Below are 144179 nucleotides of genomic sequence, written 5' to 3'. Positions count from 1 at the left end.
GGCCATCAATACCCTTGTAAGGCTGCCTCGTCACTGTAAATGATGGCGGGAAAGGATCAACATTGGTGGGGTAAAGTTCCCCCCGTGTCGTCCGACACGATGGGCAAGGAGTGTTCCTCACAGTCGTCCGCCCAGTCGCCATGAAATACCATCGGCTGTTGGTGGCTGTTAGTGGCTGCTGCGGCACTCGGCGCTGAATCCATCGGCTCTGCTGGCTGGGAATCGGCAGCGGCTGTCTGCTTGTGATCCTGTTGTTCTGTGGGGTCGGAGGGGCTGGAGCCATCACCACGGCGATCTGTTGAGTTTGATGTTACAGCGGCCTCTGTACCGTCGGTACCGTCGTCGGAATTTCCACAGTCCATGTCAGACGATCGCTGCAAACAATCGTCCGATGGAGCACGCCGCCGTCTCTTGTGTTTTCGCGGGGAACGCTGTTTACGGACGTGTGTTTCAGAATCTGAATGTGGGTGATTTTCTTCAGCTGCTCCGGTGTCTGGAAGAAAAGCCGCTGTCGGCACAACCCGTGGGTCAATGTCCATCCTAGCATCCACGCCTTCTTGCAAGGTCGGTCGATGATTATCTTCAGGTGGGGGCGCCGTTGTAGAGGCCGGATCCTGTACTGCAGAAGCCAACACGGTCTCGCTATCGGGGGCGGCTATCGGACTAACGTGGGCAGCATCAGAAAGGGTTGCTGCCCGTGTAACTTCTGCGTAATTGAGAGGAAGTGTCGTCACCGTAGAAGGAGTCATAGATTCACCTGTCGGGATTTGAGTAAGCCGTCGTCGGAGACAATCCGACCGGACGTGCCCTTCTTGGCCACAACCAGAGCAAGTGCGTGGCTGACCGTCATACATAATGATCGCCCTACATCCGTCGATGACAAGATATGACGGAACATGTTTGGTCAGTTCAATTTTTATCTGTCGCACCCCGTTAAGAACGGGGTACGTTGTAAAGGTGGTCCATTTTTCGGCCATATGGCTGATCACTCTGCCGTAGGGCTGGAAAGCCGCGGTGACTACGTCCGGTGGTACTTCGAAAGGGAGTTCGAAGACGCGTATCGTACGGAGGCCAAGCCCCGCGTGATCGATAGAGACCGCCCCAATATGGCCATCAGAGTGTTTGAATTTAAGATCGTTCGCATGTGCGCGCACGATTCTGTTGCACACCTCGTCACTTACTAGCTTGACGTAGACAACACTGCTCGTGATAGAGAGATGGATACCAATTATGTCTCGCGGTTCAATTTTAACGTCGTCACGTAGAAAACGTTCCACTTCAAAAGCTCGCGGTCGTGCATGATCGGGTTGAAAACTGATCTTGATGGTGGTTTGTCTGTATGAATGTGCCATGTTGCGTCGGTAGTGATGGACTCTAAACTAGCGACAACGCAGTAGTAAACAACGACGGGCACTCGCGACCGCGCGGACGGGACGTAAACAAGACGTCCTCGCCGCAGCGCTGCGGAAAGCAGACTGTCCATCAGAGCTACCCAAGCACGACTCACGCCCCGTCCTCACAGCTTTACTTCTGCCAGTACCTCGTCTCCTACCTTCCAAACTTTACAGAAGCTCTCCTGCGAACCTTGCAGAACTAGCACTCCTGAAAGAAAGGACATTGAGGAGACATGGCTTAGCCACAGCCTGCGGAACGTTTCCAGAATGAGATCTTCACTCTGCAGCGGAATGTGCGCTGATATGAAACTTCCTGGCAGATCCGAGGTCGAGTTCGAGTCTCGATGCGGCACACAGTTTTAATCTACCAGGAACTTTCATGCCTCTTTAATATTCCACGAAGTGGAGAAACAGGGAATAAACTTTAATAGACACTTTGTTACCATCTGTAACATTTTGTTTCTTTGAGGGTTCATTGCAGTGATTCCATGTTTTGTATTTTGAGTGTCGACTAGCGTAACTAAAGTTGTTTAATGCCTTTCGGAAGTACAATATTTGCGTTGGCTGGTGGGTAACTTTGAAAACCATCCTCAAAGTGACCGGCAGAATCGACTTTTATCACCCTAGGACTGAGCTAAGACAGTTCTCGTCTCTTCAGTCTGTCACGTTATTGTGTATTCCGGTCAACAGAATTCGTAGTTCTGTGATTGTAGTTTGAGGAAGTCCGAGTTCCTGCAGAGGATATACCTTCGGTCTTAAAATTTTAGGATACGATTTCCTCTTGCGTTTCAGAAAATAGTAGCTTCTGTGACGCGGCAGTCACTTATCGCTGTGCAATATTAGATTAGTTTTTGCTCATTTCTTGGCTATTTTGAGTGCAGGACATTGCTTTCTAACTCGGGAAGAAGGCGTCACACTTTATTCTTACTAACGAGTGGACCCAGCTGTTCGTCTCACTCTTGACCACAAGAGATCAGTCACATACGCTCTGAGGATAGCGCAGAGGTCCCCAGGGCCGTTTTGGAACTCTCTTACGATAAGAGCCTGTTCCACGTCGAAAAATGAGGTTTCCTACTTTGAAGGCTTTCTGCCGCTACGCCGCTGCATGTTGTGATGCGCGCTATTGCTGCCTAATGGAACTTCCACGGGCGGCGAAAGTGTAATGCCCTTTTTCTATGCCCAGCCAGTCGAGATACGTGAAAGATAGACGGCACAACACTATCTGCCCTCGCAGTAAATATCTGTTGATCAACAAGTTTAAATTCAAATTATTACCATCAGCTAGCTGCATTGTTTAGAGGTTGCCGCCAAAGATGCTCATTACCGATTACTAGGCGACCAATACCTATTTCTAAATGAACTGATATCTTTGATTTTGCGTAGCACGTGTACAACGAAATAATTCCTTCAAAAGTCAAGGGGTGTATTTAACACACCTTATTTGATATGGTTTACTACTATGGCTAGTCATACTTAAATTCGATAATAAATATCCAAACAGAGTTTATAATCGAAAGTTAAGGAAATTCATTTTTAATTAGCCAGGACTGCAATGAGGTTAGCTGTTTCACGCAGTGGCGCATGAACTTACGAATCACGAATTTGAGGACTGCAACTTAAAAGCTCTGACACTAAAACCTTGAACACAAAGATTCTCAGACGCTTAAGGCTCACAGACACTGGAGTCTAACAGATGCGAAAGACGCGTTGGGCATATGTGATCGTTAGGAACAAAAGGGGCGTTCGTTAGAAACTCTTTGAATGAAACCCCTTACTATTTTTCAAATAACACTTAATTCCGTTGGCTATAATTATTTTATTTAATTTTTCTGCTTTAAAACGGGAGTACGTGATTTTTTACGAATTATGGGAATTTTTCATGGCCAGTTCGAATAAATTTTAGTTTCAAAAGGAACTAGATCTGTAACGAGGGATTACAATGTCCCTACTGTATCACTGAGCGTGACGAAATTAGCTCTCTGTACACAGTTCTAAGAATGCGGTGCCGCAGATCTACTTGGCTATCATATGACAATTCGTACACGTACACTCTACGTTTTGTTACCCAATCAAATGCGCTTTATCCTCTACTGTGTCTCGGCACGAAGGGATCGACCAATGACTGCAAAATGGCTAGCAGCCGATACCAACCTCTCCCTTAAGATACATTCTGTAAGTCAAAAATGGGAAATTTGTGCAGATGTATCCTGTATTCATGTAAATAAACCTACGTTTCTTTCGTCATATTCGCAGTAGGACTGAGTTCTCCGTTCCACATGGAGTTTTCTAAAAAGCGGGTAGTTAGTTTTAGAGGAGAATAATTTTGGACACTCGTGGTGCTGCAGTGGAGGAAGAGAACCTCCTGGTCTAGCCACCGAGTGAGGCAAATGCTTGCTGACGCGGACAGGGGAGAGCTTTCATTCAGTTAACGTCTAGATGATGATGTTTGGTTTGTGGGGCGCTCAACTGCGTGGTTATCAGCGCCCGTACAATTTCCTAACCTTTGCTCAGTCCAATTTCGCCACTTTCCTGGATGATGATTAAATGATGAGGACAACACAAACACCCAGTCATCTCGAGGCAGGTGAAAATCCCTGACCCCGCCGGGAATCGAACCCGGGACCCCGTGCTCGGGAAGCGAGAACGCTACCGCGAGACCACGAGCGGCGGACTAGTTAACGTCTAGCGCACGTTTTCTGAGCTTAGAGTAAATGTAGCATTTCACATTAGCTCTGTCCACTTTTTGAGCAGTTCACAATGTGCAGGATTTTCTATACTACTTGTGTTACCTAATATATTGTAACGTTTCTTGTGTCTTGGACTAGTTTACTTTGCATTTACACTGAGGTGACAAAACTTTTGGGATACATCCTAATACCGTGTCGGGCCTCCTTTTGCGCGAATTATGTAATAAAACGTTGGAAGTCCCTTGCAGAAATACTGAGCCATGCTGCCTCTCCAGCCTTCCATGATTGCGAAAGTGTTGGCGGTGAAGAATTTTGTGAACGAACTGACCTCCACATGATGTCCCATAAATGTTCGGTAGGATCCAAGTCGCGTGATCTCGGTGGTCAATCATTCGCTCGAACTGTCCAGAATTTTCTTCAGGTCAATCGCGAACAATTGTCGCCTGGCAAATGGCGCAGTGTCATCCATAAAAATTCCATCGTTGTTTGGGAACATATAGCCCCTGAATGGCTGCAAATAGTCTCCGAGTAGCCGAACTTAATAATTTGCAGTCAAGGGTCGGCTCAGTTGGACCAGAAGAAGAAGTCCATTCCAAGTAAAGACAATCCGCACCATTACGAAGTCACCATAAGCTTACACAGTGCCTCGTTGACGACTTGAGTCCGTGACTTCGCGAGAGCTGCGTCACACTCGCACCCTGCTATCAGCTCTTACCAACTGAAATCTGGGCTCATCTGACCAGGCCACGGTTTTCCTGTCTAGGGTTCAACCGATTTAGTCACGAGACCAGGAGAGGCGCTACAGGCGATGATGTGTTGTTAACAAAGGCACTGCACCAGTCGTCTACTGCCATGGCCCGTCAAGGCCACATTTAGCCGCTCTATTTTAACACGTACGTTTCGTCATACGTTCTGACAGCCAAGAGGTCGGCCAAAGCACGTGGCGAGCAGTTGACGACCCCCCACAGCAGCGCCCCGCTCGCGCCACCACCTCTCTCGGTCACCGCCCAGTACGTACTCCTCGATCGTCACGCGACCGTACAATTGCTCCACCTCCCGCCAGAGGGCAATAGCGATCCAAACAGCTCACCAAACCGAAAGCGCCACCGTAAAAACTAGGTGCGAAGCGAAAGCACTCCGCCTGGCGCGCTTTTCGAAGAAACGGTCACAACTACGGCTCACGTTCCACACTGATTTCATTGCGGTTATATCAGGTAGTTTTGCTTGTCTTCTCTCACTGACAATTCTTCACAAATGTCGCTGCTATCCGACGTAAAGTGAAAGCCGTTGGCGACTGCGTTGTCTGTAGTGAGAGATAATGCCTGATATTTGGTAGTCTCGCCCTTGACACTGTGGAGCTCAGAATATTGAATTCACTAACGATTTCCGAAATGGAATGCCCAATGTGTCTAGGACCAAAAACCATTCCGCGTTCAGAGTCTGTTAATTTTCATCGTTTGCCCATATTCACGTCGGGAACGTTTTCACAAGAATCACGTAAGTTCAAATGACAGCTCCGCATTACCTTGCGTGGGCGACACTACCTCTATCTGTCTATGTGCTTGTCGCTATCCTATGACCTTTGTTACGTCAGTGTACGAGATGCACAGATTAGGTAAGTTTGAGTTTCCCAAGCAGTCGTCCACGTTAATGAGGTACCTCCCCACAATGTCAGCGGGACATTCTTTAGTAAATTGAATTTAGAGAGTACTGTGTTTCGGTACTGTAGGTTACTTTGCGCTCGTTGTGTTAAAATAAATTCTCATCCTCTTTTATGAGACTTTATGACCACTGAGTCTCTGCTCCCCGTCTCCTCCCCTTTTATTAATCTCTCTGCCTGAGCCGCGTTCATTCAGTGCCTGATCTCCATAGTGGAAACATTATCAACAGGAACCAGGCAGTGACCCGAGGACCAAGGCGAATAAGTGTTGGTTTTTGCAGGCCGAAGTGGCCGTGCGGTTAAAGGCGCTGCAGTCTGGAACCGCAAGACCGCTACGGTCGCAGGTTCGAATCCTGCCTCGGGCATGGATGTTTGTGATGTCCTTAGGTTAGTTAGGTTTAACTAGTTCTAAGTTCTAGGGGACTAATGACCTCAGCAGTTGAGTCCCATAGCGCTCAGAACCGTTTGAACCATTTTTGTTGGTTTTGAAGTTAAGAGTCTAATTATACTATACAAATTATTATTAGTATAAAGCACCCCTGTCTTCAGGCTACAAGTGGCCCATCGGGACCATCCGACTGCCGTGTCATCCTGTGTTGAGCATGTGGCTAGGAGGAGGGTGTGGTCAGTACACTGCTCTCCCGGTCGTTATGATGGTTTTCTTTGACCGGAGCCGCTACTATTCGGTCGAGTAGCTCCTCAATTGGCATCACGAGGCTGAGTGCACCCCGAAAAATGGCAACAGCGCATGGCGACTGGATGGTCACCCATCCATGTGCCGGCCACGCCCGACAGCGCTTAATTTCGGTGATCTGACAGGAACCGGTGTATCCACTGCGGCAAGGCCGTTGCCGTTATTAGTATGGTTATTCATAAATATGTTTTCGATTATACATATGGTTTGCAGCAATGCAACGTACCCCTGGTCCTGGGGTAGCACAACTGCTGGAGGAGGACACTCACAGTGCAGTGCCACTACAGTAGAAAAACCAGTCGATAGAAGGTCTTCCTGATTTATCGGACTGGGATTCATTTGATTATACAACTATCACGGCAGCAGCATGCAGGCCTGGACCTAGATAATGACTGAAGTTGAAAAAACTGTCTTTGTTGATTCCAAAATTCAGTATTCATGGCACAAATGGGAATATCTGCGCAGTATAGTGGGTTTTATGAAGAATAAGATGTTGGACTACCATGATCGATACAATACTCGAACAGAAATGTTAGCATGTAATTCCACCATAACTGATTTATATGGGGAGACAATGTTAGAATTAACTTCATAGGGTATGAATACAAACTTAAAACATTGAATAATTGTGTGAACACTCCAGTATCGATCACTACAGAAAGATTGTGTCGCTGTCAGATGTGTGTAATACCGGGGTTATATGAGTTTGTTAACTATATGAGCAAAGATGTTGTTTTAGAACAGAGTATCAATGTTTGTGTTACTTCCTACAACGAAGTGTGTAAGTGCAGAACGTGTCCATAGGCTGAATTCATTGAAGGATTTCCTACATGAATAATACCAACTGCTGACATTTCTTATTTTCAAAATTCTGTGCTGCCACTACACAATGAAACTTGTACACAAAAATAAATAAAGCACATTGTACTTCCTACCAAAAAATTGTTTATTTCACACATACCAACGTCCTGTCCGACTACCTATAAAATATACACTGAAGTGGCAAGTCAAGGGGTGGCGATATACACATATACAGATTGCGGTATTGCGGTATCATAGCGTACACAATGCATAAAATAAAAGGAGAGAGCATTGCCGGAGCTGTCATTTGCACTCAGGTGATATATGTGAAAAGCCTTCTGATGTGATTATGGCCGCACAACGGGAATTAATAGGTCAAACGGATATCAACTGCGTTTTTTTAATAGGAACCCCCATTATTTATTACATATTTGTGTAGTACGTAAAGTAACATGAATGTTTTAATTGGACCACTTTTTTCGCTTTCTGATAGATGGCGCTGTAATAGTCACAAACATATGGCGCACAATTTTAGACGAACAGTTGGTAACAGGTAGGTTTTTTAAATTAAAATACAGAACGTAGGTACGTTTGGACAATTTATTTCGGTTGTTCCAATGCGATACATGTACCTTTGTGAACTTATCATTTCTCAGGACGCTTGCTGTTACAGCTTGATTACCTGTAAATACCACATTAATTCAATAAATGCTCAAAATAATGTCCGTCAACCTCTGTGCATTTGGCAATACGTGTAACGATATTCCTCTCAACAGCGAGTTGTTCGCCTTCCGTAATGTTCGCACATGCATTGACAGTGCGCTGACGCATGTTGTCAGGCGTTGTCGGTGGATCATGATAGCAAACTTTCCCCACGGAAAGAAATCCGGGGGCGTCAGGTCCGGTGAACGTGTGGGCCATGGTATGGTGCTTCGACGACCAATCCACCTGTAATGAAAAATGCAATTTAATACAGCTTAAACCGCACGCGAGCTATGTGCCGGACATCCATCATGTTGGAAGTACATCGCCATTCTGTCATGCAGGGAAACATCTTGTAGTAACATCGGTAGAACATTAAGTAGGAAACCAGCATACATTGCACCATTTAGATTGCCATCGATAAAATGAGGGCCAATTATCCTTCCTCCCATAATGCTGCACCATACATCAACCCGCCAAGGTCGGTGATGTTCCACTTGTCGCAGCCATCGTGGATTTTCCGTTGCCCAAAAGTGCATATTATGCCGGTTTGCGTTACCACTGTTGGTGAATGACACTTCGTCGCTAAATAGAACTCGTGCAAAAAATCTGTCATCGTCCCGTAATTTCTCTTCTGTCCAATGGCAGAACTGTACACGACGTTCAAAGTCGTCGCCATGCTATTCCTGGTGCATAGAAATATGGCACGGGTGCAATCGATGTTGATGTAGCATTCTGAACACCAATGTTTTTGAGATTCTCGCACATATTGTCTGCTACCGATGTTCGGATAACCCGCGACAGCAGCTAAAACACCTACTTGGGCATCATCATTTCTTGCAGGTCGTGATTGACGTTTCACATGTGGCTGAACACTTCCTGTTTCCTTAAATAACGTAACTATCCGGCGAACGGTCCGGACACTTGCATGATGTCGTCCAGCATACCGAGCAGCATACATAGCACACGCCCGTTGGGCATTTTGATGACAATAACCATACATAAACATGATATCGACCTTTTCCTCAACTGGTAAACGGTTCATTTTAACACGGGCAATGTATCACGAAGCAAATACCGTCCGCATTGGCGGAATGTAACGTGATACCAAGTACTTATACGTTTGTGACTATTTCAGCGCTATCTATCACAAAGCGAAAAAAGTGGTCCAACTGAAACATTCATATTTCTTTACGTAGTACACGAATATGTAATAAAAAATAGGGGTACCTATTTAAAAAAACGCAGTTGATATCAGTTTGACTTATGGCAGCGCCATCTAGCGGGCCAACCATAGCGCCATCTGGTTTCCCCCTTCAAGCTAGACAAGTTTCGTTCTTTATAGTTTTTTTTTCATTTGACGCTGTCCGCCCCAGTAGCTGAGTGGTCAGCGTGACGGATTGCCGTCCTCCGGGCCCGGGTTCGATTCCCGGCTGGGTCGGAGATTTTCTCCGCTCAGGGACTGGGTGTTGTGTTGTGTTCATCATCATTTCATCCCCATCCGGCGTGCAGGTCGCCCAATGTGGCGCCGACTGTAATAAGACCTGCGCCAAGGCGGCCGGACCTGCCCCGCGAGGGGCCTCCCGGCCAATGACGCCAAACGCTCATTTCCATTTGACGCTTATTTCGTGAGATATTTGGCCCGGTCACGATCCTTGGGCCACCCTGTGTATAGTACTATAAATACTATGTTTGAGGCACTGGATTAACTGAAGTTCATGTCATGGGAATATCTCACACCCAATGAACTGGTGAGATATCTGGTGACCTTGCTGGCGGGAACAGTGTTATTCTTCACCATTAGGAGCAAGATATATCGTAGCAGCCTCATGTCGGCGTGCGTTGTCCTGCTATAAAGACACACACATTACGTTTCTGTCGAAGAAATGGTGGTAGGATGGGGATAACAAACTCCGCAGTGTAGCAGGCACTGGTTACTTTATTTTGCAGAGACATCAAACATCATCAAGATTCGTATTTGATGTCCTCACCTCCCCCCCCCTCCTCCCTCTTCTCTACTCACGACCATGAACGGCACACTAAGTCAATACCGTACATACATACGTCTGTGACTCGTATACTGAAAGAACCTAGTCTCAACACTGAAGCCAACAGATGTCACTCCACTCTCACAGACAAGAGTCGACTCTCTGACGGCACTTGATTAACCATGCTCAGTGGCGTCTAAGTGTCAGCGTTCGGCTGGCCAGTTTCACATCTGTTCTTCAGATGGCTGGCTTCCAGTGGTCATTGATAACACAGCAGGCGTAACATGTGCCAGGATTTCTTCCATTGGTGTCGTTCGGACGTCCAGAAGATGGTCAACAGCTCTGGGAATATACCACAGACACTGCTGAAAGCAGCGACACACCACCGATACACAGTGCCCTCCATAGGTAAGTCCATCAAATTTTCCGCAGGCCCACAGTGCGACCACAGTCAAACGGCTAATTGTATTCAACACAAGTATATATTCATCGGTGGGGCATTGTACATTAGAATGAATGTTGCATACACTGTTTACCTCTCAACTCATCACAGTTACTGCCTTTATTAACAGTTTATCCCCTAAATAACATTTCAGTCCCTCAGTATGTAGATACTGTATGTTTATGCAACTGAACGCAGTGCTTCAAGGTGTTGCATATTTTCTGGTGTTGTAGATGTCAGTTGTTAGCCATGTCTGACTGCGGGAGTACAGATCGGAAATTGTAATTTGCCTAGCCAAATTATTCTAAAGTCATTGATTCATTTATTTCTATGTATTAATTAATTTATATCAATTAAATCACCGTCTTTTAGATTGTATTTGTTAACTTGCTCACGGTAGTCTGAAGAGCTTTGTAGCTCAGTCAGCTTCAAATGCCGATTCTGTAAATTTTCCCAACAGTGTTCCTCGAAAAGCATGTCGTCTTCCGTCCAGGGATTCCCATTTGAGTTCCCGAAGCATCTCGGTAACACTTTTCTGTTGACCGAGCCTACCTGCAACAAATCTAGCAGCCCGCCTCCGTATTGTTTCGATGTCTTCCTTTAATCCGAGCTGGTACGGATCACAAACACTCGAGCGATACTCAAAAATACATCGCATTAGCGTCCTATATGCGGTCTACTTCACAGGTGGACCACTCTTCCCCAAAATTCTCTCAATAAGCCGAAGACGACCATTCGCCTTTCCTACCACAATACTCCATACGCTCGTTCAGTTTCACATCGCTCTTCAGTGTTACGCCGAGATATTTAAACGACGTGACTGTGTCAAGCAGGACTCTAATAATGTTGGATCCGAACATTAAGGGTTTGTTTTTCCTACGCATCCACACTAACTTTCATTTTCCTACATTTAGAGCTAGCTTCCATTCAGGACACCAACTAGAAATTTTGTCTAGTTCATCTAGTATCCTTCTACATTCACTGTACTTCGACACATTCCCGGACACCACAGCATCACCAGTAAACAACAGCAGAGTGCTGCCTACCCTGTTCGCCATATCAGAAACACTCTTCTAGCACTCTTGACTGATTTATTAACTTCCGTAACCATTTTGGCTCTGTGTGAGTGTGACAGTGAAGTTATCTGGTTTTAGTAGCCACACCATGCGGAACGTGCATAAAAGTACTTCAGATGCACCACTGCTCTTGTCCCAGGTTATGGAGAATCAGTTCAAGGATGCCATCCCTCCCACAAAACCTTTTACACCACGGTAAAAAAGAGTTGATTCAGAGTTTCAGTAAATGGCAGTCGTATTGGATATAATTTCCCACATAAAAAAAGCTCAATTTGCTTCAGATGAAATGACTGGTATGACAAAAACAAACAATTAAATTAGAATGTGATTTACATTACGTTAAAACCATATTTACACATGAATATGTAATATGAATGTAAAACGATTCGTCCTATGTCATTAGAACTAACCTTAAAAATTACGAGTATGCATGGCAATTAGCTACTGAAGACAGGGCATACTGTCTGAATCCGTCGAGTAGATGTAGATCCAGCACTTGCAGTAAGTCTAATTTTTACATCTTAGTTTCTGTTGTTTCATTCACGAATTTTGAAATGTAACGTCCAAGTTTCTCACAACAGGAACGTACATTTCGCGTCTACTCGCTCAAGAACAGACGCAAGTAATTTTTATACGATTTGCGCGTAATAATATGCCCAGAGGTCTGAAAGGCATCTTGCGATTAAATAGAATACGGAAGTATTTGTAACTCAAGACATTATAATTCATACTTCCTACACACTGAATACAGCCCCTCTAACATCTGAAAAATATGGATAAAATTTTGGAAAATGAAGAAAGGTGCAGGACAGTTCCTGAATCCACAATCTTTTTTTGGTACACGACCGGTTTCGGAGGAGTTACAGTTCCATAGTATGCCGTCAAAAATAAAATCACTGAATTATGTGAGGTCTCCTCCAACCAAAAGTTGTCACGGAACCAGATGTTCAAATGTTGAAATGTTTGTGAAATCTTATGAAAGAGAACTACTAAGGTCATCAGTCCCTAAGCTTACTCACTACTTAAGCTAAATTATCTTAAGGACAAACATACACATCCATGCCCGAGGGAGGACTCGAACCTCGGCCGGGACCAGCCGCACAGTCCATGACTGCAGCGCCTTAGACCGAACCAGATGTTCCGTGCCAAAAAAATAAAAGGGACAAACATTCCATAACAGCTGTTACCTCGTGCTGCGCGACCGGTTCTAGAGATGATGGAACTGTAACTGTTCCGAAACTGGTCGTCTACCCAATAAAGATTCTGGATTAAGTAGCTGTCCTGCAGCTTTCTTCATTTTTCAAAAATTGACTTTGTACATCTGCGGCTGCCCCATAAGGAGAACCCTTTATATGGATAAAAGTTGGTGGCAGTTTTTATGTATGGTCTACTTTATTGTAAGACCTTCATGTAATTACAGATATATGAAAATGGTATCTGTTCTTTCGGACATGTCCGAACATGTACACATTTTTTGGAAACTGTCTTGAGGAGCTAGTTCGGAAGCCCACGTGCAATGGAAATTCCTTAGACCTTGTAACTACAAAGAGGCTGGAACTTACGGACATGTGACCACGCAACTCGTTAGAATGAAAGTACAATGAAATGAATACCCTTAGCTGCATACAGGCGTTGATATAAGCGAAGTGGGGCATTTGAAATTGTGCGCCCCGACCGAGACTCGAACCCAGAATCTCGTGCTTACATGGTAGACGCTCTATCCATCTGAGCCACTGAGGACACAGAGGATATTGCGACTGCAGGAACTTACATCTGGCACGTCTCCCGTTAGACCCACGTTCGCAACTTATTGTCCAGCACTATATTCATAGTGCCCCTGCCCATCATACTCATTACTCGCGGCTGTACCGCCGATTCCCGTAAGAGTTCGGGCGCTGTTTGTGCATCCCCACAGAAGAAGATGGTAAAATGGCCAGTGAGCCTTAACTATATATGTATATATATATATGAAGATGGTATCTGTTCTTTCGGACGTGTCCGGAAGAACATGTAAGCAGGAGTTCCCGGGTTCAAGTCCCGACCGGGGCACACATTTTCAACTGTCCCCATTGACTTATGTCAACGCCTGGGAAAACCAAATGTATTCATTTCATTCTAACTTCATGTAATTTCTGTATCGAAAAATATTGAAAAGTGATGTTTGAAGTGGGTATATAAGACAACTAATGCCGCATCTACAGAGGGTTTCTCATAGTACCGCGCGGACATCAGGACAAATTTAGTCCGGTAGGAGGCTTGTGGCAGGGGCAGCTAACCGCGGCGTTGGCTTCTATAAGCACACAATGGGGCCTGTGGCATGCAGCATGCAGCGTGCGGGCGCAGTTCGGTCTGCTGTCCTGTTACTGAAGCGCAGCCGGGGTCAGCCGGGGTCCGGCGTGTCGGCGAGACAACACAGCGCTCGGCACGCGGCGGCTCCCCCTATGTGAGAGAGCGCGGCGCGGCGCTGAAAGGCGGTCTGCTCTGCCAGCCGGCCAGTCACTAACTCGTTCCTGTCCCCCAGTGCCGCCTCCGGACATGTTTCTTGCGGGGACATTAATTTCTGCAACTTAACAATACAGTATGCAATATAGTGAGTACCACGACTACTGAAATTTTTCTCAGTAGAATTTCTGCGAAGAGAGCCAAAAATGATGTTGTCAGGCCACTTCAGGAAAAAGGAGACAAAACGCTAGTACACAGTTACCATAAATTCTCGAGAAGACAGTCTACAACTGACTTTACACACTCTTCGCACAGGAAAACATACTCAGAAGGAGAAAGTTTGGATTTCAATAAGGACTGTCAACTGAAGAAACTATATTTATCTTGACACCTCATATACCACATAGAACAAATTAGAAATTACTTCCACTGGTAATATTTTGTAAAACGACGAAGACTTTCCATTGTGCTAACCATGCTACCCTAATGTAAAAGATGTTACAAACAGTGGGCACTGCGGCTTGAAGGTTTTAGCCTTATTTGAATGACGAAAAACTATGTGTATACATTCCATGTCAATCATATAAGGGTAGGCTCTCTTGAGTTTGAAGCTGTAAGAGTTGGTGTACCACAAGGTTCAATTTTGGGTCCTCTGTTATTTTTGTTATACATACACGATCTTCCAGTTCATGTTTCAGAAGATGCAACATTTTTTTCTTTATTTGCGGATAATACAATGAATAAAAGATAATACCAGTCCCATTACTGATGAGGCAACTAATGTAAACTCTGAAAAAATAAAAGATGGTTCATGGCAAACAGGTTTCACTGATTTTTAACAGGACTTATTACATACAGTACATTACTTCTCACAGAACTCGCAATTCTATACAAATAAGTTTCCCAGACAGTGAAATACGAGGTGTAGAAAGCGTTAGGTTTGGGACTACAGATATATATCGCCTTTAAATGGAAAACCTACTTCCAAGAGTTAGTGAGGCGCCTTGATTCCGCCATGTTCGTGGTACATATGTTTCCTGCTACAGGTGAATAAGCAGTTTCATGATGGAGGACAGATAATTTCTTGATAGTTGTAAGGTTATTAGTAGAGAGGAGGTGGGTCGACAATATCTGCCTAAATATCCCAAGAGACTACAAGCCGAAGCGGCACGTTGCCCCTCCAGCATGCGTAGTCGCAGTGAACTGACACAAAAAATTTCACAGTATTACCTGTATCACGAAAATATGTCACTTTACCTTACCCCGTGCTCGTTGGTAAAAACTTCCGTAGGCACGCTAGTCAATACTTCCGTGATATTCTCGATATCTTGTCTTCTCTTTTGGCATATTCTGATCTGAAAGACAAAACAAACCATTTTAAGGTATGTAATTTCGTGATAAGCTGAAACGAAAAAATATTTACTTGAACGTGAAGCTGATTATACAGCCAATGACTTTTCATTAGTTCACCGGGTTCGTAAGGTACATAGAAACCGAACCATAACCCAGAACAATGGACCACGCAGAAACTTCACCTTTACAAGGGCTAAGAGACTAAGACTTCCCTTCAAAATTTTAAGCTCTAGCTTTGGTTACGTAAATAACAAAAGTAAGTGCGATAGATAAAGAATTTGCAACATTCTTGGCTAAGAAAATGGTTCTAGGTTTTTGTTATAACCTTGACTGGTATCTCAGATTTCCCGAATTAGTGCACACACTGTTGAACCTTACGGTGAACAACGACGAAAGCACTATCTTTTTCCTCTCTCGACTGAGAGTTTGCAGGCAGGTCAACAATATCTTGGTTCGGCTAACAATGATGTTCCAAGGAACATCACTACTACTTCACAATACATATATTCATAAATCTCTCTTTTTATTACCAATATTTCTCTTGTCACAAATATAGTGAAAAGCGTTCATATAACACTTGGACCAAAAGTAACCTCTACGAAGACTTCCAGTACATGAAGGAGGCATATAGTGGTCGCAGATGTATTCAGCAACCTGTGTGAGAGCATTTCATATAGATAATGTATATGAGATTAAGACCGAATTAATGAACTTTTTCTTTGGCAGATCCTTCTGATCCAATGAAATATTCAGAGAAAATATTCAATTAAATGTTTTACGTTGGTATATAATTGCAATCAGCACTGTAATATAGTAATATAATGTGATCTGAGTGCATTGTACACAAATTAAATTAAAGGTACATCTTTGACTTTTTTCCGCATCACTGAGAGCGCTCTCCGTGTGGTCTACTCAACATGGCTAACGTAATGAGGAGCATTTGACAAGGCGGATGATACAAACACTATCGATTTTCGAAGGCAGAGGTTACGAAATTCTGTTATTCCATCAAGCTCACGTGACCAATTGGTGAATTTAGTCACAGACCTTTTTATAGCCATCTGTACAGGCTACACATCACCGGAACCATACGAGGTGGAAGAAAGACTAGCGTTTCGTCTAGTACAATATTCCAAGCTATTGCGCCTCTGCCGAATAAATTTCGTAGAGAGACCAACGTTTGTCGCCATCTAAGAAGGACTTCCTATGTTGGTGTTGTAGGCTCTCTGATGGTATTATTCACACCCTGTCTCGCTAGAGACTGAAGTAAAAGTTTTGTACAGCAAACACTCGCGCAGGAACTCGACGTCACATGGTGCCAAATTCGAGTGCAGTTGGCCACTGTGGTTGCGTCCTGTTCTCCTCCTCTTCGCTAGCGCAGTTGTTCCCACGCAACCACACTGATCTCTCAGCGCTTAAAATGTTGATTTACAAAGCAGAGATGACCTTCCTGAGGGCAATAGGGGACTAGGGTCATTTGCAAACGAAGACCATGTAATATTCTTGGTAAAATATCTAGTTGTTTTGTCGTATCATTCCTCTTCATATTCCTTCAATACTCGATGTTCCTGTCCCTCTGATTTGAACTCCTACAGGATACCAGTCATCACTGGATGGCTGAATGTTCAGCAGATTCGGGTTGATCCCAAAAGAGGGATCGAAACATTAAGTTATGAAGAGTCTGACATGCAATAACGACCACTGACGAAGGCTAAGAAAGCCTCGAAACTTAGATTAGATGTAACACAATTAGGTGTTTCGGCTAATATACTGAAGAATGTTGACACGCTGGTTATCGCGTAATTCACAACAATGTGCCGATGTTCTGACGACGTGTACGAGAGGTATGCAGTAGTGGATTGTAACTTACATACACGAACCGCGCCCGCCTCCGTATTTCAACTATGGTTTAAGGAAAGTTACTTATCCTGATCACAAATTTGAACAGTCACTTCTTTTTGGCCGGCCGTGGTGGCCGAGCGGTTCTAGGCGCTACAGTCTGGAGCCACGCGACCGCTGCGGTCACAGGTTCGAATCCTGCCTCGGGCATGGATGTGTGTGATGCCCTTAGGTTAGTTAGGTTTAAGTAGTTCTAAGTTCTAGGGGACTGATGACCTTAGAAGTTAAGTCCCATAGTGCTTAGAGCCATCTGAGCCATTTGAACTTCTTTTTGTAAATGAAATAACGTCCTGTAAATAAATTACACTGAGAAATCTTACTCTTCTTGTTATTTGCCAGTAAGTAGTAATGGACCCCTTTGTTTCAGTTATTTACGAGTAATTACAACTTTTGCAGTTATCATACTTAAATTCAGAGGTGAAAAGCACGATAATTAATATTGTACTGAGTCATTCTTTTGAACTCATTCCCTTCTTTTGACGTCGACATTGTCAGGCGGATAGCAGTGGAAGTAATTTCTTAGAGAGTGCTCAGTGTGAATTGTTCCGAGGTGGAACACTTTGTAAAAATTCTGGTGCAGACCCGTGAAGAAATGGTAGTAAAAATAATTTTAAGTGAAATGTTGGGATTCTTCATATATACTAGTAGGATGTTGCAATGAAGTCCGAGTAAACGATGTCCCAGAGATATTAAATGGGTGATACACAGTTGAAATTTAATGGATGTGAACTACTACAGGGCAGTAAAATCAGGTAAGTACACAGTATTTCAACAGTTGTGCTTTCCGGATATTTATTTTATTTTAAATAGTTTGTCTACAAACTTGTGTTCCACAGATACGCGATTTTAGATGGGAAGTAGTGGTAAATTACAACATCTGTCTAGCCAAACATAAAATATTGAACAAACCTAATTTGTTTCCTTCAAGGGAACAATGTCGTAATTAAGAGAGACAACATACCGGTAACTGTGGTATACACTGCGTGACAAGAAAAGTGAAGCACACAGATGAGGTTGTCGGATGTCAACGTAACTTGGCACACGTACACATCATTGGTGGTTGTGTGAATGAATGTAGCTGCAATTCATCGTGACGGGTAGAACGGCTACCTGACTGCATTAGTGTTGTTCATATTCAATGCTGTTACCAATCCCGGTAGCCGCGCGGGATTAGCCGAGTGGTCTAGGGTGCTGCAGTCATGGAGTGTGCGGCTGCTCCCGGCGGAGGTTCGAGTCCTCCCTCGGGCATGGGTGTGTCTGTTTTTCCTTAGGATAATTTAGGTTAAGTAGTGTGTAAGCTTAGGGACTGATGACCTTAGCAGATAAGTCCCAAAAGATTTCACTCACACACCAGTCCCGGTAGGGTGCATAAAGGGCATGGACAGTATTAGATTTTGAATGATATCTGTGAAAGACACGGAGTCACCAGGTATTTTACAACATTTGGCTGGACGGTCGTGTCGAGCTATATACATATTTGTTGGAGTTCGAATGTGAAGATGTCACCATTTTGGACATCATAGGAGCGTGAGGGCAGATACACTCGTCGTCAAGGTAGCAGTCGATCACGTCAGACAACCCCAACGGTGGACCACCCTACTGGGCACCAAGCACATAGCAACCCCTTCACATCAGCACGTCCCACCCGAGAACTAGCAATGGACTCACTGGATCATTCTGTGGCATCTCACCCAATTAGTCGGGAACTAGCAGCAGTCAGACTTGGGAATCAGCGTCCCATGCATAGCCTACCATTAACACTGCATAACAAATGGATGCATTTGGAGTGACGCTGTCAGCGGACTGCTGATGGAAGGTAAGTGTTGATCTAGGAAACTCTGACGGCACTAAGTTGCATCACGAAGATGCGTCCGCATTTATTACCCCATGAGCCACAGAATCGTACTGCCATTCTTCAGCAGGACAATTTTTGTACACGAGTGGCACGTGTCTCTAAGAAATTTCTGCGTGCCGTTTAGGTACTCCCACAGCCAGAAAGGTCCCCATATCTTTTCCCAATACAACACCTCGGACGTCAGATGCGCCCGGTTTTGAGTAGCCAACATACAGAGTTCGACAATATATGGAACGGCACCGTGTGCAGAGCCCTCTATTCGTTGCAGGTGTCAGTCGTTGTCAGGTCAGTGTCCTGTGTAGTTGTGAGAGCATCATGTCGGAGCTAAGTGATTTCGAACGTGGGCAAATTGTTGGTGCTCATATGGCGGCTGCATCTGTAACAAGACAGACGAAGTATGGTAGATAACTTTTCTAAAGGCACCGCATCGAAGATTTACACCGTATACAGGGAAAGCGGATGAACGTCGTCCGCTATGTCACAAAGGGGACGAAAGTGTGTTTTGAGTGATCGTTATACTGAGGACGATTGTGATAAAAAAAAAGAAAAATAAGAGGACGACAGTTGTAGAAGTCACTGCAGAACTCAACGGCAGATTCGCGGAATCTGTCATCACCAAAACAACACGAAGCCAGCTCCCGAAGCAGGGTATTCCAGGATGGGGTGGAATTCCAAACCCACTTATCAGTAGAATTCCAAAATCATGCAAAACCCCGTAAGAAGAAAATGTGGTGCTGAAGTCATAAAATACGGACTACGGAGCAGCGGAGGAAAATAATTTGGTGGGATGATTGTTGCTTCATACCGTTTCCAACTTCTGGCCGGATTTATGTTCCTAGAATGAAACATAGCAGGGTTCCACAAAACTCTGGGCAGCCATATCCAGGCACTCCATCGACCCCTTAGTTACTGTGCAATGCCGCGTTACTGTCAAGGATTAAGTGACCGTTTTGGCTGATAAAGGCTATACCACGCTATAATGTTTGTTCCCGAACCTACTGTGTTCCAAGAAAGCAGGGCCCCTGATCACAAACTTTGCTTTGTGAGCACTATGATGAGTTAGCGCATCTCCTCTGGCCACCAGTCACTGTTGTTGTTGTTGTGGTCTTCAGTCCTGAGACTGGTTTGATGCAGCTCTCCACGCTACTCTATCCTGTGCTAGCTTCTTCATCTCCCAGTACCTACTGCAGCCTACGTCCTTCTGAATCTGCTTAGTGTATTCATCTCTTGGTCTCCCTCTACGCTGCCCTCCAATACTAAATTGGTGATCCCTCGGTGTCTCAGAACATGTCCTACCAACCAATCCCTTCTTCTAGTCAAGTTGTGCCACAAGCTCCTCTTCTCCCCAATTCTATTCAATACCTCCTCATTAGTTATGTGATCTATCCATCTAATCTTCAGCATTCTTCTGTAGCACCACATTTCGAAAGCTTCTATTCTTTTCTTATCTAAACTATTTATCGTCCACGTTTCACTTCCATACATGGCTACACTCCATACAAATACTTTCAGAAACGACTTCCTGACACTTAAATCTACACCCGATGTTAACAAATTTCTCTTCTTCAGAAACGCTTTCCTTGCCATTGCCAGTATATCCTCTTACTTCGACCATCATCAGTTATTTTGCTCCCCAAATACCAAAACTCCTTTACTACTTTAAGTCTCTCATTTCCTAATCTAATTCCCTCAGCATCACCCGACTTAATTCTACTACATTCCATTATCCTCTTTTTGCTTTCGTTGATATTCATCTTATATCCTCCTTTCAAGACACTGTCCATTCCATTCAACTGCTCTTCCAAGTCCTTTGCTGTCTCTGACAGAATTACAATGTCATCGGCGAACCTCAAAGTTTTTATTTCTTCTCCATGGATTTCAATACCTACTCCGAATTTTTCTTTTGTTTCCTTTACTGCTTGCTCAATATACAGATTGAATAACATCGGTGAGAGGCTACAACCCTGTCTCACTCCCTTCCCAACCACTGCTTCCCTATCATACCCCTCGACTCTTATAACTGCCATCTCGTTTCTGTACAAATTGTAAATAGCCTTCTGCTCCCTGTATTTTACCCCTGCCACCTTCAGAATTTGAAAGAGAGTATTCCAATCAACATTGTCAAAAGCTTTCTCTAAATCTACAAATTCTAGAAATGTAGGTTTGCCTTTCCTTAATCTTTCTTCTAAGTTAAGTCGTAGGGTCAGTATTGCCTCACGTGTTCCAACATTTCTATGGAATCCAAACTGATCTTCCCTGAGGTCCGCTTCTATCAGTTTTTCCATTCGTCTGTAAAGAATTAGCGTTAGTATTTTGCAGCTGTGACATATGTAACTGATAGTTCGGTAAATTTCACATCTGTGAACACCTGCTTTCTTTGAGATTGGAATATTTATATTCTTATTGAAGTCGGAGGGTATTTCGCCTGTCCCATACATCTTGCTCACCAGATTGTAGAGTTTTGTCAGGACTGGCTCTCCCAAGACTGTCAGTTGTTGTAATGGAATGCATTCTCTTTTACTTCTTCTCTGAGGCACTCCACTTTGTCTTACCGCCCAATCTTAAGTTGTGTGATGTCAGATTCATCTTCCCCTCCATCGCCCACCCCTCTTTTTGCTCCCATTGCTGCTAGCACACATCATTAAAAATCTTCCTTGTGATCTCTAATTATTGTTCCATTTTCCATCAACAAATATAACTCTCTGAATGTCTTTCTTACCTGTGTTATTGTCAGTGTTCAGATGGTTCAAATGGCTCCGAGCACTACGGGACTTAACATATGAGGTCATCAGTCCCCTATAACTTAGAACTACTTAAACCTAAGGACATAACACACATCCATGCCCGGGGCAGGATTTGAACCTGCGACCGTAGCGGTAGAACCTCTCAGCCACAACCGCCGGCATTGTTTCTCTAAATTTAGTATAACTTGCTTCCTGTAATATGTGCTGTTGAATATACGTAGCCCGCTTATTTATATGTAAAGGAGGGCCTGATGACCCTAATCCTGCCAGGTTAGATAAATAAGGCTATATGGGATGTCGATCAAGTTGATCGAACAAGGGTTTTATAAACGACCTCTTTAGTGTGTGTTTTCACTTTCCCAGAATCCTTAAATTGTGATCTGCCTTCCCAGCGGCTGGTTTGAGTGGTCGAACCATCTTAAATACCTCCAGACAGAAATGGTTGGTCACTTCCGTCTTGTGAGTCATTCCTCTGACCGCTCGCATTGTCAAAGCATGTCGGAACGTTTCGCCTATTTACGGACATCGTATTACATTTAGAGACGCTCTTGTCTAAACAACAAGCCAAAAACAACCGGTCTCAACAGAGCACAACCCTTTCTGTTACATTCCAACGTTCGTGTCACTTTACCGAAGACCTCAGTAGCAGGAACCTGACTCTAGAACAACCTCCCGCATTATATTAGAAAACTAAATAACATCTCCAACTTGAGAATACAGGTAATTAAAACCAACAATAAGGTCTACTGTTGTCGCTGCACGCATTCCTTACCCTTGCACATCCGTGTTTCCAACCTGATCTTTATTTACCTATATTCTTAGCCGAAGCAGTCTCCTTAAACTTCATTTTCCCAGAACTACTATGTTAGCAAACATCTACTTTGTACACTTATAAATTCTTGTTATATCTGCCATTATCATTATTGTTATTAATGTAAATAAATTATACACAACTGCAACCAGTCACTTTTTCAATAATAATGCTTTATTACATTAACCGGTTTTCGAACCCTTTTAGGTTCATCTTCAGATGATTTCGGCAGAATCCGGGAAGTTACATCATTACTGGTAGTAGCATAATGCTGGGTGCTGGTTCTATGGCAGAAAGATGGGTCACACTTCAATGTATCGCCATGACTATACCTTATCTTTCGATATCGATGTAAATTTAGTTTTTACTTACTGCGACAGTATAGGCGGCTTTTTTCGTATATGTCTGCCTCCATTTTGATGTCCAGAACACTTTCACACGAACTATACTAGTTCACACTTTAACAGTGACACTTTACCAGCATCCAGCATGCGCTTTACAACTGTTGCTTATAACAAAGATCTTGACAGAGAGATATGGCATAAGCCTACTTTGTACAGAGATGTAATTTGTTGTTCTTTACATGTGTTAAATTCGATATAAGGGCAAGTTTTTTCATTAGAATGTTGAGCACTAGAGAAAATAATAATAATAAACTACTACAAGAATAAATTTCAGGTGATCTGTTATGTTATTTCTATTTGTATGTTACAGGCAGTTTTTTTTTTACATGAATCCCTAGGAAACAATAATACAGAGTTATTGGTTCTGCAGTGAGGTGCAGTTGTCTGTATGACTAGGACCTGTATCTTTAAATTAATAACAAATCTTCAGATGAAATGTTGGCTTATTTCTGTTGTTACGTTAACGTGATCTGGAGTATTATCAAGAGCAGATTTTGTTTATTTTAGCTAAAGGTATATGTATAAGAGTTAAAGTGTTTGTAATGGATTAAAGCTGTTTGAATGGCTGCACATTTAATATTTTAAAAATCATGAACAAAAGATTCTTTAACTGTTTATTCTAACATTAGAGTGATCTGGGATATTGGTAAAGGCAGCTTATGTTTGTTCCAGCTAGAATTAATATGTATAAAGTACTGATTTATGTTAGCAATGGAGGGCTTTAACATTTAGAGATATGGTACATGTCTTATTCTGTGGTAGTATATTATATTGACACCATTGTGGTTAGGATGTAAGGAGAGGGGGTGAGTCATTGGGAGGGGGGGTTTGGGGAGCCGGTGTAGGGTTTATTGGGTGGTTACTTGTTTTAAACTAGTAGATCTTCAAAGTTCTGAAGGAATAATTTGTTTCTCAGTTCAGTTTGATCATTGAGTAGGTTGTCAGGTGCTGTATTTGTGTAGACAAATATTTCAATTTCTTCAAGAAGGTCAAGTATTGTGCCTTTGTTGGCAAAGTGTAGTATTTGGAGATTGTTTGCAGAATGATTGTGTTGGGCAAGATGTGAGGCAAAGCTGGACTTGTTCAGGTTGTTAAGACGGAGTGCATCCATGTGTTCTTTAAATCTTGTTGTGAAGCTTCTACCAGTTTGTCCAATGTAGAAGCTTGGACATGAGTTGCAAGTGAGCTTGTACACACCTGACTTTTGATATTTTTGTATAGTGGTTTTGGTGCTGTGTACGATTTTATTTTGTACTTTGTTGTTGGTGAAGAAACTTATTTTTATGTTGTATGTCTTGAAGAGCTTGCCAATTTGGTGAGAAATCTTCCCTAGGAAAGGCAGGCTAACAAATGTGGTTTTCTTGTCTGTAGGTTGTTCAGCAGTTGGTTGATTTAGTTTTGCTGTATGAATTAGTTTATCTATTATTGCAGGGTTGTACCCATTGGTGGAGGCAATTGATTTAATAATTTCTGTTTCTTTTTGTCTTTCATTTGTGTCCATTGGGATTTTCAGCATGCGATTAACCATTGTTCTGAAGAATGTTTTTTTATGTTGGTCTGGATGGCAAGAGGATTTGTGTATGGTAAGATTGGTGGTTGTTGGCTTTCTGAAAATTTGAAATTTATGCTTCTGATTTTTATTTGAGATTGTTAGATCAAGATAGTTAATGCCTTCTGGTGTTTCACGTTCTACTGTGAATTGGATTTTATTGTGTATTTTATTAAGTTCTTTGGCTAGATTATCTATTTCTTCTGTTGCTCCATTGAACAGAATGAGCGTGTCATCAACATAGTGTTTGTAATAAAACAGCTTATCTTTTAGTTGTGTTTGGGACCTGAAAAAGTTATTTTCAAGGTTATTGATATATATGTCTGCTAGCAGGCCTGCAAGACTACTACCCATTGCCAGTCCATCTTCCTGAATGTAAAACTTGTTGTTGAACAGGAAGTAGTTGTGTGACAATATGAGTTCTAGGATCTCTATGAGTTCATAGATTTCAGCTCTCCCCATTGTCCCATGTTTCCGTAAGTTATTTCTTATTAAACTAATTGTTTCCTTGACGGGTATGTTTGTATATAGGTTTACTATGTCAAGAGATGCAAATTTAGCTGTGACTGGGATGGGGATATCTTTTATACTATTGATGAGCTCATAACTGTGTTTAATGGAGTAGTTATTTTCAAATACATATGCCTTGCGGATAATATCATTAAGTTTTTTGGTGATTTTATAGCTTGGGCTATTGATAGAGTTCACAATGGGACGTATCGGACATTCTGGTTTGTGGATCTTAGGCTGTGATCTCAGTTTTGGTGCTGAAGGGTTCATCACTATACAGTGCTTTGCTTCTAATGGTTTCAACAAGAATTTGCAGTTTTTAAGTAACTTTTTAATTTTATCATGGAATTTGGGAGTAGGGTCATATGCTATTTCCTTTATATTATTCTTTCTGAAGAATTCACAAGTTTTGTTAATATAGTCTGATTCATACATGACAACAGCTGTGTTACCTTTGTCTGCTCTGACAATGAGGGCATTTTCAACTGAAAGTTTCTTATTTATGTCACATAATATCTTATGTTCAGTATTCATCTTATTGTACATTTTGTTCTGGTGAATGTTTCTCATAATGATGTTGTTTGCCTTATGAGCTACAGCATTTTGTTCATTGTGTTTTAGTTTAGCTGCTGTACATGCAATTTTTGTGTTAACTATGAGGTCTTTAATGTTGCTTTTATTTAGTGAGGGGGCAATGTTGTGCTTAAGGCCTTTGTTTAACAGCTTTAATTCATTACTACTGAAGCATATTTCTGTAGTATTTATCACTTTATCAAAAAACTTATGTTCCGTTTCAGAAGAGATACTGTCGCAACTATTGTCACTATTATTATTGATTTGTTAACAGAATCTTCCATCTGTTCTTGGTAGAACAACATTGTAATAAATGAAAAGCAAACTGGTGCTTTTCATTTTTATTATTATTATTATTATTATTATTATTATTATTATTACCATCATCACTGTTAGAGGCAACAGCTACAATAGTACAGGTAACGCCAGTATTAACTTTGTTACTTCATAGTACTATAATTTACTCACACTGCCACGTCAGACACTGAAATCATTTTAAAATTAGTTATCGTCTGAAAATCGTTATTTCTTAGCTATTAAGATGTAATAGATACTACGTGTGTGAAATTCCCGTCCGATGTAAGACAGGTCAAGATGGCCCTTATCAGATCGTGTTACACAAAAAATAAATATGTTTTGGGACACTTACAGCTGCCTCTGATACCCTACAAGTCTCTCTTCATTTTGTAACTGGTTTCTAAAGCTTTCATATCTCTGTAAACATTTCGTCTGCGAACTGCCTCATAAGGGTACAGATTTTATCTGGTATGTTAGTTGTGAACAATGGGTTTCAAAAGTATTCAAGTGACTCCAGGGGGCTATATGCTCTTCACGTAATTTTCGTCAAGAGTATCACAATGCAAGAATTTTGGTTGTAGTCCACCTAAGTGTACTTGCCGTGCTAGCCGAGAACGATTCAACCGTCATATGTGTAACTGGTATTTTTTCGCCGCGACGGTTGTGTTAAATCCGCGCGGGATTCATCGCTCTTTATGTTGCTGATAAAAAACAACTTATACAATGCTGTGAATCTATTCTGGCCGTGTGGATGGAAGATAACAATTTAGTACTAATATTTTATTTAGTGTCCAGTTGTAAGATTACTTTTCAGAACTATCACAATGTAATGATGTACGGAACACATCAGCCACATGCCATATTCAAGCACAAAAGACAACTTCCAGACCTTCATGTATTTTTCAGCGCTTACAGGAAGAAGAAGAAGATTTGCTCATTTCTCTGTTTAATTTTTTATTTTTTTTTTCGGAGAAGACCGTTACAGGTATCATGAATATGCTGGAGTACCGGCATCTTAAAAAAGTTTGAGAACACATCGACAATCTAATTTTTCAGCAGGGCAGAGCTCCATCGCCCTGGATATGGATGTGAGAGCATTTCTGAAATATGAGATGCTCCACCTGTGGACAGCATGTGGTTTTTTTTTTTAATGCGTAGTTGTTAAAAACATGGCGTTAGTGCCTCCTCTTCCAAAGATTTTTGGTCAACTGCAACACAGCATAGCAACAACAGGGGTCTAATTTGACTAACGTCTAAATGTTTTCCGGTGACGAGTAAACTGAATATCTGTGACAAGTAAACGACATCTTTGATCCTAAAAGTAACTGAAAAAATTAGCCCGAGGTACGTACTTGTATATAAATTAGATGGTTTTTTCGAAAAAATAAGAAAAAACTTATACTTCTATTTTTACTTTAAAATGCCCCCAAAGTTTCCGTCATCAGTCATTTAGAAGATACATCCTTATTAATCGGCTACATTTTGTGAACAACAAGGCGTTGTGACACTACCATGAGGTGCGTGAAATGCTACCTATGCTTTTTACCATACCTCCCCATTAGGAACGACACACTTAGTCGCATTCGCTATAAACTGCGATTACTGACCACAAAGTCAATTTGGCGAGACTAAATACCGTAATATCTAAATCCACCAAAAATAAACGCAAAATACAACTATTTAAGAAAGCAGGTCAAAATTTGTTTGATGCCGTTCTAAGAGACTGTCCTCACTCATACAACTGTAGATGAAATGTGGCTAAAAATCAGAAATATTGTATCGACGGTAGTTAAGAATCTCATACCAATTAAATTAATAGGAGACTTAACAGATCCCCTGCAGTAGACATAACATGTCTGGAACTGTTGCATAACCAACGAAAAAAGAACTCCACATTTAAAACGAAGAAATGCACTCCAGAGAAAGCAAAATGTCCATTTTTCAGATGTTTTACGGGAGAGGACCTCACTGGGATATGTTTTTTATACTCACAATAATGGTTCTCTGTTTCTAAACCTTTTGGATATAGTACTTTCACTACACTGTAACAACGTTAATGATACCGACGATAATGCCGGCAAACTGAAGTTACTAAACACGTTTTTTCGAAATGTCTTCAGCAAAGAAGATGCAGTAAGTTTTTCAGGATTCGAACCAAGAACTGCTGGGAACACGTGCAATGTACGAGCGCATGCTGAGCAGCAACGCCTCCGGATTTTGTATGTGAAAATCCTCAACCATATTAATCATAGCAATACCAACGTATTTCCGTAATGCATACTGGCAAGGGCGGGGCGGAGGGAGGAGGCCTTTATGCATACTGCAAAAAATTCGTTAGTTGTTGTTAGTTTTTACCAACAGAATTCTTTTTAAATAGGAGCTGATGCTTACGAATGGTCCAGGGAATGAAGATATTTTTTAGTACAATCTTAGCAACACCAGAGTCTTTTCCGTTATGCGTACTTAGAGAGGAGCTGTGATATATGACCTCTACAAAAAAATTAAAAATACAAATTTCTTTAGCTATTGTTAACTTTTAGTCACAACATACTTTTTAAAGGCATACTAGTGTAGATGTGTAAGAAGGGTCCTCAGCTTGAAAATATGAATATGACATTTATTACGAAACGTCACATTTACTATCACGATGTAAATTTTTGGCCTTTATTTAATTGAAAAATTCAAAACAATTACAGATTCCGGTATGATACATAATTAAAAATAATGTTTTTTTCAAAATTTTAAAATATAAAGTAGATTACGATATTTTCGAAATTTGGGCATAAAGTGCAACCTCTACTCCCCCCCCCCCCCCCCCCCCCCGCGTCCCCATGGGTTTGAGAGGGTGAAAGATATAAAATAAAACAAATGCTGATAACCTGTACATCTTTTTCTCTTCGTGTCCACGTTTGCAGACTTTGCCACTAGAGGTCTCCAAATTGCAACGTGTGAAATGGGGGTGTGTAAATGTAACTATGTTGGTTTGTGCTGTAATCGGAGTTTCGAATTCGAAGATTTTGTACACACTTATAGCACTCTCTCCTTCAGCATGACAACGCCAGACCACACATGAGCACGACATCTGCAACAATTCGACGTTTTGGGTTCACTGTCACGTATCATCCGCCACACAATGCCAGCTTGACCCCATAGGATTTTCATCTGTTTCCCAAATCTTCGAGGACATCAATGTCGTAGTGTTGAAGCGGTGCAAGCAGAGGTGAGGTTATGGCTCCGTCAAGGAAGTCAAACGTTATACAGTGACGGCTATCAGCAATCTGGTCTGTGTTTGAGAGAAATGCGCTCGTCGCCAGGATGACTATGTTGAGAAAGAATAAGGATGTAAAATGTTACTAACGTCTGTATTAATGAAAAATCTTTATCAAGTTTCGCATAAAAAATACGAAGGCACTACTTTCCATCACGCCCTCATAGATGTCCCGAAAGAACGTCAGTCACTTAATAAGGGAAGTCTCATGGGCCATACTGCAAACCCATCTCGGAACAAGCTGTTGAAAAATGTATTTTTAGCAATTGTATACAACCGAGCCGTGCACGGCTCGTGTTCATGCAATTTATTGTTTGTCAGTTTCTGTTACGGTACTGCCGCCTCGTTTTCTTATTCCATTTACTGGCGTCACTAACTTCCTGCCTTACTTGCCCGTGAGCGGCAGCAGCAGCGCGTATTGATAAGTGCACTGTCGTACCATCTCTGGAGTGACTGATAGTATTTCCGCGTCGTCGTGTGTCTGGCAGTCAGTTGGAGACGGACCAGCAGTGCAGTTGGGGCGCAGCAGCAGTGAAGTCGGGGACGGAGCGCCGACGAGGCACGGACAGACAGTGCTCACCGACCGCTGGCGACACCACATATGAAGTGTCCGACAGAGGGAGATTGGAGTGGGACGACCGTTCACTGGTCGTTTTGTTGGTCGTCTCGTTGGGCGACATATACACTCCTGGAAATGGAAAAAAGAACACATTGACACCGGTGTGTCAGACCCACCATACTTGCTCCGGACACTGCGAAAGGGCTGTACAAGCAATGATCACACGCACGGCACAGCGGACACACCAGGAACCGCGGTGTTGGCCGTCGAATGGCGCTAGCTGCGCAGCATTTGTGCACCGCCGCCGTCAGTGTCAGCCAGTTTGCCGTGGCATACGGAGCTCCATCGCAGTCTTTAACACTGGTAGCATGCCGCGACAGCGTGGACGTGAACCGTATGTGCAGTTGACGGACTTTGAGCGAGGGCGTATAGTGGGCATGCGGGAGGCCGGGTGGACGTACCGCCGAATTGCTCAACACGTGGGGCGTGAGGTCTCCACAGTACATCGATGTTGTCGCCAGTGGTCGGCGGAAGGTGCACGTGCCCGTCGACCTGGGACCGGACCGCAGCGACGCACGGATGCACGCCAAGACCGTAGGATCCTACGCAGTGCCGTAGGGGACCGCACCGCCACTTCCCAGCAAATTAGGGACACTGTTGCTCCTGGGGTATCGGCGAGGACCATTCGCAACCGTCTCCATGAAGCTGGGCTACGGTCCCGCACACCGCTAGGCCGTCTTCCGCTCACGCCCCAACATCGTGCAGCCCGCCTCCAGTGGTGTCGCGACAGGCGTGAATGGAGGGACGAATGGAGACGTGTCGTCTTCAGCGATGAGAGTCGCTTCTGCCTTGGTGCCAATGATGGTCGTATGCGTGTTTGGCGCCGTGCAGGTGAGCGCCACAATCAGGACTGCATACGACCGAGGCACACAGGGCCAACACCCGGCATCATGGTGTGGGGAGCGATCTCCTACACTGGTGATCGTCGAGGGGACACTGAATAGTGCACGGTACATCCAAACCGTCATCGAACCCATCGTTCTACCATTCCTAGACCGGCAAGGGAACTTGCTGTTCCAACAGGACAATGCAAGTCCGCATGTATCCCGTGCCACCCAACGTGCTCTAGAAGGTGTAAGTCAGCTACCCTGGCCAGCAAGATCTCCGGATCTGTCCCCCATTGAGCATGTTTGGGACTGGATGAAGCGTCGTCTCACGTGGTCTGCACGTCCAGCACGAACGCTGGTCCAACTGAGGCGCCAGGTGGAAATGGCATGGCAAGCCGTTCCACAGGACTACATCCAGCATCTCTACGATCGTCTCCATGGGAGAATAGCAGCCTGCATTGCTGCGAAAGGTGGATATACACTGTACTAGTGCCGACATTGTGCATGCTCTGTTGCCTGTGTCTATGTGCCTGTGGTTCTGTCAGTGTGATCATGTGATGTATCTGACCCCAGGAATGTGTCAATAAAGTTTCCCCTTCCTGGGACAATGAATTCACGGTGTTCTTATTTCCAGGAGTGTATTTGGTCCTTTCACCGTTTCCGGGCGTGAGTGGGTTGGTTGGCGTGGAGCAGCGACTCTGGCTGGGCCTGCTGGTGGCGTCCACGAGTGTCAGGGGCTGTTCCCATTGCTACGAGGTCCGCGGCTGGACACGAAAGTTGAGTCTCTACTTAATCTACCAGCGACCTCTGACTGTTCCCATTGTGTCGTTTGAATTTCGTTGTGGACGGTTGGGACATTCCCGCGAGCAACAACATGGCTTTCAAGTTGGCGAAATTCTAGCCGCCCTCCTGTGGAGTTTAACTTGATTATTTTGGAATTGAAATGCACCAGCAGAACCTTCTGCCCTGTTGCCGGTAACGTTCCGGTTACCTGCCCTTGCTGTTGACGTAAATTCAGGCAGCAAATTTCCCTCGGCGTGTTGTGCCTGTCCAGCATGGCATGTAGTTTGATAGCCGAATGCGTAGTTCGTTGTGGGCTCCGATACCTTCTCCATTGTTCCATTGAACGCCCTGTTGTGCGCTGATCAGGTGGAGCGGAAGTTACTCTGTCGCTTGGTCCGTTGACTGCCTGTCAGTTGGGTTGCCATCGGATTGAGAATTTTTGGGCCGACTGCCTATCTCACCTAAGCGAGCGTTAGTATTTGAATTCCAGGCCGACCCTTGGAAACTTCTGACCGCCGTTTAATGTGCTGCCTTTTCTTATTTGTCCTTGTTCTTTGTTTATGTATGGCTTCTAGCCGATTTTAAATTACATTTGTTTGCCCTTAAGGCGTGAGACTGTTTGGGCCTTCAGCCTGCTTTAAAGAAATTTTAGAATAAGGCCTTCTGCCTTTTAAAATTCAAATTCATGTTTTGAGTCTTAAGTTACTGGCCTTCAGGCGATTTTAAATTAAAGCTGTTTTGCCCTTGAGGCGTCAGATTGAATGGAGCATTTAGCCGGGAATTAAGTTCTAAAATTAATGTTTGGCTTTCTGTGTTTTTAATGTTTTCTTTAGTCTTGTAATGTTTGTCAAATGAATAAAATAATATGTTCGAGTACAACTGACAGCCTCTCATTTTGGCCCCTTTCCACACATTAAACTATCTGTCCTGTCCTGCGGGAATAGCAGGGGATCTCTACAATCTCTCGCTCAACATTCGATCCGTGTCCAAAAAATCGAAAGCTGAACAGATCATACAAGTTCACAAATAGGAAGTACTCTGACGTAAAAAATCGCAGTACCAAAAAGTGATTGATATGGAGTAATGAAATTTCGAGAATACGTTTGTCTACGTAACATATTTGATTAACATTGGAAGATCACAGGATAGTAAGTGCAAAGTAAGCCACTGTAAAAGTGAAATGCTGGTACATTAAGAACTGGTGTAATCACTGGAATGTTGAGTGCAAGCAAGCAGAAGTGCATGCATTGTGTTGCATAGGTGACGGACGGTCAGTTTGTGGGACGGAGTCCCATGCCTGTTGCATTTGGTTGAGCATTATAGGGACGGTTGTTGCTTATTGTGAATGACACGAGAGCCGTCGTCCGATAGTGTCCCACATGAGCTCGATTGGAGACAGAACTTGTGATTAAACAGACCAAGGTAACATGTTGCCACTCTATGGAGCATGTTGGGTTACAAAAGCGGTAAGCGAATGAGCGTTATCCTGTTGGAATATACCACCTCAAATGCTGTTCACGAATGGCAGCACAACAGGTTGAATCACCAGATTGACGTACAAATTTATAGTCAGTGTGCGTGCTATAACAACAAGATTGCTCCTGCTTCCATACGAAATCACACCCCAGACCATAACAACATGTATAGGTCAAGTGTGTGTAGCATGCAAACAGGTTGGTTGCCCCTCAACTGGTCTTCTAACCAACACACGGCCATCAATGGTATTGAGGCAGAACCACCGTCCATCAGAAAACACAGTAGAACTTCACCGTGTGCTCTAAAGAGCTCTCGCTTGACACCACTGAAGTGGAAGATGATGTTGGTTTGGGCTCAGTGGAACGCACGCTACAGGGCGCCTTGGTCGGATCTGTCATTCAAGTAACCGATTTGTAACAGTTCGTTATGTCACTGTGGTGCCATCTGCTGCTCAAATTGCTGCTGCAGATGAAGTACGATGCGCGAGAGCAGCGCGCCGAAGACGATGGCCTCCCCTCTTGGTAGTGCCAGGTCGCTGTCGTTATTCGGAGCGTGGTCTTCTTGTGACCATACATTCTCGTGAACTTCGCTACCAGCAGTGATATACAGTGGTTACATTCCTGCCAAATCTTTCAGCAACACCGCAGAAGGAACGTCTAGCTTCTCGTAGACCTATCACACGACCTCGCTCAAACTTGGTGAGATGCTGCTAATGGCGTCTTTGTCTCCTTAAAAGCATTCTTGACTAACATCAACTCACAATGTCCAACCTCTACGGTAACAAATTACAGCCTGTATTTGAATGCAAAACTATTTTATTGACTCCCACCTATAAAGAGAGGACAGAGAATCGTGAATAAGAGAAATCAGAGCTCGCACAGAAAGATATAGTTGTTCATTTTTACCAATTGCTGTTCGAAAGAGTAACGGTCGATAAATAGTCTGAAAGCGGTCCTGCAAACCCTGGGTGACGCACTTGGATGTGAATTGCAATTTAAATGAACGCAGTCCTGTATCAATTCGGACATTCCTCGTGGACTTACTTTGTCCATTGGTGTTGGCCATGACGAGATAGGCCCCCGCCACGGGCACAGGCACAGACGGGGAAAGAACAAAGAAAATATTTGAGGATTAATCGAGAGGCACACATGAGTTCTTCTAACTCTCGTGTTGCTATGTTCCGCATGCGAGATGACGCCTTTCGCTCTGTCAGAGGCTATAAACGCACGCTGTTGCCTCAGTTTCATTCGTCCAAATAGTATAATAAAGAATGTCTGCTACCGATGAGGCATCACATGGGTCGTGTTTCAATAGTGCGCTCGGTTCTTTCACTTGCCGCCATTACAGTTATTTCATGTATAATGACGTTTTGTTCCAACATACTGATGGAGGACAGAACGAGCAACTTGGGTATTCATTTTTTTCATGCAATAATTTTTTTTTAGTTCGCCTTTGTTTCGATGCCAATAATGGTATCTTCTTCAGAAAAAAAACTGGCATCGAAACCTAGGTAAACTAAAAAAATAAAAAACCTTGAAACTGGAGGCTGAATTTCTTATTGTCTGAACAATTCACGGTTGCTGAAGCGCTGCATTATGTTAAAGATTTTGTTTTTCTTCCAGGATCCGTCACAGTTGCGATGATAAGTCATTTCTTTGTGGTGACTAGTTTTGGATCATCAGGTCCATTCCCAAAGCATGGGCTACAAAAGAATTTGTGGTGTTAAAGGTAAAAATTATAATGTACTTCCATAACTTTACGTATAAGTTACCAAAATTTTCAGTGTGTGTAATACATGGTTTTGCATATCTTACAAGTAAGAGTACTCATACAGGCCCACCAGTGTACATGTAACCAAATATTCGTTATCCCTCACTAGCAACCATTACATAAATACAAAATGACAAACTTGCCATGGGTATACAAAGCTGCTTCTTTCCAATACAAAGCGGCGAACTGAAACGCTGAGCTACCCAGTCGGACCGAGTGGTTGGCACACTGGACTCGCATTCGGGAGGACGACGGTTCAATCCCGCGTCCGGCCATCCTGATTTAGGTTTTCCCTGATTTCCCTAAATCGCTCCAGGCAAATGCCGGGATGGTTCCTTTGAAAGGGCACGGCCGACTTCCTTCCCCGTCCTTCCCTAATCAGATGAGACCGATGACCTCGCTGTCTGGTCTCTTTCCCCAAACAACCAAACCCCTACCCAGTCGCCTCGTAATCTGGGCAGAGATCGCTAGCTGTAGTGTGCGACAGCCTCATACGTAACTGAAACGTTACTTGCACTTGTAGTAAATGGTAACAGATCGCTCTTATCAACAAAAATCCTCTTGGCAATTGTTAAATTAATTACAATCGTTTATATTTCTTTTACATACACATTTATGATGCATAACGCACAACCGAAGCAAAACAGCGCCTAACGACATCGTGCCCAGAACTAACGTCTGTCAGTGAGAATCGACATAACTAGTTGCAATTGTATTTATTTACTTTTTACTTTCATCGCTTTTGTACATTCTATCACCTCAATTTTTTCCTTCGTGATCCATATCGTGTGCTATGGTCAGCTCACAATCGAGTTTTTTCTGCTACTTAGCTGTGGTAAGGTCTCAAAGGTTGGTGATCGGCTGCTGAAGGAAATGTGCTGTTTGACCGATGGCTTCCGATTTCCCTCGATTTCTGCCAACTGAGAATGGGAGTGAAACCGCTCATAGTATTTTATGCAATAGCAGGTCTACTGGGGCACAGATCTCACATATAATAAACTGTCTGATCTCATTTTAATTTAGTGTTCCGAGCACCATAAATGAGAGTTCTGTATCTTATTTTGAAAAATATGAAGCAGAGATTTTTGGTGCCAAATATAGCAGAAATTTCCACACGGCTGAGCTAGTTAATAACAGAGAGGCTTTAAAATTCCGGTAGGAAGAAGTAACTTGATTTTTTTAGTGACTGCTTACGAGATCGCTATCGAAGTTGAGAAATAGCCCTGACCATGTTTATGACAATCTCAGTGACTGCAACATCTTGTTGGCGCAAATTCAGTGAATTAAAAATGATAAAAAGATACTTAAGGTCGAGGACAAGAGAATCAACTGTCAGAATGTCAACAAAGTACAACACAGCCGCTAATTTTGACTTTAACGACACAATGAATTAATTTATTTGGTTATTTGGTTATTAACAGTGAAAAACAAAGTTATACTAAAATTCAGGAATGTGTACTAAACACTTAATTACCACCATTTTAATTTTATTTTGGATTACTGTTACTAATGTATGCACATTAATAATTTATGAGGAGGAAATGGAAACTGTTATTAACTGTATACCGTACTAAAATACTATAACTGCCACATACAATAAGACATAGATTTGTTTATACGATTTCTAATTTACTTTTACTCCCGAGACTACGGTCAATATAATTATTTTACAACTGTGGCAGATTTGCTTACCATGAACATTTGACAGAACTTGCCAATGGCGCAGGATCACCTCGGTCGGATCCGGTTAGCTGCGACATTGATTTGCGCCAACAGATACGCACGCTTGCCGAATCGACACTCAGTTCATTCAGTCGACGTCTTTCGCTGTATCTTTAGTTATAGGTCATACTAATGCACCTCAAGCGTAGTGTAACTATGTACATTGAGCGTGGTTTCTTTCTTTTTTTTTTGTTTTGACTGAGGGGGTATGTTAGCCACTTTTTTCCTTTGTACCATTTTTTTCCTTTTTTTGATTTGGTGTTTGTTACTTTTTTGTCTTTTTGTTACCTCAAAATTCTATGGCTTTACTCTTTTGTTAAAGATTTTTACCTTCTTTTCATGAAAAAATATAGACTGAAAAAAGTATTATCGGGATCCGAACAGTCGCCTCAGCCACGAACATTTAGAAAACCACGGACGCCTCTTTTTTTGTTTTTGAGTACGGAAGCAAGAAACAACGCAAAGAAACACTCCCGTAAGCACTAGCCCAATCGGACACAGCGTTTTTCGTAATAGCACGGAGTATCTCGGCAAACCTGCCTGCCGCCCCGCATTCTTATCTAGCACCACCTATCCGCAGTCCGCGTCCATATCCTCCATGCTCTCTGCTTTGGGATTCCCGTAGGCTGCCGATCGTACTTGTGCATCCACACTGAAGGTGGTGGATTCACGGTCGATCGAGGCGAACCAGTTATATGAATGCATAGTTCTGTTCTTTCGGACATGTCCTAGAGAACATACCCCATGCATCCACACACTGGAGACCCAAAGAAAATAGTACACCTACCTAATTTCGTGTAGGGCCCCCGTGAATACGCAGATACGCCGCAACACGACGTGGCGTGGACTCGACTAATGCCTGAAGTAGTGCTGGAGGGACCTGACACCATGAATGCTGCAGGCTGTCCATAAATCCGTAAGAGCAAGAAGGGGTGGAGATCGCTTCAGAACAGCACGTTGCAAGGCATTCCTGATATGCCAATAATGTTTATGTCTGGGGAGTTTGGTGGGCAGCGGAAGTGTTTAAACTCAGCAGAGTGTTCCTGGAGCCACTCTGTAGCGATTCTGAACGTGGAGATATCCCGTTGTCCTGCTGGGATTGCCCAAGTCCTTCGGAAAGCCCAATGGACATGAATGGAAGCAGGTGATCAGACAGGATGCTTACGAACGTGTCACCTGTCAGAATAGTATATAGCCGTCTCACGGGTCCCATTTCATTGTAACTGCCGTTCGCTGTGGCCGAGCGGTTCTAGGGGCTTCAGTCTGGAACCGCGCGACCGCTACGGTCGCAGGCTCGTATCATGCCTCGGGCATGGATGTGTGTTTTGTCCTTATGTTAGTTAGGATTAAGTAGTTCTATGTTCTAGGGGACTGATAGTGCTCAGAGGCATTTGAACCATCACTCTAACTGCACACGCCCCATACCATTAGAGACCTTCCACAAGCTTCAACCGTCCCCTGCTGGCATGCGAGATCCATGGATCCATGAGATTGTCTCCATCCACTCGATACAATTTGAGACGAGACTCGTCCGACCAGGGAACATGTTTCCAGTCATCAACAGTCCAATGTCGGTGTTGACAGGCCTATGCGAGGCGTAAAGCTTTGTATCGTGCAGTCATCAAGGGTGCACGCTTGAACCTTCGGCTCCGAAAGCCCATATCGATGATGTTTCGTTGAACGGTTCGCACACTGACACCTACTGATAGCCCAGCACTGAAATCGGCAGCAGTTTGCGGAAGAGTTGCACTTCTGTCACGTTGAACGATTCTGTTTAGTCGTCGTTCGTCCCGTTCTTGCAGGATCTTTTTCCTGGCGCGGCGATGTCAAAGATTTGATGTTTTACCAGATTCCTTATATTCACGGTACGCTCGTGAAATGGCCGTACGGGGAAATCCGAATTTCATCGCTGCCTCGGAGATACTGTGACCCACCGCTCGTGCTCCGACTACATCAAACTCGTTTAAATCTTGATAACGTGCCATTGTAGCAGTAGTACGCCAGACTGTTTTTATCTTATACTAGGTGGTCCATCTGATATTTCAGATGACATTATCTCGAAAACTATACATCGGGTAAAAATAGTGGGTAAGACAAGTTCGTAAGCTTAAAGGGGGACATAAAATGATACTACATGTGACCTCCAGCCCCCACCCCCCATGGGTGGGACGGGGGACAATTTTTAAATCTTAAATGAAAACACCCATTTTTGTTGCATATTCGGATTCTCTATAAATTAATCAAGTTTTGTCTGAAACATTTTTTTAACCATTGACAATTGGCGCTGAAATCGAGAAAAAAGTAAAATGGGGAAGAGCTCTGATTTATGTAGAATTATCGGAGGACGCATCAAATCGATGAAAAATGTGCATCAATTCTTTCGTTATGCCAAATTAAGCTTTTTTTTGTTTTACAAAATGTATCCTACCCACCACACTTTTTGACGGAGGGAGGCGGAATTGTATTAAAATCTCGTTAGGGAACTCTTCACAATTGCATTACTCATCCGACTGTGGCGCTAGCGTGGCCAAACTGCGAACTATGGCTCAGTGTGAAGGTCAGTGCAATGCGACCAGACGTCACTTCAGGGCGATGTACGCAGACGACACCGCACCCGTCACTCACAGCAGATGGCCGCACATCGTACATCGGCGCCTACAGGATGCCTGCAATGACCTACAAGAATGGGCAGCAAAATGGAAAATCGGATTCAATGCCACGAAGAGCCGGGCACTACTGCTCACCAAGCGATGAAGGCCAGCGTTACCCCAACTGCAGCTCCTGGGGGGAGTTCATCCGCTGGACGGACGAGGCCAAGAACCTGGGAGTAATCCTAGACCCAAAGCTTACATGGGGCAAGCACATTGCTGAAGTACGAAAGAAGGCACAGGCCCGTCTTGGTGCTCTGTACCCTCTTCTCAACGAGAACTCCTCTCTCCAGATGGACTCAGGACTCACCTTATACAAGTCCTGCGTGAGGCCGATCATGGAATATGCCTGCGAAGTCTGGGGCAATGCAGCCGACTGCCACATCGAAAAGTTGCAGCGACTGCAGAACATCGCCCTACGAAGGATATTCCGTGTCCCGAGATCCTACCCTGCGCAGCACCTCCATGACGCAGCCCAGGTGCCGGCAATGATGCAGCTCATCAAGCAGCGAGCCACGAGAACATACGGGAACCTCAGTGAAGCACCCTCACCACTCGTTCGCCGGCTCGGACGACGAAATGAAGAGACAGACCGCTATAAGTGGCCCGTGGCCCTACTGCACAGACAGCAGATCCACCTGCAAGATAACCAGCACATTCCTACGCACCCAGACGGCACACTACAATGAGACGGCTAACCCTCCGACAAGAAGTCAACAAGAAGCAGTCAACGCCCACAAGGTAAAAGCTGCATTACCCCCATCGCCGGATACTGAAGATGCGAGCGCGCAGACGTCACTTCCCTTTCAGATTGTGAACCGTAAACATCAACTGACGAAAGTAAATTACTCTTTAGCGAAACATGGTTCACTATACTCGCACAGACTGACCACCCTGTATAGGCGTTGCCGACCGCAGCGTCGTATTCTGCCTTCTTACAGGGTGTTTCAAAAGTGACCGGTATATTTGAAACGGCAATAAAAACTAAACGAGCAGCGATAGAAAAACACCGTTTGTTGCAATATGCTTGGGACAACAGTACATTTTCAGGCAGACAAACTTTCGAAATTACAGTAGTTACAATTTTCAACAACAGATGGCGCTGCGGTCTGGGAAACTCTATAGCACGATATTTTCCACGTATCCACCATGCGTAGCAATAATATGGCGTAGTCTCTGAATGAAATTACCCGAAACCTTTGACAACGTGTCTGGCGGAATGGCTTCACGTGCAGATGAGATGTACTGCTTCAGCTGTTCAATTGTTTCTGGATTCTGGCGGTACACCTGGTCTTTCAAGTGTCCCCACAGAAAGAAGTCACAGGGGTTCATGTCTGGCGAATAGGGAGGCCAATCCACGCCGCCTCCTGTATGTTTCGGATAGCCCAAAGCAATCACACGATCATCGAAATATTCATTCAGGAAATTAAAGACGTCGGCCGTGCGATGTGGCCGGGCACCATCTTGCATAAACCACGAGGTGTTCGCAGTGTCGTCTAAGACAGTTTGTACTGCCACAAATTCACGAAGAATGTCCAGATAGCGTGATGCAGTAATCGTTTCGGATCTGAAAAATGGGCCAATGATTCCTTTGGAAGAAATGGCGGCCCAGACCAGTACTTTTTGAGGATGCAGGGACGATGGGACTGCAACATGGAGCTTTTCGGTTCCCCATATGCGCCAGTTCTGTTTATTGACGAAGCCGCCCAGGTAAAAATAAGCTTCGTCAGTAAACCAAATGCTGCCCACATGCATATCGCCGTCATCAATCCTGTGCACTATATCGTTAGCGAATGTCTCTCGTGCAGCAATGGTAGCGGCGCTGAGGGGTTGCCGCGTTTGAATTTTGTATGGATAGAGGTGTAAACTCTGGCGCATGAGACGATACGTGGACGTTGGCGTCATTTGGACTGCAGCTGCAACACGGCGAACGGAAACCCGAGGCCGCTGTTGGATCACCTGCTGCACTAGCTGCGCGTTGCCCTCTGTGGTTGCCGTACGCGGTCGCCCTAACTTTCCAGCACGTTCATCCGTCACGTTCCCAGCCCGTTGGAATTTTTCAAACAGAGCCTTGATTGTATCGCTTTTCGGTCCTTTGGTTACATTAAACCTCCGTTGAAAACTTCGTCTTGTTGCAACAACACTGTGTTCTAGGCGGTGGAATTCCAACACCAGAAAAATCCTCTGTTCTAAGGAATAAACCATGTTGTCTACAGCACACTTGCACGTTGTGAACAGCACACGCTTACAGCAGAAAGACGACGTACAGAATGGCGCACCCACAGACTGCGTTGTCTTCTATATCTTTCACATCACTTGCAGCGCCATCTGTTGTTGAAAATTGTAACTACTGTAATTTAGAAAGTTTGTCCGCCTGAAAATGTACTGTTGTCCCAAGCATATTGCAACAAACGGTGTATTTCTATCGCTGTTCGTTTAGTTTTTATTGCCGTTTCAAATATACCGGTCATTTTTGAAACACCCTGTATTTATCTCTGTAGTTGAATACGAATGCCTACACCAGTTTCTTCGGCGCTTCAGTGTATAATAGAGCAAGTCGCCGGCAGCGACGAGTGCCTGTGGAGAGGCTAGGCTAGCGCCGGCCCGCAGTAGGCGACGGTCGCACGGCGGCGGCGGCGGCGGCGGCGGTGATGCGCTTGACCCCGGCGACACGGCCGACCCCAGCGGGGGGCAAGCCCTTACGGGACTGGACAACGGGACCGGCCGGCTGCTGGCTGGACGCGGCTAATTTCTGGTGGGACCTGCTCCCGACAGGTTCTAGCCGCACTACACGGCACGGCACCACGCCACGCGGCCCAGCGTGCAGCCCAACAAATTACTGCACTCTCCAACAACAGAGCTGCGCCGACCTTGCCGGGCCGACAGACAGTTGTATGAAACCCCGCGCCTGTCAGGTCGTAGATATCATACACGCAGCGAGTAGGAAAGTGCACACAACATGCACTTAAACCACTCAGAAAGTAGTTTTTCCTTCCTTAAGGGTCCTGCACACCGTAATTGGACTTCCAGCGTGTTATGTTCCTTTTCTTCTTCTGAGGCGACGTCGGAAATAAATCTACGCTCCGTCTGCGCACTTGCTCTACGTGAGGTACGTGGAATGCAGACTCACTACGCAACACCATCGCGCTGCAGGTAGCAACCAAATTACAGCAACACGCAAGTCCACACAAAGAATACAGATAAAAAACACAAACATACTAATGTAGCAGTAGTAGGATGTCATGTCCATGCTCAAACACCTGATAGGCAAACATCTAAATTGTTGCTGAGCTTATCGTCATAATTTCTCAGAAGGAAATTAAAATAATTTTGTGAGATCACCGGCGGTTTTCATAAGTTGCCATCAGTGTGTACTATGCACGAATTTATTTGTTGACATGAGATGGTTGTAACAAGAGGGTTCGGTCGCGGACCGCCACTTTAAAAGCCATAAATACTGGGTGATCAAAAAGTCAGTATAAATTTGAAAACTTAATAAACCACGGATTAATGTAGATAGAGAGGTAAAAATTGACACACAAGCTTGGAGTGACATGGGGTTTTATTAGAACCAGACGCGAAAAAGATCTCTTGCGCGCTTCGTTTGGTGATGATCGTGTGCTCAGCCGCCACTTTCCTCATGCTTGGCCTCCCAGGTCCCCAGACCTCAGTCCGTGAGATTTTTGGCTTTGGGGTTACCTATAGTCGCAAGTGTATCGTGATCGACCGACATTTCTAGGGATGCTGAAAGACAACATCCGACGCCAATGCCTCACCATAACCACTGACATGCTTTACAGTCCTATTCACAATATTATTCCTCGACTACAGCTATTGTTGAAGAATGGTGGTGGTCATATTGAGCATTTCCTGCAAAGATCATCATCTTTGCTTTGTCTTGCTTTGTTATGCTAATTATTGCTATTCTGATCAGATTAAGCGCCTTCTGTCGGACTTTTTTTGAACGTTTGTATGTTTTTGGTTAGAATAAAGCCCCTAGTCACTCCAAGCATGTGTGTCAATTTGTACCTCTCTATCTACATTATTCCGTGATTTATTCAGTTTTCAAATTTATACTGACTTTTTGATCACCCGGTATAATAAGGAGTTAATCTTCAAACCATTTTACTAAGTAGACTAGTTAGTGAACAATATAAAAATAAGTGAAGTCATTGGCTGAAACTCATAGGATAAATGACGATGACGAAATCAGACTGTGATAATTTAATCCAAAAAATGAATATTGGATGATGTTCACAAATATGTGAAGAGCACTGTCACATGTCTGCGTATTCAAATCATATTAAGAAAACAGTTAAACAGTAATTTAAAGAAAATGGTTCAAATGGCTCTGAGCTCTATGGGACTTAACTTCTGAGGTCATCAGTCCCCTAGAACTTAGAACTACTTAAACCTAACTAATCTAAGGACATCACACACATCCATGCCCGAGGCAGGATTCGAACCTGCGACCGTAGCGGTCGCGCGCTTCCAGACTGTAGCGCCTAGAACCGCTCATCCACACTGGCTGGCTTACAGTAATTAAATTATGATGTGTGGGCAGACCACTGTAAGCAGAAATATGTATGAGCAACATTACTGTTGAAACTTCCTGGCAGATTAAAGCTGTGTGCCCGACCGAGACTCGAACTCGGGCGCACCGAGTTCGAGTCTCGGTCGGGCACACAGTTTTTATCTGCCAGGAAGTTTCATATCAGCGCACACTCCGCTGCAGAGTCAAAATCTCATTCTGGGAACATTACTGTTGTTACTGTTATTATTACTGAGAGAGGACAAGTTATTCTCTCACCTTGTTTTTGCACATGGCAAATTATTAAAGATTTCATTACAATCTGACGCACCTTGAAGATTTCATTACAACCTGACGCTCCTTGAGCGAGACTCTATAAAGTTAACGGCCTCTGCAGATTTTGATGGAGCCTGGTAGCGCGCTAAAAGCATAAGGTATTTTTATGTTTCTTAGCTCGTAGAAACGGCATGTGGGGAGTTGAAAGCAATTGTCGGCGAGCTCATCACTCAGTAAATCTTGCCAGACAGGCCCACAGCTGAGGGCAGCCCCTCGTTGAGGCAGGCCTCTGGCACAATAATGCCGCGATATCCGCCGTGGCGCCAGCCGAAGCAGGACTGGGCGCGACGGTCTGAAGGAACGCGTCTACACACTGGAGTCATAAACCGGACATTGCGTGCAGCGCCACGTGTAATATAAATTCAGAAATTGTTGTGTTCAGCACATTGCAAATAGACCTGTGAACAACTTCTATCGGCAGCCTCGGTTATATAAGGAACTCCGGCGTCTGAGAAACTTTATTACATCTCATAGCTAGGACTAACAAGCTCTGAGACACAGGCGATTTAGATAAAGATCTTTAAGATTGAATCTGCTCGCTTGTTACCGGCCTGGGTAGCCGAGCGGTTCTAGGCGCTACACTCCGGAACCGCACTACCGCTACGGTCGCAGGCTCGACTCCTGCCTCGGGCATGGATGTGTGCGATGCCCTTAGGTTAGTTAGGTTTAAGTAGTTCTAAGTTCTAGGGAACTGATGACCTCAGAAGTTAAATCCCATAGTACTCAGAGCCATTTGAACCATTTTTGTTCGCTTGTTGTCTTGGGAGGCGACATGACTTCAGATAAAATCAGCTTACCCCTCTGCGAAAACTTGTAATTGGCGGTTTCTTTTGTTTCGAGAGACGTAGGTTTCTTAATTCTTGCTCTGGTTTGACATGACTTTGTGCTGTCACGTGGGAGGGGAGCCCTGTGATTGGCTCAAGACGGGGTGAAGGCAGTGTCGTTTGCGCACCTTGAGGGAAAACGGAATATATTTTTCTGGAGAGGTGCGAAGCACTCGAGTCCAGGACTTTGGTCTGAAAGGACTTCTGGTCGAAGCTCTGCCGTGAGTGGTTGGTACTTGGAACCTGTCCTAAGACTGACTTCACTTGCAAGTAGTTTAGACTGGGGAGCCTGTGGCAAAGTTCTTACTGTACCATCAGTGTGACTTCAAACGTCTCGGACTACTCGTTTGCAGAGGGCACACTTATTCATTTCTGGTTTACCAGTAATGACGTTTGGTATCCTCGTGTGTTCTGTCGTATAAATGAGCCAAATTGATCCTTGGTACGACCAGCGAACGGGTATGTCACACACTGAAATCCACCATGATTTCAGGGCTCTGGTAGAGAATAAATTGCGATCCGTCTACCTGATCGCTAAACTGTGAGATTTTTGCATTCCTTTCGCGGCCGCGATCGATTCACAGGAGCCGTCTCCAAGTCTCATCTCCGCCACACACACCTCGCCAGCTGCAAGCACGAAGCAAAACGGGAATCGTGCTGCCGCTCCGGCATTGTCAGGGCGTACAGATCTCAATCGCCACTCTTCTCCTCAGCTGCACCTATGAAGAGAAACCACAGTAGATTTGATCAGTCGAAGTCTGCTCAGTGTCAGACCAATTCAGACTGCATCATCCACACTTTTAGGGCCAGAGTCATTGACTCACTTCTGCTGCCCAGGATCCTTTTCTAGTGTAGTCTTAAACCACCTGTGAGTTGAAACTTCCTGGCAGATTAAAACTGTGTGCCCGACCGAGACTCGAACTCGGGACCTTTGCATTTCGCGGGCAAGCGCTCTACCATCTGAGCTACCGAAGCACGACTCACGACCGGTACTCACAGCTTTACTTCTGCCAGTACCTCGTCTCCTACCTTCCTCCTACCTACTAAGTTTGGAAGGTAGGAGACGAGATACTGGCAGAAGTAAAGCTGTGAGTACCGGTCGTGAGTCGTGCTTCGGTAGCTCAGATGGTAGAGCGCTTGCCCGCGAAAGGCAAAGGTCCCGAGTTCGAGTCTCGGTCGGGCACACAGTTTTAATCTGCCAGGAAGTTTCATATCAGCGCACACTCCGCTGCAGAGTGAAAATCTCATTCTGGAAACATCCCCCAGGCTGTGGCTAAGCCATGTCTCCGCAATATCCTTTCTTTCAGGAGTGCTAGTTCTGCAAGTTTCGCAGGAGAGCTTCTGTAAAGTTTGGAAGGTAGGAGACGAGATACTGGCAGAAGTAAAGCTGTGAGTACCGGACGTGAGTCGTGCTTCGGTAGCTCAGATGGTAGAGCGCTTGCCCGCGAAAGGCAAAGGTCCCGAGTTCGAGTCTCGGTCGGGCACACAGTTTTAATCTGCCAGGAAGTTTCATATCAGCGCACACTCCGCTGCAGAGTGAAAATCTCATTCTGGAAACATCCCCCAGGCTGTGGCTAAGCCATGTCTCCGCAATATCCTTTCTTTCAGGAGTGCTAGTTCTGCAAGTTTCGCAGGAGAGCTTCTGTAAAGTTTGGAAGGTAGGAGACGAGATACTGGCAGAAGTAAAGCTGTGAGTACCGGTCGTAAGTCGTGCTTCGGTAGCTCAGATGGTAGAGCGCTTGCCCGCGAAAGGCAAAGGTCCCGAGTTCGAGTCTCGGTCGGGCACACAGTTTTAATCTGCCAGGAAGTTTCATATCAGCGCACACTCCGCTGCAGAGTGAAAATCTCATTCTGGCACCTGTGAGTTGTTTACAGTATTCATTCAATAACTTGCTTAGCATAATTAATGTCTGTTTTCTCTTTTAATAATAAATGTTGTTAGAAAACTAAAATTATCCCATCATTTTCAATCATTTGAACAATCACCACCAGCATTAAGTTTCACTATTATTATTATTATTATTATTATTATAAATCATTAGTTCTCTGGTTCGTTTGATGTAGCCCGCCACGAATTCCTCTCCTGTGCTAAATTTTTCATCTCGGAGTAGCATTTGCACTCTGTGCCCTCAATTATTTGCTGGATACATTCCAGTCGCTGTCTTCCTCTACAGTTTTGGCCCCAACAGCTCCCTCTAGTACCATGGCATTCCCTGATGCTTAAAAATATGCCCTACCATCCTGTCCCTTCTCCTTGTCAGGGTTTTCCCAATATTACTTTCCTCTGCAGAACCTCTTCATTTCTTACGTTATCAGTCCATTTAATTTTCAACATTTGTCTTTAGCACCGCGTTTCAAATGCTTCGATTCTCTTCTGTTCCAGTTTTTCCACAGTCCATGTTTCACTGCCATACAATGTTGTACTCCAAATGTACACTCTCAGAAATTTCCCCCTCAAATTAACTCTTACATTTCATGATAAAGACTTCTGTTAACCGAATGCCCCTTTCATCAGTGCGAGTGTGCTTTTGATGTCCTCCTTGCTGCCTAGGTACCAGAATTCCTTAACTTCATCCACTTTGTAATCACCAATCCTGATGTTTTCCCGCTCTTCTCATTTCTGCTACATCTCATTACTTTTGTCTTTCTTCAATTTACTTTAGCCCCATATTCTATAGTCATTAGACTGTTCATTCCATTCAGCTGATCATGGAATTCTTCTTCGCTTTCACTAAGGATGTTAATGTCATCAGCCAATCTTATCATTGGTATCCTTTCATTTTGGATTTTAATTCCACTCTTGAACTTTTCATTTTACTTCCATCATCGCTTATTCGATGTACAGATTGAACAGTAGGAGGAGCAGACTAAGCCCCCCCCCCCCTTGTCTTACACCCTTTTTAATTCGTGCACTTCATTCTTGGTCTTCCACTCTTATTATTCCCTCTCGGCTCACGTACATGTTGTACACTACCCGTCTCTCACTAAAGCTTACCCCTATTTTCCTCATAATTTCGAACATTTTGCACCATTTTACATTATCGAACGCTTCTTCCAGGTCGACAAATTCTATGAAAGGGTCTTTATTTTTCTTCAGTCCTGCTTCCGTTAACTGCAGCTTCAGTACTGCCTCTTTGACGCCTTTACCTTCCCCAAAGCCAAACTGATCGTCATACACTCCTGGAAATGGAAAAAAGAACACATTGACACCGGTGTGTCAGACCCACCATACTTGCTCCGGACACTGCGAGAGGGCTGTACAAGCAATGATCACACGCACGGCACAGCGGACACATCAGGAACCGCGGTGTTGGCCGTCGAATGGCGCTAGCTGCGCAGCATTTGTGCACCGCCGCCGTCAGTGTCAGCCAGTTTGCCGTGGCATACGGAGCTCCATCGCAGTCTTTAACACTGATAGCATGCCGCGACAGCGTGGACGTGAACCGTATGTGCAGTTGACGGACTTTGAGCGAGGGCGTATAGTGGGCATGCGGGAGGCCGGGTGGACGTACCGCCGAATTGCTCAACACGTGGGGCGTGAGGTCTCCACAGTACATCGATGTTGTCGCCAGTGGTCGGCGGAAGGTGCACGTGCCCGTCGACCTGGGACCGGACCGCAGCGACGCACGGATGCTCGCCAAGACCGTAGGATCCTACGCAGTGCCGTAGGGGACCGCACCGCCACTTCCCAGCAAATTAGGGACACTGTTGCTCCTGGGGTATCGGCGAGGACCATTCGCAACCGTCTCCATGAAGCTGGGCTACGGTCCCGCACACCGTTAGGCCGTCTTCCGCTCACGCCCCAACATCGTGCAGCCCGCCTCCAGTGGTGTCGCGACAGGCGTGAATGGAGGGACGAATGGAGACGTATCGTCTTCAGCGATGAGAGTCGCTTCTGCCTCGGTGCCAATGATGGTCGTATGCGTGTTTGGCGCCGTGCAGGTGAGCGCCACAATCAGGACTGCATACGACCGAGGCACACAGGGCCAACACCCGGCATCATGGTGTGGGGAGCGATCTCCTACACTGGCCGTACACCACTGGTGATCGTCGAGGGGACACTGAATAGTGCACGGTACATCCAAACCGTCATCGAACCCATCGTTCTACCATTCCTAGACCGGCAAGGGAACTTGTTGTTCCAACAGGACAATGCACGTCCGCATGTATCCCGTGCCACCCAACGTGCTCTAGAAGGTGTAACTCAACTACCCTGGCCAGCAATATCTCCGGATCTGTCCCCCATTGAGCATGTTTGAGACTGAATGAAGCGTCGTCTCACGCGGTCTGCACGTCCAGCACGAACGCTGGTCCAACTGAGGCGCCAGGTGGAAATGGCATGGCAAGCCGTTCCACAGGACTACATCCAGCATCTCTACGATCGTCTCCATGGGAGAATAGCAGCCTGCATTGCTGCGAAAGGTGGATATACACTGTACTAGTGCCGACATTGTGTATGATCTGTTGCCTGTGTCTATGTGCCTGTGGTTCTGTCAGTGTGATCATGTGATGTATCTGACCCCAGGAATGTGTCAATAAAGTTTCCCCTTCCTGGGACAATGAATTCACGGTGTTCTTATTTCAATTTCCAGGAGTGTATATCACATCCTCAATTTTCTTTTCCAGTCTTCTGTATATTATTCTTGTCAGCATATTGGATGTATGACCTGTTAAGTTGATTATGCGATAATTCTCGCACTTATCAGCTCTTGCAGTCTTCGGAATTATGTTGATGTAGTTTTTCCGAAAATCGCCAGAGTCATACATTCTACACACCAAAGTGAATAGTCGTTTGTAGCCACTTCGCCCAATGATTTTAGAAATTCTGATGCAATATTCTCTACCCCTCTCTTTCCTTATTTGATCTTAAGTTCTCCGAAGCTCTTTTAAATTCTGATTCTAATTCTGAATCCTCTATCTCTTCCCTATCGACTGCTGTTTCTTCTTCAATAACATCAGACATGTCTTTCCCCGCACAAGGCATTCAGTCTATTCTTTCCACCTATCCGTTCTTTCCTTTGCATTTAACATGGAAATTTCTATTGCACTCTTAGTGTTACCACCCTTGTTTTTAGTTTCGTGGAAGGTTATTTAGACTTTTGTATACACTGAGTCAGTCTTTACGACAGTCATTTATTTTTTCGATTTTTTGCACATTTTCCATGTAGTCATTTCGCCTTAACTTCCCTGCACTTCCTATTTCTTTCATTACTACGTGACTTGTATTTATGTATTCCTGAATTTGCATGAACATTTTCTTATTTAATTCTTTTAATTGATGTATTTCCTCAATTACCCATGGTTTCTTGGCGGTTACCTTCTTTGTACCTATGTTTTCCTTTCCAAATGCTTTGATTGTGTTTTTTAGAGATGTAATTCCTCTTCAACTGAATTGGCTACTGACCTATTCCTTATTGGTGTATTTACGGCCTTAGCGAACTTCAAGCGTACTTCTTCATTCCTTAGTACTTCCGTATCACACTTCTTTGCGTATTGATTATTTCTGGCTAATCTATTAAACTTCAGTCTACGCTTCATCACTACTATATTGTGATCTAACCCTACATCTGCTCCCGGGTACGCCTTACAATCTAGTATCTGATTCCGGAATTTCTGCATGACCATGATGTAATCTAATTGAAATCGTCCGTATCTCCCGGGCTTTTCCAAGTATACCTCCTCCTCTTGCGATTCTTGAACAGAGAGTTAGCTATTTCTAGCTTGAATCTATTGAATAACGCATTTAGTCTTTCTCGTCTCTTATTCCTAATACAAGGCCCATATTCTCCTGTACCCCTTCTTCTGTTCGTTCCCCTACAACTGCATTCAATTCCCCCAATGATTATTAGATTTTCACCTCCCTTTGCGTACTGAATTACCCGATCAATACCCTCATGTAGTAGAGCGCTAATGACCATAGAAGTTTTGCGCCCTAAAACCACAAACCCTCATGTAGTTTCTCTGTCTCTTCATACCGTCTCTAATGACCCCGTTGTCGGCGGGACGTTGAGCAGTAATCATATCCTCCTGTATCTTCATCTTCAGCTGGCCCGCATCTCGTGGTCGTGCGGTAGCGTTCTCTCTTCCCACGCCCGGGTTCCCGGGTTCGATTACCGGCGGGGTCGGGGATTTTCTCTGCCTCGTGATGGCTGGGTGTTGTGTGCTGTCCTTAGGTTAGTTAGGTTTAAGTAGTTCTAAGTTCTAGGGGACTGATGACCATAGATGTTAAGTCCCATAGTGCTCAGAGCCATTTCACATTCAGCCTGCGACGTCAGCATGTATATCAGAACTATCGTTGTTGAGTTGCGTGTTGTCGATTCTGATGAGAACAACCTTATCACTGAACAGTTCACAGTAACACACTCTCTGCCCTACCTTCCTACTCACAACGAATCTAAATCTCGTAATACCATTTTCTGCTGCTGTGTATATAACTCTATACTCATCTGACCAGAAATCATTGTTATCTTACCATTTCACTTCACTCACCCCCTACATCTTGTTTGAACCTTTGAATTTCCTTTTTCACGTTATATAGCTTCCCTATAATGTTCAAAATTCTAACATTCCACGCATCGATTCATAGAACATTATCCTTTAATTGGTTATTGAATCTTTTTCTCATGATCACCTTCCCCTTTTCACTACCCTCCCGGAGATCCGAACCGGGTACTATCCCTGAATCTTTTGCCACTGGAGAGACCATCATGACACTTTCTCCGATTACAGGCCACATATCCTGCGGATACACATTATGTGTCTTCAGTGCAGTGGTTTCCATTCCCTTCTGTATACTCACGCCGTTGATCATTGCTGATTCTTCCGTCTTTTGGTCCTGTTTTGCCCCCAAGGAAAGAAAGTGACCTGGACTTCTGCCTGTCCCTCCGCCCTTTTCGACGAGACCCTTTGGCAGAATGAGATTGACTTCTTATGCCCGAAGTCTTCGGTTCTCGATGCTGATGAATTTTAAACAAAATTTGAGGGATGGTGGCGTTCGAACCCGAGACCGAGGACTACTAATTAAAGGCATTTTTCCTAGACCACGGGTGCAAAGTTTTCAAATGGAAAATTAATTCACGAAAGGCAACAGCAAATATTCAAAGTCCTAAATAGTAGTTCCCCATATCAATAATGGGAATATCGAAATAAAGTTTGCTACATCAGTTTGTCATATGACTTCTCTGTCTACTTTACTTAAGCAGACATTTGTATAACCATGTTCTTTGATGTAACTTCTATGTACATGTTTTTCAATTGTTTATTACCTTTTAAGCAATTGTAATTAATCTATAGACGTAATTTCAAAAGTACTGGTCTGTAAAATAATGGAAATGTTAAAACTTTGCTTGTAATACTGGTTCACGTACACGCTGCAAGATTTCTCTGTAGAAAGGGTTAGTCGTTGGCAGACAGTGAAAGTCGGTGTCTAGCAGGCAAAGTGTTAACATCTTGTAAACTGAATGAAGCAAGAAGAACAGCAAAATTATATAACATAGCCTCGGATGTCGAGATAATTTTGGTTATTACTCGTGTCATACGTTTGTTATCTCTGAACTACGAAAATCCGACGCTAAGTAGGTAATTTTCAGAGCTTATTACACAGAAATATGCATGGGTACTTTTGCTGCCTTTTTTTCTTAACATCTACAGGAGATCGACTCTGTCAGCATCTTCATCTCAAAGAATCAGTTGTGCACTGTGTAACTGCATGGGTCAGTTTCTTGTTGCATTAACCAATAATAAGTCTGAATTCTGCAAAATTTGGGTTGAGCGACTACAGATTTCTCCTTAAATATTTACCTACACAAGGTCCTATAACAAGTGCTACGAATTTTAAGAAATTTCCTATTTTATTGTACTGAAAAGTAATTGCCTTCTACACCACAGTTACAAACTTCGTAGAGTTGAAAATATAATAATCATTCAGTCTCCTGGGCTGAAGGCCCAAATCCACACCAAAAACAAGAACGGCTGAAGACCTGAACACAAGTTATAAAAATTGCTTTAAAGAATACACGCAGCCTAAGGCCTTATTTAAAAAAAAATATTTCACGTGAATACTCGGCTGAAGGCCACACACAAGGCATTAAACAACTCGCCGGCCGGGGTGGCCAAGCGGTTAAAGGCGCTACAGTCTGGAACCGCGTGACCGCTACGGTCGCAGGTTTGAATCCTGCCTAGGGCATGGATGTGTGTGATGTCCTTAGGTTAGTTAGGTTTAAGTAGTTCTAAGTTCTAGGGGACTGATGACCTTAGAAGTTAAGTCCTATAGTGCTCAGAGCCATTTGAACCATTAAACAACTCAGGGCTTAGGGCCTGGATAACAAGAATTTCAGATAGAGAAAATTTTAAACAAATTATTTTTCAAAATTTTAATTTAAGATGGCTGGAGGTCTTATCTTAAAAACACTTCACATAAAAGTCCGGTGAAGGCCACACATTGGACACTGAACAACTCAGGACTTAGGGCCTGGATAACAAGAATTTCAGGTAGAAAAAACTTTCAAAATTTAGTTTTTAAACAAATCAATCTTCAAATTTCAATTTAAGTGGGCTGAAGGCCTTATTTTATAATTAAAACAAACTAAATTAATAGACAGCTAAGGGCCTCGTACAGTACATCAGACTAAAATGAAAATCACAATCTAAAACCAACAGAACAGTGATGCTCAGAAGTGTTACAAGGGTCGGCCTGAGGAGGTAGCTCTAACGGAAGGTGAGGCGAGACAGGCAGCCAAGAGTAAGGTTAAATAATCGGATGGCAACCCGACCCAGGGAGGGTTGAAGGACTGACCAACAACCTAATCAATTCCCTTCTGTCCGACCAACTGTACGACAACGGAAAATATCAGGCGAGAAAGGAAGATACTCGCAGCACTACGTCTTCAAAATTGGCATGTAAAAACAGTTAAGGCACAATAACCACTCTTAAGGAAAAAATAAAAACAAACAACTAAAAGGCTGTCGAACCACACACTGTGATGGACAGCATCAACACTGCGAGGAAAAACACACTGCCAGAAAACTATGCTAACGACCAGGGCAGGTAACTGGGGCGTTAACGGCCACAAGGCAGAAAATACCACTGGGGCACTTCACTGATAAGTAACAACCAATTTAATAGTTAAAGACCATACAGGTAGACCACTGCAAAATTTCGCCAACTCCAATGCACCATACGTTGCTGCTAGCCGGAATGGCCCAGGAAGCAACAACTGGCAGTGAACGAAGAGATGTCTCAGCAGTTGAGGTTTCATAACACGTTAACTGATCACTCAACTTCAGTGTCCAGGTTCAGTGGGCAACAAACTTTGTAACTCTTACAGCCAGCGCCTCACAATCTGATCGCATGTGCACGCCGCCAGCGGTCCCGGCCTGACTTCGGGCCGCGGAGACTTCCTCGCCGCTCTCTCAACCAACCGACTGCCACACACGCCCACACGGAAATATAGTGGTCACACCAAAGATGGTACAGTAGTACTAGTATCGATAAGTGCTGCTGCTGCCACTGACTGAGGCAAGTCAGCAACTCGTTATGGTAGTAACTGAGGGAGGAATAAGACACCACTTGATTGCGACAAAATGCCAAAGAACGAATGGCGTCAACACAAGCTGGCCACAGCTCAATGGCACTCCAGGCACTGATTCGCTGGGCAGACCTCTCACACCCTCCTCCGCACTCCGTTACCACTCCCCAACTCACCATGCCACAACACGCCCCGTTCCCCTCAACAACCTTGTCCAAAGATCTTAGTGGCCTCAAACCAGAGGGAAAATCACACGACAGATCGAACTAGTGGTGCGAGGAATTCGAAGGGCGACGCCAGCACCCCCGCCACCACTCAATCGTACTCTGAATAATTCATGTAGTAACCATAAAATTCCGATGGAAACGTGAAATGCACTTCTTGCAAGATTCCAGTTTACACGTCTGCTGCCTTTAACGCGTCCTTCAGAATTTGAGTCTTAACCGATGTCCGAATACCATTTATACTGATCGTCCCAATATGTTATATCTGTTGTAGGTCCATCAGTAGGTGTAGGACGCCATTACAGGGCGGTGTTGGTTAGGAACCGCACGTCATTCCCTTGCCATTTCCCAAGGTGACCCGCTTCACACGCAAGTATCTCATAGCTCACCAATCCGCTCCGGCTTGTCACTTGGAATGACTGTGGACGCCTCTTACGGAACTTCATCGCACTGCTGTCGTTCCATTTCCTTTGCCCAATCCCCCAGCCTACTTTTAACCCATGCCTGGAGGGGAGGATATTAGTGTTTAACGTCCCGTCGACAACGAGGTCATTAGAGACGGAGCGCAAGCTCGGGTGAGGGAAGGATGGGGAAGGAAATCGGCCGTGCCCTTTCAAGGGAACCATCCCGGCATTTGCCTGAAGCGGTTTAGGGAAATCACGGAAAACCTAAATCAGGATGGCCGGAGACGGGATTGAACCGTCGTCCTCCCGAATGCGAGTCCAGTGTGCTAACCACTGCGCCACCTCGCTCGGTGTCCCATGCCTGGAGACGATGGTTCGCGACTGTTGTGTGGGGTGTCTCTCATCTTCATATTCGCACTCCGGCCGCTAGATTGGACCTCAGATCGTCGTCTGTCTTCAGCTCGTGCGTCGTTGACTCTTTATCCATAGTGTCACCCGAATGTCCATTGTGCTCATTGTTGTCTTCCGTCGTCTCCTCATCTTCATCAGCAGAAAGTAATACCCGCTTCTTACCCTTCCTTGGTGCATGTTGCTTCCTTTGTCTCGTTTCCACATACGGAGGTTGGTCGGCGCTTCCACCGCTTATTGCAAGAGCTGCTGCATCCACATAGGCGCCAGCCATTGTGGTCAAGCGGTTCTAGGAGCTTCAGTCTGGAACCACGCGATCGCTATGGTCGCAGGTTCGAATCCTGCCTCGGGCATGGATGTGTGTGATGTCCTTAGGTTAGTTATGTTTAAGTAGTTCTAAGTTCTTGGGGACTGATGACCTCAGATGTTAAATCCCATAGTGCTCAGAGCCATTTGAACCATTTGAACCACATAGGCGCGTCAGCTGTCAACGCCGACTGTTCGGGGACGATCTGCGGCCGTAGCTCGCAATGTCGGTCCAGTGGCTGCTGTTGATGAGCCGAGTGGCGGAGGTCCGCCCCATTGGTGTTGGTGGTCTCCATTGATCTTTGCTGCCGTTCCCCACCTGCAATTTCCTCCACATCGTTGCGCAGCGCGTCCACCAAAGTCGCTAGTAGCTCTGGGATATGTTGCGTCGGGAGAGAGTCATCCCGTGGCAGTTATACCAATCATCGCAGGACGCAGGCGTAGCGTAGGTGCCCGTCTTGCCCGCAACCAGAACACGTGCGTTGTTGTAACTTCACAGGTTACGATAGCTAGGCATCCTCCTATTGACAGTTATAGATGGAACGTGCTTCCTGAGTTCAAGCTGCAGTTGCCTCACCGTATTAAGAACGAGTACCTAACAAAGATCGCCCAGTCTTCAGCTACATGTGCCAGCACTGTCCCATAAGGGTGAAGGACATCTATCCTAGTTCCTCCTGGAGATCAAACGGATGTTCGAAAGTGCGTATGGCACGCATTCCCATTCCCACATGGTCGACTGTGACTGTGTCATCATGGAAAAATCGATAACCGTCCTTTGATCGTTGTGGAAGTCGTTCGCAAACCGGTTCGTGTACACGCTTCGAGTACACAACGCTAGAGTCAATGGATATAGGTAACTCCACTATTTCTCTCGGAACTATTTTCACATCATCGCTTAGGAATTATTCTATCGTGCGAGCCATCGGTCCTGAATAATTGTTATTAAAACTAAGCTTTGACGTCGACGTTCTATATGAATGTGACATCACTTCTGTTATTCACAACACTCAAACACACGTCGCTACATGGGTGTAAACAACTGAGGCGTCATCACCGGTGATCGGCCGATGATTTCACGTTCTGCGCCGTGTCACTGCCGAAGGCTGATGGACTTAGGATACGGAGGCCGGTACATACATTTATAAAATACTACAAAACGGGGAAAAGTATTTTAGTAAATTAGCGACCTTTTATAAAAATAACAACACAGTATTAAACAAGTTCCTAACAAAGTTCACACAGCGTGCCTATATCTGATTTGCAATGTGATAAACGTTGCACAAACTTATAACCATAGTAACCATTCACTATGAAGATAAGAACAGGATTTGAGAATCTCATTTTGCTGTACTATGTGTAATTGTGAAAGATTTGTAGTACTGGCACATCTGCAAACTTCCCGGTCGAGGACTTTGCTGTAACGTATATGCAACGTAGCGTGACAGCGACGCGGATATGTAAGCACCGACATGTAAGCAAGGGATTAATGTAGCATTCGTATCTTTTCGACATGCTTGTGGCAAATGCGAAAACGTGAACTATGACGACATTATTACCAAATGTGGAAACGTGAACTATGAGTGTGTGTGAATTCCTAAGAGCCTAAACTGCTGAGGTCATCGGTCCATAGACTTACGCACTACTTAAAATAACTTAAACTAACTTACGGTAAGAACAATATACACACCCATGCCCGAGGAAGAACCGGAATCTCCGGCGGGATGGGCCGCGCAATCCCTGACATGGCGTCTCGAACGCGCGGCCAGAACGCGCGGTCGTGAACTATGACGACATTATTATCAAATGCTTCCAAACAAGACGATCTTGATACTATTCTTCTCTTGGCTGCCGAGGGCAGACACGAATAGGCATCAATCGGAGAATGAAGAATCGTTATGTGGTATCACATCTGTCGAAAACGTCCATCGGCGACAAGGGGTGCTGCTGCTTCATGTTTACGCACATTCCCATAACGCAAATGCCATATTATAAAAGTTACTCCTACTCATGTGGGAGACAATCAGGCACCTTCCCTGCAGTTCCGATGTCTTCCCATACGATTATGATTCCGATCGAGTTGGCACAGTGGTTAGAGACTCGCATTCGGGAGGACGACGGTTCAATCCCGCGTCCGGCCATCCTGATTTAGGTTTTCCGTGATTTCCCTAAATCGCTCCAGGAAAATGCCGGGATGGTTCATTTGAAATGGCACGGCCGACTTCCTTCCCCATCCTTCCCTATTCCGATAAGACCGATGACCTCGCTGTCTGGTCTCCTTCCCCAAACAACCCCAACCCCATACGATAGTGACGCCTACGGTCGCTTAAAAACTTGACGGGTCGAGGACTTCTGTCGGACGAGTATGTGCAGCAGGCAGTTACGGACTTCTTTAAGCAGCAGGACACGGTGTCATACCAAAAGAGTATCTTGATCCTGGTGCCTCTTTGGGATGATTGCCTCGATGCTCACAGCGATTTTCCTTGATTGACATAACGGTTATGAACTGTACGGCCTTACAGCGGAACTTTTTTGATCGCTCCTTATAAACTCGTACGTAATTCTTAGTGTACATGCATAATTCGGAAAGCCGGTCGGTGCGGCCCAGCGATTCTAGGCGCTTTAGTCCGAAATCACGCGACTGCTACGGTCGCAGGTTCGAATCCTGCCACGGACATGGGTGTGTGTGATGTCCTTAGGTTAGTTAGGTTTAAGTAGTTCTAAGATGTAGGGGACTGATGACGACAGATGTTAAGTCCCATAGTTCAAAAATGGTTCAAATGGGTCTGAGCACTATGGGACTCAACTGCCGAGGTCAGAAGTCCCCTAGAACTTTGAACTACTTAAACCTAAGTAACCTAAGGACAACACACACATCCATGCCCGAGGCAGGATTCGAACCTGCGACCGTAGCGGTCGCGCGGGTCTAGATTGTAGCGCCAGAACCGCTCGCCCACCAGCGGCCGGCAGTCCCATAGTGCTCAGAGCCATTTGAACCATGTGAACCATAATTCCAAAAGTAGCTTGTTGTGATTTTAATTGACATCTTCAGTTTCCATTTCACAGTTCATACTGTCATATTGCTCCAGTGGTCTGTTGTTATTAATTTTATGATGTTTCATAACTAGAACAGAAGTATTGTACTGTATTGAACTGGGGGCCTAGAAACGACGGAGAGGCTTTGTCCCCGCCGTAGCCATCAATGCTTCACAACCACACAACAGGCTACAAAAGTCCACTCACCCCAACGCCGCCCCACACCGAACCCCATGGTTATCGTCGTGTGGTTCAGTCACCAGTGTACATCCCCTCCCCCTCCCCCCTCCCCCCCCCCCCCCGGGGTAACGTCTCACACCAGACGATTGTAACCCCAATTTTTGAGTGGTAGAATAATTAAGAATAATTATGGTGTACGTGTACGTGGGGCAAGTATTTCCGCAGCAATCGCCGACATAGTGTAATTGAGGCAGAATAAGGGGAAGCTGACCGCATTCGCCGAGGCAAATGGATAAAAGCCTTAAAAACCTTAAAGACTGGCCGGCACACTGGACCGGAGCGCCTCCCCTCCCGGGAAGCAGTGCGTTAGACCGCACGGCTAGCCAGCGGGCAGAACTAACTATGATAATACACTCCTGGAAATTGAAATAAGAACACCGTGAATTCATTGTCCCAGGAAGGGGAAACTTTATTGACACATTCCTGGGGTCAGATACATCACATGATCACACTGACAGAACCACAGGCACATAGACACAGGCAACAGAGCATGCACAATGTCGGCACTAGTACAGTGTATATCCACCTTTCGCAGCAATGCAGGCTGTTATTCTCCCATGGAGACGATCGTAGGGATGCTGGATGTAGTCCTGTGGAACGGCTTGCCATGCCATTTCCACCTGGCGCCTCAGTTGGACCAGCGTTCGTGCTGGACGTGCAGACAGCGTGAGACGACGCTTCATCCAGTCCCAAACATGCTCAATGGGGGACAGATCCGGAGATCTTGCTGGCCAGGGTAGTTGACTTACACCTTCTAGAGCACGTTGGGTGGCACGGGATGCATGTGGACGTGCATTGTCCTGTTGGAACAGCAAGTTCCCTTGCCGGTCTAGGAATGGTAGAACGATGGGTTCGATGACGGTTTGGATGTACTGTGCACTATTCAGTGTCCCCTTGATGATCACCTGTGGTGTACGGCCAGTGTAGGAGATCGCTCCCCACACCATGATGCCGGGTGTTGGCCCTGTGTGCCTCGGTCGTATGCAGTCCTGATTGTGGCGCTCACCTGCACGGCGCCAAACACGCATACGACCATCATTGGCACCAAGGCAGAAGCGACTCTCATCGCTGAAGACGACACGTCTCCATTCGTCCCTCCATTCACGCCTGTCGCGACACCACTGGAGGCGGGCTGCACGATGTTGGGGCGTGAGCGGAAGACGGCCTAACGGTGTGCGGGACCGTAGCCCAGCTTCATGGAGACGGTTGCGAATGGTCCTCGCCGATACCCCAGGAGCAACAGTGTCCCTAATTTGCTGGGAAGTGGCGGTGCGGTCCCCTACGGCACTGCGTAGGATCCTACGGTCTTGGCGTGCATCCGTGCGTCGCTGCGGTCCGGTCCCAGGTCGACGGGCACGTGCACCTTCCGCCGACCACTGGCGACAACATCGATGTACTGTGGAGACCTCACGCCCCACGTGTTGAGCAATTCGGCGGTACGTCCACCCGGCCTCCCGCATGCCCACTATACGCCCTCGCTCAAAGTCCGTCAACTGCACATACGGTTCACGTCCACGCTGTCGCGGCATGCTACCAGTGTTAAAGACTGCGATGGAGCTCCGTGTGCCACGGCAAACTGGCTGACACTGACGGCGGCGGTGCACAAATGCTGCGCAGCTAGCGCCATTCGACGGCCAACACCGCGGTTCCTGGTGTGTCCGCTGTGCCGTGCGTGTGATCATTGCTTGTACAGCCCTCTCGCAGTGTCCGGAGCAAGTATGGTGGGTCTGACACACCGGTGTCAATGTGTTCTTTTCTCCATTTCCAGGAGTGTATTAATCCCAGATTCATCCTTGAAGTTACAGTGCCGTCCTGTCATCGCTGCGATTTCTCTCGTGTATTGGTTTTTCTGTCTGATTAGTATAGGATCTGTGTCGTTGTTTCGTTGAAAATGTACACTGCGCAAGACAATTAATGAATCACTTTCCTGAACCCAGTAATTGTCTCTCATTGCGACGTAGAAGTTTGAAATCTGGCTCAAAGGTGCCTGCAACCTTCCACTTTAATATGTAGAAGCGTGGCGGCCTGCGACGTCACTCTCAGGTTCGTCAACACTTCAAGCAGCAAGGTGTGGACACATACGACAAAAAGACCAGAACTGAGAAGTTCATGTGAGATGTAAGGTGGTTTAATGATCTCATATTGGCACCAAATTTCCCCACAGTTCTGCCCGACGCCACTGTGGTCGTGTCACAGAATAGGGAGGTCGTCCCAGTCGTCTTTTACCCATTTCATCCGTTCCTTTAACGCCGTAGTAAAGGTCAGAACCGTGATGCCCAGCTTTGATATCACGATGTTTTCTTGTAGATGACCGAGGAAAATGTTTCAGTCACACCACCGCTCAGAATCGACAAGAAAAGTCCTCAGGGATTGGCGTATAAGTCGTCAATGAAACCACCCCCTTTCCTTGGTGCGTTGATTTCCAAACACATGCCGCGGTCGCAAATGAATGTTCGCAGTGTGATGAACAACAGGAAGACCTTCTTGACAATCTTAGAAACTTTTGACACCTGGACTGCTGATGGCATTTTGAACTCACGATTCCTTCCGATGATTTAGAGCTATTTTTACAACTAACCTCCTCAACGCTCAACAGTGCCCATCGCTACACGAGGTCTGTCTGGTGTAGGTATAGCTGTGGTTGTTCCTTTGCGTTTCCACTTCATAGTCACTTCGTCAACAGTCGACTAATGAAATTCGCCTCTTGTGACACAAAATTGTGAGTTCTGTCCGGAACTTTCGATAAAATAGTGTATGTTCCGTTGAGCTACGAAAGTTAACTTGCTACTGCGTATTTTATTAACAGGGGTCAGATCCCGTTGTTGTCCACTCATTGGTGAAATTTCATGTATGGTGAGTATTTTGATGGCTTTGATACCAGGAAGAAAACGGCCTCGCCGCAGGGGTAACACCGGTTCCCTGCAGATCACCGAAGTTATCCGCTGTCAGGTTTGGCTAACGGTTGGATGGGTGACCGTCTGGTCTACCAAGCGCTGTTGGCAAGCGGGATGCACTTAGCCCTTGTGAGGTGAATTGAGGAGCTGCTTGATAAGTAGCGACTACGGCCAGGAGAGCGGCCTGCTGACCACATGCCCCTCTACATCCGCCTCCAATGACGCATGTTGGCTGAGGATAACACGACCGTCGAGTGGTACCTATTCGGACGGAGGAGGAGATACCAGGATCATAACTTGCTATTGCATTAATACCAGAATGATAACTTGCTACGTACTTATAGGTATGGCAAATAAGGTAGTTGACAGCTTTTCAGCTACGTAACGCCCGCCACCGGTAGCTGAATGGTCAGCGTGACGGATTGTGAATCCTCTGGGCCCGGGTTCGATTCCCAGCTGGGTCGAGGAATTTTCTCCGCCCAGGGACCGGGTGTTGTGCTGTCCTCATCATCACCCTATCCTCCTCATCGACTTCAGATCGGCCGGCCGGTTTAGCCGAGGGGTTCCTGGCGCTTTAGTCTGAAACCGCGCGACTGCTAGGGTCGCAGGTTCGAATCCTGCCTAGGGCATGGATGTGTGTGATGTCCTTAGGTTAGTTAGGTTTAAGTAGTTCTACGTTCTAGTGCTCAGAGCCATTAGAACCATTTTTGACTGCAGGTCGCCGAAGTGGCGTCAAATTGAAAGACCGGTACACGGCGAACGGTCTGCCGGACAGGGGGCCCTAGCCATACGAATAAATAAATAAAAGCTAAGTAATAGCTTTTCTTTGTTTATTTGAAGGTGCATGTCTGCGGCCTCTGTAGACAGTGAAATCCCAGCGCCATAATACCGTAGCACGCCTCTAGAAGAACCTCAACAAAATGGGTGGACGTATTGAGTACGTCAAGTTCCGTGCGGTAATCCGTTTTCGGCAGCGCTGGAAATGTGCCAGATGCACCAGGCCAATCCACATGATTCCATTAGCCGACTGGACTGGACGGTCATAGCAGTAGTAATTTTGTCGGGTCGCAGACACGTGACTTCGGAGGTATCGAAGTCGGCAAAAATCGTCCTATCCGCGCATTTGAAGGCCCACTCCGTAGGTATTCCTACTCTCTGGAGATGACCGGCGTCAGCGTAACGGAGACGCAGCGCTGCCCTCTCTGAGGGGCCTCCCAGCAGCGGGCAGCAGCGAGTAAGAGTCACCGCGTCCTCCGGTAGCGCGCCGGCTGCAGATAGCATCAGCGGCGGCTGCAACCGGTACAGCAGGCGCTGGTCCACTTCACGTGTGGACGCATCTGGCGGTCCGGCTCCCCAACCAAATGGGCTGCGCGCTCCGCAACGGAACAGCCCGCGCTATTTTCAGCCTGAGCTTTCCCTACACTCACTATCTTGTGTCGTACAGCCGTTTATGATTATGGGCTACCTGCCGGTGCGCCACTCAGAAGAAGCCCACTTCCTTTATACAATGCCGATAAGTGGCGAATCACGACTCTGATTCAGGTCACAGAGCGTTGGCAACAGACAGAAGCTATTTTTAGTTATCTCCACGCCGTAAACTAGACCACTCTTTAGGAAATGCAGTTATTTCTTATGTTGTTGTTGTGGTCTTCAGTCCTGAGACTGGTTTGATGCAGCTCTCCATGCTACTCTATCCTGTGCAAGCTTCTTCATCTCCCAGTATCTACTGCAACCTACATCCTTCTGAATCTGCTTAGTGTATTCATCTCTTGGTCTCCCTCTACGATTTTTACCCTCCACGCTGCCCTCCAGTGCTAAATTTGTGATCCCTTGATGCCTCAGAACATGTCCTACCAACCGGTCCCTTCTTTTTGTCAAGTTGTGCCACAAACTCCTCTTCTCCCCAATCCTATTCAATACCTCCTCATTAGTTACGTGGTCTACCCACCTTATCTTCAGCATTCTTCTGTAGCACCACATTTCAAAAGCTTCTATTCTCTTCTTGTCCAAACTAGTTATCGTCCATGTTTCACTTCCATACATGGCTACACTCCATACAAATACTTTCAGAAACGACTTCCTGACACTTAAATCTATACTCGATGTTAACAAATTCCTCTTCTTGAGAAACGCTTTCCTTGCCATTGCCAGTCTACATTTTATATCCTCTCTACTTCGACCATCATCGGTTATTTTACTCCCTAAATAGCAAAACTCCTTTACTACTTTAAGTGTCTCATTTCCTAATCTAATTCCCTCAGCATCACCCGACTTAATTTGACTACATTCCATTATTTTCGTTTTGCTTTTGTTGATGTTCATCTTATACCCTCCTTTCAAGACACTGTCCATTCCGTTCAACTGCTCTTGCAAGTCCTTTGCTGTCTCTGACAGAATTACAATGTCATCGGCGAACCTCAAAGTTTTTACTTCTTCTCCATGAATTTTAATACCTACTCCGAATTTTTCTTTTGTTTCCTTTACTGCTTGCTCAATATACAGATTGAATAACATCGGGGAGAGGCTACAACCCTGTCTTACTCCTTTCCCAACCACTGCTTCCCTTTCATGCCCCTCGACTCTTATAACTGCCATCTGGTTTCTGTACAAACTGTAAATAGCCTTTCGCTCCCTGTATTTTACCCCTGCCACCTTCAGAATTTGAAAGAGAGTATTCCAGTTAACATTGTCAAAAGCTTTCTCTAAGTCTACAAATGCTAGAAATGTAGGTTTGCCTTTTCTTAATCTTTCTTCTAAGATAAGTCGTAAGGTCAGTATTGCCTCACATTTCTACGGAATCCAAACTGATCTTCCCCGAGGTCGGCTTCTACCGGTTTTTCCATTCGTCTGTAAAGAATTCGCGTTAGTAATTTGCAGCTGTGACTTATTAAACTGATAGTTCGGTAATGTTCACATCTGTCAACACCTGCTTTCTTTGGGATTGGAATTATTATATTCTTCTTGAAGTCTGAGGGTATTTCGCCTGTCTCATACATCGTACTCACCAGATGGTAGAGTTTTTTCATGACTGGCTCTCCTGAGGCCATCAGTAGTTCAAATGGAATGTTGTCTACTCCCGGGGCCTTGTTTCGACTCAGGTCTTTCAGTGCTCTGTCAAACTCTTCATGCAGTATCTTATCTCCCATTTCGTCTTCATCTACATCCTCTTCCATTTCCATAATATTGTCCTCAAGTACATCGCCCTTGTATAAACCCTCTATATACTCCTTCCACCTTTCTGCCTTCCCTTCTTTGCTTAGAACTGGGTTGCCATCTGAGCTCTTGATATTCATACAAGTGGTTCTCTTCTCTCCAAAGGTCTCTTTAATTTTCCTGTAGGCAGTATCTATCTTAACCCTAGTGAGACAAGCCTCTACATCCTTACATTTGTCCTCTAGCCATCCCTGCTTAGCCATTTTGCACTTCCTGTCGATATCATTTTTGAGACGTTTGTATTCCTTTTTGCCTGCTTCATTTACTGCATTTTTATATATTCTCCTTTCATCAATGAAATTCAATATTTCTTCTGTTACCCAAGGATTTCTATTAGCCCTCATCTTTTTACCTACTTGATCCTCTGCTGCCTTCACTACTTCATCCCTCAGAGCTACCCATTCTTCGTCTACTGTATTTCTTTCCTCCATTCCTGTCAATTGTTCCCTTATGCTCTCCCTGAAACTCTGTACAACCTCTGGTTCTTTCAGTTTATCCAGGTCCCATCTCCTTAAATTCCCACCTTTTTGCAGTTTCTTCAGTTTCAATCTGCAGTTCATAGCCAATAGATTGTGGTCAGAATCCACATCTGCCCCAGGAAATGTCTTACAATTTAAAACCTGGTTCCTAAATCTCTGTCGTACCATTATGTAATCTATCTGATACCTTTTGGTATCTCCAGGATTCTTCCAGGTATACAACCTTCTTTTATGATTCTTGAACCAAGTGTTGGCTATGATTAAGTTATGCTCTGTGCAAAATTCTACAAGGCGGCTTCCTCTTTCATTCCTTCCCCCCAATCCATATTCACCTACTATGTTTCCTTCTCTCCCTTTTCCTACTGACGAATTCCAGTCACCCATGACTATTAAATTTTCGTCTCCCTTCACTACCTGAATAATTTCTTTTATCTCGTCATACATTGCATCTATTTCTTCATCATCTGCAGAGGTAGTTGGCATATAAACTTGTACTACTGTAGTAGGCATGTGCTTTGTGTCTATCTTGGCCACAATAATGCGTTCACTATGCTGTTTGTAGTAGCTAACCCGCACTCCTATTTTATTATTCATTATTAAACCTACTCCTGCATTACCCCTATTTGATTTTGTATTTATAACCCTGTAATCACCTGACCAAAAGTCTTGTTTCTCCTGCCACCGAACTTCACTAATTCCCACTATATCTAACTTTAACCTATCCATTTCCCTTTTTAAATTTTCTAACCTACATGCCCGATTAAGGGATCTGACATTCCACGCTCCGATCCGTAGAACGCCAGTTTTCTTTCTCCTGATAACGACGTCCTCCTGAGTAGTCCCCGCCCGGAGTTCCGAATGGGGGACTATTTTACCTCCGGAATATTTTACCCAAGAGGACGCCATCATCATTTAATCATACAGTAGAGCTGCATGTCCTCGGGAAAAATTACGGCCGTAGTTTCCCCTTGCTTTCAGCCGTTCGCAGTACCAGCACAGCAAGGCCGTTTTGGTTAATGTTACAAGGCCAGATCAGTCAATCATCAAGACTGTTGCCCCTGCAACTACTGAAAAGGCTGCTGCCCCTCTTCAGGAACCACATGTTTGTCTGGCCTCTCAACAGATACCCCTCCGTTGTGGTTGCACCTACGGTACGGCCATCTGTATCGCTGAGGCACGCAAGCCTCCCCACCAGCGGCAAGGTCCATGGTTCATGGGGGGTTATTTCTTATATGGTGTATCAAACCAAGCACGTTAAAGGCGAACTTTATCTCGGGATAAAACAACAAGGCCTAAGTTCGTGAAGGCTAAAAGAAAAAAGTCACGGGATACCTTCTGAGACTGTGTCGGAGACTCCTTCTGCCCGGCTAAGTGCAGCAACTCGATGTGATATGGACTCGGAAAGTTGTTAGAAGTCCCCTGCAGAAATAGTAAGCCTTGGGGCCCGTATAGCCGTCCGTAATTGCGAAAGCCTTGCGGCAGCAGAATTTTGTACACGAACTGACCTCTCGATTATATCCCATAAATATTCGGTGGGATTCATGTCGGGCGATCTGCATTGTCAAATCTTTCGCTCCAGTTGTCCGGAATGTTCTTCAAAGCAGTCATGAACAGTTGTGGCCAGGTGACATGGTGCATAGTCATCCATAAAACAGAAATCCATTGATGGTTGCAAATGGTCTCCAAGTAGCCGAAGATAACCATTTACACTCAATTATCGGTTCAGTTGGACCATAGGACCCAGTCATTTCCGTGTAAACACAGTCCACACCATTACAGAGGCATCACCAGCTCGCATAGTGTCTTGTTCACAACTTGGCTCCATGGTTGGTGAGGTCTGCACGACACTCGAACCCTACCATCAACTCTTACGAACTACAGTCCTGATACGTCTGACCAGACCACGATTTTCCCGTCGTCTAATGACCAGCCCATGAGGTGACACGTCATTTGTCAGCGCATTTTATCGCTGTGGCATGCCGATTGGGCTACACTTACGGACAACAAGCTTCGGGCCTTGAAGCCTCTTCCCACGGCTTGGACGACCTCTTCACGCCCTTCTCGGCGGGAGGAGGTCGTTTTGGCCCGGTTACGAATTTGACACTGGCTGTTCAACCATCGCCATCTGCTGACGGCTGCGCCGGCGCCGTTCTGCCCATGTGGGCAATTGTTGACGGTACGCCACATTTTAACGTCCTGTCCGAATTTTAATACACTGCGCGTTGCTCTTGGCCTGCCATGTACCTTGGATGCCATTTTAGCGGATGACCCAGGAGCAGCTGCTCGCGTTCTTCGTTTTATCTACACTCCTGGAAATGGAAAAAAGAACACATTGACACCGGTGTGTCAGACCCACCATACTTGCTCCGGACACTGCGAGAGGGCTGTACAAGCAATGATCACACGCACGGCACAGCGGACACACCAGGAACCGCGGTGTTGGCCGTCGAATGGCGCTAGCTGCGCAGCATTTGTGCACCGCCGCCGTCAGTGTCAGCCAGTTTGCCGTGGCATACGGAGCTCCATCGCAGTCTTTAACACTGGTAGCATGCCGCGACAGCGTGGACGTGAACCGTATGTGCAGTTGACGGACTTTGAGCGAGGGCGTATAGTGGGCATGCGGGAGGCCGGGTGGACGTACCGCCGAATTGCTCAACACGTGGGGTGTGAGATCTCCACAGTACATCGATGTTGTCGCCAGTGGTCGGCGGAAGGTGCACGTGCCCGTCGACCTGGGACCGGACCGCAGCGACGCACGGATGCACGCCAAGACCGTAGGATCCTACGCAGGGCCGTAGGGGACCGCACCGCCACTTCCCAGCAAATTAGGGACACTGTTGCTCCTGGGGTATCGGCGAGGACCATTCGCAACCGTCTCCATGAAGCTGGGCTACGGTCCCGCACACCGTTAGGCCGTCTTCCGCTCACGCCCCAACATCGTGCAGCCCGCCTCCAGTGGTGTCGCGACAGGCGTGAATGGAGGGACGAATGGAGACGTGTCGTCTTCAGCGATGAGAGTCGCTTCTGCCTTGGTGCCAATGATGGTCGTATGCGTGTTTGGCGCCGTGCAGGTGAGCGCCACAATCAGGACTGCATACGACCGAGGCACACAGGGCCAACACCCGGCATCATGGTGTGGGGAGCGATCTCCTACACTGGCCGTACACCACTGGTGATCGTCGAGGGGACACTGAATAGTGCACGGTACATCCAAACCGTCATCGAACCCATCGTTCTACCATTCCTAGACCGACAAGGGAACTTGCTGTTCCAACAGGACAATGCACGTCCGCATGTATCTCGTGCCACCCAACGTGCTCTAGAAGGTGTAAGTCAACTACCCTGGCCAGCAAGATCTCCGGATCTGTCCCCCATTGAACATGTTTGGGACTGGATGAAGCGTCGCCTCACGCGGTCTGCACGTCCAGCACGAACGCTGGTCCAACTGAGGCGCCAGGTGGAAATGGCATGGCAAGCCGTTCCACAGGACTACATCCAGCATCTCTACGATCGTCTCCATGGGAGAATAGCAGCCTGCATTGCTGCGAAAGGTGGATATACACTGTACTAGTGCCGACATTGTACATACTCTGTTGCCTGTGTCTATGTGCCTGTGGTTCTGTCAGTGTGATCATGTGATGTATCTGACCTCAGGAATGTGTCAATAAAGTTTCCCCTTCCTGGGACAATGAATTCACGGTGTTCTTATTTCAATTTCCAGGAGTGTAATTGACAAACCTGTCTACGGACATTTGATTATGCTGTTTTCTTTTAATCCCTTGCCTGTGAATATGTCTTTTATAGTGTTGTCCCTTTTAGTTGCTGTTTTAACTTTGTGCCTCGCAGTGCATTCCTAACTTAGTCTGGGCGCTAATGACCATTGTAGTTGTGCGCCCTAAAACCACAAAAAAAAAACGGCGTGGAACGTGAACACATCGGCCGATCACCGGCATACCACATACTATTTGCCTTCCTAATAACATTTTTAAGCACTTTACAATGCTGTTTGTAATAGGTTATTGCAGATTGATTGTGACTACGTCTAACATTGTGATATAATTCACACTTTGGTCTACATGATATCCTTAACCCAGTAATCAGTCTTTTACTGCTAGTACCCCACTTAGAACGTTCTGATGGAAAGCAACTCTCAAAGAGCGTGACAAATGTGTTAAGGAAAACATTAAATTTGTCAGTTATGTTATAGGCACAATAAACATCCTGCCGCTCTTGTTCCTTGACCAGGTTTACAAAAACTCACTATTGCTGTGGGTTTAACTTTACTAAATAGTTTGTAATTATATGTGACTTTTGTTGGTTTACAAAAGCGTTTTAGTGTTAAAATTTGTGCATCATGGTCTGAAAGTCCATTCACCTTTTAGCTAACAGAATGCGCGTCTGGTAATAAAGAATGAATAAAAATATTATTTGTGGCTATGCTACTGTTTCCCTGCACCCTGCAGGAAGCCATCAGATCATGCGAATTTAGGATATCTAACAACATTCTTTTTCTTGCACCATTATATACAAAATTTATATTGAAGTAACCACATATAACTTATTTCTGGTACTTCCTACAAAGTGAGTCAATAACCCTCTCTAGCTTGAGAAGAAATGCTCTGAAGTCAGAGTTAGGGGACCTATAAACAACAACAATTACAAGTTTAGTTTCACTAAATTCAACTGCCCCTGCAAAACATTCAGATACCTGTTTAGTGCAGTGCCGTGATAAGTCTCTGGACTCAAATGGAACACTGCTTTTTACGTACATGGCCACTGTCCCACAACGCAAGGAACTCCTTGAAAAACAGTCAGCTAATCTATATCCTGGTAAAAGAACTGTGAAATTATTTGTGCTCCGATATACCAGTAACTTCAGTCAACATCTATAAGCAGTTCCCTAACTTTATCTCTAATTTATATTTTGATGAAATATGCTAATTCTTTCTCTACATGTAAGTTTGAGGTCTACATCTACATCTACATCCATACTCCGCAAGCCACCTGACGGTGTGTGGCGGAGGGTACCTTGAGTACCTCTATCCTTCTATTCCAGTCTCGTATTGTTCGTGGAAAGAAGGATTGTCGGTATGCCTCTGTGTGGGCTCTAATCTCTCTGATTTTATCCTCATGGTCTCTTCGCGAGATATACGTAGGAGGGAGCAATATACTGCTTGACTCTTCGGTGAAGGTATGTTCTCGAAACTTTGACAAAAGCCCGTACCGAGCTACTGAGCGTCTCTCCTGCAGAGTCTTCCTCTGGAGTTTATCTATCATCTCCATAACGCTTTCGCGATTACTAAATGATCCTATAACGAAGCGCGCTGCTCTCCGTTGGATCTTCTCTATATCTTCTATCAACCCTATCTGGTACGGATCCCACACTGCTAAGCAGTATTCAAGCACTGGGCGAACAAGCGTACTGTAACCTACTTCCTTTGTTTTCGGATTGCATTTCCTTAGGATTCTTCAAATGAACCTCAGTCTGGCATCTGCTTTACCGACGATCAACATTATATGATCATTCCATTTTAAATCACTCCTAATGCGTACTCCCAGATAATTTATGGTATTAACTGCTTCCAGTTGCTGACCTATTTTGTAGCTAAATGATAAAGGATCTATCTCTCTCAGCACATGACACTTGTCTACATTAAGATTCAATTGCCATTCCCTGCACCATGCGTCAATTCGCTGCAGATCCTCCTGCATTTCAGTACAATTTTCCATTGTTACAACCTCTCGATACACCATAGCATCATCTGCAAAAAGCCTCAGTGAACTTCCGATGTCATCCACCAGGTCATTTACGTATATTGTGAATAGCAACGGTCCTATGACACTCCCCTGCGGCACACCTGAAATCATTCTTACTTCGGAGGACTTCTCTCCATTGAGAATGACATGCTGCGTCCTGTTATCTAGGAACTCCTCAATCCAATCACACAATTGGTCTGATAGTCCATATGCTCTTACTTTGTTCATTGAACGACTGTGGGGAACTGTATCGAACGCCTTGCGGAAGTCAAGAAACACGGCATCTACCTGTGAACCTGTGTCTATGGCCCTCTGAGTCTCGTGGACGAATTGCGCGAGCTGGGTTTCACATGGCCGTATTTTTCGAAACCCATGCTGATTCCTACAGAGTAGGTCCTCTAGAGGTGAGCTCTTAGTTAGAGGGACTTCCTTTAAACAGGTATACCTGTTAACTGTCTTCAATCCAAAACAGGTACAGCTCAAACACTAACTATCACATGAATTTTTCCATGAGTGATCCCACCACCACCCACTACACTGTCACCTATAAGCTTTGCCAGCCTCCCCTTCTCACACCTATCGAGGTGCAGGCCATGCTTAGTGAATCCCAATCCACTGATAGACTCAAATGGCACCTAGAACCGATCGTGGTCCTCTGGTTTGGAGCCGAGTGGAAGGCTTAAACCAGAGGCTCAGACGATTCTGCGAAGATCTAGGGTGCAAATTTCTCGACCTCCGCTATCGGGTGGAGAAATGTAGGGTCTCCATGAATAGGTCAGGCGTGCACTACACACAGGAAGCGGCTACAAGTGTAGAGGAGTACGTGTGGAGTGCACATGTGTGTGTTTTAGGTTTGAGAATTCCCTCCCTACGCCCGACAAGACGCCTCCTGAGACGCGACAAGGCAGTAGTAGGCAAAACGCAACAGGTAATAACAATATTAATGTGGTAATAGTAAACTGCAGGAGCGTCTATAGAAAGGTCCCAGAACTGCTCTCATTAATAAACGGTCACAATTCCCACGTAATACTAGGGACAGAAAGTTGGCTGAAACTAGATGTAAACAGTAATGAAATTCTAAACTGAGACTGGAATGTATACCCCAGAGACAGGCTGGATAGTGAAGGGGGAGGCGTGGTTATAGCCATAAAAAGTGCAATAGTATCAAAGGAAATTGACGGAGATCCGAAATGTGAAATAATTTGGGTGAAGGTCACGGTTAAAGCAGGCTCAAACATGGTAATTGGATGTCTCTATAGGCCCTCTGGCTCAGCAGCTGTTGTGCCAGAGCACCTGAAGGAAAATTTGGAAAATATTTCGAATAGATTTCCCGACCATGTTATAGTTGTGGGTGGAGATTTAATTTGTCAGATATACAGAGTGTTACAAAAAGGTACGGTCAAACTTTCAGGAGACATTTCTCACACACAAAGAAAGAAAATATGTTATGTGGACATGTGTCCGGAAACGCTTACTTTCCATGTTAGAGCTCATTTTATTACTTCTCTTCAAATCACATTAATCATGAATGGAAATACACAGCAACAGAACGTAACAGAGTGACTTCAAACACTTTGTTACAGGAAATGTTCAAAATGTCCTCCGTTAGCGCGGATACATGCATCCACCCTCCGTCGCATGGAATCCCTGATGCGCTGATGCAGCCCTAAGGAATGGCGTATTGTATCACAGCCGTCCACAATACGAGCACGAAGAGTCTCTACATTTGGTATCGGGGTTGCGTAGAAAAGAGATTTCAAATGCCCCCATAAATGAAAGTCAAGAGGGTTGAGGTCAGGAGAGCGTGGAGGCCATGGAATTGGTCCACCTCTACCAATCCATCGGTCACCGAATCTGTTGTTGAGAAGCGTAGGAATACTTCGACTGAAATGTGCAGGAGCTCCATTGTGCATGAACCACATGTTGTATCGTACTTGTAAAGGCACATGTTTTAGCAGCACAGGTAGATTATCCCGTATGAAATCATGATAAAGTGCTACATTGAGCGTCGGTGGAAGAACATGGGGCCCAATCAAGACATCACCAACAAGCCTGCCCAAACGTTCACAGAAAATCTGTGTTGATGACGTGATTGCACAATTGAGTGCGGATTCTCGTCAGCCCACACATGTTGATTGTGAAAATTTACAATTTGATCATCAGTATCGAGGAAGTACAGTACATACTAAAGAAACTGAAATGAGCTCTAACATGGAAATGAAGCGTTTCCGGACACATGTCCACATGACATCTTTTCTTTATTTGTGTGTGAGGAATGTTTCCTGAATGTTTGGCCGTACCTTTTTGTAACACCGTGTAGACTGGGAGACTCAAACGCTTATAACGGGTGGCAGGGACAAATAATCCAGTGAAATTTTTTTAACTGCAATATCTGAAAACTACCTTGAGCAGTTAAACAGAGAACCGACTAGTGGCGATAACGTATTAGACCTTCTGGTCACAAACAGACCCGAACTATTTGAAAAAGTTAACGCAGAACAGGGAATCAGCGATAATAAAGCGGTTGCTGCATCGATGATTTCAGCAGTAAATAGAAATATTAAAAAAGGTAGGAAGATTTTTCTGTTTAGCAAAAGTGACAACAAGCAGATTTCAGAGTACTTGACGGCTCAACACAAAAGTTTTGTCTCACGTACAGATAGTGTTGAGGATCAGTGGACCAATTCAAAACCATCGTACGATATGCATTAGATGAGTATATGCCAAGCAAGATCGTAAGATATGGAAAAGAGTCACCGTGGTACAACAACCAAGTTATAAAACATCTACGGAAGCAAAGGGAATTTCACAAAAAGCATGAACATAGCCAAAGCCTTACAGACAAACAAAAATTGTGTGAAGCGAAATGTAGTGTGAGGAGGGCTATGCGAGAGGCGTTCAATGAATTCGAAAGTAAAGTTCTATGTACTGAATTGTCAGAAAATCCTAAGAAATTTTAGTCTTATGTCAAAGCGTTAGGTGGATTAAAGCAAAATGTACAGACACTTTTTGGGCAAAATGGTACTGAAACAGAGGATGACAGACTAAAGGCCGAAATACTAAATGTCTTTTTCCAAAGCTGTTTCACAGAGGAAGACTGCACTGTAGTTCCTTCTCTATATTGTCGCACAGACGACAAAATGGTAGATATCGAAATAGACGACAGAGAGATAGAAAAACAATAAAAATCGCTAAAAAGAGGAAAGTCCGCTGGACCTGATGGGATACCATTTCGATTTTACACAGAGTACGCGAAGGAACGTGCCCCCCCCCCCCCCCCCCCCCCTTCTGGCAGCGGTGTACCGTAGGTCTGTAGAAAAGCGTAGCGTTCCAAAGGATTGGAAAAGGGCACAGGTCATCCCCGTTTTCAAGAAGGGATGTGGGACAGACGTGCAGAAATGTAGACCTATATCTCCAACGTCGAACAGTTGTAGAATTTTGGAACACGTATTATGTTCGAGTATAATGACTTTTCTGGAGACTACAAATTATTTAGTTGGAATCAACATGGGTTTCGAAAAAGACGATCGTGTGAAACCCAGCTCGCGCTATTCGTCCACGAGACTCAGAGGGCCATAGACACGGGTTCCCAGGTAGATGCCGTGTTTCTTGACTTCCGCAAGGCATTCGATACAGTTCCCCACAATCGTTTAATGAAGAAAGTAAGAGCATATGAACTATCAGACCAATTGTGTGATTGGATTGAAGAGTTCCTAGATAACGGAACGCAACATGTCATTCTCAATGGAGAGAAGTCTTCCGAAATAAGAGTGATTTCAGATGTGCCGCTGGGGAGTGTCGTAGGACCGTTGCTTATCCACAATATACATAAATGACCTTGTGGATAACATCGGAAGTTCACTGAGGCTTTTTGCAGACGATGCTGTGGTATATCGAGAGGTTATGACAACGGAAAATTGTGCTGAAATGCAGTAGGATCTGCAACGAACTGACGCATGATGCTGGGAATGGCAATTGAATCTTAATGTAGACAAGTGTAATGTGCTGCGAATACATAGAAAGAAAGATCCTTTATCATTTAGCTACAATATAGCAGGTCAGCAACTGGAAGCAGTTAATTCCATAAATTATCTGGGAGTAGGCATAGGAGTGATTTAAAATGGAATGATCCTATAAAGTTGATCGTCGGTAAAGCAGATGCCAGACTGAGATTCATTTGAAGAATCCTAAGGAAATGCAATCCGAAAACATGGAAGTAGGTTACAGTACATTTGTTCGCGCACTGCTTGGATATTACTCACCAGTGTGGGTCTCCGTACCAGATAGGGTTGACAGAAGAGATAGAGAAGATCCAACGGAGAGCAGCGCGCTTCGTGACAGGATCATTTAGTAATCGTGAAAGCGTTACGGAGATGATAGATAAAATCCAGTGAAAGCCTCTGCAGGAGAGACGCTCAGTAGCTCGGTACGGGCTTTTGTTGAAGTTTCGAGAACATACCTTCACCGAGGAGTCAAGCAATATATTGCTCACTCCTACGTATATCTCGCGAAGAGACCATGAGGATAAAATCAGAGAGATTAGAGCCCACACATAGGCATACCGGCGATCATTCTTTCCACGAACAATACGAGACTGGAATAGAAGGGAGAACCGATAGAGGTACTCAAAGTACCCTACGCCACACACCGGATGTAAATGTAGAAACGTGAGCCATGGTCTCTGCCATCAGTGCCTTCTCCAGCCCCATGCTGACGCGCCTAACAGCTGCTATAAGATGATGCCGATCATGACGCTGAAATAGTTGCATGAAATGCACATTAGTGCCATCACTTTGAGCAGCTATCTTAACCAAGCCACCACCTACATCATATTCCTCGTCCCTATCAAGAATGTTCCCTGCTCCACCCACTATCACTACCTGATCCTCCTTCGTAAAATTTCTACGTAACTCCCCTATGCTGTCAGTCACCTGTGTCAACCCTGCACTATATGAAGATGGTATCTGTTCTTTCGGACATGTCCGAAAGAACAGATACCATCTTCATATAGTTAAGGCTAACTGGCCATTGATCTTTTTCTGTGCTGGATGCACACAAATTGCCCGAACTCTTACGGGAGTTGGTTAGATTGTCTGCCGCGAGTAATGAGTGTAATGGGCAGGGGCACTACGAATGTAGTGCGTGGACATTAAGTTGGGAGTGTGGGTCTCACGGGGAGCGTGCAAGGGATAAGTCCCTGCAGTAGCACTATCCTCTGTGCCCTCGGTGGCTCGGATGGATAGAGCGTCTTCCATGTAAGCAGGGGATTCCGGCTTCGTGACCCGGTCGGGGCACAAATTTTCAACTGTCCCCGTTGATGTATATCAACGCCTGTCGACAGCTTAGGATCTTGTTATAATTACCATTTTAACCCTGCACTAGGTTTCACAACGCTGGTGACCTGATACTCACTCCCCAACACTTCCTGCAACTGCTGGCCAACTACTCTCCCGTGCGAAATACCTAGCAGCAGAACTTTCTTCTTTCCTGTTAGACTATGCAAGTGACCTAGACCTCCTAACTGCTGAGGAGTGCTGCATATTCCCCACACCTACAGCTTCAAGAGGCTCCTCTCCACTCAACTCTGACAGTTGGTCAAATATATTGCACATACGCAAAGTATAACTGACTGAATACCTCCTCCTCCTAGCTGCCTTCTTTCCAACTACCAGCTCCCATTCCCCAGCACCGTTCACAATCTATCTAGTTACTTCTTTGCGTACCGTAACGGCACCCGAAGGGCACAGATCTTACGCTCTTGCTCCTCTATCAACTTATCTCTATTACGGATTCTGAATTCCCAGGAGAGGATTTCACTAGAATGCCCACTGGCTTCCCCACTGCATCCCCCCAATGAAAATACTTTGAACAAACCCCACACCCTAACCTACTACTCACAAACCTACGACAGAGCCGACACTTCTCACTGATGTAAAATTTTACAGTTACTGAAAAAAACTGTACGTCTACGTTACCTAAGTTCAGTCACATCAGTAGAACTATTCATATAACTAACAATAGTGGTCTCGAAATTCTCTTTCTGCTAAGAAAGCAACTACATATATTGACACTACTAAACCTCAACTAATACCTGTACCAACAGAAGTACTGAAAATTATTAGCTAAAACCAAAAATTCATGTGGTCACTGGAACACTCAACGAATTTAACACACTGAATGAAAATTTTAGTGAAATATTTCACTAGAAAGAATAAGAAACGTCAGATAAAAACTAAAGCAAGAAATTTACTAAACAACTTCAACGCACAGAAAACTCTACAAAAGATACAGTGAACGAACGTTTTCGAAAGTTTATTAAATCGTTATTTCCCCACAAATAGCAAGAAACACCGGCTGAAAACTATTAAATTTAATAATTGTAAAACAATACACAAATATCTTTGTCAGTACATAGTTTTACAACCGCTACAGCTGCAACTACACGCCGCAAAATGTAAACACAATACTGAGCCTTGACGCTTGTAGGATTGACCTAAGCACAATCACGAATAACAGACCACTCGAGTCAATAACACAGGAAAAAAGACCGAGATTAATGAAAATACATAATAATTTAATTTCACAGCAAATATTAACACAAAGAAACTATAAAATAAGTAACTGAAAACTAAAACTTTATAAAATATCGACGAGCAATTTCAACAGCACTCCAGCACACGTGACGTCACACCAAAGTGTTTAAACACTGATTTCTGCTAGTTACTTACACTATTGTTAGCCGCCGTAGGTATGAATTTCAAAGGAGAAAGCCGCTACATGTACAAGCAGCCATGACAGAAAGAGTGTGTAATATTCAGTTATTAGTCGGTGAATATGGAACAGCCAGTTTCACTAATCATTCTCACGTCATTTGAATCAGATCGCTGTATTGATGCCTTCGTATCCCCAGACAATTTTGATTCTGTGCCTCCAACCCGCCCACCCCACCCCTCTCATACACAATCACACAGACTTCCTTCCATTACCAAACTAATCATTCATTGCAACCTGAAGACGTGTTTTTTCTTTTAGTCTAGTTGCATCGTAAAGCTCTTTCAAATGGTTCAAATGGCTCTAAGCTCTATGGGACTTAACATCTGAGGTCATCAGTCCCGTAGGCTTAGAACTACTTAAATCCAACTAACCTAAGGACATCACACACATACATGCCCGACGCAGGATTCGAACTTGCGACCGTAGCAGCAGCGCGGTTCCGGACTGAAGCGCCTAGAACCGCTCGGTCATAGCTGCCGGCAAAACTCTTTCTCCTCAGTTTGATGCAGTACCACTATATTTGTTACTTCATCTACCGTCTAATATTCAATATATTCTATAGCTTCACATATAAAAGGTTTCTAGTCTCTTTCTAGTCTCTTCCTATTTTCATTATTTATTGTCCACGTTTCGCACCCATATAAGGTTAAACTACAAATGTTTTCTGAAAATACTTCCTAACGCTTAACGTTACGTTCAGCGTTACTTTGTTTCATGCTTTCGAGAACGGTTTTGTCACTATTTTCTGTTATTGTTGTTGAGGTTATTAACTCATTTCCGGCCAGCCGGAGTGGCCGAGCGGTTCTAGGCGCTACAGTCTGGAACCGCGCGACTACTACGGTCGCAGGTTCGAATCATGCCTCGGGCATGGATGTGTGTGGTGTCCTTAGGTTAGTTGGGTTTAAGTAAGTAGTTCTAGGTTCTAGGGGAATGATGACCCCAGAAGTTAAGTCCCATAGCGCTCAGAGCCATTTGAACCATTTGAACTCATTTCTCAGTTTAATTCCCTTACTATAATTTGATTTAATTCGACTATATATAGTCTTTTCTGCTTATGATGATGTTCAGCTTCTGCCTTCTTTTTCAAGACGCAGTATTTATCAGTATTTAGTTACGTTTCATATAGTGCTACATTTTAATATTTTCGGTGTGACTGACATTACTCTCGGAACAGTGCTTAAGTCACGAGGGGCGTTCTATTAGTAATTCACCACTTTTTCTCTATCAGTATCGATTTAAAAAATGCGTAATTTTTGTGTGACGTCGTGTAGTATTCCCGCTTCAACCCGTACAGTTTCACGAAGTTCTGCTTTAAGTAGCCTTCGAAATGGCGTCTGTAACGGAGGTGATTTCCAGGCAGAGAGTTTCCATTGAGTTTCTTTCGGCGGTAAACCAGCTCTTCTCAGATATTCATTGGCGCTTGCGAAATGTCTACGGAGACCTGATAGTGAACAAAAGCACGGTGAGTCTCAGGGCGAGGCGTCTGTCATCATCACAAGTAGCGCAAGCCAATCCGACATCGCGCGTACCAGCCGGCCGTACACAAATGTGACTCCTGCAATATGGGAACGTGTGGACACTCTTAGTCAAGGTGACTGACGGATCGAAATTAATCATCTCGCTCACAAAAATCTGCATATCCGAGAGGAGCTCACAAAGCTTCATTGGACTGTTCTTCCCCATCCACGCTGCAGCCCGGATCTCGCACCTTCCGGCTTCTATCTGTTTGACCTAACGAAGAATGCACTCTGTTGGGGGGGGGGGGGGAGGGGGGGGAGCAGTACGTGGATGATGGTGAGGTTATTGATGCAGCAAGATGTTAGGTGCGACGTCGACCATAGAGTAGTACCAAGCGAGCATAAAAGCACTCCAAATAATGTGGCGTAAGGCTGATGGTGTATTGGAATCCCGAATAAAACCAACTCACTTTCAGAATAAAAATGTGTTTCATTACTTACTGAACGCCCCTAAATCGAATTTCTGTCGTCAGCATAATCTTCTAAGGATGAGATATTACTGAGAAATAACCGCCAGGTAGAGAATCCTTCGCTACTTCCACTGACGACGTTGATAAACCTTGGCGAAAAATAAAAATACTTCAGTTGTCAGTTCAGTTACTGGTAGACTGTTATCATGTAGACACTCTGTTTGTGACTATGAATTGAAAAACAAAAATTAAAAAAATTAAGTTACGTGACTTTGTTCCACCCATAACAAAGCAACTGCTTGCTGTACTTAAAAGCTGTGGGAAATTCTCTCACATCACTGCCTTTGAAAATTTTCTTACTTATTCTCCAAATTGTCCGGACTGCAATACGTAAAACCAGCGGTGTAGTGGAGGGAATAGGGACGCAATTTTTATTTTCTGGATTAATTTCAATAAGTAAATTTGCTGCTGTTGAGAAACCACTTTCAGCCTGTTCACCGATCAAGCGCGTGATACTGTTCTCAGCAGGGTTTCTAAGGTGATGATTGTTGATGTATGGATTCCTTGGCAAAGCCTCGGTCACAGTCGTTGGACGCAGGAAAGAACCACGTGGATTCTCGGTCACGGACAGCTGAGGACTGCGGCAGAGACGCTTCGCTCTCTCGGCTGCTACTTGCGATCCGCTTACGCGTCCCTCTTGTGGTCGACCAGTTTCCCTCCAGAACTTTGGCAGTATACGCCCCTCCAGAAGTATGGCGGCTTCCCTACTTCTACCATATGTATCCCTCAAAACGCCAAGGGGCTTTTCCCGTATTAATTTTTGATACATATTTACCTATTCAAGCAGATGTCCTGGATGCCCCCTATCCGCTATCCTTGCACCAAGTTGCACAGCTAGTGTCAACTGCATAACATGGTAGAGCCCCACATAGGCCAAAAAAACTTAATTTTCTCTTATTTAATAGCTGGGTTCCGCAACAAAACGAAGTCGCTGTGTCGATATCTGGGTAACGCTGCTCCTTTATTAACTCTTTGAAACTAGTTTAAAGCTTCTCTTCTCTGCTGCACTGTGCTCCCTTGGCTCGAAGAAAAACTAGGCTTTTTAAAGTTGCATTGGGAGCTTCACGTAAATGGGACCTGTTTATGCTTCTCTATTGAAACTGCAGATATTTTAGTGACAAATTGTTTACATGCGCTGATTTTGAGTCTTGTTCTTCATTACTGCTTCCACTGTCGACATTACGTCAGCTGTTAACGATCCTCACCTCAGCCATTTCCAACAACAATCCTCCGTGTATCTCATTTGCTCCTCTCTTTTATTTATTTATTTATTTTTGCTGTCTCGTTTTAATGTTCGCATTACTTGCAAAGAATTCAGTATCCTTGAGGCATACGGCGTCCTATAGGTTGGTGGAGGATAACAATCAATTCATCTATAGAAGCCAGCAGAATTACCTTTCGCTGGATAGTGGTGTTTGAGGCAGCACATGTGCCAGACTCACTGCCAGCGTTCAGTTGCCTCCTATTTAGAGCGGAAAGGATGACTCATTAACCGAACTTGCACGCAAAAGTTCAGTTTTTGTCGTAGCCGTCTGAAATCTGCACTGCACTTTATTGGAGCATTAAAACAGGGGTCGTGTTACACAAAACATGTCTTCAGACATACCAGACCCACTTTAGAGAACTGAGTATTGTCTCACAAGGTGTACACTGTCGATGAACCAGGATGCCCCACAGTTCATTTAACGGAGACCTCGCCCGATGTACACTTCTGTAGCGGCAAGAGAATCTAATCTGTTCTTGCACGACAGAGCGTATCATGTGCAGGGTGTTACAAAAAGGTACGGCCAAACTTTCAGGAAACATTCCTCACACACAAATAAAGAAAAGATGTTATGTGGACATGTGTCCGGAAACGCTTAATTTCCATGTTAGAGCTCATTTTAGTTTCGTTCTTCCACCTACGCTCAGTGGAGCACGTTATCATGATTTCATACGGGATACTCTACCTGTGCTGCTAGAACATGCACCTTTACAAGTAGTACACATGTGGTTCATGCACGATGGAGCTCCTGCACATTTCAGTCGAAGTGTTCGTACACTTCTCAACAACAGATTCGGTGGCCGATGGATTGGTAGAGGCGGACAAATTCCATGGCTTCCTGACCTCAACCCTCTTGACTTTCATTTATGGGGGCATTTGAAAGCTCTTGTCTACGCAACCCCGGTACCAAATGTGCTCGTATTGTGGACGGCTGTGATACAATACGCCATTCTCCAGGGCTGCATCAGCGCATCAGGGATTCCATGCGACGGAGGGTGGATGCATGTATCCTCGCTAACGGAGGAAATTTGAACATTTCCTGAAACAAAGTGTTTGAAGTCACGCTGGTACATTCTGTTGCTGTGTGTTTCCATTCCATGATTAATGTAATTTGAAGAGAAGTAATAAAATGAGCTCTAACATGGAAAGTAAGCGTTTCCGGACACATGTCCGCATAACATATTTTCTTTCTTTGTGTGTGAGAAATGTTTGCTGAAAGTTTGGCCGTACCTTTTTGTAACACCCTGTATAAAACAACAGTGAACTGTGACAATAGCGGTTTACCAATTCCCAATCGTTTTGTTTATGGCAGGGGCAACATATTACTCGAGTTTTCTGATAGAAAAAATAATCTCATCACTACCTTGAGCACCGTAAAAGTAAAGGAACTACACATCAGTAAGAATCCAGTTCTTGTTAACAACATTTAGATTTCCTTGAAAAGGCCGCTAGTGGAAGTCGGCTAGCAGCTGAAGACGGCTAGCAACTGCTGATTTAAAGACAAGGTCTCTATTCCAGACACCTCCGACTCATTTCCTATTGTATGAATCTTGTACTATTTGATACATTAGATACGTTGTTGTATTTGTGGTTTATGTATGTGTTCCGTATGTTCAGCTACGCTTAGAGACAATATCTATTATTGTTTAAACGCCTGCCCATTTACTTTGACGTTTGCAAGGCGTCGTTTTACGTCGCTTTGTACTGTCTGCCACCTCCGGGTCCTCCACGAGCCATTGTGCTGCTGGACTGCACCGGGCACTATTTCATCAGCTTACATGCGTCCACTTTATTCCAGGGAGCAGTTTCTCAATGAAAAAATCCAGCACTCCTTACTGTTCACAGTCCGTATCCGTATAAACTTCATTTATTACAATAAAGGCGTAAGACAACTCATTTAAAACCCTAGGGGATCAACAGAGCTATTTTCGTGTTTTGTGTTGTTATTACTTAAGAAACTTAAGCAGACAATTATGCATCACATCTAAAACTTCCCAATTTACTATCCCTTGTGTTAGAGTACGCTAACTTTCCTACATTTGCTGAATAATTGTTACACTTAGGGAATCAGGGAGTAGTAGCTACTAGCCCTTCTAGCTGTCAAGTACGCTCAACTGACACAATTTATAGCACTACAGTGACGCTCTGTTGCAGATGTGGACGTTGGTTAGATACGCTGATTAATCATAAGTTTATTCCTGGGTAATTATCAAAACGTATTCGTGCATTGCAAGTACACTCTGTTAAGTAAGATCGTGGTAGGGTTAATCAGTAGAAATATGTATTTGACACCAAACTAAAACACATACATTAAATATGGTTTCGCAGGACAGAGCGGAGCCGGCCGGAGTGGCCGAGCGGTTCTAGGCACTTCTGTCTGGAGCCGCGCGACCGCTACGGTCGCAAGTTTGAATCCTGCCTCGGGCATGGATGTGCGTGATGTCCTTAGGTTAGTTAGGTTTAACTAGTTCTAAGTTCTAGGGGACTGATAACCTCAGATGTTAAGTCCCATAGTGCTCAGAGCCATTTGAACCAAGCCATTTTTGACAGAGCGGATTAGGTTGTGGAAAGGGGCAAAATCAGTTACTGTTAGTTACACAAGAACACACAACTTTATTCCTCGAAAACCAATGTACAGTTTTCTCTTTAACACAACAAGGATAAATTCACGGCTGAGGGCCCAAGTAACTTCTCAGTAATAAAGTTTACATAATTCCTTTTAAAACACAATGATTTAGAGAAACGGCTAAAGGCCGTTTTAGGATTTCAAGATAATTAAAGAGAAACCTTATAGACAGGAATTTACGTATTACGGGCTTAAAGCAACGGATTTAGAACAAATGCGGCTGAAGGCCTAAATAAAGAGCAAACAAGAGTTTAAAAAAAAACACGGCTAAAGGCCTAATCTTAAAATACTTCACATAAGGTTGGGCTGAAGGCTATATACTGAACATAGAACAGACAAAATTAATAGACGACTGAAGGCCTGGCACAGTATTTGCGACAAAAGAAAATCAAAATCACAAGCAGCAGAACAGTGGTGCTCGGAAGTGTTCCAAGGGCCGGCCTGGGGAGGAAACTCTAACAACAGGTTACGTGAGACAGGCCGCCAAGCGTAATACTACATAAAAGGGTGGCAGCACGACCTAGGGGCGGCTGAAGAACCAACCAACAACCTTTTCAATTCCCTTCCAACCAACCAACGGCACGACAACCGAATATATCAGCGAGGACGTCTTCGCTGCTCCGTCGCAACCGACCGACTACTCCTACTGCAGTATGCAAACAGAATTCATCTGCTCAATGAAAATCACAGAAGCTACACACAGTTCCACGTTAACAGTTGCACCGAGAACTCCGACAATCCTAAAACCAATCACCGTGGAACGACAAGCACAAATGACAAGTCACACACACAGAGAGTTTCCATAAGCAGTCGGCGACCAAATACACGTCATCCGATGAGACGACCAACCGAACGAGACGATGAGTCTCGGCTGTGCGGAACTCACTGCAGCTCCAACCCGACTCAACTCGATTTCCGTTCGGAACTCAGAGGCACGGTGACCCGGGCACACTGGCACGAACCCACCCATGCAGAGGTAACGCTTCCCAATCGGCGACGACATCTCTGCACGAGGAAGAAACCGACCCAAGTCTGGCAACATGACCAACTGACGAGTCCCAGGAACGGTCGAAAGACCGAATACACGTCGCCCAACGAGACGACCGACCGACGGTCGTTCCTGCTCCAGCCTCCTTCCGTCGGACAGTCCACGTGTGTGGCCAGCGGTCGGCAAGTACTGGCTGTCAGCGCCTCACTGGCGCTCCGTCCCCGACTGAACTGATGAGTCTTGGCTGTGCGGAACTCACTGCAGCTCCAACCCGACTCAACTCGATTTCCGTTCGGAACTCAGAGGCATGGTGACCCGGGCACACTGGCTCGAACCCACCCATGCAGAGGTAACACTTCCCAATCGGCGACGACATCTCTGCACGAGGAAGAAACCGACCAAAGTCTGGCAAGATGACCAACTGACGAGTCCCAGGAACGGTCGAAAGACCAAATACACGTCGCCCAACGAGACGACCGACCGACGGTCGTTCCTGCTCCAGCCTCCTTCCGTCGGACAGTCCACGTGTGTGGCCAGCGGTCGGCAAGTACTGGCTGTCAGCGTCTCACTGGCGCTCCGTCCCCGACTGAACTGATGAGTCTTGGCTGTGCGGAACTCACTGCAGCTCCAACCCGACTCAACTCGATTTCCGTTCGGAACTCAGAGGCACGGTGACCCGGGCACACTGGCTCGAACCCACCCATGCAGAGGTAACACTTCCCAATCGGCGACGACATCTCTGCACGAGGAAGAAACCGACCCAAGTCTGGCAAGATGACCAACTGACGAGTCCCAGAAACGGTCGAAAGACCAAATACACGTCGCCCAACGAGACGACCGACCGACGGTCGTTCCTGCTCCAGCCTCCTTCCGTCGGACAGTCCACGTGTGTGGCCAGCGGTCGGCAAGTACTGGCTGTCAGCGCCTCACTGGCGCTCCGTCCCCGACTGAACTGATGAGTCTTGGCTGTGCGGAACTCACTGCAGCTCCAACCCGACTCAACTCGATTTCCGTTCGGAACTCAGAGGCACGGTGACCCGGGCACACTGGCTCGAACCCACCCATGCAGAGGTAACACTTCCCAATCGGCGACGACATCTCTGCACGAGGAAGAAACCGACCCAAGTCTGGCAACATGACCAACTGACGAGTCCCAGGAACGGTCGAAAGACCAAATACACGTCGCCCAACGAGACGACCGACCGACGGTCGTTCCTGCTCCAGCCTCCTTCCGTCGGACAGTCCACGTGTGTGGCCAGCGGTCGGCAAGTACTGGCTGTCAGCGCCTCACTGGCGCTCCGTCCCCGACTGAACTCCGACAGAGGACGACCCGGACAAACTAACTGTCGCTCCAGAGATAGTACGACAGTGCACTTATCGATAAACGCTGCTGCTGCCACTCACTGGCAAGCAAACCAGCAACTTAGTGACGCCAGAAAATCGAATAAGAAGGAGGCGACAGTACTGTAAAGACAAGCAATAAACGGCATGAATATGGGCCGCGCACGGCTCTATACATACATCATGTATAAACAAAAGAAAAACGCAATTACAGTTAATGTTACGTGCCGTCACCCGCAGCGTCGATAATTGCTTGGCATCTCCGAGGCATGCTTCAATCCAGGTTTTCCGCATATTCACGTGGAGGAGACCTCCAAATGCTTTTCTCCTTTCAACTTCTCTTTTATGTAAGACCATACATTACCAGTGCAATTAGCGTTAGGCGACTGTGAGGGACAATCCGGGACCTGCACACCTTTCTCCGTTTCCCATTTGCTGTAAAGCCTGCTGCCGTGCTTCTGATCATTGTCCTCTTGCAATATCCAGTCTTCACTTATGTCGTTAAAAGAATGTTTGGCAATCGTCATCAAATACCTTTGACAAATTTATAGCATCTCTTGTGCATTTAAATTGACGCCAAACACGTACAAACTACCGAAATTTTGGGAAACACTCACAGATATATTTTATGGACATTGCATGAAGGATGAAGATTCACTCTATTGGCCTGTGAAAGTACTAAGGCGATAACTTTTAACATCTGTGTGTAATGCCGACCGCGCTCTTACTTAACAGACTGTAAGTTCGCATTGATCGACGGGTGACCACATTTGGTAAAGTCATTTCACGCGTAGGTATAGGATCTGACTAACATGAAGTGTAAACATACTTTCATCTTTACTACCTGTGAACACCTGTGTGTAGCCGGTGCGAAGTAGACAAACCCATGTACAAGGAGCATATTTTTAGAAATCGAATAATGAATATATTTTAATGAAACTTACATGATATTTGGCAAAATAGATTTTATTTCTCATCGTGTAACGTCCGCTCCACTCCTGAAGCCATTTGTCACTGCCGCCATGACCTCCTCATCGTTCGAAAAGCGCTGTCCACCAAAGAAGTCCTTCAGGTTGTCAGGTAAGGAGAACAGAATGGATGAGTCGCAATATTCCATCCAACCGACACGACCAGGCCACGAGTGGGCCTGGCGGTATGTCATGACGTGGTGAGTCAGCAATCCCCTTACTTCTTCTTTCATTTTTTTTTATCAATTTCCGTACGGTCTCACAACTTGCAGCAGCATTGATGGTGTTGCCTTTCGGCATGAAATCGACGAAGAACAGTCCTTGCCTAGCCAAAAAACGTGGGCTCCATGGTTTTCATCTCTGGAGATTGAATGTCGAATTTTTTGGACGATTGAGAATGGGCATGGCGTCAATGCAGAGACTGTCGTTTTTACTCATGAGTATAGCGACACACCCACGTTTCGTCTCCAATTACATCTGAGTCGATAAAGGATTCACCCTTAGTTTGAAAACGTTCAAGAAATTCGCGTGCTGCTGCCAAGCGGTTTTCCGGAGTCAACATTTCTGGCACCCACCGTGTACACAACTTGAAAAACTCCAGTGTGCCAGGTCGTTTATAGTAACAAGGAAATAAACTGAAATTAATCGTCAGATGAATCCAGTTTGTTGCTACATAACAATCGCAAATCGAGTACAGAACGGTATATTGATTTAATGGCCTGACTGATGGTGTGTTGTTGCATTGTGCCCTAACAAAATTCTTCTTAAGTCATGAAAGACCACCCTCATGAATAGTGAACGATTAAACTGCAGAGCACAAGTAATTGATAAATATTAAAATATGATATAGGGATAGTCCGTTAGGACAAGAGTATACGCTTACACCAGTATTAAAATTTGTTCTCAGTTTTATTTAGCAAGAGAAAACAAGTTATACAAAATGGGGACTTTCATAGGCTAGTATTATGCACTGTGAAATATACAGGGTGTTGCAAAAAGGTACGGCCCAACTTTCAGGAAACATTCCTCACACACAAATAAAGAAGAGATGTTATGTAGACATGTGTCCGGAAACGCTTAATTTCCATTTTAGAACTCATTTGCGTTTCGTCAGTATGTACAGTACTTCCTCGATTCACCGCCAGTTGGCCCAATTGAAGGAAGGTAATGTTGACTTCGGCGCTTGTGGTGACATGCAACTCATAGCTCTACAGTGCTAGCATCAAGCCCATCAGTACGTAGCATCAACAGGTTAGTCTTCATCACGAACGTGGTTTTGAAGTCAGTGCAATGTTTACAAATGCGGAGTTGGCAGATGCCCATTTGATGTATGGATTAGCACGGGGCAATAGCTGTGGAGCGGTACGTTTGTATCGAGACAGATTTGCAGAACGAAGGTGTCCCGACAGGAAGACGTTCGAAGCAATTGATCGGCGTCTTAGGGAGCACGGAACATTCCAGTCTATGACTCGCGACTGGGGAAGACCTAGAACGACGAGGACACCTGCAATGGACGAGGCAATTCTTCGTGCAGTTGACGATAACCCTAATGTCAGCGTCAGAGAAGTTGCTGCTGTACAAGATACCGTTGACCACGTCACTGTATGGAGAGTGCTACGGGAGAACCAGTTGTTTCCGTACCATGTACAGCGTGTGCAGGCACTATCAGCAGCTGACTGGCCTCCACGGGTACACTTCTGCGAATGGTTCATGCAACAATGTGTCAATCATCATTTCAGTGCAAATGTTCTCTTTACGGATGAGGCTTCATTCCAACGAGATCAAATTGTAAATTTTCACAATCAACATGTGTGGGCTGACGAGAACCCGCACGCAATTGTGGAATCACGTCATCAACACAGATTTTCTGTGAACGTTTGGGCAGGCATTGTTGGTGATGTCTCGATTGGGCGCCATGTTCTTCCACCTACGCTCAATGGAGCACGTTATGATGATTTCATACGGGATACTGAACCTGTGCTGCTAGAACACGTTCCTTTACAAGTACGGCACAACATGTGGTTCATGCACGATGGAGCTCCTGCACATTTCAGTCGAAGAGCTCGTACGCTTCTCAACAACAGATTCGGTGACCGATGGATTGGTAGAGGCGGACCAATTCCATGGCCTCCACGCTCTTCTGACCTCATCCCTCTTGACTTTCATTTTTGGGGGCATTTGAAAGCTCTTGTCTACGCAACCCCGGTACCAAATGTAAAGACTCTTCGTGCTCGTATTGTGTACGGCTGTGATACAATACGCCATTCTGCATCAGCGCATCAGGGATTCCATGCGACGGAGGGTGGATGCATGTATCCTCGCTAACGGAGGACATTTTGAACATTTCCTGTAACAAAGTGTTTGAAGTCACTCTGTTACGTTCTGTTGCTGTGTTTCCGTTCCATGATTAATGTGATTTGAAGAGAAGTAATAAAATGAGCTCTAACATGGAAAGTAAGCGTTTCCGGACACATGTCCACATAACATATTTTCTTTCTTTGTGTGTGAGGAATGTTTCCTGAAAGTTTGGCCGTACCTTTTTGTAACACCCTGTATGTTTCTCAAATAGCAGTGCTACGGAAGCAAGCAGAAGAAACACAGACAACGAGAGACTTGCGCCAATGCCACCATATTGTTAACCTGGAAAAATTCCGCACACCTAGCAGTTCACTCAAGTGTTCGGTATCAAAAGTGTCTATTAGAACACAACGAGTGCACATTACCAAGTTTGGTAAATGTTGCACTGAAATCAAAACTAACTGATACCACGTCATACTTATAACATGCTGCTGATCGGCTGTGCAACATCGTATCCCTTACCTCACTAAGGACAGCGACCAAAAGGCCCAGAAACATATTCTCCTTGACCCTTCCTCAACCCTGACACGTGACTTACTAGTTTGGTCAATATAGTCTCTGCTTGCCTGACCACCAGTCTCTTATACATACGTTTCTTAAAAATGTTAAGTACTCCAAATATATACGTCACATATCTGAACAGTTGCACATGAATATAATTTTATGGCAAAAAGGGCATTCTTGGCCAAGAGAAGTCTACTATTATATTTACATACAATCAACTTTAAGTTATATTTCGCTCTTTGCATAATAAAAACGGCAGTGCTAATCAAATGTGTTACTTTATTTTCTCTTGCTGGTTTCACACTAGATTGTTCAAATATCTTTCATACATACATTACTTCGCAAATTAATTACAAACAGATAAAAACAACAGTAAAAGCAATTCTTTGCGCTGTGGAGTATTCATTGTTTTGTACTCAGTCATAACAATACGCGGTTTTATTTTGGAATATGCATGTTGTAGTATCATTGTTGTGTGAGCGTGACGTGCTGGGGCTCGGCAGTGGATAGTGATGTCTGCTTGACACACTTACGTACTCAACACACAAAACATACGCAAACTGGTGTAAGCCTTATGTTGCGTTGTCCCAGCAAATTGTTACTCACAATAACTGAAAATCCACTGTAGTTCCAGAACTGTAAAGTGTAAACGAGAGCAATTCAGTTCTCATCAGTTGTTTTATATATATATTAATTAAGTTTCCTACCACACATATATCCTGTTTTGGAGTAACTGCTTCTCAACGAAAAGCTGGATTACACTGGATTACAACTCAGTTATGTAGAATAAATCGGTCATATTTCTTAATCGTGGGTCCACTGACCTGAGATTAGATTAGATTTGATTAATCATTCATTCCATAGACCCATAATAGAGGGACTCCTCCTAGATGTGGAACATGTCAGTTAAACACACAACAAAAATGCAATTAGAAAAACTTGAGTTTCATTAATTTTAATGATCCTCAGTTAATAAACAATAAAATTATGTACATGAAATAAATTTAAACTTCTAATATTTAGAGGTTTAATACTTACATCTGCTTTCATTAAATCCATCAGTCAGACATTTGCTAGTTTCTTGGTTATTACAACCAAGAATTGTCAAAAATTTAAGTAAATTTTTCATTTCAGTGATCTTCAGTTAAGAACAGTCAGTTTATGTACAAGATATAAAATTAAACTTCCGCTATTTACAGACTTAACACTTACATCTGCTTTCCATACATCCATCATTCACACAGTAATGGCTGTTACAAGCAAGTACTGACAAAAATTAAAGTATAATAAATTTTCATAAAAATGGTCTGCTGCACTTGTTGAAAACTCATGGATGGAATAGAAGGTTTTTGGACAACATGGTTGTGGAGCGAAGCAGCTATTAGTATGATTAATCAGTAATTCAAGAACAGTCTTAATCGAATTTATTATTGTTATTATACCGCCAACCGGTTTCAACCCGACGTAGGGGTCATCTTCTGTGCGATTACACCATTTGTCGACTGCTGGTGCTGTCACTCCTGTCTACATAACGGCAGGAAACTATCTATGCCGTTATGTAGACAGGAGTGACACCACCAGCAGTCGACCAATGGTGTAAACGCCCAGAAGATGACCCCTACGTCGGGTTGAAACCGGTTGGCGGTATTATAACAATAATAAATGCGATTAAGACTCTTCTTGAATTATGGAATAGAAGGATTTGGCGACCAAAAATTCTTTTAAATTATGTTTAAATTGTACCTTGTATGAAACTAAACTCTTAATGGTTGCTGGTAACTTACGGAAAATATGCATTGCTGAATACTGGACTCCTTTCTGGGCAAGAGTAAGTGCTTATAAATCCTTATGTATATTGTGCTTATTCCTAGTATTGATACTGTGTACTAAGCAGTTAGTTGGGAAAAGAGATGTGTTATTTACAACAAACTTCATTAGGGAATAAATATACTGAGAAGCTGTGGTTAATATGCCCAATTTTTTGAATAGGTTTCGACATGATGTTCTTGGATTTACATTACTCGTTATTCTTATTATATGCTCACTATACTCAAAAAAATTTCTGTTTGTGGAGTGACCCCAAAATATGATACCATATGACATAATGGAGTGAAAATAAGCAAAATATGCCAGTTTTTTATATTTCTGTCTCCTATTTATGACATCATTCGCATTGTAAACACAGACTTGTTTAGGCGCTTCAGCAGTTCGTTAGAGTGTTGCTCCCAGCTGAATTTATCATCAAGTTGTAATCCCAAGAATTTTACACTGTCAACTTCTCCTATTTCCATGTCATCATATTTTACACCCACACCAGAAGGAAATCTCTTGGAAGTTCTGAAGTGCATATAGTGAGCCTTTTCAAAGTTTAATGACAGTGAATTGGCTATGAACCACTTATTAATGTCAGTAAAAATTTGATTAGCTGCCCTTTCTAAATTTATATTTGATTTAATGTTTATTGCAATGTTTGTATCATCTGCAAATAAGAGAAACTTGGCATCTGGTAATGTAATAGGTGACAGGTTATTAATATACACAAGAAACGGTATTGGACCTAGTATGGAACCTTGGGGAACACCACATGTAATTTCTTCCCAGTCAAATGATGTCTGATTGCCTACTGCTGAATTGTTTTCTATTAGTAAGATATGACTACAACCACTTTTCAGCACTACCAGTGACGCCATAATATTTTAATTTACTTAAACTATTGCTGTGATTCACACAGTCAAACGCCTTTGACATGTCACAGAATATGCCAGTGGCCTCTAATTTGTTGTCCAATGAATTAAGGACATTTTCAGTGTAAGTGTAAATAGCTTTCTCAATATCAGAATCTTTAAGAAACCCAAACTGTGACTGTCAAAGGGTTATTTTCAAGCGTCTACATAATCACCTTAGTGAAAGTGTTATTTTCACTAAGGTGCTTATGTAGACACTTGAAAATAACCTTTTCAAAGATTTTTTAAAAAGCTGGCAAAAGAGAGATCGGTCAGTAATTTGACGGCATTTCTTTGTCCCCTTTCTTGTGGAGAGGTATAACTCCAGCATAATTAAGCCAGTCCAGAAATGTTCGTGTCACAAGTGATTGATTACACAAATAACTTAGGACATGACTAAGCACACATGAACAACTTAGGATATGACTAAGCACACATGAACACTCTTTTATTAACTTTGTTGATAAGTTGTCATAACCACTAGAATGCACTGATATCAAGGACTTTATGATGGATTCTATTTCTTTGGGTGAAGTAAGTGTCAATTCCATTTTACTGAGAATGCTTGTGTGCACTGGTCTCAGATATTCCATTGCATTATTTACTGAACCTGACAACCCTATGCTATCAGTAACAGAGACAAAATTCTTGTTTAAATGGTTTGCAACACAACATGCATTTGTTAGCAGGGTTTCCTTTATTTTTAGAGCTATTTCTTCCTCCTGTCGCTGACTTAACTATATCCCATATTGTTTTTATTTTATTGCTGGGTGTCTTTATCTTCTTCTCATAATGCAGATGTTTAGATTTCTGAATAACTTTCTTCAATATTTTGCAATAATTTTTGTAATGAGCCATAATGCTAGTATTAAAGGTGTCCCTACGTATGAGATAGAGTTTCCTTTTTGTCTCACATGATATCTTTATCCCTTGTGTGATCCATGTTTTCTTATTAGACTTCTGCTTAATTTGAGTTACCTTCAGGGGAAAACAGTTTTCAGATAAGGTGCTAAATTTATTATTGAATGTTTTGTATTTTCCATTTGTGTCTTGGATGCTGTAAAGATCCATCCAATTGATTTCTTAGAGCAATCTCCTACATTTCTCAGTTTTTGACTGTTTTATTGGCCTTCTGTACACAGTTCTGATAGATGTTTTACCCTGATAATTTTCAAACTTTAATAATGTTGCATGTCATGGTCAGGGACCCCATTTACTACTTTTTCTGTGCCATGGATTAGTTGCCTAGAATTGTCTATAAATATATTATCAATGGCAGTCTTAGAACATTTGTATACCCTAGTTGGGAAATTTACAGTAGAAATTAAATTGAATGGCAATGTAAATGAGTACAGTAACTGTTCACTGACAGTGTTTCACAGGACATCTATATTAAAATCACCAGCAATCACTAGTTCTTTGTTTTTTAATTTTAGATGAGATAATAAATCTTCAAGACCGTTTATAAACAGGTTGAAATTTCCTGAAGGTGCGCTGTATATGGCTACTATTATAAAGCACCTATTTTGTCTCTGTTGCACATGCTTCTAAGTGCTACTCTAAACAAAATTTATTAATGTCAGTATTCTTAAATTTAAAACTGTTTTTAACAAATGTGGCACCTCCTCCTTTCTCCATCTTTTGTCTACAGAAGTAGGAGGCTAACTTAAATTCTGTAAGTTTTAACATATCTACGCCAGTGGTCACATGATGTTCAGAGAGGCAGATTACATCAACTGGGTTCGATAACTCTAATTCATCAGTGCACATAAATAGTTCATTAATTTGACTTCTAAGCCCTCGAATATTTTGATGCAATAAAGATAGTTGGCATTTCACATTTCCCGACATGAAATCGGGTGGAAATAAAAATTCTGCTGATTGCTGTAAATGTTTAACCAACAGCTGTGTTCGCTGATCCAATGTGCCAGGATTATGCTGTTTGATTTCTTTATCAAACTGAAGGTTTGTTTCAATCTTTACTTCTCTCAGAACCTGACTTTGTTCTGTCCTACCTATCCAAAAAAAGGTGCTGCTCCATCACCTATGACTACTGGTATATTACCACTCATGGCAGTGTCTTCCCCCTCTCCCCCTTGCATTTCCTGCTATTAGCCCAGCCAGTTTACCATTGCCTTCGCCGTTGGGGTGTAGGCCATGTGTAGTATAGTCCCAACTACTGAGAGAATTGCTGTAGGACCAGAGAAAAGGAGGAACACAAATCAATTCTTTTAATTATTGGATTTATATTCCCTATATCGTGTCACACGAAAAGCGAATACTTTTTTTAAAAAATGAATCTATGAACGGTTTTTTTATTTAATGCTCAAATGAGAGAGAGATTCTTCTAATAATGTTTGGGTCTGCAGACGGATCCCGTCAACATTTTACCACGATATTTCGGCACAGAGACGTCCGGCCATCTTCAGGTGAGTAGACAACCAATGAAGAGCCAAGGTGCATTCACGGCATTTATGCCGAATGTCACGTATGCGAAATGTGCTCGCGTCTTTCGGTGCATGAGTCAGGTGATGACATGTGGGGGAAAGCTGAGTTATGTGCGCTGCCCTCGGTGGTGGAAGTGAGAGATAATCTTATCATTAAGTATCGAATGATCCTGTCGATTTCGCTGTGATTGGATAATTTTAATTAAAGGATCCCAATTTTTACCCAGCTGAAAGCAGTTGTCACGATTTATAAGATTATTGATAAGACGTATTTCCACTGATTATTTGGTTACGATTAATAGTGAATAATGTTGGTACCTCGACCTATTCTAATAGGAAATATCTGGCCTCTATACTCAAGCCGTGTGTGAGTAATCATTGTCATCATATACGTAATTCAGTGGATTTGGTCATCACTTGAAGACAATTAAGCTTAGCAGCTGGGATTTACTATTTAGCTTTGATGTGGTTTCACAAGTGCCTTTAATGGACTCGTTACATCTTATTGGTAATTTGTTCTGTGTTGACCTGACGGCCTTGTTTGAATATACTCTCTCATTAACATACTTCTTCATTAATAAGGTATTGGAGGAGTCGCTGGCACCAGAGATTCTTTTATGTAGTGGGGGCAGTAATCCCTCTCGTTTTGGTATGCGCGTTTTCTCTTTGTTTTTCTGGCCGCTATTTAAGCGCAGCACTTCCAGCTGTGGCTGTCTTGGTTTTCCGCTCCGGGCCCTTAGCGCTCGTGCTTGCCCGCTGCTTGGGCATATGTTGTGTTGACGAGTCTTGTTGTGACCCTTACCGCTGTGTTATGATTTGAGGAGTGTGTCGGCGGCGGGCTGGTGCTGATGGCACCCAATGCACTAGCAAATGTGTGTATTGTACTACTTGATGCTGGATGCCTATGTGTGCTATTTGGATTCTCGCCATTTGCTGCTAATATCGGTGGGCATCTGCTATTTCTTTGTAGTTGTGTTTGTGATCAATCTGATCGTAGTTTGTGTTCACAGCCGGAAACAGTGATTTGTATGTGATTATCCCCGCCGTGGCGGGAATAAGGAATTCTCTCTGGTTCCGGTATATGTTGAGTACTGCTGTTAAGATTGTAAAACATTGCTCAGTGACGGGAGCACTAAGCGTGAGTAGCGTTAAGGCTGCATGAGTCATTCTAGGATGGTGCGTAGGCCGTGTTTAGTACTAAGACAGTGTGCCTGTAATGTCACTTGAGTATCTTACGATTTATTCTGTGGTCGTCGTTTGAAGGGGCTGTCTTGTATTTTGGGTTTTTATGCTCTTGGTTCGGCAGGCCGTTAACGTTTCCATACTTTATGCTTCTTATTGGGGTCTGCTTATAAGAGTAAAGAATAATTTGCCATGGTGTTTGTTTGAGGTCTTTCATGTCTTAAAGGTATTAAATTTAAAGGGGGAACTTAAACAGACTATTAATTGTCTTTTCTGCCCAAAATATTGTTGTTCTACTTGAAAGGAATTTCACGAGTGACTTCAATGGAATTTGTCACTATATAATTGGTGGAATTCAGTTCTTCTATGATCTGTTTATTGGTCTAAGATTCTCGTTGGGGATTTTGCTCTTTTGTTTGAAATTCGTTATTTAATATTCTGTACGGTGCTTGTTTTACCATGGGGACTTAGTCCTAATAAATTACTGTTAAATTGTGTGAAATTATGCTTGTCGTCTATATTTATCTGGGACTATTTGTTATTTGGTTAAAATAAAAACTCTTTACTTCACATGCTTCATTCAATATAATCTTACAAAGACTGTATAAGGTTTTTGATTATATTTGTTATTGGTGGCTATTGGATGGTCGGTTTGTAAAAGATTGTGTACAACTGTTTTTGGGGATGTATGTAATAAAACTATGTGAACTACAAGCCAGTGTTTGCGTTTTCTGGTGACTCACGTCCCAGAATTCTTTGAACAAACACACGGCGTAACCATAGGAAAACCTTTGTGCCCTGTAGCGGCTAAACTACTTATGTAGTACTTCGAAGAAAAAGCACTAGAGTCTGCTGTTTTAAAGCCCACGGTTTTCTTGCGTAATGTACATGATACTTTTGTTGTATGGCCTCATGGTTGACAAGAACGGGAGAAAATCGTTTTTCACTTAAATTCGTTACATGAGAACATCAAGTTTGCAATGGAGATTGAGAAAGATAGGACTTACCCTTTCTAGAGGTGCTAGTACTCCGTAAGAATGATTGATCATTGGGACATTCCGTGTATAGAAAACCTACGCATACAGAGCTACACCTCCAGGCGTCTAGCTGCGATCACTCCGCACAAACCGCCGGTGTTCTTCATACTTTAATACATGGGGCGCACGTAACATCAGACAATGAAAACCTCCACGCAGAATTAAAACACTTGGAGCAGGTTTCTAATGAGAACGGCTGGACTTCACGCCACATAATGAAGGCCATGCACAGCTATAACAACAACAAGCTATGGCCGGCCGTTGTGGGCGAGCGGTTCCAGGCGCTACAGTCAGGACCCGCGTGACCGCTACGGTCGCAGGTTCGAATCCTGCCTCGGGCATGGATGTGTGTCATGTCCTTAGGTTAGTTTAAGTAGTTCTCAGTTCTAGGGAACTGATGACCTCGGATGTTAGGTGCCATAGTGCTTAGAACCATTTCTGAACAAGGAACGGACACTGATGACCACTATAAATCAAATGCATTCCTTCCATATGCTAGGAATGTGTGTTCTAAACAAGCAAACTGCTTAGGAAAAATAAAATCAAGGTTATCTTCCGTTCACTAGCGAAGAGTTTGGCCCTGGTAGGATCCGTTAAAGACGAATTACAACCGAAAAAAGCGGGCGTTTACAAAATTCCCTGTGAGTGTACTGCTGCATATATAGGCGAGACGGCACGAACTGCCCGGGAGCGTTGTACAGAACACGAAAGATAACACCAGTCTTAATCAACAGTGGCAGAACACTGCACTTCTGTGGGACACTCAATAGGATGCAATAGGACAAAAATTTTAGCCCCATATTCCAGTTAATGGGACTTATTAATCAAAGAATCGGTATAAATACATCTTGCCGAGAATCTTATAAATCATGACAACAGCTTTCGGCTGGATAAAAATTGGAATCTTAATTAAAATCATCCAGTCACAGCAGAATCGACGGGACCATTCGATATTCAATTATTACATCATCTCTCATTGGCAGTATCTCCAACGAGGGCAGCACACAGAAATCGGCCATCCCGCGTATGTAATCACCCGACGCATGCGCCTAAAGACGTAAGCACAACTCGCATGCGCGGACGTTACATTCGGTTACATCATCAGCACATACCGCAGGTCATTTCATTCGGGTGATTCGTGCTTCCTGAAGGAAGTTGTTCATCAGGTGGACGGTTTGCCCGTGCGTTAGCGTCTCGGAGGGAGAAACCATGGCAAAATTAGGGACCGCAGAGGTGGAGGAACCCGCTGCAATAATGCATCGCCTACAAACCACACGCCAGGGAAGTGGAATTAAGGCTAGCACCCTTTGTACAGGGGTATCTTCTTTGACTGGAAACCAGCCACTAGTTAAATTTTGAAGAAAAGTCATCAGCAGTGACGATTGAAGATTTCCGGTAAAAAGAGTCACCCTAATTCTGGCAGCTGCCGAGTTAACGATGGCGGAGCAGCGGGCAGAGTTTCAGTGCAACGTCTTGCCCTTGGAGTGGGGAACTACGCCTAAAAGGCGGAAGAATTTGCAATGATACACGGTACGGAGGTGCTGAGGACAACAGAAACCAATGCATTGAATACACACACTGGGAATGTGGCCAAACACTTAAAACGTATCACGGGGATCTGCCCACTGATAGAAGTTTCTTGATTAGTACCCCATTCGGATTCCGGGATGAGACTGCCAAGAGGGAGATGAACATACGGAGAAATCTGAACAACCAAGGAAAGGGTGACAAGGTTGGAGAGAGTGGAATATAACACCACTGCGTGCGGTCGAGAAACTAGAAAATCTGAGAAGTAACCCTACAAAGCCTCAGTCTAGATGTATATTTCAGTACGTAATGGGAGACTGGAACGCTGTAGTATGGGAATATGAGCCTGGTAGCAGAAAGGGGAGCGGAGAGAGGAAAAAAGCCAATCGAGTCCTGCAAAATATACAGCTTGTAATACAGAATACACTATTTGAACACCACCGGACGAGGAGGAATACTAGGAAAAGTCCTGGAGATACGAGGAGTTCCCAGCCGGATTTCTTGTGGTAAAAAAAAAAAAAAAAAAAAAAAAAAAAAAAAAAAAAAAAAAAAAAAAAAAAAAGCTCTGAGCACTGTGGGACTTAACGTCTCAGGTCATCAGTCCCCTAGAACTTAGAACTACTTAAACTTAACCAACCTAAGGACATCACACACATCCATTCCCGAGGCAGGATTCGAACCTGCGATCGCAGCGGTCGCGCGGTTCCAGACTGTAGCGCCTAGAACCGCTCTTTATTGTGGTCAGACACATTCTGTAATCACATAATGGATTGTAAGATGTACCCAGTAAGGAGATATAGACTCCGATCACAATTTAGTAATTATGATGAGTTGACTGAAGCTTAGGAGATACTTCCACAATAATCAGTGTACAAAGAAGAGAAATATTCAACTACTGATAATTGATTAGATGCGTTTGATATTCTCTAAGGCTGTACGTACTGTAATAGCGAGTGTCACAGTAGGCAGTTCGGTTGAACAGGAACGGACATCTCTAGAACGGGCATATACGGAAACATAAAAGACAAACATGGGGGCAAGGAAGTTAACTGCGTAGAAACCTTGGGAAACACAAGAAGTATTACACTTGATACACGGTGGAAAGAAATACAAATATGTTCAGGGAAAGACAGGAATCCAGCAGTATAAGGAACGTAGAAATGAAATGAATAGAAGATGCAATAAAGTCAAGGCCAAATGGCGACACGAAAATCTGAAGAAATCGAAAATAAATGGTCATCAGAAGAACTGATTCAGCAACAGAAAAGTCGAAACAACCTTCGGTGAGATTAAAAGCAAAAGCGTAACCACCAAGTGTGCAATGAAAATGTCACGGTTAAGCGTGTAACATTGTTATTCAGTCAGTCATAAAAAATATAAAAAAAATTTTGACTTTAAAAAGTTGTCATAATGTAACCGTGATACGCAAAGACTATATGGAAAGTGTGATACATGTGATGTTAGAGTGCTTTGATAATGTTTGTAACTCATGCAAAGAAATATGTGAATCATTTGATTTACTAAATAATATTCTATCATTGATTAATGAAATGAAAATGTTCGTGTATGTAATTTTATATATTTGTGCAAGTTTTCATTTGTACAAAGTACTACACGCTTAGGGACAACGTGTAGGATATGTTTTATGTAAAGATAGAGTGCTTTTGTACTGTACGGAAGCTACTGTCGGAAGCGTAAAAGCTGGGTTGGGTTTTTGGCGCTCTACCTGTAGAGCGAATGGGAACGAAAGGACATAAATTCCATTGAAATGAATACCCGTAGCTGCATACAGTCCAACGCCTGTAACTCAACGGATGCAGTTGAAAATGTGTGCCCCAACCAGGATTCGAACCCGGGATATGCTACTTACACGGCAGACGCTCTATCCATCTGTGCCACCGAGGATACAGAGGATAGTGCAACTTCAGGGACTTATCTCTGTCACGCCTCCCCTGAGACCCACATTCGCCACTTATTGTCCTGCACTATATTCATAGTGTCCCTGCCCATCATACTCATTACTCGTGGCTTTACTACCGATTCCCGTAAGATTTCGGGCACTGTTTGTGTATCTACACAGAAGAAGATGGTCAAAGGGCCGGTCAGCCTTAACTATATATTTATGAAGATGGTATCTGACCTTTCGGACATGTCCGAAAGAACGGACACCATTTTCATATATATACGAAAGGACAGAGTCTGTAGGCAGCAGTGCCCGCCGCGGTGGCCGTGCGGTTCTGGCGCTGCAGTCCGGAACCGCGGGACTGCTACGGTCGCAGGTTCGAATCCTGCCTCGGCCGGCCGCGGTGGTCTAGCGGTTCTAGGCGCGCAGTCTGGAACCGCGCGACTGCTACGGTCGCAGGTTCGAACCCTGCCTCGGGCATGGATGTGTGTGATGTCCTTAGGTTAGTTAGGTTTAAGTAGTTCTAAGTTCTAGGGGACTGATGACCACAGATGTTAAGTTCCATAGTGCTCAGAGCCATTTGTATCCTGCCTCGGGCATGGGTGTGTGTGATGTCCTTAGGTTAGTTAGGTTTAAGTAGTTCTAACTTCTAGGGGACTTATGACCTAAGATGTTGAGTCCCATAGTGCTCAGAGCCATTTGAACCATTTTTTTGTAGGCAGCAGTGAAAGAGATAACACTCTGGCGGAGCAGGCGATGCCTTTCCTTTCCTGGAAATTGTTGCCCAAAAGCGTCGGATAACGACTGCTGGATTATTAAGGATTTGGTACAGGTAGTTGTGCTATGTTGTGGACGTTAAAACGACACCAACAAGAATTAATTAGTCCATATTTCAAGGACATTGTACCCCATAGCATGGACGCTACTATACGCCACACCAACGAATGATGACCTCAGATGTTAAGTCCCATAGTGCCCTGAGCCATTTGAGAGCCACACCAGCGAGTACAGCCAACAGGTTACTAATAATATAATTAGATCTGTATAAGCGTGAGGCATTAATTCAAAATTAATCTTTTTTTAATAATTGTAACGTTAAACATAAAATTTTGTTCACCCTGTTATTTTATTCCCAGTCATTCACCTGTAAAGGATCTTCTCCTGGTGTTTGATTACTCTGACTAAACCTATTATAAAAACATTTGAAATGTTTTAGTCAGCATCTACTAGCACCAACTTTCATCATCGAATAAATGTCTGAAAATAATTCTTATGGAATAACTGGTAAATACGGGTAAAAACACTATGATTTACATGCACTACTGGCCATTAAAATTGCTACACCAAGAAGAAATGCAGATGATAATCGGGTATTCATTGGACAAATATTCTAGAACTGACATGTGATTACATTTTCACACAAATTGGGTGCATAGATCATGAGAAATCAGTACCCAGAAAAACCACCTCTGGCCATAATAACGGCCTTGATGCGCATGGGCATTGAGTCAAACAGAGCTTGGAGGTCGTGTACAGGTCAGCTACCCATGCAGCTTCAACACGATACCACAGTTCATCAAGAGCAGTGACTGGAGGGAGTATTGTGACGAGCCAGTTGTTCGCTCACCATTGACCAGACGTTTTCAGTTCGTGAGAGATCTGGAGAATGTGCTGGCCAGGGCAGCATTGAACATTTTCTGTATCCAGAAAGGCCCGTACACGACTGCAACATGCGGTCGTGCATTATCATGCTGAAATGTAGGGTTTCGCAGGGATCGAATGAAGGGTAGAGCCACGGGTCGTAACACATCTGAAATCTAACGTCCACTATTCAGAGTGCCGTCAATGCGAACAAGAGGTGACCGAGACGTGTAACCAATGGCCCCCATACCATCAGTTCGGGTGACACGCCAGTATGGCGATGACGAATACACGCTCCTAATGTGCGTTCACCGCGATGTAGCCAAACACGGATGCGACCATCATGATGCGGTAAACAGAACCTGGATTCATCCGAAAAAGTGACTTTTGCCATTCGTTCACCCAGGTTCATCGTTGAGCATACCATCGCAGGCGCTCCTATCTGTGATGCAGCGTCAAGGGTAACTGCAGCCATGGTCTCCGAGCTGATAGTCATGCTGCTGCAAACGTCGTCGAACTGTTCGTGCAGATGGTTGTTGTCTTGCAAACGTACCCATCTGTTGACTCAGGGATCGAGACGTGGCTGCACGATCCGTTACAGCCATGCGGATAAGGTGCCTGTCATCTCGACTGCTAGTGATACGAGGTCGTTGGGATCCAGCACGACGTTCCGTATTACCCTCCTGAACCCACCGATTCCATATTCTGCTAACAGTCATTGGATCTCGACCAAGGCGAGCAGCAATGTCGCGATACGATAAACCGCAATCACGATAGGCTACAATCCGACCTTCATCAAAGTTGGAAACGTGATGGTATGAATTTCTCCTCCTTACACGAGGCATCACAACAACGTTTCACCAGGCAACGCCGGTCAACTGCTGTTTGTGTATGAGAAATCGTTTGGAAACTTTCCTCATGTCAGCACATTGTAGGTGTCACCACTGGCGTCAACCTTGTGTGAACGCTCCGAAAAGCTAATCATTTGCATATCACGACATCTTCTTCCTGTCGGTTAAATTTAGCGTCTGTAGCACGTCATCTTCGTCGTGTAGCAATTTTAATGGCCAGTAGTGTAGTAGAAGTGCTGAAGCTAAATTTTACTTAAATACTGAAGTAGACGTTTTCAGACAAATTTAACGATTGTAATACTCTTACTCTCTATGTGATAATAAGTAAAGTGCAAGTGAGTAAATAAGTTTTGCTAAAAAGACGAACTTGTCATACATAAATACAGAGGTTCTGCAAGTTTAAGTTTTAAATAAAGTAAAGATAAATTTCTTTCGTTCTAAATGAAATTCTGTAAAGTACAAAGAGGTATGAAAAGAAAATTGCTTATGTGACTCAGTAACACTGAAGTAAGGTTGCATAAAAATACGGAAGGTAGAGTGATCACACACTACCTTTGGCTTATGACAGATCATTTGTTAAGAGATAGATGTAAACAAAGTGTATTAATAAAGTTAAATGTGTGTGTGTTATGCTATTAGAATATTTAAGTATTTAATTAGTCGGTTATACAACATGCGAACGTAAAGGTCCACACTGGCCAAATTTCTTTTTGCACTTAGTGATGATTAAAATTCGTGGCCTTTCTAGATCAAAACTATATATGTATATGGATGTAGCAGCTGAAAGATTCCTGTGTCTTTCTCAGAAACCTAACCTGAAAAGTGATATTCATTTGTGAATTTATGTTAGGGAACAGCAGGAAAGTAGGTCAAATATATTTAATTTACTTTTTTGAAACTTCACCATTTCTTTGCCTAGACAGGTTAGAGACCGTAACTCCATTAGACAAACCATTCAATGAGCTTGGCGCAGGAAGGTCCTATGCTCAGTGGTATCCAATTTTAGCTGCGTTTCTTTCTGACAGCTGGAAAACTCTTAAGAAAAGAACTAAGAGTCTGATTTCCATATCCATTAGTTACACATCACGGCCAAATCTTGTAAAAGGAGCGACATTATACGACTGTTCTGGAAAGCGGGTACGTTTATTACGTGTACACAGCATGCAAAATTCTGCGTACAATAGTGTTATAGGTGGCTTTCCCCTTGAGAGGACTGTTTGTTCTGTTGGAGTATAGTGTTACAAGAGGAGAGAGCGGATAGGTGGTGAGAGTACACCGAAGTCCTCTACAAGGGTCACCACTCGTCTCATGAAGCGATAGAAGATGAAATGGGAGTCAATATGGAGACATACAGAATTGTGGTCAGAGTTAAATAGAGCTTTAGAACACTTGCGATCACGTATGGCAGGAGGGACAAATAATATTCCTTCGGAGTTCTAAAATCACTACAGAAGTGACGATGAAATGACTGATCGTATTCAGAATATATCAGATTGAAGCCACACCATCGGGGCTTTCGGAGAAATATCATCTATGTAGTCCCGCACAGAAGAAGGACCGTTAAGTACGAGAACTATAGCATGTCAGCTTAGTGGCACACGAACGCATGTTTCTGACGAGAGTAATGCACAGAAGAATGGAAAAGATAATTATCTGTGAGATAAGGATCAGTTTGGCTTTCGCAAAAGTGGAGGCACCAGATATACAGATCTGACGTAGCCATTGCTGATGGAAGCAAGAAATAAATAAAATCAATGTCAGTTCATAGGTATTGTTGATCTGGAAAAATCGGTCGACGATGTAAAATGGTGAAGGATATTCGAAATCTATGAAAACTAGGAGTAAGCTGTTGGAAAAGAAGTAAAATAAAAAATATCTACAAAACGATTCTAGAGTAAAATCTTGCGTAAGCGCCTTAGGCACGGAGTCCGGCGGGCGGTTGCTGGGTATACTCGTATATATGAACCTTTGAGTCGGTGGCGGACTTCGAGTGCCGTCTTCGCTCGCAGCCTGGCCAGCCAGTTCTGGGACGTGACATGCCGATGAGAGAGTTGAAGCCAGTTTCGCTGAGCTGGCTTCTGCCCCCCTCCCTATGGAACCAGCAAGCTTCAGCTTCGATGCGTGAACTCCAGTCACGTTTTGACTTTTGAGGTCCTGGCTGTTATTATTGAAGCCTATAATTCAACGCCAATATTTAGTGTCACTAGCGTATGCGACAGTCCTCAAGATTTATGAAGTGATGAATATTTTACCGGAAATGTCTTTTAAGCCTGTATGTTAAAACTGAGAAAAGACTTATTATATTTTGACTTTTTATTATATTATGAAATGTAAAGAATTTCCAACATCAATACGTTTTATTATTTTTGTAACCAGTTTTCTACAAAAAAAAAAATCATATGTCAAAATATAATACCACTAACAAGGGAATGGTCAGACTTGTCATGTCGAAACCTGTGTTGCTTTTTTTACCACTGTGAGTTAACATTGCAAGAAGTTTGTATGCAAAATTTTAGCTGCTGACATGACCTGGGAGTCTGTAAACAATTTTATGAAGTAAGACATTATTGTCGCATGGTTTCCGCGCTTATAACTGCCTCTTGTACAACCCAGACCTCGCTCGCTACGTTATACCAACGCCATCTAGGGACAAGGTGGCGTTAGGTACGCGCCGCTCTCTTGCCACAGCAGTCCAGTTGGTTCTTGAAGACACGCATATAGTTTAGGCAGCAATGAACCATCCAGACTAATTATGGGCATTGTAGTATATGAATGGGTGAGTGCAGTCGTGGACTGCGCAATCGCCTCAATACGTTTTTCCCCTTTGAATGACAGTGTTCTTTACGCACGCATTTCTTTTTGAAAACCTGACTGACCTGCATTGTACACGTACGATTCACTAAAACTAGCGATCTCGTTTTTTGCATTCGTAAGAAAAGCTCAATACAAATTTTGTTATTTTTCTTGCCACAATTTTATGTGATCTTTTGAAGCGACTGATCAACTTCGAGAAGCTGTAAATTCTTTAGCGCCTATCGCGTTGGCAATCTCTAACGCCCAATCACGCAAAGTTGTATCGCTGACACTAAATGACTGTTGTCTGGCATCGGTAAATAGCTCAAAAAGTCGCGCATTTATCTCCGTCGCAATTTCCAGTCGACTCTTACGTCGTCCAGCGACTTCCTTTCTCCATCTATACAATTCACGTTCAGAACGGACAAAGCGATATTTATTTTGAACAGTACTGACACGTAGGCGTTTCTTACCACTTTCGTTCAACCAATGCGTCACCGCTTTTTCTTTGTCTGATAAGGTAATTGTAGTTACTGGTGTTACTTTCGGAGATAATTGATGATGGTACGTGGCACTATCACTCGAAGAGTCTTCATGAGTGCAACTTTCGTCGGTGTCTTCGCCGTCTGTAGATCCACAGTCTGCAATATCGAGTGTTTCAGTTGTTTCTAGCCACATGTCTGCGCCATTTACATGCTCGTCTAGAAGTTTAACAACCATGTCGCACAACACATAGTCTTCACGCGTGTTTTCTGTTGATTGCTTCATTTGGCGTATGTGGTATATCTCCATGGCAAGCAGCAAAAAATTTACAGGGTTCGCCATCACCTGTGAGGGGAGTTGAATGTTCATCGCAAAGTGGCTTGCGGAGTATAGATGAACATGTACAGAACATCTTTCACATCTCTAACCAGTTTCAGAACGGTATGTTTCGAAATACGTACCAGAAATTAAAAGGACGAGCATGATACAGAAACGAATATTCGTTTCCCCTTTCCACCGAAACCGTGCAGCGATATTCCTCTTTAATGAACGCTGCGATAAGACGGCCGCACTTAGCGACCATGCGCACAACGCTCGCGACTCGCCATTTCCAGGGGTGGCCAGCTGTCACTGCAAGCGCCAAGCAGGAAAAACAGCCATGTTCGTGATTTTTTTAGGTGACTTCCAGTTCATCTCAGCAGCTACAATTTTGCATACGGACCTTTTGCACAGTTAAATAACAGTGCTAAAAAAAGCAATACATGTTTCGGCATGACAAGTCTAACCATTCTCTTGTAAGAGAATGTATTGCCACTGTATTGTCTGTGAAACTTACATTCTTCTATTGTTCTCTATGATGTATGAAGAGGCTCAGATCGAAGATAAGCTGAGGTTTCTTCTTCTAAATATTGTAAAAGGCAGTCATAAGTGATAAAAAGAAAAATATAATGTACAATACTTCTATTACTAAATGGAATGCTAGAGTACGAACTTTTATTTGTAACTAAATAACCAACTATGAATGTATTAAGTTTTGTGTCCGCAGCAGTCCAGACTGTGCTTTGTCTGCCGCCATTACGTGAGCTTATTAAGCAGCAATTTCAAACTGCAGAAATAATCAGACATTAATTATTTCGATCATCATCATCATTATCATTTCAGTCTTTCCCCACGTCATATGGGGTCGGCGTTCCTTTGCTGGATTCTTCCCTTCCATAAATGCCTATCCAGTGCTTCTCCTCTGAGTCATCTTTTCTCCCATAGGTACCCTGCTATATTGTCTTTCCATCTCAGTTACGGTCTTTCTCTTGTCCTTGATCCTTCGATTTCTAGGTCTTCAACTCTTCTCCCCACGTAGTGCTCCCATCTTCTCTGCACATGTCCATACCGTCTTAGCCTACTTTCTTGCATCTTCTTGCTTATGGGCACCACTTTCACTGTTCCCCTGATGTACTCATTCCCTACTCTATCCTTTCGATCGATATTACAATATTTGAACTACGAAGACAAGAACACACAGGAATTATTATTTTGCTTTTCTAACAGTGAAAATAACATTCAGCAGAACAATCTTAGACTTTACATAAATGAAATAATTTTTGTGGCTTGTGTGTAAGGTTATTTTTTGTCAGAGTAATTTGTCAGTGACTTTAAATAAAAATATTTACGACACCACTGTTGTTACGGGAAGAAGTTGTGGTGTGACATATGAATTATTTGGTGCTTACATTTTAATGTCACGTACTGAATTAGTGAAATAGTATTTAAATATTTATTTGTAGTGATAAGTTATGACAAAATAATTCGTTATAGTCGGGCTCAGCAGCACATAAAGAAGAGTTATCAGAGATTTTTTGTTTATTTGAACCAATACTGTTGTTCTCGCTGCTAAATTTTCATACGTCTTACAATAACACGTACACACCACCAAAGAAACTTTAAACAAAACCAAAACCCATTACAAGCTCGACCTGTTTACTGTTTAGTGATTTTACTTAACTCAAGCTGTTGTTATTGAAGGATTACCTGTTTTGCATTTGCTAATTTGCTTAACTGAAGCTCTTACCATTGAGGGCCTGCCTGTTTTTCTGTTTGGTAATTTTTACTTCGGTGAAGCGGTTATTGAAGAAGGCCCTCCTGCTTTCTACGTATTTAGTAATTTTACGTAACTGAAGCTGTTATTATTGAAGGACTGCCTGTTCCCTTTTAATTAAGAGCTATTCCATAATTTGGGTTAGCTGAAACTCTGTTTATCTAGTCCTTCCTCTTTCTATTGCCCTATTATTGAGATCTGATATCTTACTGAATCTATGTCATAATTAACTGAAATTGTGATTGTCAAAGGCCTAACTGTTTCAGAGATTTTTACGTCAATAAGCTATTAACAGGAAATGACACATCATCGTGCATATGCCTAACCTTTCGCCTTACAGCTCCTTCTATAATTGTCGGTTTCAACAATATTTTTAAATATAATAATTACTTATTTATCACAAAGGTAATATTTAAAATTACAGTCTCAGTAATAGTACAAAGAATTTTAAAAAGAAACAACATCTAGAATTCCAGGCAGGACTTCAATAACAACTGGTTGAGTGAAGTAAAATTCCCAAATGCAAAACAGGGAGGCTTCCAATAACTAGAGCTTCAGTTGAGCAAAATTACCAAATGCAAAACTGGCAGACTTCCAGTAACAACAGTTTGAGTTAAGTAAAATTACTAAATTTAAAACAAGCAGGCCTTCTTTAATAATAGCTCCAGTTAAGCAAAATTACCAAATGCAAACAGGCAGACTTTCAATAACAACAGCTTGAGTTAAGTAAAGTTATCAAATAGAAAACGGGCAGTTCTTCAATAATAACACCCAAGACCTCAAAATCCTAAACTTGAGCCACAAATCGAAGCTGGAGCTTACGTGTTCCAAAGGAATTGCAGAATTCAGCACAGCGGAACTGGCTATAACTCTCTCATCGGTGAGTCACGTCGCAGAGCTGGCTGGCCAGCCTACGCACGAGGACGGCACTCGAAGTCAGCCACGGATTCAAATCGGCCCACAAGTATGCCCAGCAGCTGACACTCCGGGTGGAGCTCTCATAGCGTTGTCCTTGCTCCGTTACCTCCCCCCCCCCCCCAACCCACCACGCCACAACGCGCCCCGTCCCCTATCAACATTCTGCAGAAAAATCAATGGCCTCAAACCAGAGGGACGGCACACGACAGATCGAGTTAGTGGCGCCGGGAATTCGAAACGCGACCCCAGCAACCCTGCCACGGCTCAGTACTGACCCATGGACCTTGGAATGCCGGGATAGAAAATAATCTAGCGTTTGAGTTTTCATGCTAAAAAAAGTCTGTTAAAATTATACGGGCTGATAGTACAAGGAATGAGGTACTTCTCGGCAGAATCGTGAAGGAAAAAACTGACAAAAAGAAGGGACAGGAAGGCTGAAATTGTGTTAAGACATCAAGAAATTACTTTCATGGTACTAGTAGGGTGTATCTGCCATGAAAACTGTGGAGTGACAGAAGGTGAAATATATAAAACAATGACTGAGGACACAAGGTGTTTGTGCTACTCTGAGATGAGTGGACAAGCAAGGTATTCGTGGCCATCAGACCACTGAGTAGACTGATACCCGCGACCAGTACTTGCAGCATTCCATCCTGGGTGCTCCCTTGCCGTGTTCTTCGTGCACTGCGTTTTCTGGGAGACAAAGTGTCTGCATACTTATAGGACTGACACCGCACCCCCCCCCCTCCCTCCCCACAAGTCGCCTCCACAAAGGCAGTTCGTCGTTTCATTACTGCTGCAAACTTTACGTGTGGGGATTGCCATAAACTGGTGCTGTTGGCTGTCAGGAACAGCTACAAGACAGAACTTCAGTGTTTTGTGTCTCATGATAGGGACTGATCGTTAGAAAGACTTGGGTGTGGTGTTCGCCAATTCGACGGTCTGCTTCCCATGCTGACAACGCTGTTACTGAAAAGAAACAATGTGCGCATGCTCTAAGCTAGGAATCACCCTTCGAGGCATGTTGACAAATTGAACAGCGTCCACAAACACGTCGGTCAATTCACCACTGTTTACGGAATGCACTCTCCTGAAGTGTTCTGAGAATGCAGGTTCGCTGACCTACGTTGCACAGCTAACATCTCATTTTGTGTGACCATAGAGCAATGAGAGGTACGATAAAAAAAACACGAACTGTTTGGGTGATGACAGTGTTGAAACTGTTTGATATATGTACAGAATTTTCTTCCTCTTTGAGACGACAGTTGTCTATACCGGTCTTTAGAGACAACAGTTCAATAAAATTGGAGCACGTTGCAGTCAACGTCGGCATACATTTCGCATGCATATTTTTTTAAGGGAACTGGTTCCATTTGGTGGTTGTCCAGAGATTACTTCAAGCTGTCAGAAAGTACACCAGTAATACGACTGCTACCTTGCACTCGCGTTTCTCATGAGAAGAAGTGAGACAGAACCTGCCACCTCTCGCCTCGACCCCTTTTCCTTGCTTCAGTGCCTGGGCGAGTTCCAGACTTACAGACCTGTCTCTGGTGGTATGCTGCTGGCCCAGTGCCCACTGTCAAGAGGCGGGGAGAGTGAGATCACGTATAAAGTGCATCCATTAATCTCTCCGTGTTCACTGACATACCGGGGAGAACACGCTGATCGAAACAGCGCCCTTTCTGTAACACAGAAATAAAGCAAACTTACAGCAACGCAAGCTTTGAGCTCGCGCCCCCTCATATTGTCGGAAAAGTAATTCGCTCATGATTCTTGGTCACGATGTTAGCCGGCCGATGTGGCCGAGCGGTTGGAGGCGCATCAGACTGGAACCGCGCGACAGCTACGGTCACAGGTTCGAATCCTGCCTCGGGCATGGATTGTGGGTGATATCCTTAGGTTAGTTAGGTTTAAGTAGTTCTAAGTTCTAGGGGACTGATGACCTCAGATGTTAAGTCCTATAGTGCTCAGAGCCATTTGAACCAGCCACGATGTTCAATTTCGTTCCTCCTAAATCGATGAAACAAATCATTTAATATCATTTTTATACAGTTTGTAGTAACAGTACTGTTCACAGAAGTCAGAACATGATCGTTACATTTGTGTGGTGAGAATGAACAAAGCTGATTGACGTGCACAACGGAGAAAGACAGTAGGAATGCAGAGAACGTAGTTGTGCGCTCTTTGTGCAGCGAAAGGAAATAGCTGCAGTTCCAAAACATTTTCGTCAAACCCTATTCCTAATGACTTAATGCCGCTGCACGCGTACTAAGGAATCGCCGAGGTTAATTAGCCTGCTGTCACCACTTGAGTCTATCTAAAATAAAATAATCAAATTAAGCAACTTATGGCCATTTTTCATCCAGGAATGACGAGTTCATAGTTTTACATAAATGAAATGTATTCGCCGTTGTGAATACGGGCAACCATCGTTGTATAATGCAAAGACGACAATGAAAATTTATGCCGGACCGGATTCATCCCGGATATTCAGCTTTACGCGAGCGGTCGCCTGAATAGCTTTGCTATCCGTCTGACTGACGGCCAGACCTAAACATCCATATGTCGTCGTTCAAGCGGTACAACTTGCACTCGTACATATTATGTAACGCTCGTAAAGGAGGAGGCGATTTTAATTGAAAGTCATTGCCTGGTGTCGGCGGATAAATACGATACTGCAGTGCCATTGTTGTTAAGAACTACAATGCGATATAAGATGCAAGCTTGTCCGTAGGAACACTGAATTGTACTTCTGAACAACACAAGTAGTAAGTAGTAGGTGTAATCTGTGATTTTAGAGCACATGTCCAGGAACTTGCTGTTCTTAGATCAGTGGTCGTCAAATTGCGGCCCCTGGGCAGTATGTGTCCTGCGGTTCTCAGACGCATTTTATGATAATATCCTTCTAGCACCTAAATCCGAATCCAAAATGTCATCTACTGTTAACAGTCCCTTTAGAGTGTGGTGTTCCTACTCAATAACAAACAAAAATACTTACATAGATAGTAATTTTTAAGATGTGGTTAATTTTAAATGACTGATTAATTTGGCAGTGTTCTAACAGTAAGTAAAGATGACAGTTTACCTCAGAGACAGAGGGGTAATTAGTGCAGCCATTTCAGTGTCGGAGGATATGGGAGGGGAAGCTTTATCGTTTCTCTTCCAGTATTGAGAATGCATATGCGTGAGCCACTCGCCGCCACCAATTGCTACTGTATAAATTCCAAACGGATGTAACTTGGTTTCGTGAATTTGTATTACAGTGACGTTCATCTTCAATTGTGTTACACGTGTCTAGCAAGGAACATGAAATTACATTAAGGCTATTGTAATACAGCGTCACACAAAAATTTGGTGAATACTTGTGATAGAGTCTACATTGCATAATGCATCTAAATACAAGCACAGTTACTGTTAAACGATAAATCATTCACTCACACAGACAGCGAAATAGCAACAACACAACAGAAAATTATAGAGTGATAAGTTTCGGATCGAAGCAGTCTCATTCAGAACAGTCCACACGAACCGTTGCGAATGGTGCCGACTTTTTAAGGGTCTGTAGTTGATGGCAGCAGCAAACATATCACGTCCGTAGTATAGCTAGCCTAGGGGAAGGGGGGCTGACGACATACTAATTTATCTAGGTTTCGGCTCGGCTCGAGATGAACATCGTATATCAATGAAAACAGCAGATGTGGCTGAAGAAAGGTTCACTCCAAAGGATATTAAATTATTAAATAGAAGCACAGAAAGGAAAATGGATCAATCAGTCTGGAAGTAGAACTTCAAGAAAAGTTGAGGAAACAGTGGAAAACGGCATTTTTCTACAGCTGGTAAACTGGTGACGGAAAAAACTACACAGAATGTGGTACTATCAAGAACGTTGCATATCATTATAACGTAGAAATGGTACACAAGAATAGTTTTTTTCATCTTGGCCGTAGTTTGGACAAACCACAACTGGACTATGACTCTTTTGTGCAACCACCTTGTTTCGGCAGGACATTTTATAACAGTGTAGTAAAAGTTTATTGTTTTGGAACATAGCTTTCTGTCCTGAGAAAGTTCTTTTGCGTTAATTGTTCTCCCCTAACCAAATGCAAGCATTTCACGTAAATAACAACATTCTATTCAATTTTCATTTTGACACATCAAAATATTTTTGCTTTTGTATCTCTTAGCCCTCCTATCCCTAAGTCAAACCACTTCTGTCGACAAATTAGAAACATCATTTGTTTCTGAATAGAAAACGCCATCTTTGAGGGACTCAGACATATGTTTTGAGGCACACAGTATTCCATATGATTAGCTTAAAGCGTAAATAAAAACAATATAAATTTTAATTTGAAACAAATCATTGCAGTCATAATACACAGCTTGGTTGACGCCATAACAATGATATGTACTATGATGTAATGTACCATCACAAAAAGTTGCTTGAACTGAATGACCTGAGTATCAGCATAATATACCAGCAGTGACGGACAGTGACAAGGAGTAGTTGGTCTGACAGCAAATATATCGCTTCAGATGACACTGAACTGTATTTATGTTTGCTGAATGGTGTGATGGCAACATAGAAGGCAGCCATATTGAAGTGACTTAGGCATATGTTTTTGCTTGTGCGCGAAAATAAGAAACAACAAACATTCCGAAAAGTGATTGTTTTCACATTAAGACCTCAGTTTCAGCTCAGATGTCAAATGCAGCTGTAGACCAGTAATCCAGATGAAACGAAAATCTAGTTAAGTATATCCACAGGATTAGTGTACAGCCACTCCAATTTTTCTTGTTTTTAGAACTTAATTCTCTCGAGCAGTTTCGGAATTTGTATTAGGCCTGTATCAATTTTATCTGAAACTGCCATATGTTAATATATGTACTATGATGGACCAATGGACAGTTTGGTGTCTGATGCTAGAAGATGAGAGATAATGTTTATATATGTACGGTACAAGTGAAGAAATAATATGTAACTAAGTTATACTGTAGAGAAATAACGCGAAATGATAAAAACATAGAAATGAAGTGGATTTAACAATATTTCGCTCCCAATGACATCAGGACAAAAAATGGGTATGAGTAATTACGCAAACTGTACAATCGAGCACTTTAAAATTGTTAGCAAGGTTTAGCTTAAAAAGAGTTATCCGATGCGTTCCAAAATTACGTTGCATGTTTTTCAGATAAAATGCTAATAGTACACGGTAAAACAGCAAAAGGTAAATCTTTTTTTATTGGCTCTTTCCAGTGAGCGTAAATTTCTATCTCTTTATAAAACTTACGTCCGATGTAGCTCGCGTTATAGTCAGAACACTGTGTTTTGGAAATGGCTCTGAGCACTATGGGACTTAACTGCTGAGGTCATCAGTCTGTCTTTTGTAAATGTTCCTCTTTTGGTGAAAGCCATGTGTGTTAATGTCGCGCATTAAAAGCATAAAATTAACGAGGTTTACATGCGATTTATGCTTATGCAGGGTGTTACAAAAAGGTACGGCCAAACTTTCTGTAAACATTCCTCACACACAAATAAAGAAAAGATGTTATGTGTACATGTGTCGGGAAACGCTTAATTTCCATGTTAGAGCTCATTTTAGTTTCGTCAGTATGTACTGTACTTCCTCGATTCACCGCCAGTTGGCCCAATTGAAGGAAGGTAATGTTGACTTCGGTGCTTGTGTTGACATGCGACTCATTGCTTTACAGTACAAACATCACGCACACCAGTACGTAGCATCAACAGGTTAGTGTTCATCACCTACGCTCAATGGAGCACGTTATCATAATTTCATACGGGATACTCTACCTGTGCTGCTAGAACATGTGCCTTTACAAGTACGACACAACATGTGGTTCATGCACGATGGAGCTCCTGCACATTTCAGTCGAAGTGTTCGTACGCTTCTCAACAACAGATTCGGCGACCGATGGACTGGTAGAGGCGGACCAGTTCCATGGCCTCCACGCTCTCCTGACCTCAACCCTCTTGACTTTCATTTATGGGGGCATTTGAAAGCTCTTGCCTACGCAACCCCGGTACCAAATGCAGAGACTCTTTGTGCTTGTATTGTGGACGGCTGTGACACAATACGCCATTCTCCAGGGCTGCATCAGCGCATCAGGGATTCCATGCGACGGAGGGTGGATGCATGTATCCTCGCTAACGGAGGAAATTTTGAACATTTCCTGTAACAAAGTGTTTGAAGTCACGCTGGTACATTCTGTTGCTGTGTGTTTCCATTCCACGATTAATGTAATTTGAAGAGAAGTAATAAAATGAGCTCTAACATGGAAAGTAAGCGTTTCCGGACACATGTCCACATAACATATTTTCTTTCTTTGTGTGTGAGGAATGTTTCCTGAAATTTTGGCCGCACCTTTTTGTAACACCCTGTATACACTGATATGCCAAACATTACGACCAGCAGCCCAACAGGCAATGGCAGCGTCACCTGGCGAGGAATGACTGCTAGGCAGACACACGCACGGTGCATATACTCGTAGTATCAGTTAGCGGGTTGTCAGTGTGTAGAATGGGGAAGGCACGTGATCTGTCTTCAACACGCGACGAAACCAAGGTGAAAACACGTCCAGACGTGTGAAGTTGCGCGGCCACCCGTCATTACGGATATCTGACGTCGTAGACTGGACAAACTTATAAAACATGACAGGTGGCGGAACTGACATCAGACTTTAGTGCTGGGCAGGGTCAATTGTGTCTTGAACACTCAATGTACCGAACACTCCTAACGATGGGCTTCCGCAACCCACAACCAATGAATGTGCCAATGTTGACACCACGACATCGGCAAATGCGACTGATACGGGCATGTGATCATCGGCTCTGGACGTTGGCGCAATGGCAGAGCATTGCATGGTCTGATAAATCCCTGTAACTTCCTCATCATACCGATAGTAGGGCTCGAATCTGTCGCCTATCAGAGGAGTGGCTCCTTGACACTTGTACTGTGGGACGGAGACAAGCTGGCGTCGGCTCCATTACTCTCTGGGAAACATTCACGTGGGCATCCATGGGTCCAGTGCAGAACGTGCGAGGCACCTTGACAGCCAAGGAGTTCCATACACTGGTTCCACACCACGTACACCCACTCATGACGATCATTTTTTCCGACGGCAGTGGCATTTTTCAGCAAGATAATACGCCATGTCACGAGGCCAGGAGTGTGATGGAGTGGTTCTAGGAACACAGTGACGATTTCCAATTGATGTACCGGCCCCCCAACTCACCAGATCTGAGCCCCAAACACCTGGGTTGTGATTTTACTTGGCGTCAGAGCTCATCGCCCCCTCTCTGGAATTTACGGGAATTAGGAGATTGGTGTATGGAGACGTGGTGCCAACTTCCTCCAGCGACCTACCAAGGCGTCATTTTTTCCATGACAAGACGCGTTGTCGTCGTTATCCGTCGCCAAAGGTGAACATACCGGCTTTTAGGTACGTGGTCATAATGTTCTGGCTCGTCAGTGTATATTTGATGCCGGTATTAAGGTGTGGCATGTAGTATTCTGGCAGAGGTTCTTAATGGAAAAATACCTAGGTCCTTATCACGCTGTAATAATAGTATCGAGTCAATTTGAAATAAGAACTTATAACTTAGTTTAAACTTTCTAATTGCTGTATCCACTTCTACACTATCGGTATGCAGACTGCCAAATCGCTAGCCGCAACAAGGAGAAAGCACTCACATTTCTTTGTTATTTTTATTTTCAGCAAAAAGTACCTCACGGACCTCAAATTACTACGGGCAAATTACACACAGGATTTTGTTTACAGTATTCGAGCGTTGGATACAAACGACACGTCAGCATCTGTAATGAACATCGTTAATACTGGTCACTTTAAATACATCTGGGTGATTTCTCTGCCTCCTGTTACGCCACTGGCAGACATTGCTAAATGAAAGCATCTCATGAATACGCTTCCGGGGCGACTTTGCAGCAACGACAGTGCCAGCTGCTGACCTCACGGATTGTGTGTGTGTGTGTCCGGCTGATGACCCGCGTGTCCAGGGGTGACGTCACTGACCCCTCTGCAACCGCACGGCAAGCGCATCTCCTGGCCTCTGGGAACGCATAGATCCTGTTTGGTCGCTTTGTGGAAGTCTGCAGGTTCCTCGTCCGTTGCAACGTACGTGGCTCAGAGGTAATGGCCAATTGTGTAGGTAGATACAGTTGTTGAGCCGCCGGTTAAAGTTTGTGGAGTTTTTTTTTGTGTGATTCTGCCTTGCACAGTGCCGTCCATAGTTTTAGTCGTCAACCGTGCGCTGTTTCGATGCTCTTCTCCATTCCTGTCGTTTGCCTGCCACACTCTACATTTCAGCCTACCTGCTGCATACTGCACCATCTAGTCTGACTCAAGAGATTCTATTATTACACCATTCGTTCACCTACTTTTTGCAGCAGCAACTTACGTTGTGATGTCTTTCCAACCATTTTCTCTCTTCTTTTCGCTATATTCTTTATGAGGCATTTTTTCCTCGTTGACTCTCTCAGTCCATCGGATCTCCAAAGACACCAGGTTCCAGAGATTTCAAACAGATTCATGTGAGCATTCCACATTAAACAGTCTTAGAGAGCTGCAAACATAGCTTTTCGAGAATCTTTTTGATCTCAAGCTTAATATTTTTCGAAGTTAACAGCTGTTACATTACGTGGAAGCCGTTTTTCGCTCGTGCCATTCTTGCAGGTGTGTCTTTCATGCATCTTTCTTCTTTAGCAATTTTATTTCAAGCTCTTCAGGAGTCTCTTGGACAAGTTTAGCATTTCAAAATTCAACATGTCCACCTCAAACTTCATTTTGTTTTCGTTTGTATGCACGCCACAATTCATTATTCATCCGGTACGATATTTGGCCATCGAAGCGCCTCTTGTTGATTTTCTGGCCATGACATACTATCTCATAAGTATACCGTTATTTACTTCCTTCACCACCTCTTGAATAAACAAATTAAACATCAGTAGTAACATTGAGCAATCTTGTATTTCACCTTCCTTAATTTTAACCTGTTGTATCATCCCATAAGCGCTGACTTCACATAAAGACAGGGACATACGTTTCCATCTCTTCGGTTGAAACTACATTGCCTAAGAGTTACAGAGAATATTACATTCCACATCAGCAAACGCCTACGAATGCAATGAATGTTTACCTGTTTTTCTACTTTTTTTGTAAGCTTTCTGTTATTAATCACAGTTCTTAAACTGTTTCGCTAGAGTTCCTGCATGTCGCAAAATCGAACTGGTCGTCTCCTAATCTATCATCATTTATTCTTCCTTTCTTTGATAAAATACTCTCATGAGTACTTCTTATGCGCATACTGCTAGACAGATAGTGACATAATTTTCACATCAGTCAAACACAGGAATTATACAGCTAACCGGTTTCAAATAACTGTTTGGTACAATTGACCCAAATTTCGACAGCTAGTAGGGGTGTCTTCATCAGAATGTAATTTGAGAAACCATAAAATTACATTGCGAGAGAATTTAGGCCAGCTATGCTCAGGTCAAAAATAAAATAAAATACTTGCAGCGTCAATTTAAGTGTTCTTGATTATGTGTCTTCGTTTGACTTGAAAAGTGGACGAGGAGGAGGAAGAGTGAACAGAAATAAATTTTTGCAATAATGCCTATTTTCCAGCGAGGAAAACATCTGAATTGGACCAATGGGCGTGCGATGAGTCATCGCTGATTTGGACAGCGAGTGTAGAGAATATTAATTTTACGTTGGGAGACAGTGACCGACATCGAAGACAGTGGTTTTCGATAGATGAAAAAAAAAAAATCACAGTGCTCGTTAAAGTTTCAAAGAGTGTGAGAAAGTGCTGTCGAGGAAAATAGAAAAATTCCTAATGCTTCTCAAAATAACATTACCTGAAAGCTTCCTAATGTTCAAAATTGTATTCACTTGGTCATGAACTGGCTTTCGGCTTCTCAGGTCATCTTCAGCTGACAGCTGAATGCCGTAACCACAGACAAACATGAAGTGCGACTTACACGGATATTATACGTAGAAAACATATAGACATGACAAAGAGTTAACACACGAAAACATTACAATAGTAACATTAGCTGAAAAAAGGGGGGAAACAAAGTTTTTACATGAAGATACATTTAACTAATGATGAGAAATAAGACGAGTTTAAAGTTTGAATCGATTATTTGAAAATAAAACTTAATGTAACAAAGGAGAAAATGAAAATTGAGTCTGACCATTTAATTATAGGCTGGCAACCTGTGTCATGTGTTTGTTGATTTTCAGTGTTTCCTGCGGTGTCATCTTTCTGCTTTTCTTGACACAATGTAAAACTTCACTTTCTTCGTCATATGAATGGTTTTACTTTAAAAGTTGATCAGCAAAGGTCAAATTTTCCTTCTTTAATCGCCAGCTTCGCTCATGATCATGTGACCTAACTGCCTCAGCTCTGCCTGACTGACCAATATACCGCTTACAAGTGATTTTATTCACACCACTCTGTGCCAAGGGCTGAAATTTGTCTTTACTATTGACTAACAATTTTGATATTAAAAACCAGTGAAAACCGTGAGCGTTCTTTTCTATACCATTTCAAATCATAGAGCGATTTGGACATTGGCAAGGTTATTCGAAAACTGTTGACACTTATCTCAATTATGCTTTACTGATACATTCCATCGCCATACTAAACTACACTTTGAGATAGAAGAGAACACTTTGTGTCCCACTTACCTCTTAGTTGCCCAGCAAACTTTAACCAGCATTACTGCCTTTCTTATAACTTTGGTCGTTATTAAATTATGAACAGCGGCACACATATTTAGAATAACACCCTATATTTTCTATTCGACAACCCACTTTCGCTCCTCCTATTCGCGCGACTGCTACGGTCGCAGGTTCGAATCCTGCCTCGGGCATGGATGTGTGTGATGTCCTTAGGTTAGTTAGGTTTAAGTAGTTCTAAGTTCTAGGGGACTGATGACCTCAGATGTTAAGTCCCATAGTGCTCAGAGCCGTTTTCCTCGTATTCAGAAAAGTATAACATAAAGATGATGTTATTAAAAACGCAATACAAAACAGACTTTGACTCTGCTGTACTAACACAAAGTTAGTTGTCCACTTGCCGGACTTGACAGCTAGCACTAGGAAGCACTAGCAGAAAGCACGCTGGTCAGTTAGTCGTCTTCAGTTAAGTGTTTGTGTGAGTACAATGTACACCAACGAAGAGAACACAGAAATACTACTCACTTATTAAGCTAGACCGCATACCGTCTCGATCTAACAAGAACTCTACGTGTGCTTTCCAAATACATACGCTACAGACAACTCCCCCTCCGTAAAACTGAACAACTCCCAGTGCCATATACTAAGACATCAGTAGACGAACGTATGAACACCGTTATTGCTCCCTCTTTAAGAATAAGCTGTAAAATTTCCACACAGACCGTCGTGGTACGCCTTCCACCTCATCAAACGTCTGCTCCATATTGACACATTTACATAATAATACACGATAGTTGTTCTTGTGGATAATGAGATACGGCGGTTAAATGCTTCGTCCACTGTTGTCAAATGCGAACTTCGTTGTTGAGGTTAACCAACATTGTGCGCAACTAACAGATTAAAACATTTCCGTGTTGCGTCAATATACAAACATCATTTTTATATCCTCATTTTCGCAACAGCTTCAGGAGTTCTTCCACAAGCTCTGTGTCAGCAATCAAAGACCTGATTGACTGGCGTAAGTTACAATTACGAAGACCTGTTTGTGGAAGATATTCAGCATTCGCCAGAGATTTTACGCATATTTTTCAATAATTTCACGAAATTGGCACCATGGTGAGCAAAAACGCCGGGCACTAGAGGCAACGCGCTGGATTAGCCGAGCGGCCCTAGGCGCTACAGTCATGGACTGTGCGGCTGATCCCGGTGGAGGTTCGAGTCCTCCCTCGGGCATGGGTGTATGTGTTTGTCCTTAGCATAATTTAGGTTAAGTAGTGTGTAAGCTTAGGGACTGATGACCTTAGCAGTTATGTCCCATAAGATTTCACACACATTTTTAACTAGAGGCAGCCGAGACCGGTTCTGACGATGAGACTTTCACACAATGTGAGTGTTTAAACTGAATTCTGACTCATTGGAGCAAAACGCTTCTTTATCACTACCGATAGAAATTACAAAGGTTTTTGAAGTTGTCTATGTTTTACGCATCATTTTACTCATCGTTACAGTACTTCGTTTTATCCTATTTCTAGTAGCAATTACTACTGGCCTGCTATCACTGAAAATTGCATTCCTAGCAAGAGTGGAAAAATGTAGCTATCACTGTTTTCGTTTATTGTTAATTATTCAATGTAAACGCAGCATCATCCAGTGAAATCTGTCCGGTCTGCAGATACTGTATATCCGTTACGAATTAAAAGAGCGTCTCAGAAGGGCCTTTATTGTTTCATTATATTACGGCATCTAAATGAAATACTATTCACCAAAATTGCCTCATTTATGTCATTCACAAGCTACAAATGTTGACATATTGTCACTGGGCTTTGCACACACGCAGCAAAACTCAAAAACTTTTTTTATATACTACAAATTCTCCATACATGCCTCCCTACTGATTCTGTGGATATCAATTCGACAATCAAGGCCTTCCCATGTTCAGAACAGCATGTCCTTATCACTCTATTCAAAACCACTGCAGATGCGAGGTTTCTTGCTAGAGGAAGCTTAAACACCGAAACCCACGCAGAAAACTGCATGAAGTTAGATTGGAACAGTATTACTGATCATCAGCCCCAGCACCACCAGTTCATCCGTTTCTCAGGTTTCCGTTTAAGAATTATGGTGGAGCTTTAAATTGCTCATACCGTCGCCGAACGGAGTTGGCAATTGACGGATCTTTGTTGAACTTCGTTCTAAAGTGCCGTTTCACTTTTTCGGGAGACTTGCGTGAACACGTTTCGAATGCAACATACTATTTCTCTGTGCCTCTCACCATCTTCCTCAACTGCTCACTGCTACGCCCTCATGGCAGAAATACAAACTGTTGCAGGAACTATACAAAATTTTGTGTTTTTCTTGATGAGTACCGATTTCTGTGATGATATGTCAATGTAACTACAGCGAATTAGTGAAATCGCTTCAATCATTTTTGACTTGTATTTTAGTTCATGAATATATGCTCATTTTGTAGCTCCATCTATATATGGCGTAACATTCCTACATCACCTGTGCCGATATAATAACTGTTTCGCATTTTCAAATCACTGACGTCACTCACAACCACTTGAAAAACTTTATCTTCGTCGAGTCCTCATAGGAAAAGTCGAAGGGCATAATGACTGATTTTCGTAACGCTTCGTCCAAGTCAGCTCACACATCTAGGACCAATGTGATAATGAAGTGAATTGTCGGAAAACGCGTTGTTTGATGGTCTGCTAATTGTTGCAAGGCGTACAGCTTCATCAATTCAGGTAGACTTAAGGATTTAACACACTGCGTGTTTATGTTAATGGTCGGTAGTATACTGAGGATGTGTCAGATGAGGATCAGTTTGTATTTAGGAAAGGTAAAGGCACTAGAGAATCAATTCTGACGTTTCAATTGACAATCGAAGCAAGACTAAAGAAAAATCAAGACACGTTCATAGGATATGTCGATCTGAAAAAAGCGTTCGACAATGTAGAACGGTGCAAGATCTTCGAAATTTTGGGAAAAATAAGGGTAAGCTATACGGAGAGACAGGTAGTATACAAAATGCACAAGAGCCGAAAGGGAATAATAAGAGTTGACGAACAAGAACGAAGTGCTCGGATTAAAAATGGTGTAAGACAAGAACGTAGTCTTTCGCCCCTACTGTTCAATCTGTACATCGAAGAAGTTGTTATGGAAATAAAAGAAAGATTCAGGAGTGGAATAAAAATTCAGGATGAAAGGATATCAGAGACAAATTTCGCTGACGACATTGCTCTCCTGCGTGAAAGCGAAGAAGAATTACAGGATTCGCTGAATGAAATGAATAGTCTAATAAGTACAGAGTGTGGATTGACAGTAAGTCTAAGAAGGACGGAAGTAATGAGAAGCAGTACAAATGAGAACATCGAGAAATTTAGCATCAGGATTGATGGTCAAGAAGTAGATGAAGTTAAGGAGCTCTACTATCTAGGCAGCCAAATAACCAATGGTGGACAAAAGAAGGAGGACGTGAAAAGTAGACTAGCACTGTCAAAAAGGACATCCCTGTCTAAGAGAAGTCTACTAGAATGAAACGTAGGTCTTAATTTGAGGAAGACACTTTTGAGAATGTACATTTGGGGCACAGTATTGTACGGTTGTGAAACAGGGACTGTGTGAATAGCGGAACAGAAGAGAATCGAAGTATTTAAGATATAGTGCCACAGACGAATGTTGAAAATTAGGTGGACTGAAAAGGTAAGGAGTGAGGAGGTTATGCGCAGAATCGGAGAAGAAACGAATATGTTGGAAACACTGAAAAGGAGAAGGGACAGGATGATAGGACATCTGTTAAGACATCAGAGAATGACTTCCAGTGTACTAGGGGCAGTTGTAGAGAGCAAAATCTGCAGAGAAAGACAGAGATTGGAATGCATCCAGCAAAAAACTGAGAACGTAAGTTGCAAGTGCTACTATGAGAAGGAGAGGTTGGTAGAGGGCCCTATCAAACCAGTCAGAAGACTGATGACTCAAAATAAATCATCCTGCACTCTTGGTATTACATGTAACATAAAAACGTTTGTAGTTTATGAATCAGATAAGCCACAAGCGGTTGTTGCGTAAATGTTACTTAGATTAGAAGTTACAACACCAGGTTCGTTGATAAACTTCTTGCAGTTGTAAATCTATTAAATCTTGTTATGTTCACTGTCATATTGCACTATTTAAGTTTCAACTTTTGTGACTTTTTTTAGCAACTACCAGGACATAATACTGGGTATTAGTAAAAATATAGCATATGTATAACAGTACGTACAACGGCTTTCCAGTTTGTTAATATTTCCATATTTAACGATTTGATGTTATATTACGGTATAGAAATCAGTTCAAAATAAAATTCTTGTAGGACCACCCCTCTATTGATAGTAATATAGTGAATGTTTGTTATCAATGATAGAGTATATTTCTTATTTACATGCAGATTGAAGTCGTTCGACGTGAGGTAGCGATGACAAGGTAAGACTATTGTATATCTAAGAGTATATAGTCAGCTGTACATTATCTTTCATGATACTTCATTACATGTGGTGTAAACTTGAATGGGCCATGCACATCACAGAGCGGATGTATATAACTAAAAGTTTCCAGTTATTTTACATCTGAGTAAACGTTTAAAACAGTCTAAGAATTTCTTGTGCCTCAGGTTCGTTTCTTCATTGAATGTATTTTTCAGTTGCTCTTTGAAGGCATTACAAATTTCAATGTTTTCCAGAGCGTTCATTAATCTAGCCTGCTGCACCTTATGCTGTACCTTCAAGGAGTCCTCAAACCTGATAAAGCTATGATTCCAGTTACACATGCAAAAACTAAGTAAGGATTGCAGTTCTCGACTATGTTTGTGTTGTCTCTGAATCTGTTCGCTAAGCAACTACCTCTTTGCCCACACAGCAACTGTCACTGTCCCATACACACTTTATTTCGGTTTTATAAATGCCTGATTGCGCACCTGTGAGTGGTTTTGTTTTGCGGATCGTAAGCCTCTGTATTTCTGCTACCTTATTTCCTGTGCGGAACTGAACTGGCATGATAGTTTAGCGCAAATTGCGGGCTATTGTAGCTGATGCAGCATTGTATTAAGGCAAAGCAATTTACTTAAACCATTCTTTTATGAATTTCGAGTGTTATTAATCTGTGTAGATTTTTTTCAGGGTACAAGGAATTATGATCATGATACTGTAGAGCGCATGAAACAAGCATAATGAGATGACAAATTATTTTTACTCGGTACTCTCCCCAATTTTTCATGAAAAATCTCCATCAGGACTGGCCTTGAAAGCCCAAAAGAACCGACCGACCGCCATGTCACCCTCAGCCCATTTCCATCACTGATACGGACGAGGAGGGGCATGAGGTCAGCACTCCACTGTCCTGGCCTTTATCACTTTTCGTGAACGGAGCAGCTGCATCTCAATCAAGTGGTTCCGCAATTGGCTTCACAAGGGCAGAGTGCACCCCATTTGCTGAGTGCACCCTGTGCGATCCGGGCAGTCACCCATCCAAGCGCTAGCCAAGCTCAACAGCGCTTAACTTCGGCGATCTGCCAGGAAACGATGTGAACACTGCTGCAATGCCGTTAGCATTATCCAGGTAAGATTTTACTATTTTACTAACGTAGCAGTAAATCGGTAGACGAAAATTTAGAATAGAAGTCTGAAGAAAAGCTTTGCGTCATTAGTCTTCTCCTGCCCTCTATTCAATGAAATGTTGTTTCATAGAACACTACACTACTTTACGTAAGTAACTCTCTGAAAATGTCCGAACTAATCGTTATGGACGCGAATATGGTTTTTCTTCCTCATTAAGGGTCCAGTTGATAGTTGAAAAATTACACTAATAATGAACAGACGGAATACTACAGTTCCTCCGCGGTGGATTTAGGTGTGGAAAAGCATGGAAATCGCTTAGGTGCACACTTGTTCACAGCGACATAATTCACATTATTTTCTATTGCGCGTTTGATTACTTTTACCATCGAATAATTTGTTAATTGAATCTCTGTATGAATCTAATCTTATCACTGTGTTTCCCTTTTCGTGGTTGTGCCTGAGGGTTACTAGCATTTAAAAAAAAACTGCAATAAGTAAAAGTATATTTCAAGGTCAAAATTGCATATCGAATATACTGTTTGGTGACGTTTCGGTCCACAGTTGTTTTACAGCTGTTTTTTTCTTTCATCAAAATTAATTTGGCGACCTAAGAAAATTCCGAGAAGTATGTAATTCGTTTAAATTTTCGTCATGGGCGTTTCAATGATCGTAATGCGGTGTGCCACACGACTAATGTTACACACATCTAAATTTCTTACCCTTTGTCGAACTCTACTGAGTCAAACGACACTTATTAAAAAGTCCTCCCACTCTTCCACGTTAGTTATCCTCTAAAATAATGATTCTGGACAAAATCTAGCTGAATACGTATTGAAATCTTTTTGGCTCATTTCACGAAAATTAAAATCGGACGGCCTTTCAACATTCGTATCTATAGAAACAGCACAGTATTCCTCATGCTTTATCACAGGCACCTTCCGTAGACACTCAGTTAACGATAGTAAATGGCTTGTAGGTATATACACTCCTGGAAATGGAAAAAAGAACACATTGACACCGGTGTGTCAGACCCAACATACTTGCTCCGGACACTGCGAGAGGGCTGTACAAGCAATGATCACACGCACGGCACAGCGGACACACCAGGAACCGCGGTGTTGGCCGTCGAATGGCGCTAGCTGCGCAGCATTTGTGCACCGCCGCCGTCAGTGTCAGCCAGTTTGCCGTGGCATACGGAGCTCCATCGCAGTCTTTAACACTGGTAGCATGCCGCGACAGCGTGGACGTGAACCGTATATGCAGTTGACGGACTTTGAGCGAGGGCGTATAGTGGGCATGCGGGAGGCCGGGTGGACGTACCGCCGAATTGCTCAACACGTGGGGCGTGAGGTCTCCACAGTACATCGATGTTGTCGCCAGTGGTCGGCGGAAGGTGCACGTGCCCGTCGACCTGGGACCGGACCGCAGCGACGCACGGATGCACGCCAAGACCGTAGGATCCTACGCAGTGCCGTAGGGGACCGCACCGCCACTTCCCAGCAAATTAGGGACACTGTTGCTCCTGGGGTATCGGCGAGGACCATTCGCAACCGTCTCCATGAAGCTGGGCTACAGTCCCGCACACCGTTAGGCCGTCTTCCGCTCACGCCCCAACATCGTGCAGCCCGCCTCCAGTGGTGTCGCGACAGGCGTGAATGGAGGGACGAATGGAGACGTGTCGTCTTCAGCGATGAGAGTCGCTTCTGCCTTGGTGCCAATGATGGTCGTATGCGTGTTTGGCGCCGTGCAGGTGAGCGCCACAATCAGGACTGCATACGACCGAGGCACACAGGGCCAACACCCGGCATCATGGTGTGGGGAGCGATCTCCTACACTGGCCGTACACCACTGGTGATCGTCGAGGGGACACTGAATAGTGCACGGTACATCCATACCGTCATCGGACCCATCGTTCTACCATTCCTAGACCGGCAAGGGAACTTGCTGTTCCAACAGGACAATGCACGTCCGCATGTATCCCGTGCCACCCAACGTGCTCTAGAAAGTGTAAGTCAACTACTCTGGCCAGCAAGATCTCCAGATCTGTCCCCCATTGAGCATGTTTGGGACTGGATGAAGCGTCGTCTCACGCGGTCTGCACGTCCGGCACGAACGCTGGTCCAACTGAGGCGCCAGGTGGAAATGGCATGGCAAGCCGTTCCACAGGACTACATCCAGCATCTCTACGATCGTCTCGATGGGAGAATAGCAGCCTGCATTGCTGCGAAAGGTGGATATACACTGTACTAGTGCCGACATTGTGCATACTCTGTTGCCTGTGTCTATGTGCCTGTGGTTCTGTCAGTGTGATCATGTGATGTATCTGACCCCAGGAATGTGTCAATAAAGTTTCCTCTTCCTGGGACAATGAATTCACGGTGTTCTTATTTCAATTTCCAGGAGTGTATTAAACTGGGGACCTAGAAACGACGGATAGGCGTCGTCCCGCCGTAACCCTCAGTGGTTCACAACCCCACAACAGGCCACAGCAGTCCACCCACCCCACCGCCGCCCCACACTGAATCTAGGGTTATTGTGTGGTTCGGTGCGCAGTGGACAACCCCTCCCTCCCCCCCCCCCCCGCCAAGGAACGTCTCATACCATACGAGTGCAACCCCAAAATGTTCGCATAACAGAATAATTATGGTGTATGCGTACGTGAAAACGATGTTTGCACAGCAATCACTGACACAGTGCAACTGAGGCGGAATAAGAGGAACAAGCCCGCATTCGCCGAGGTAGATGGAAAACCGCCTTAAAGAAAATCCACAGGCTGACCGGCACACCAAACCTCGACACTCATCCGCCGGGCAGGTTCGTGCCGGTGACCGTCACGCCTTCCCGCTCTGGAAGCAACGTGGTAGACCGCGCTGCTAGCCGGGCGGCCAATAAATGCTTGATACTTGCAAAAGGGGGAGCGGGCACTGCAGACGATGGGCGGTTAGTGCGACGTTTAGGAAAACTCGTAGCCAGTTGCGATCAGTCCATGGGCGGTTACCGCTGTGCTGAAGAGGTGTTCTTGAGCGCTGATCACACTGTCGTGATAACGTATTTCGACGGAAGTGCTATTTCTGACTTGTCAGAAGCCGAAATAAATTGTAATTGTGCTTCCATGAGACACGTACTTTTAGTCAACATACGAATAAATGAAATATGCACGATCTCGAACGTTGCATTGTGCGCCTACACTCCACTCTGTATCGCCAACATAAAACAGTGAAAAGGATACTGCATCCTAATTGAAAGATTCACCCTAAACATTTCCAGTTTTGGCCGAAAAATTGATTAAAATAACAAAATGACCACATAACTACCCACCGTGCAAGGTTTTACTGAAGACGAAAAGGATAACGGAACCCTGTGATCCCGGTTAAGAACGCACTGATTCGCTAACGTAGTCTTAGGTGCGTAATTATGTGAGCAAGTCCATCCACAGAATTAGGCTTGATTTCATACATTTCGTCAGTGAGTGCAGTTCCCATTCTATTTAAAAACCTTTCCGCACTGGTTTGTTGAATTAGTACTTTGACTTTGTTTCAAACGTTTACTCCACTTAATGTTAAATGTTAAACCCTAGTTATTTTTTTCTTTTTGATTCATAGATCTTCTGACTAGCTTCAAGCCGTCTGCCGCGAATTCCTCTCTTAGTAGAACTTACATCCTACGTCCTCAACACTTACTGTATGTGCTGTATGTGCTACAATTTCCGTTTTCCCCAGCATTTTTTACCCTCTGCAGATTTATTTAGTACCAAGGAAGTTTTTTTCCTGACATCCATCATTTTCCGTCATCCAGTCCCTTTTCCTTATCAGTGTTTCCCAGATACTTCTTTCCTAGCCGATTCTGGGGAGAAACTCATTCCTTATCAGTGCACCTCATTTGCAACATTCTTCTGTAGCACCACATCTCAGGCCACATCTCAGAAATTTCTCCGCTAAGTGAAGGCCATTGTTTCCTTTTTTGATTGTAAAGTCTCCTTGCTACGTCTGCCATGTGTTATTTTCTTTCCAAGGTAGTAGAATACTTTCACTTTGTTTACTTCGTGATCCGCCGTTTTGATATTTCGTTTACCACTAACCTCATTTCTGCTACTCCTCACTACTTTAGTCTTTCTTCGGTTTACTCTTAATCCATATTCTTTGTTTATTAAGCTGTTCATTCCATTCAACATGACCTGTAATACTTCTTCACTTTTACTAAGGACTACAATATCATCAGCGAATCAATGAATTTTAATCCAACTTCAACCTTTCTTTTACTTCCGTGATTGCTTCTTCGATTTGTAGATTGAACAGTAGCGCTAAGGACTACATCCTTTTTCAATCCGAGAACTTCGTAGCTTTAAACAAACAAACAAAAAATGCCACAAGTCGCAAATAAACTATCTCCAACTTCTCCCACTGACTTGTATATGTAAAACTTTTTATAAATGATTAATGTAGGATCTTTCCGGACAACGATCATCAGTTCACGATTCTTAAGTTGCGCGTGACCTAAGATGGCCCTTCGTGGTTCACATGGCCCTCTGTAAAGCATTTCTTATTAAAACTGGCATTAAAGGCCCCTGCAGAACCACTATTCTCCAATTTCGCTCTTCGAAATTCCTCTAGACGCTTTCAATAGCTCCTGTTGTGACCCACGTCCCCCCCCCCCCCCCCCCAGGGTAGCACTATCCACAATCCCCAACATCAACTCTCAACCGTGATTCTCCAGCAGTCGCTGTCGACCTTATTGCCTTTGACTCCACCTGACCCAACACCTGAAATTTTACGTTCTTAATCGTCCAGGATCATCAGACTGGTCCATAACGTACAGAAGAGCTCATGTCGCCCTGTTGGAATCGGAAACCAGCACAACGGAAAAAAGCCGACTTCCCACAATAATGCTTCGACTGTTTTCAAACAAGGCTGTATCTTTTTATTCACATTTCCCTAAGATAGCATGCATCTATTGCTCAATGAGCGCGGTAACGTAGTGTTTAGCATAGGCCTACTGCACTCTCACTGTGGAGGACGACGGTTAAAATCCTCGTCCAGCTGTCTATAATTAGGTTTTCCATGATTTGCTTGAATCGCTCCAGGCTAATTGTTCCTTTAAAAGGACACTGTCGATTTTCTTCCCCATTCTTGAAACATTCTGGACCTGTGCTAATGACCTCGATGTCAACGGGACGTCCAACCTTTCCCTCTTGTTACCGGTTCAGGAAAAATTTCCCACTAGCTGGTGAGAGAGTACTGTCTCGAGACGATACAGTAGGAGAGCAGCTGACAACCGCTCTTCAATTGGCCGAGGTGTTCGGCCGCGCCTGAGCACTTGATAGTCTGTCAAGAACCTTCAAATCTCTTGTTTGTATTCATATGTATGTAGACTCAGTTTAGAATCTGGTTCTGTGGTTTGCTGTGGACCGTTCAAAGTCGCGTTTCGACACTATAGTGTATAGCTGAGAATTGCCGTTTTGTCTTGTAAATAGGCTGTTTAGGTTTTTATGTTGGTAACGCCACGTAGCGCTCTGTATGAAAATCACTGACTGTGCTGTGTGAAATCTGTAGCTGGTTGGCATTGTCTGAATATTCGCTTTAGTAATGTTGGGCAGCTGGATGTGAACACCGCGTAGCATTGCGCAGTTGGAGGTGAGCCGCCAGCAGTGGTGGATGTGGGGAGAGAGATGGCAGAGTTTTGAGAGCGGACGATCTGGACGTGTGTCTGTCAGAAAAAGGAAATATATATAATGACTTTTGAACACTATTAGGGTAGATACACTGTTTGTTCTCCATCAAAATCTTTCATTTGCTAACTATGCGTATCAGTAGTTAGTGCCTTCAGTAGGTAGAATCTTTTATTTAGCTGGCAGTATTGGCGCTCGCTGTATTGCAGTAGTTCGAGTACCGAAGATTTTTGTGAGGTAAGTGATTAATAAAACGTATAGGTTATTGTTAGTCAGGGCCATTCTTTTGTAGGGATTACTGAAGTCAGATTGCGTTGCGCTAAAAATATTGTGTGTCAGTTTAGTGATGATCATAATAAGTAAAGAGCGAAATGTCTGAGTACGTTCAGTTTTGCTCAGCTGTTTGAAAATCAAATAACGTAGAGGTTTACCAGCACTGTCATTTATAAAATTTTCAGAGGGGAAGTTTCAGTCTTTCTCCATGGCGCAAAGACACATTTGCAGAATGTTGATCCTCCATTTCCACTGAAAAGTCCAATTTCCATGAAATTAATCACGGCAGAGGGACGCAATTCAAGGTCGGAAATATTTATGCATACAGGAAAAAATAGTTGTAACTAATGCTGATAATATCGTCTCCGTCACATAGAGGTAGTACCTGCTTTTCTATACAATTACTTCTTAAATTTTACATTGTGTATGGCAATTGGATGATGGACCGATCTTAGAACCAGGAACTTTTGTATTGTAATGTGAATGCGAAAGTACTGCACTTATGATCCGAGCACGCTGCTTGTATCGTGTTGGCACAAATCTGGAACATCAGCGATTCGACCAGCTAAAAATGCTCCTCTCGTCGCACAAGAAAGGCGAACATGTTCCTTTTTAAAGGACTCTAGGGAACTTTCCGCATTCCTCACAAAAATTTTGTAATGTGAACGTATTCGCTCTCCTTTAACACGGAACAGCCTAGATGCTTTTACTCAGTCTCTCTTTGAAGTTAAGGCTTCATACCTAGCATCTCCCTCTCATTGCCACTGTCTATATCTTTCTCCCATTACCTCACCTTTCTCGCATTGATTTACAGTATATTCAACTACCAGAGTCTCCTCTCTCACTTACATGGTCTCCTTTTGTCTTCCTTTCCCACTGCCACTGACTCCCACATTCCTCGGCAGCTAATAATTTTCTGTGCGGCCCAACTCATGTTTTTCGCCCATACCCACGTGTTAAAATTTCACTCCAAATTTAGAATGCGCTCTCCCCTATGACTCCATGTGGGAGTTCCCCGGTCTGGGAGGGTCTAGAGTCCCTTCCCCTCCCATGCCTAAGCATGGTCTCCACTCAGATGCACATTTCCATCGTCATCTATCTCTCTTCCGTCCACTGCTTGTATCTCTATCCATCTCTCTTCCCTTTCACTACTACTGTGTCTTACTGACAGTAAATATATCCCCTCGAACTCCCACTGCTATTGTCTCCATCTGTCTCCCTATTTCACTGCCAGTTTTTCTCTCTCCCACCATCACAGTTTCCTTTCTTTTCCTCTCCAATTGGAAGTATCTCTCCTTTCTCCTCCATCAGTGTCTCTCTGGCACTCTCAGTAAAACAAACTGCGAATATGTTCCCGTGACAAAATTATTAGCTTATTTATAACTTTTGACATTTAGGAATCTCCTCTGTATTGACTTAGCATTTTTTATTTTTTTTTTTTTCTGAGAGAATGATTGTCCACATTCTAAATTTGAGTTTTCCGTCTAATAATCAGGCGGCTTTCAGCCTGGATGAACAGTTACACTTCTCCTTATCTTGTATACTCATTGGTTATATTATCCTACGCTATTTAATTTTGTGTAAAAGTGATGCCCGTGTTTAACTGTTAGGTGTGAATTCAGGTGGTCTTTCTCTTGGATCTTAGTGTACTGCATTACATATATTTATTATTGTTGTATTCGCAGTACGTTTCTAATACCTTCTCAAAACGTTTTGTATAGGACGAGAGCTCATGAAAGCAGATTTGGAATTCGCGCTCCACTAAGCCGTTGTCTTTTCTGTTTGCATAGTTGAAACCCGTAAGAATTGAATTCTTACGTAGAATATATGCCAATCCTAAAGCCATAGCATGCTTGCTTCAGAAAAGCAAATCAATAGTTGTGCATTTTTGATGGATTTTACAGTCTGTGGGTGAGAAGGATCACATGCTCCTCATCGTGTCTTCATGGCGTAAGATATAACAGTAGAAGTCTAACTGCATTGGTCATATTTGTCCTAAGTAATTATTTTAGGTCATCACTCTGCTTCAGCCCTGTGTCTGAATATTCTGATATTGGATAAAGACATTTCAGTGACCGCTACATCTCCTTGGATATCATTTAGTTAAAAATTTATCTTTTTTGAATCATTTCGAATGGCTGTCTACTTCGCATTTTCATTTAATTAACAGAGATTTAAAATGATTGCCTTTCGAGTCACTGTGGTGCTTGTTCAAAAATGGTTCAAATGGCTCTGAGCGCTATGGGACTTAACATCTGAGGTCATCAGTCCCCTAGAACTTAGAACCACTTAAAGCTAACTAACCTAAGGACATCACACACATCCATGCCCGAGGCAGGACTCGAACCTGCGAACTTTGCGGTCTCGCGGTTCCAGACTGAAGCGTCTAAAACCGCTCGGCCACTTCGGTCGGCCTGTGGTGCTTGTTACTGGAGGATATAACTGAAATGTTCATTTCATGTCCCAGTACCAGCTCGTATGCCCACCGGTAGCCTTTAATCCAACTGGCGGGCGCTGGTACCACTCTCGCTGTGACAAAGATTGCAGGTGAGCTGAGCAACGAGAACAGACTGAACTAAGCGCGGAAGGTGTTTCATTGGTCTGGTTATGCTTCCTTAAAGTAGTACCTTCATCAACATATGCATTAACGTTTGTGGGATTCAGTAAATTGCAAGTTAACATATGTATGTGGGTTTATTTAACACTCATTCTCTTGTAATAGTCAGCTGGCAGTAACACTGACTCCTTTTGGCCTTAATAATTTCACGCGTGTGGTTCTTGTGAGAAGGTACACATTAACTGTCAAATTATATTCCACAGCGTAACATTCACATTGAAGAAATTGCAACTTCAAATTCATTTCCATTTCATGTATGGGCTAAGAAATGCTTGCACAAGCAACTAAAACAGTAAGAAAACTTTTTCCATCAACATCCATGAAAAGGAAAGGAACAAGGGCGTAGGCACGATAGTCGTTGGAAAGCTGTTCCAGGCGTCATTAGTTGTGATACACTGAAAGGTGGCTACACTGAGCCACAGCGCCAAAAATCGCGCCAGAGAGAGTATTGTTCCGCCGCCTCCACTGGCAGTGGGTGTTGAGAGGTAGCGGCAGGCAGTTCTAGCCGAGAGTTCTTGCCGAGTAGTTGTGGTGGACACTGCTTGTAGCGGAAGTTGAGATGAGATGTAGTAGTTCAGAGTGTTGTTCCATGTTATGCAGCTATGTGATGGGAGAGATAGCAGATGTTATTCTAATGGAGATATTGTAATGATCAGAGTGCTTTTCGTCAATATAAATTAAGGTAACTGACTACTGTTCTTTATTTTCTTATTATTTATGTGTCCTGAATAATGTGTCAATACAGGTTCAGTCAACAAAGCATCTGGCTTGTGTTCTTGTATTAGAGTGTAACTCTGATTTTCTTGCGCCATTATAGTATTTCTAATTTTCTTTTATCACGTCAGTATAATTGGTATTTAACATTTCTTGTCTTGTTGAAGAAGAACCGTGCCAGATGTGCGTTGAGTCACACTACCACACACAGAACAGTTACACTTGTGCTTTGTTGGATTCGTAGATTTTATAGTTGCTGGGGACTTAATTAATTAATTGTGTTAATGAAAAGTTTCATTTCATTCTTTGTTGTCATTCAAAGCAGTCAGATAGCGTAACAATTAGTTGTCAGGGCCAGCCGTTTACGAGACTTGCGTAATCGGACATACAGCTACTAAAATTATTTGCATCATCATTTTTTTATTTATTAAGCCCCCATGCACGTGGCGACCCTGCCAGGATCGTCCCTTGGAATTCTTCTGATTGTAAAAATAGTAGACAGTAGTATTGTTGTAGTAATCTGTAGTTTAGTAATTGTAGTCTATTTTGCATGTGTAGATTTTGTAATTGTCATTCTTCTAATGGTATTTTTCAAAATTTATTTTTTTTTGTCTTGTATACGCGTTTGACAATTTAGTGCAATTATTTCAATTGTTCGTCAATCGTGTTTGAAGGAAACATTTCGTGTGAGTGGTATTGTTGGAGATAAAGTGTCATTGTGTGCAATTTTCATATAGTGACGAGTTTTGTATGTTTTATAAATGATTACGCGATCGATGAAAAAGGCAAAAATGATGAATAGTGAGAATGACGAAATTGTTAACATGGCGAACTCGCCAACAGAGGAAAACAGTGTGATGAATAATGAAGTGGAAAACAATGTAATAAGTCGGGAAAATAGTCCGGAACCATTTCAAAATTTTTCTCAATCAGAAATTTCACAGAATACGAGATCAACGATAGAAGATTCTGAAATAGTATCGAACACAGATAGCTTTATGGCTATGCAGAAGGAAGTTAGTTTTGTGGGAAATGTTAGGGGCGAAAAGAATTTCGAACAAGTTACTTTGGAGCAGTTGATGAGTGCTATATTAAATATGGAAACAATGCAAACTCAGTTTAGATCTGAATTAAAAACAGATATGGAAAAACGGTTAGACTCACTGGGATCACAGATGGGAACTTTGGGATCTGAATTAAAAACTGATATGGGAACAATGGAAACACGGTTTAGATCTGAATTAAAAACAGAGATAGGTACAATTAAAACTGAGATGGGAACAATGGAAACACGGTTAGATTCACGAATAGGGACATGTTTCAAAAATATGAAAGAGGAATTAAAGAAAGAAATCAGAGAAGAAGTACAACCGATTTTGAATGCTCACAATAATAGATTGGTTGCAGTAGAGATTAGACAAAGGGAACAGGATAGAGAACAGGAAGAAAGAGATCGCGTGATAGTGCAAAATTTTTCAGAGTTAAATTTACAACGTGCACACGATAAGGAGGAAATATTTGAGAGAATCGAGAAATCCGTACCAAATGACAGATTAAATAACCTAACACAACAATGTGAACAGTTAACTACTAAATGCGTTAATACTGAAACGCGAGTCGCGACACTTACGGAAGACGTAAATAAACAGAAGGAACAAATAGGTGACTTATCGGAAAGAGTTGAGGAGATTTCAGATAAATTGACAAATCTTAGTTTACATGGGGACAGAGATTCGGATGATACAGCTCCATTACCATTTGCAGAAACCGAAGAGTATCAGAACATAAATAAGCATGTTGAAAATCAGGGAAAATTTAATGAACGCGTGAAAAGGGAATTTGAGGCATTAAAAAAGCAAGTCAAACAAATCGAAGGCGAAATTGTAGGAAAAGACAGCAGAAGAAATTTAGAATCACAGATAGCAGAGGGGTTTGAAGAAAATAATTTGTTTCATTTACGGGATGCAACAAGAGATCGCCAGGCGCGCGAACTTGACAATAATCGACCTTCGGACTGGGACAGACGCGGTAGGTCTTTGTCGCCACGAGGCGAAAACTTTGACTATAAACACTTTTTGACTGTTCGGAAATTTAAGATCTTCCGCAATTCTAAGAATGACATACATCCATGTTCATGGCTAGCTCAATTTCTGTACGCACTTCCGCTAAATTTGCCATTAAGTCACAAACTAGAATTTATGTGCAGCTATTAAAGTCCTCAGGGGATTCACTACTCTTAAGTGAATATGTGCCGTAGCGAGCATAGGGCCCCGAGCTGTAGTGGTGCTATTTCTCTTTTAGTTTTCTGTACCGCTGCCTACTCTTTTACTATTCTTTGCATCTATCGAAACAACTCTTCAACTATCTATCTATCTAGAGAGACGCAAAAAAATAACCGGATATGACTATTTTACCCAAAAGTGACTTTGGAAATTACCGTTTGGACTTACTGTATCTTCGGCAGCATTCATTCGTAGCTTAAATGAAATTTTACCTGTTTATCTTCGTGACAATATTACTTCATATGTTGACGACATCCTTATTGCTAAAAATTCTTGGAGTGAGCACAACAAAATTTTGGATTCATTGTTACGTATCTTTGCAAGAGTTGGCATTACAGTGAACTTAGAAAAATCTGAATTTGGTCGTTCTCAGGTGAGATTTCTCGGTCACATTATTTCTACAGAAGGTGTTCTTCCTGATCCAGAAAAATTAGACGCTATTCGTAATTATGCTGTTCCTACCACAAAACGTGATGTTCGAAGTTTCCTTGGTGTCTGTAATTTTCTTAGACGCTTTGTTACATTGGACAATTTGGCCACACCTCGTTTATGCAAATTATGTCAAAAGCCGCCAACAATTTCTCATAGAGCACTGTTGTTTCCTATCATTCCAGCAAAATTAAAGGACATGGCTGCAGTTGATTTGTTCGGTCCAGTGGTTCGATCTACTAATGGTTTTGCGTACATTTTCGTAGCAGTGGAGCTGACATCAAAATATGTGTGTTTTACACCGTTACGCAAAGCAACAGCTCGTTCAGTATCTAACGCTTTCATCAAACATTTTCTTAAAGAAGTGGGTCATGTTGATAAGGTTATATCAGATAATGGATCACAGTTTCGTTCTAAAATTTGGCTTCGTACTCTACAGCGTCGTAAAATTAAACCAATCTTCATTTCACTTTTTCACCCCCAATCTAACGCTTCAGAGAGATGGATGAAGGAAATCAATAAATTGTGTCGTCTTTATTGTCATCAGAATCACAGAACTTGGGATCAGTATCTTCATATTTTTCAAAACATTCTGAATGAACTCCCTAATGATTCAACTTCTTTACCGCCTATACTGATATTAAAAAACAAAGCACCGACAAATCGCATTTCTGAAATCGTTCCTTTTCCGCCTTCACGGAAGCTGCGGCATTCTGAAGTTGTGAATCTGGCTCTACAAAATATTGCATCTGCGGCTGCTAGAAGAGTGAAATCAGCAAAGCGTCCTGGTCGTTTAAAAATCTTGTCAGTTGGTCAGAAGGTGTTAATTAAGTCTCACCGACTGTCTCACAAAGGAAAGGGCTTGTGTCGCAAATTTTTTCTGTTTTATGACGGCCCATACAGAATTCGCAAAATTATTCATGATAACACTGTCGAAGTAGAAACTCTTAAATCACGACGCTCTAAAGGAATACATCATATATCAAACGTCAAAATTTTTGTAGAATGACATACTTGTGAGAAATGAACAGCTACATGTAAACATGCGGAGAGTACAAGGACACCGCGCTGTGTTTTGGCGGCGGCGTATACTCAAAGCAACAGTCAAGTCTGCGCGCCGCTAAAGGCAGTCGTTGACCGCAAACAATCACTTCCTACGTCACGCGCCTACAGCTGATCGAGCGCTCAGTGCGAATGCACTGACAGCCGTAAATAAATACACAGTCTAATTTCTCCGACTAAATTCAGTATAAAACTATAGTTACTTGTTGAATTCTGTTATTAACATTCAGTATTTTTCAGGATACGGTTCTATAAGGTATTTAAGAACTTCAGGTAAATTCTGTGCGTGTCCGACGTTAAGACGATTTGCTATCGAGAAAATTTCAGGAAAAATGTCATTTCGAAGAAGAAAGTAATAAACTAAAAAGGTAATTATTAATTGAGTTTATTTTTCAGGTAACATATTTCCACTTAGGTACGTACTTTAGACGTAATTTGCTGCGCGATTACGTGATTCATACTTTGTGCTAATTACATGTTCTATGAATTTGCTTGTGAAGCGACGTGCTTGCGTACGTTAACTGATTTTGACAATTACTAATGAACTGGGTTGTAACTTGTGTATATTATGCATCGCTTGACTGCACTGCTTTTTTCACTGATGTCATATTTTTTTTTTTTATTATGTGCCTGCTGTGCCTATTTATTTAAATTATAATTGTCACCTGATTAATTGTGCTGATGTGGTTAGGTATGTAAGTTATACTTTGTGGTTTATCTGCTTGCGCCTTCATGTTTACTTATTTGCTTGCGCCTCCATGTTTATTTATTAGATTACATATGAACATTTATTTGCTTACGGTTATACGATGCTAATGACCTGTTTATTACGTAAGATATATGTTTACTGCTATGCGTATGGATTGCACATTTACACATGTCTGTTTGTTGTCACAACTACTCTTTAATTTTGTATATAGCAATGCTGTTGTACTGTGTATGAACATAGAGTTTAGGTTACACTATAGTACTAGTTACAGATTGTTCGCTTGGCGAAGCCTCGTTATAGAAATTGTGCTGCATCCACTTGTTGCCATTCTGTTCACTACTGGTATATTTACTCGCTGTTGCTTGTTTTGCTTACGCTCAGTGCTTTATATTTTAACATAAGAAAATGAACTGCAATAATTCGACGAACGACATTAGTACAAGAAACATCATAGAAGTCACATGAGCTGGAGGTTTTATGGAAGCTGTATAAATGTATGCCAATAGGAAGGAAGCTAACGACATGACATACCAACACAGTTATTACACTGCATTTTTCGTGAGCAATTGAAATACGAAGTGACACTTGACACAAGAAATACTCCACATGTTTGCTTCTGTTTGCCATAATTCTTGAAGTGGTGTACACACTGTGAAATATTTATGATCATTCACACTCCGTAATCGTACTTAATTACTGAGAGTTATTCGAACTAAGTCTGTTAGAGGTCATGTATGCATTCTTTGTTTATAATTCATAATGAGTAGAAGATTTTGGTCAGATGGATTACACAGAGGTTGTGTGTTGACAGTGTGTCTTCGGATTGTATGGGATGAGGAGGTTTGCATTAGGATTTTATCTGTACTTGTTCGACGAAACTGAGTTGAGGAAAGAGTTGTTATGGAAGTGAAATGATATTGGTGCTAAGGTTTATATGTCGACGTATTGAAGAGGTATTATGGAGGTATTGAGATTGTATGAAGTTGATTGGAGTATGGGTATAAGAGGTAAAATAAGTGAGGTGCATATTTTTTTTGTTGTTGGTCTATATGGAACAAGGAGGATGAAGATAGCAGACTAGAACACTAAAATGGAAGGAAGATTGTCTACACACACTTTGTTAAATCACTAAGCAGTATGTATTTTTTTTTGGAGAGAGGAAGTTGCATATCTTGGCACACTGACAGTTGTTCAACAACCGTACATTTTGATCTGGCTTGGCAAACATTGGTCTTGACATGATGACTATGACGTTGACTTAACTATTATTGACTGTTATACATTGCTGTCACTACTACTTGATACACATGATGAACATGAAATTCGACAGAAGTGGATTCAGACAGTTAACACTATACAATTACACAGTAGTACTTAATGTGGATGAAAGATGAGTGAGTGTGTTTTGTGTGTTTTCCTTTCCTAATCCTACCCACCTATCTCCTAAATATTATTTTATTTGTTTGTAGTGGCTTGCACTGACACCCATAATTATTAACTGATGTTTGTGTATTTGTAATAGTAATATAACAATTATCTGATATCATTTGTGTGTTGTTATGATTTGTATGTTTAGTGTAAAAGCATTGTAAAAGCATTTGTAAGTGTATTCAAACTATTGTTCATGCTTGAACTGTCTGAGTAGGGATGAAATTATGGACTGTTACTTGTACTGTTTCTACATGATTGGTGCCACTAGGACATGTTTAATTTGTGCTTAGGAACAGTGTAATCAGTGATAGTTGTTTAATGTCACCTGTTGGAGTCTGAACCTACTCCACAATGCTGGGTGCCATTGATGAATTGCTTCTACTGAAATGGTGTCACTTGTTGCTGTAAGCACCTGTTCAACATTGCTGGGTGCCACTGATGGACTGCTTCTACTGAAATGAAGTCACTTCTTGCTGTCTGCACCTACGCAACATTACTGGGGGCAACTGATGGAACTGCTTTTATTGAAATGATGTCACCTGTTGGAGTCTGCACCTACTCCACAATGCTGGGTGCCACTGATGAACTGCTTCTCCTGAAATGATGTCACCTGTTGGAGTCTGCACCTGTTCCACAATGCTGGGTGCCACTGATGGACTGATTCTACTGAGATGATGTCACCTGTTGCTGTTTGCACCTGTTCCACAATGCTGGGTGCCACTGACGAACTGCTTCTACTGAAATGATGTTACTTCTTGCTGTCTGCACCTGTTCCACAATGCTGGGTGCCACTGATGGAACTGCTTCTACTGACATAATGTCACTTGATGGTGTCTGCACCTGCTCAACATTCCTGGGTGCCATTGATGGACTGCTTCTACTAAAATGATGTCACCTGTTGGATTCTGCACCTGTTCCACAATGCTGGGTGCCACTGATGGACTGCTTCTACTGAAATGAAGTCACTTCTTGGTGTCTGCACCTGCTCAACATTGCTGGGTGCCACTGATGGACTGATTCTACTGAGATGATGTCACCTGTTGCTGTTTGCACCTACTCAACATTGCTGGGTGCCACTGATGGACTGCTTCTACTGAGATGATGTCACTTGTTGCTGTCAGCACCTATTCAACAATGCTGGGGGCTACTGCTGGAACTGTGAACTACTTGTTGTGAATATTTGTATTAACTGATTTTTTGTGTATTACTGTTTGTGAAAAATTATAAGACTCTTACCTGCTCATATTCGTCATTGCTGACGTTATCGATTGAATTGTTTAACCACATGATATTTCTGTAAACTATTATGTAAAGTCACATGTATGAAAGAATTTGTATTGCTTAGTGTATTTTATTAGGCTATTGAAAGGTCAGTGCAAAGCCAAAATTTTATCTAGTTATATGATATTTACGTATTAATATGATCTTTTATTTTTGTCTGTATTTTTTTTGACGAATTTGGTGGTATTTCCACCACCAATGCTGGCAAAAATACCATCAAATTCTAGCCCGTGGAGGAAGGGCATATGAAAGGTGGCTACACTGAGCCACAGCGCCAAAAATCGCGCCAGAGAGAGTATTGTTCCGCCGCCTCCACTGGCAGTGGGTGTTGAGAGGTAGCGGCAGGCAGTTCTAGCCGAGAGTTCTTGCCGAGTAGTTGTGGTGGACACTGCTTGTAGCGGAAGTTGAGATGAGATGTAGTAGTTCAGAGTGTTGTTCCATGTTATGCAGCTATGTGATGGGAGAGATAGCAGATGTTATTCTAATGGAGATATTGTAATGATCAGAGTGCTTTTCGTCAATATAAATTAAGGTAACTGACTACTGTTCTTTATTTTCTTATTATTTATGTGTCCTGAATAATGTGTCAATACAGGTTCAGTCAACAAAGCATCTGGCGTGTGTTCTTGTATTAGAGTGTAACTCTGATTTTCTTGCGCCATTATAGTATTTCTAATTTTCTTTTATCACGTCAGTATAATTGGTATTTAACATTTCTTGTCTTGTTGAAGAAGAACCGTGCCAGATGTGCGTTGAGTCACACTACCACACACAGAACAGTTACACTTGTGCTTTGTTGGATTCGTAGATTTTATAGTTGCTGGGGACTTAATTAATTAATTGTGTTAATGAAAAGTTTCATTTCATTCTTTGTTGTCATTCAAAGCAGTCAGATAGCGTAACAATTAGTTGTCAGGGCCAGCCGTTTACGAGACTTGCGTAATCGGACATACAGCTACTAAAATTATTTGCATCATCATTTTTTTATTTATTAAGCCCCCATGCAACACTCGCAGCTGACTGATGAGGAACGAGATGATGGATCTCATCGCCAGAACTGGTAAGCACCCCCCCCCCCCCTCCCACTCAACCGCCCACCTACCAACACACTTACACACACACACACACACATACACACACACACACACACACACATACACACATGAGATCCCCAACCACAATCAATTAGTAGCTCAGCACCGCAGCGTAAAATTAGGAGCCAATTAAACAGACAGCGCTAAAGCGGCTTCCATACTTAGGCGCAGTATTAATAGATCAGGACACATGGGCGCCGCATAGGCGCTGTGGACATGCCACCAAAAGACGCATTGTTAAACTTCTGTCGCTCCTACACGTGCAGCTTATGGAGTCTTCGTGAAGGACATAGTTAAAGGTGACAGGCGAAGAGTGGTGTAGTGATGTTCGTCAGGGGCACATAGCACCTAAGCACCTAACCACAATACTGCAAGCAGTGGCTTCATGGTTTATGTCCATGTTAACGTCACAGTGCGCTCCTTGTATCTACAGCCACATAGGGTAAGACGCTGAAACAACGCTGCACTTCCCCGTAGCGTTCTCCCGTTAGGAGATCCCGATGAATATCGTGCACTGTACAGTCATGAATCGAAACATGACTGCATGCGTCGTTTCATGATTCGAGGGTCAGCAACTGATAAAAAAAAATGGGGCCCCCGGGGTCCCAAGGTCGCGATGGCGGCGTCACTGTCCCGCCGAGATAATTTGTCCTTTTAGGACAATTATCTAAGCAAGCACCCACGCCAGCAAAAGGTTGGCGCGTGTAAAAGTTGTCTTTTTGGAGT

Source organism: Schistocerca cancellata, chromosome 6 (genome assembly GCF_023864275.1).
Source record: "Schistocerca cancellata isolate TAMUIC-IGC-003103 chromosome 6, iqSchCanc2.1, whole genome shotgun sequence".
In the NCBI taxonomy this organism is placed as follows: Eukaryota; Metazoa; Arthropoda; class Insecta; order Orthoptera; family Acrididae; genus Schistocerca; species Schistocerca cancellata.
Note: the sequence above shows the minus strand (reverse complement) of the source record.